Raw genomic sequence first — 144,179 nt, 5'->3', positions numbered from 1 at the left:
AAAACATCGGGGAACAGAATAGATCGGGAGATCCGACGCCAGAAGTCTCTGTTGCCACCGAAAACCAATCTAGACCCGTTCCGGCACCCTGCCAGAGGGGGGGAATCCCTCTCCGTTAGCCATCTTCATCATCTCGGCGCTCTCCATGACGAGGAGGGAGTAGTTCACTGTAGCGACCAGACCTCAAACAGTCCGATCTCTGTGCATCAGTGTCATCCCTGGATCGGTAATGCTGACACGCACAGTACTTGAGGAATTTATAACATAGTAGCAATCACACACTTATTACATCGAATGTCTCAAAAGAAAACAAAAACAATAAATATGGCTTAAGGCCATCTAAAACGATAACAGCGGAAGGCTTGGAAGATAAAGTGAGTCCATCAACTCCAACGACATCACTGAGTGAAAGACAATGACCTATGACTCCTTACTCGTCGTCTGAAAAGTCTGCAACATGAATGTTGTAGCCCGAAACGGGCCAACACATGGAATAGGCTAGCAAGGTAACACAAGAGAATAATGAACAGAATGATTGCTATCCCTACATGCATATATGGCTGGTGGAGGCTGTATGGTTAATACGTTTTGCGAAAAGCCAATTTTTCCCTACAACAAAGGAATAAATTTTATTTAACTATCATGGTAGTTGTTAAACATTGAGAAGGTTCCTCCAACTCAATCCCGATTAAACTTCATCATTAAACCCAATCAAATTATATTAAAAGTGATGAGATCAATCATGATAATCCAAGAACCAGATACTCAAGATGTCCATAACCAGGGACACGGCTAACCATGATTAGTTTATACACTCTGCAGAGGTTTGCACACTTCTCTCCACAAGACTCGAATACATGCATGGTCGGAGATTCGAGACACAGTCTTTCTGAAGCATTGACTCTCTACACTGGGTAGACTATACCACCTACAACCCACTACATCTGCTAGTCTGCCTCTTCAAGAGCTTCACACAACTTACTCAACTATGCTAGAGCCCATAATAGCTTGTGGTTGCACATGGAAGTTTCTAGCATGAATAATCTTATGATCCCTTTGAGCCTGGGTGGCGGGCCGTAGGATGACCACACTGGTCCTCCGGGATATCCTAGAACAACACTGGGTACTCCAGGTGTCCACAAGCAATCCACCCAGATGTGTATTCAAGTTGCCACCTTAAGTTGAACCATTAATTAACAAACTCACATTTGTCATGAATACTCTCAAACCCAATCCACGTCTACGAGCATAGCATAGCAAATATAAGCAACGTAGAAGTAACTCCCAAGGTTTGAAAATAAACAGGTGAATAGGTACTACCTCATCTACTTCCCAAAACCCACAATTTAAATCAGATCCTAATCATGCAAGTGTTTGAGGATTTATCTAATGCAATAAAACCGGGTAGTAAAAAGGTATGATCAAAGTGTTACTAGCGCTGCTGATGATCCGCAAAACCTAGAGACTCGTAGTAGCACGCTTCGCACTCCGGGTACTCTATCGCAAACAAACAAGCATACAATAAGCACTCAACTAGAAGCACGGGTAAAACTCAAATAGGAAGATCTAACCAGAAAGTTCAACTTAAGAACTCCGGTTTGCAAAAAGAATCAAATTGAATGAAGCAACGAAACACAAACTGCGAAAGAAACAAGATCCGATTACTAATCTGGACTAAAGTCAAATTTTACTATTTCAAAATCTTGTTCAAGTTGGTTAAACAGAAAGAGGTTCTCGAGACGAAGATCTAGGCGCTTGAATCTCCTGATTCCGACTAACGAGCGAAAAGATAAAGTAAAACGAAAATCGGATCAGAAATCACGATCGAAAATAATCATGAAAAATCCGAGAAAAAGAAAAACTGACGAACAGGCTAACGAACGAAAGTTCGCTGTCTCCGACTAACGGGCGAAAACCGTTCGTTAAAAAAACGTACGGACGAACGTCCGCTATTTAACGGGCGAAACAGGAAGTTACCAATCCTTAATGCTAACCGATCACACCAAACACTAGCCATATACTCTGGTCCTGGAGAGGTTACTAGTATGGGTGTCCTAAGGGTTTGGGTTGGCAGTTTAAACTTATCGACAAATCCCCTTGATATGTATGAATGCGATGCACCAGTATCAAAACGAACGATTGCAGCAAATGACTTAATCATAAACTTACCTATTACTGCATCGGGTTGCGCTTCAATCTCCTCCACGCTAACGTGATTCACTTGTCCCCTGTTGAAAGGGTTGGGCTTCTTCCCAGAGCTTCCATTGCCATTTCCATTGTTTGGTTTAGAACATTCTGTGTCATAATGTCCATTCTTCCCGCACTTGAAACAAGTTATGTGACTTAGATCTTTCTTGGCGGGCGTTGCAGGGTTGGTACGGTTCTGGCCGTTGCTTCCTCCATTACCATTTGCATTCCTGGGGCCACTATGATTGTGCGCAATCCCTCCATTGTGGTTGTGACCTCCATGGTTATGTTGAAGGGGCCCTCCCGAGTTTGGAGTAAAATGGGGTCTCTGCTGAGCTCCAAAATTATACTTCCCGTGTCCATAGTTCCTATTACGGTTGTCAATCTGCTGCTGTTTCCCTTCAATCATGAGAGCTCTATCTACCAACTTTTGGTAGTTATTAAAGGTTGCTACCATCAACTACATGCTCAGCTCATCATTCAGTCCTTCCAAAAAATTCTCCTGTTTTGCTGCATCCGTAGCAACGTCATCTGGGCATAACGTGCTAGCTTGCTAAAGTCATCCACATACTGGGCAACGGTGCGTCCTCCTTGGCGTAAGTTGCGAAACTCACGCTTCTTCATGGCCATAGCTCCTGCTGATACATGGGCTGTGCGAAAAGCCTGCTGAAACTGGTCCCATGTAATAGTGTCGATGGGATAGGTGACGGTGTAATTCTCCCACCATGCTGCTGCGGGTCCATCAAGATGATGTGAGGCAAAATGCACTCTTTCCCCATCTGTGCATCCTGCAGTGGTCAACTCCCTTCCAATCTTGCAGAGCCAATCATCTACAACTATCGGCTTGGTGCTACTGGAGAACACCGACGGATTTAGCCTTAGAAATCGGTCTAAGTGATCAACATGTGGTGGTGGTGGTGGCTTGTTTTTATTGTTGTTGTTCCCTGATTCTGATTCTGGACTAGTATTTGCATCAATGCATTCTGCTGCTGGATCAACTGGGTGAGCTCCGGTGGGAATGCAAATCCATTGTCACGTCTCGGAGGCATCTGATGGGTTTAGAAAGATGAGAAAACAGAGTAGAATGGGGTTCTAGGGGCAAAACACTACCCATATGCACATGAGACAAACACAATCATATCACTTCAATCAATTCAAACATGGGCATACAATCGGTCTAATTATCGTTACAAAGTGCTCGGACTATACTATATACGTGGGGGAATACTACTACTGTTATGGTGGTTGAGGGAGTCCTGGATTAGGGGGTGTCCAGATAGCCGGACTATACCTTCGGCCGGATTCCTGGACTATGAAGATACAAGATTGAATACTTCGTCCCATGTCCGGAAGGGACTTTCCTTGGCGTGGAAGGCAAGCTTGGCGATACGGATATGTAGATCTCCTACCATTGTAACCGACTCTGTGTAACCCTAGCCCTCTCCGGTGTCTATATAAACCAGAGGGTTTTAGTCCATAGGACGAACAACAATCATACCATAGGCTAGCTTCTAGGGTTTAGCCTCTCTGATCTCGTGGTAGATCTACTCTTGTACTACCCATATCATCAATATCAATCAAGCAGGACGTAGGGTTTTACCTCCATCAAGAGGGCCCGAACCTGGGTAAACATCGTGTCCCCTGCCTCCTATTACCATCCGGCCTAGACGCACAGTTCGGGACCCCCTACCCGAGATCCGCCGGTTTTGACACCGACATTGGTGCTTTCATTGAGAGTTCCTCTGTGTCGTCACTTTTAGGCCCGATGGCTTCTCTGATCATCAACAGCGATGCGATCCAGGGTAAGACTTTTCTCCCCGGACAGATCTTCGTATTCGGCGGCTTTGCACTGCGGGCCAATTTGCTTGGTCATTTGGAGCAGATCGAAAGCTACACCCCTGGCCATCAGGTCAGATTTGGAAGTTTGAACTACACGGCCGACATCTGCGGAGACTTGATCTTCGACGGATTCAAGCCACAGCCGAGCGCGCTGCACTGTCACGATGGGCATGATTTGGCTCTGCCGCCGAACATTTCCCTGGAGGCCGCATCTGTGTCCGCTCCGACCCCTAGCTCAGAGCCGATCACACCAATCAAGGATGGGTGGTTAGACACCGCCTCGGGGGCTGCAATCTCTACGGCGATCAAGCCGAACACCAGCCTTGTCCTCTGCGAAGCCCGTGACTCCAAGGTGCCGGACTCCTCTCCGGACTCCGAGCCCTCCGCGCCCCTACCGATCGAATCCGATTGGGCGCCGATGATGGAGTTCACCACCGCAGACATCTTTCAACACTCGCCCTTCGGCGACATTCTGAATTCACTCAGGTCTCTCTCTTTGTCAGGAGAGCCCTGGCCGGACTATGACCGGTAGGATTGGGATGCGGACGATGAAGAAATTCGATGCCCACCCACCACCCACTTCGTAGCCACTGTCGATAATTTAAACGACGTGCTCGACTTCGACTCCAAAGACATCGACTGTATGGACGACGATGTAGGAGATGAACATGAACCAACGCCTATAAGGCACTGGACAGCCACCTCATCTCATGATGCATACATGGTGGATACACCCAAAGGAAGCGACAACGAGGAACACAGGGATGCAACAAGGGATCATTCACTCGAAAATCAATCAAAGCGGCGACATAAGGGCCGCTCCAAGCCCCGCCTCGACAAACACAGCAGCCATACAGACCCAGCCATAGAGCAGGACGAGCCGGCGGACGATGAACATGCCTTCGAGCAAGCATCCGAACAGGGCAACTTGGATAAACAAAGCAAACACCCCGTCCCCGGCGAAAACAACAGTCCGGACGACCTTACGCCGGATAAACCCATGGAGCAGAAGAACCTCCACAAAAGGCTCGTCACCACTGCACATAGCCTGAAAAAGCAGAAGCGGAAGCTCAAAACTGCGGAAGATGCACTCAGAATCAGATGGAGCAAAGTACGCAACACCGCAGACAAATATGGCGGCAGTCGCCGCACAAAAAGCTATCCAAAGCGAAAGCTACTGCCTGAATTTGACGAGGAGGCCTTAGAGCCCCCGCAGTCAAAAAATAGGAAAGCCATCCGGTCGGATGGACGACCGCATGGCCAGCATGGAGCGGCAAGCGGCCCCGCACACAATCCGGCATGCGATCCACCAAAGGATTCGCATCAAAAAGACGGCCCAGCCAGATCTATATACGGGCCAAGAAAGTAAGCTCTAGTAAGCAATGCAACACAACAAATATCCGAACATCACGGCACACCCAAATACAGGGGTGCCGCACACCCCCTATGTTTCACCAATGAGGTGCTGGACCATGAATTTCTAGCGGGATTCAAGCCCGTAAACATAGAGGCGTATGACGGAACAACAGACCCTGGGGTCTGGATCGAGGATTATATCCTCCACATACACATGGCCAGAGGAGATGACCTCCATGCCATAAAATACTTACCCCTCAAGCTTAAAGGGCCAGCCCGGCATTGGCTCAAAAGCCTTCCCGAAAACACCATTGGAAGTTGGGAAGAGCTTGAGGATGCTTTCCGGGCAAATTTTCAAGGGACCTATGTCCGCCCTCCGGATGCAGACGATCTCAGTCACATAACTCAACAGCCCGGAGAGTCAGCCCGGAAATTCTGGAACAGATTTCTTACTAAAAAGAATCAGATAGTTGAATGTCCGGACGCCAAAGCCCTAGCATCTTTTAAGTATAACGTTTGAGACGAATGGCTCGCCAGACACCTCGGACAAGAAAAGCCAAGAACAATGGCCGCATTAACAAGCCTCATGGCCCGCTTTTGCGCAGGAGAGGACAGTTGGTTGGCAAGATGTAGCACCAGCAACCCAAGTACATCCGAAGTTAGGGATGGAAACGGAAAACCCCGACGCAGCAAGGACCATCGCCGGAATAAGGGAAACAGCCCAAAGGGCATGTCGGTCAACGCCGGATTCAAAAGCTCACGGCAGAACCAGAGAAAGCCGCCCCTAAAGGATAACAGGGACGAGCTATCCAACTTAAACAAAACCTTGGACAAGATATGTCAAATACACAGTACTCCCAGGAAGCCTGCAAACCATACCCACAGAGATTGTTGGGTTTTCAAGCAAGCTGGCAACCTCAACGCCGAACACAAGGGGCTCGACACACCAAGTGAGGTCGACGACGAACCCCACAAGCAGAGCACCAGGAAACAAAAGGATTTCCCACAAGAAGTCAAAACAGTAAACTTACTTCACGTGACGAACAGAACGACGCCACCAGAGATACGTGCAATACGGCCTGTCCCAAAGGAGTCTCGCCAATGGTTGTTAAAACCGATCACCTTCGACCATCAGGTTTACTCTAGAAGTATCCGGAATGCAGGATGGACTGCCTTGGTATTAGATCCAATAATCGGCGGACTCCACTTTACAAATGTCCTGATGGACGGCGGCAGTGGTCTAAACCTGTTATACCAGGACACAATCCGCAACATGGGGATAGACCCAACAAAAATTCACCATAGCAAAACCTCCTTTCAAGGGGTGACGTCAGGCTCGGATGCCCGCTGCATGGGTTCTCTCCGACTAGAAGTTATGTTCGGCTCCCCCGATAACTTCCGTCGCGAACAGCTAACTTTCCACATCGTCCCATTCTCAAGTAGCTATCAAGCACTGCTGGGACGCGAAGCTTTCGCCCGCTTTAACGCAATACCGCATTATGCATCTCTTACGCTTAAGATGCCCGGTCCACGAGGCATCATCTCATTAAAGGGAAAACATTGAGTGTTCCTCTCGCGCGGAAGACAGAGCGGCTGCCTTGACAGCCCCACAATAAAGCGGCTTCACCAGCCAAAGCACCTAAACAGGTCGTCAAGACCACGGACACGGCTAGACGAGTCCGGCATAAGCATACAATTGATAAAGGCTTAATAGCCATATACCCCTGTACTAGGGGCTCCGCGCATATAAAACAAGAGACAATAAAGCTCAATTTTACCCATTTTGATTTATACTTTGTTTATTTAGTATAACTTATGTTTGGCATGATCTTTCTTCAACTAAGTTCCTCTCTTTTACAGCTGAACACCGTGCTATGCCCGTCCAGGATACGGTACAGATGTGCAGCAGGGACCCGTTCAAAGGATTATTTTCAGATTAAGACCCTGTGTAAACCTTTTTTTACTATCTCTTGTTGATACACATCCCCTAGTTTCTTGGTATAACCAAGGAGGAGGCTGGCGTTTTGGCATGTGGCCACGTCAGAGTTTTGCGCGTACCTGGACACTAGGGGCTTATTACTAAGGGCATTATCCCGCCCGTCCTCATAAAGACCGAATACCTTAGGGAGTGTTCGGCGTCGCGAGTTTGGCCTTATATGCATCAGCTCCGAATCATGTCTTTGGTCAAATGTTGGGTTTGCCCGGCTCATGTGTTTTGCTGCCTTACGTTTCGCTCTATCGGCTAAGGCGGCACCAGGAGAACTACTGCGATTGTGCCCCGGTTCGGCCAGGCGAGCACCTCAGTAGAGAAAGCCAAAAAGTGACTGTCATGATATAGCGTGAGACTGGTCAACCACTCGATGACTTACCGGAATCTTTAGGATTCCTCCGCATTAATGAAGGGCCATTTCCCGGCCAGGCACATACGCGCCCTGAGTTCGGGTGAGCGCAGGTGCCACCAGGGGCTATATAAGTAGCCTCACTGTCAAACTCCTATGGCTAAGTGAAAGTGATAAAGCATCATAGTCCGATTGCCTAGTTCGCTGCACTATCACCTCCCTTGTAGGACCAAGACGTTGGATCAAGTGTGAAAATGCGCCTTCTGCGAACACCCCCGCATTATGTGCGTGGGGGCTGAAGCCACGATTGCCATATTTCAGATTATATATACATATATGTTAAATGGCCGCACAGGAGGTATTATAAATACTTGCAGGCACAAGTATAAAAAGCTTCTACAATTTACCAAAATATTGTTTTACAATAATATATGCTATTCGAATATAGTATCCTTCGAGCACTGCGTCTCTATTAAACGAGCGCCTTGCAGAACTTCCTGAAAATAGTGCTCGGCAGGTACTCGGCTTCCATCCAAGTCTGGGGATGCAACAGCGGTGGCCTCCATTTCCGCCCAATATGTTTTCACATGGGCAAGAGCCATCCGCGCACCCTCTATGCACGCTGACCTCTTCATCGCATTGATATGCGGCGCCGCACCAAGGAACTGCTGTACCAAGTTGAAATAACTTTTCAGCTCTGGCCTCTCTGGCCACAGATGACTCATGTCATACTTCATGGCGAGTCTGGACAACCTATTTAGCTCGGCCCATTCGGCCAAACAATCGGCTAATGACAGTGGATGCTCCGGATTATGGAACTGCGACCAAAAGAGCTTTTCCACTTTGCGATCTTCTTGATCTCGGAAGTGTTCGGCCGCATCCGCGGCACTCGCTGCCAAATCCAGATAGGTGTCCGCTGTAATCCACATCTGGTCTAACGGAGCATGTTTAGGATCACACAACTTCCTCCGCAGCATAAAGGGCTTTCCAGCCACGATCTCTCCGGCCTGACGGAGGTCCTCCTTCATAGCTCTTATTGCAGAGCGAGCATCCTTGGCATCGGAAACGGCCTTCTCCAGGCCCGTCTGTTCCGCCCGATCTTCTTTTTCAAGAAGCTTGCAACGGTCAGCAACGTTCTTCAGCTTCACGGCCATCTCGGCCATTTCCTTTTTGCTTCAGCAGTGAGCAGCCTGTTCATCTTTCAGCTCTTCAATTGCCTTTCCAACCACCGCATCACTTTTCCTGGCTTGCTCCTTGGCTCAGGAAAGTTCCGCCCGAAGATTCTCCATGGCAGCAGCACCATCTGCATCAAGCGCACACATTGTAAGATACTGGCATAAAGCTCCTCTTACCAGGTGCCGCCGGAGGAATTACATACCTTGGGCCTCGTCAAGCCGCTTGTTGACAAGCGCGATGTCGGCACCTGCCACGTCAAGTTGTCGCTTTAGCTCGGCAAATTCATCAGTCTGGCTTGACACCGGACACTTCGCCACCTACGTATGACGGCGGCATATTAGACCTGGGATTATGATCCTCTGCGTGTCATCACTTTTGACAATGCACAGAGTCTCAGGGGCTACTATCTTCACAGGGCGCATCTTATTTATGCGCAACTGTCCAAAAAGGGTACATTGTTTCGCGTACCTCAAAACATGTGAGTAAACTCTTGACGGCCTCGTGCAATCCGCTCTCCGCGGATGAAATCCTCTCAATAACCGTACCCATCAATGCACGGTGCTCCTTTGAGATAGATGCTCGCCCTAGCAGATCCTTCAGCTCCTCCGACCGCGCACCAGATGGCGCCGGACTCATCCGATGGCCCTTTTCGAAGGGGGGACGCGGAGGGCTTTGGGGGGGCATATGACTACCTTCCGGCCCTGCCGGATTCGGAGAAACCCTCCTCGACGATACCTCAGGGTCGCCCGCCTCGCAAGGCGGTACGACAGGGGGAGGCGTTTCGCTCTCCATCATCTCCGGAAGAAGATCCCCCGAAGACGAGCTCTGCTGAGAAGGGCTAAGGTCCGAGCTACAAGGTAAATTTTCGATTACTTTTCTCAGATATAAAGCAAGGATTTCTCTCGTTTCATAAAAAGAGAACTCTTCTCTACTTATGGCTCGGTGGAGGGCTGATCCCCTTGAGGGCATAATTTGGCCGAAGTATCCCCCAGCATAGGACCCTCTGGCGAAGATTTCTTCCCCCGCTTTGAGGCCATGGTCTCCGGGTCTTCAGAGGCAGTCCTCTTCTTCCCCTGAGGAGAGGAATTTTCGATTCCTCCCTTCCGAACAACCTCCTTCGAGGAGGTTATAGCTTCCTTGTCCCCTCCCTCGCTTTCCTTTGAAGGCACAACCTCCAACATCCTGACTAGCATGGGACCCGGCGTGGTCTCGGGGAGGGGGGCTGGACACCTGATTAGCTTTGCTTTCGCTATCCACTCATGTTTAAAGGACAGCTCTTTTAAGGGCAATTTTATGATAAATATGCGGATTGCGAGTCCGGGCACAGGGCTACTTACTTGAGTATCCGGGCGGTTGCAGCTCAGACCTGCGTCCTCGGTCAAGTCCAGACACATCGCTTGTGATCTGAAGAACAATTTGTACATCTCCACGAGCGTCGCGCCCATAAAATGTTGGAGAGCTCGTGGTCCCTCCGGATTGAACTCCCACAGGCAGAGGGGGCGACGTTTGCAGGGCAGAGCTCGGCGAAACAGCATAACCTTTGTCGCCATGACCAGACTGATATCTCTTTCTAGGAGATCTCGAATGCGGCCCAACAACAAGGGCACGTCCTTGGACGACCCCCAGTCCAGTCCTTTATTAACCCATGACGCTAGCTGTGGCGGGGGACCCGGGCGAAAGGTAGGTGGCGCCACCCACTTGGGGCCCCTGGGAGCGGTAATATAAAACCACTCTCGTTGCCATAAGCTGGACTCCTCTTGAAAAGAGCCCTCGGGCCATGGAGCACCAGCATTCTTGCTTATAAAAGCACCTCCGCACTCCGCGTGCCGTCCCTCGATCATCTTCGGCTCTACTTTGAAGGTCTTGAGCCATAGTCCGAAGTGAGGAGTAATACGGAGGAAGGCTTCACACACGACGATGAATGAGGAAATATGGAGGATGGACTCTGGGGCTAAGTCGTGAAATTCCAGCCCATAATAATACATGAGCCCCCTCATGAAGGGATCCGTCGGGAAGCCTAGCCCCCGAAGGAAGTGAGACATGAACACCACACTCTCACTAGGCTTGGGAGTGGGAATGACCTGCCCTTGAGCAGGCAGCCTATGCCAGATTTCGCTGGTCAAGAACCTGGCCTCTCTCAACTTCAGCACATCCTCCTCCGTTACGGAGGAGGGCATCCATCGGCCTCGAAGGTCGGAACCGGACATTGTCGAAGGTCCGAAGCGCCTGAAATCTAGAGCCTTGGGTGTTGGAACACGAGGCGAAGGGCGAACTCGTTTGAGATTGAAAGAAAGGAGTAAGGCCTTGGTCTCTTTATAAGAGGTTGAATACCAAGGGCCCTCCCCGTGACCGTTTGGGACTCGCCTTTGATCGAGAAAACATACCAATGGGTACGACTGGGTTACCCACGCCCGTATTGATGAGAATCCCGGAATAAGGGGACACGGTCTCTGCTTTAACAAGACGTGCCAAGGAAACCGCCTCGCTAAACGTGCTGAGGTGGGATAGTAAAACGATTCGAATAAAGACTTGGCCGTGGTGTGATGTCACGCTACGGAATACGTCAGCAGATTAGATTTGTGTAAATATTATTCTCTCTATGGCAATATGTGGAAACTTATTTTGTAGAGCCGGACACTACCTTTGTGTTCAAAATCTTCTATGAAGTACTTGGAGGAGGAACCCGCCTTGCAATGCCGAAGACAATCTGCGCGCCGGACTCGTCGTCATTGAAGCCTGGTTCAGGGGCTACTGAGGGAGTCCTGGATTAGGGGGTGTCCAGATAGCCGGACTATACCTTCGGCCGGACTCCTGGACTATGAAGATACAAGATTGAAGACTTCGTCCCATGTCCGGAAGGGACTTTCCTTGGCGTGGAAGGCAAGCTTGGCGATACGGATATGTAGATCTCCTACCATTGTAACCGACTCTGTGTAACCCTAGCCCTCTCCGGTGTCTATATAAACCGGAGGGTTTTAGTCCATAGGACGAACAACAATCATACCGTAGGCTAGATTCTAGGGTTTAGCCTCTCTGATCTCGTGGTAGATCTACTCTTGTACTACCCATATCATCAATATCAATCAAGCAGGACGTAGGGTTTTACCTCCATCAAGAGGGCCCGAACCTGGGTAAAACATCATGTCCCCTGCTTCCTGTTACCATCCGGCCTAGACGCACAGTTCGGGACCCCCTACCCGAGATCCACTGGTTTTGACACTGATAGTGGTCGACTAGTAAAATTGATCGGTAGAAGACTCCATAATATCCGCTCCAGCTTCATCAACAAAGTCATCATCACTATCGTCGGGGTCTGAGTCGGTGTCGTCGATGACGATGTAGTTCTCCGGGCAAGTGGAATCGTCATCTTCTTCCCCTGGCGCCGGGTCTCCCATGAATACTCCTAGCTTCCTTGTCAGGTCATCATTCTTCTCCACTAGTATGACGATTTCCTCCTCATAATCTTCATGGGTAGCCTTGAGTTCCTCTTCAAGCTCCGTGATCCTTGTCATTTCCTTCTTCAGATCTATCATGCCTACGCACATCTGGTTTTCCTGGCGACGAATGTGCTGGTTTAACTCCTAGATGAAAGCTGCAGTAGATCTATCCTTCCTGGTGCTGATCATCTCCCATTGCTCATCTCGGCGCCCAAAAATCTGGTAGATAGTATCATTAAGATCCTTGTGGTAAACTTATCCAATGCATCCCATGGTGATGTGGGCTGCCATGCTCTTGCCTAGACTCTAGGTGGGTGCATCAAATGAAAACTCTATGGGCTTAGTGACCGGCATGAACGTCCTTCCTGGAATTTGAACTTGGATCATCCAGCGCCCCTTTTCTGGTAAATTGGCGTTGTAGGTCCTAGTGAAGCTTGGTATTCCAATGTTCAGGTACTTAGTGACTTCCTTCAAGTGTCGTCCAAAGGGTGTGTCTTCATCCGGTTGTGCAAACTTGTTCCTCATGTCCGCCATCCTAAAGAGTAGAAAAGGGAGAAGAGTCGGAAATGAGAAGAGAGTACTGATCTAGGGTTTTAGCTTAGTGGTCATGTCCTATAGTAAGCGTGTGCTCTGATACCATCTTGTAGAGACCAGACCTCAAACAGTCTGATCTCTGTGCATCAGTGTCATCCCTGGATCGGTAATGCTGACATGCACAGTACTTGAGGAATTTATAACATAGTAGCAATCACACACTTATTACATCGAATGTCTCAAAAGAAAACCAAAACAATAAATATGGATTAAGGCCATCTAAAATGATAACAGCGGAAGGCTTGGAAGATAAAGTGAGTCCATTAACCCAACGACATCATTGAGTGAAAGACAACGACCTATGGCTCCTTACTCGTGGTGTGAAAAGTCTGCAGCATGAACGTTGTAGCCCGAAACGGGTCAGCACATGGCATATGCTGGCAAGGTAACACAAGAGAATAATGAACATAATAATTGCTATCCCTACATGCATATATGGTGGGTGGAGGCTATATGGTTAATACGTTTTGCGAAAAGCCAAATTTCCCCTACAACAAAGGAATAAATTTTATTTAACTATCATGGTAGTTGTTAAAGATTGAGAAGGTTCCTCCAACTCAATCCCGATTAAACTTCATCATTAAACCCAATCAAATTATATTAAAAGTGATGAGGTCAATCATGATAATCCAAGAACCAGATACTCAAGATGTCCATAACCGGGGACACGGCTAACCATGATTAATTTATACACTCTGCAGAGGTTTGCGCACTTTTCTCCACAAGACTCAAATACATCCATGGTCGGAGATTCGAGACACAGTCTTTCTGAAGCATTAACTCTCTACTCTGGGTAGACTATACCACCTACAACCCACTACATCTGCTAGTCTGCCTCTTCAAGAGCTTCACGCAACTTACTCAACTATGCTAGAGCCCATAATAGCTTGTGGTTGCACACGGAAGTTTCTAGCATGAATAATCTTATGATCCCTTTGAGCCTGGGTGGCGGGCCGTAGGATGATCACACTGGTCCTCCAGGATATCCTAGAACAACACTGGGTACTCCAGGTGTCCACAAGCAATCCACCCAGATTTGTATTCAAGTTGCCACCTTAAGTTGAACCATTAATTAACAAACTCACATCTGTCATGAATACTCTCAAACCCAATCCACGTCTACGAGCATAGCATAGCAAATATAAGCAACGTAGGAGTAACTCCTAAGGTTTGAAAATAAACAGGTGAATAGGTACTACCTCATCTACTTCCCAAAACCCACAATTTAAATTAGATCCTAATCATGCAAGTGTTTGAGGATTGATCTAATGCAATAAAACTGGGTAGTAAAAAGGTATGATGAAAGTGTTACTTGCCTTGCTGATGACCCGCTAAACCTAGAGACTCGTAGTTGCACGCTTCGCAGTCCGGGTACTCTATCGCAAACAAGCAAGCATACAATAAGCACTCAACTACAAGCACAGGTAAAACTCAAATAAGAAGATCTAACCAGAAAGTTCAACTTAAGAACTCCGGTTTGCAAAAAGAATCAAATTGAACGAAGCAACGAAACACAAACTGCGAAAGAAACAAGATACGATTACTAATCTGGACTAAAGTCAAATTTTACTGTTTCAAAATCTTGTTCAAGTTGGTTAAACAAAAAGAGGGTTTCGAGACAAAGATCTAGGCGCTTGAATCGCTTGATTCCGACTAACGAGCGAAAAGATAAAGTAAAATGAAAATCGGATCAGAAATCACGATCGGAAATAATCGCAAAAAATCTGAGAAAAAGAAAAACAGACGAACAGGCTAATGAACGAATGTCCGCTGTTTATGACTAATAGGCGAAAACCGTTCGTTAAAATGAACGTACGGACGAACGCCCGCTATTTAACCGAACCGAAAAAATGATCTAAACCGAGTAAATAAAAAAACCGAAACTAGGGTTTAAAAAAACCGATCGGTTTCTAACGAAAAACCGGCGGCAGCTACCTCGGGTCCGGTGGGCGGCGGGGGGGGGGGGGGGGCTCCGGTGGGCAAGGCGGCAACGGCAAGGCGAGGCGGCGGCGCGCTAGCGGGCGGTGGCGGCGCGGCTAACGGGCGGCGGGGCGGTGCGGTGGCCTGCGGGGCTCGGTTCCTCGGGCTTTAAAGGCCGGCCGGGCGGAGTCCCGGTCGGTCACGGCCCAGGGTCGGTTTCCTTTTTTCTTTTCTTTTTTAAATATATTCCAACGTGCAAAAAAAGAAAGAAAAGAAATACTAAACGGACTCCAAAAATCCCGAAATAAATTTTCCCCGTCCTCTAAAAATATGCCGGACAAGGTGAACATTTATTTGGGCCTAAAAGGCAATTTTGAAAAATGCATATTTTTCCTAATTCAAATAAAATAGCAATAAAAACTCCGAATAAAATTTTATTTGATTTTAATATTAAATCTCCAATATTTCTTTATTTTGGGAAAGTCATTTTATCCCCTCTCTTTTATTTTTTAATAAAAGAAATATTCGAAGAGAAAATAATTAAAATCAAACGATCCTCTTTTCAAAATTTGAGAAAACTCAAATATGAAAATTACGAAATTCCCAACTCTCTCCGTGGGTCCTTGAGTTGCGTAGAATTTCTAGAATCAAACCAAAATGCAATGAAATATGATATGCAGTGATGATCTAATGCATAACATTCCAAATTGGAAATTTGGGATGTTACAAACCTACCCCCCTTAAGATGAATCTCGCCCTCGAGATTCTAGTTGCTAGAAAATAGGTGAGGGTGATCCTTCTGTAGGTCTTCCTCTCGTTCCCAAGTGGCTTCATCCTTAGTATGGTGGCTCCACTGGACTTTACAGAACTTGATATCCTTGTTGCGTGTGACTCTACTTGCAAAATCAAGGATCTTGACTGGTCTCTCATCGTAGGTCAAGTCGCTATCCAACTGAATTGCTTCTAGTGGCACTGTATCTCTCAGAGGAATATTAGCCATCTCTGCGTGGCACTTCTTCAACTGAGAGACGTGGAACACATCATGAACTCCTGACAATCCTTCGGGTAATTCCAACTTGTAAGCAACTTCTCCCATACATTCCAAAACACGGTATGGTCCCACAAAACATGGTGCTAACTTTCCCTTAACTCCAAAGCACTTCACTCCTCGGAGTGGTGATACACGAAGATACACTCTGTCTCCAACTTCGTAAACTGTCTCCTTGCGTTTAGAATCCGCATAACTCTTCTGCCTAGACTGGGCTACCTTGAGTCTATCGCGAATCAGCTTAACCTTCTCTTTAGACTCTTTAATCAAATCTGGTCCAAATAACTGACGGTCTCCAACTTCGTCCCACAACAATGGTGTCCTGCACCTCCTTCCGTACAATGCTTCGAAAGGGGCGATCTTCAAACTGGCTTGATAGCTGTTGTTGTAAGAGAACTTTGCATAAGACAAATTGTCATCCCAACTAGATCCATAATCTAGCGCACAGGCTCTCAACATGTCCTCCAAAATCTGATTGACTCTCTGAGTCTGTCCATCTGTCTGTCGGTGAAAGGCTGTAGTGAACTCTAGCCCGGTTCCCAAAGTTTCATGCAACTGATTCCAAAACTTTGAGGTAAATTGGGTTCCTCTATCTGATACAATGGTCCCCGGAACTCCATGTAGACATACGATCCTAGTCATGTATATCTTGGCCAACTTAGCACTGGTGTAAGTGGTCTTCACTGGGATGAAATGAGCTACCTTCGTCAAACTATCGACTACAACCCATATCAAGTCATATCCTGAATGAGTCCTGGGTAATCCCGTGATAAAGTCCATGCCTAGTTTATCCCACTTCCATTCGGGTATCAGCAATGGCTATAACAATCTAGATGGCTTCTGATGTTCTGCCTTCACTCTCTGACATACATCACAAACTGCTACATACTCCGCAATATCCTTCTTCATTCCGGTCCACCAGAAACTATCCTTCAAATCCAGATACATCTTGGTATTTCCTGGGTGAATCGAATACAGCGAATCATGGGCCTCTTGTAGAATCAACTTCCTGATCTCTGGATCATTAGTCACATAAACGCGATCCTCAAACCATAGGGTATTGTGCTCATCCTCATGAAATCACTTAGCTTTTCCCTTTCTCATTCTTTCCTTTATCTCAGTAATCTCCTTGTCCGTCTTCTGAGCTTCCTTGATCTTATCCATCAAGGTGGAATGAATCTCCAATGCTGCTACATAACCTCTCGGAACTATTTCCAAACATAGCTCACGAAGATCCTCCGCTAACTCCTTGGGTAACTCTCCGGTCATGAGTGTATTGACATGGCTTTTGCGGCTCAACGCATCGGCTACTACGTTAGCCTTTTCGGGATGATAAAGCAACTTCATATCATAATCCTTGATGAGCTCCAACCATCTCCCCTGTCTGAGATTCAACTCCTTCTACGTGAAGATATACTTCAAACTCTTGCGATCTGTGTACACCTCACAATGGTTTCCGATGAGAAAATGTCTCCATCTCTTAAACGCATGCACTACGGCTGCTAACTCCAAATCATGGGTAGCATAATTCAACTCATGAGGTTTGAGCTATCGTGAGGCATAAGATACAACTCTTCCTTCCTGCATAAGCACTCCTCCAAGTCCTCGACGAGAAGCGTCGCAATACACCTGGTAATCCTTGTGTTGATCTGGAAGAATCAACACTGGAGCTGTAACCAAGCGTTTCTTCAACTCCTGGAAGCTGGCCTCACATTCCTCAGTCCAAATAAACTTGGTGTCCTTCTTCAACAACTCCGTAATGGGCTTTGCAATCTTTGAGAAATTCTCTATGAACCTCCGGTAGTATCCTGCGAGTCCAAGAAAACTCCGGATCTCTCCAACTGACGTGGGTGCTTCCCAATTTGTCACAGTGACAACCTTGGTAGGGTCTACTGCTATTCCTTCTCTGGATATAGCATGTCCGAGGAATCCAACTTCCTTCAACAAAAATTAACACTTGCTGAACTTGGCATATAACTGGTGTTCTCTGAGCTTCCCAAGTACCAAACACAAATGCTCCTTATGTTCCTCTTCATTCTTCGAGTACACCAGAATATCATCGATGAACACCACGACGAACTTATCCAAAAACTCCGTAAACACCTTGTTCATCATGTTCATGAAATAGGCAGGTGCGTTAGTCAGTCCAAATGACATAACGGTATACTCATATAGCTTGTACCTTGTGGTAAAAGCTGTCTTAGGTATATCCTGCTCTCGAATCTTCAATTGGTGGTACCCTGATCGCAGATCGATCTTGGAAATAACCTTAGCTCCTTGTAGTTGGTCAAACAAATCATTGATCATCGACAGTGGGTACTTGTTCTTGATCGTCACCTCATTCAATCCTCGATAATCAACAACCATCCTCAACGATCCATCCTTCTTCTCCACTAGAAGTACTGGTGATCCCCACGGTGACAAGCTTGGGCGGATGTATCCTTTATCCAGTAACTCCTTAATCTGCTTCTTAATTTCCTCTAAATCCTGTGCGGGCATCCTGTACGGTCTCTTAGATATTAGCCCTGTGCCTGGCAAAAGCTCAATCAGAAACTCGATGTCTCTATCTGGTGGCATGCCTGGCAACTCTTTTGGAAATACATCCGGGAAATCCTTCACCACTGGTACTTCCTCATGTACAACTCCTGATAAGGAATTCAGTTGAGTCCGATTCGGCACATGCCGGGATACATACTTGATCCTTCTTCCTTCTAGGGTGGTAAGCAAAATCGACTTACTAGCGCAGTCAATGTTCCCTTCATACTTAGATAGCCAATCCATGCCTAATATCACATCTAGTCCTTGTGACTCCAATACTATTAGGTCTGAGGGAAACAGGTAGTTACCAATCCTGAATGGTAACCGATCACACCAAAGACTAGCCATATACTCTGCTCCTGGCGAGGTTACTAGCATGGGTGTCCTAAGGGTTTGGGTTGGCAGTTTAAACTATCCACAAATCCCCTTGATATTTATGAATGCGATGCACCAGTATCAAAAAGAACGATTGCAGTAAATGACTTAATCACAAACTTACCTATTACTGCATCGGGTTGCGCTTCAATCTCCTCCACGCTAACGTGGTTCACTTTTCCCCTGTTGAAAGGGTTGGGCTTCTTCCCAGAGCTTCCATTGCCATTTCCATTGTTTGCTTCAGAACATTCTGTGGCATAATGTCCATTCTTCCCGCACTTGAAACAAGTTATGTGACATAGATCCTTCTTGGCGGGCGTTGGAGGGTTGGTACGGTTCTGGCCGTTGCTTCCTCCATTACCATTTGCATTCCTGGGGCCACTATGATTGTGCGCAATCCCTCCATTGTGGTTGTGACCTCCATGGTTATGTTGAAGGGGTCCTCCCGAGTTTGGGGTAAAACGGGGTCTCTGCTGAGCTCTAGAATTATATTTCCCGTGTCCATACTTCCTCTTACGGTTGTCAATCTGTTGCTGCTTCCCTTCAATCATGAGAGCTCTATCCACCAACTTTTGGTAGTTATTAAAGGTTGCTACCATCAACTACATGCTCAGCTCATCATCCAGTCCTTCCAGAAACTTCTCCTGTTTTGCTGCATCCGTAGCAATGTCATCTGGGCATAACGTGTTAGCTTGCTAAAGTCATCCTCATACTGGGCAAGGTGCGTCCTCCTTGGCGTAAGTTGCGAAACTCATGCTTCTTCATGGCCATAGCTCCTGCTGATACATGGGCTGTGCGAAAAGCCTACTGAAACTGGTCCCATGTAACATTGTCGATGGGATAGGTGACGGTGTAATTCTCCCACCATGCTGCTGCGGGTCCATCAAGATGATGTGAGGCAAAACACAATCTTTACGCATCTGTGCATCCTGTAGTGGTCAAGTGCCTTCCAATCTTGCGGAGCCAATCATCTGCAACTATCGGCTCGGTGCTACTGGAGAACACCGGCGGATTCAGCCTTAGAAATCGGTCTAAGTGATCAACAGGTGGTGGTGGTGGTGGGTTGTTGTTGTTATTGTTGTTGTTCCCCTGATTCTGATTCTGGACTAGTATTTGCATCAATGCATTCTACTGCTGGATCAACTTGGTGAGCTCCGATGGGAATGCAAATCCATTTTCGTGTCTCAGAGGCATCTGATGGGTTTAGAAAAGATGAGAAAACAGAGTAGAATGGGGTTCTAGGGGGAAAACACTACCCATATGCACATGAGACAAACACAATCATATCACTTCAATCAATTCAAACAAGGGCATATAATCGGTCTAATCACTACTAGGAAAAGGCCTACTAATGGCGCACCTAATTTGGCCATTAATGGTGCATTAGTGGTGCGCCATTAGTAGCACGCCATTAGTATATTTTACTAATGGCGCACCACTGGTGCGCCATTAGTATCTGGTATACTAATGGCGCACCTCAGATGCGCCATTAGTATATACAATAGTGCGCCATTAGTATGCCTCCCAGGGGGCCATGTATACCCAGGTGCTTTGGCATACTAATGGCGCACGACAACAGGATGCACCATTAGTAACTTCGGCATACTAATGGCGCACTGTTTAATGATGCGCCATTAGTATCCTTTGGCATACTAATGGCGCACTATGATGTGATGCGCCATTAGTATGAATATTAGGTTTTTTTTATTTTTTTATTTTCTGTTTTTTGCACAGGTTACAAAATGTATAATTGGACAAAATATAGACAACACACATCAACAACAGATTCATCGAATACAATAGAAGATTAGTCTCTGAATATAATTCATCATTTTAGTCTCCGAATACAATTCATCATATTAGTCTCCGAATTGAAAAGACCGAACAAAGATAGAACATTATATTACAAGTCTCGAGACCGCGAGTTTGTCTTCACATTACAAGTCGATATCGATCATCTAAACTACCATCACATAGAAGAGAGCTGCGGTCATCACGATGAGCATCATCACGATGAAACTCGTCTTCATCCGGTTCCTCCAACGCTCCCTCCCCTCTCCCGCTAGATAGCAGGCGTATCTAGATTCGGCCTCGGCCCTAGTGGCGTACCCTTTGTAACTGTTACCGCTGAATCGGTGAACCTGTCTCCGACACTCCTCCCAGTCGTCGTAGACTCCGGGAACCTTACCCTTGTACACGACATACCACGGCGTCGCTATGCAGTAGCCAAACGAAACGTTAGTACCAATTCATAGACAATACATAAGCCATATATAAGTATGCAACAGAACAATCGGAAGAGAAAAGCAAGACATTAATAGCATCGATTACATCTAAGTTGAACGACTCTCGAAACCAAAGAGACATACTACAAGTTCATTAAAGTTTAATTACAACATGAGCCAATCGATGTTTCAAAACTAGACACAACATCACTGCTTTTGACTCGACTCAAGGGACCGGAGCGTGGATGAAGCCGCCGTCTATCGTGGGAGTCATGAAACAACGGGCGTTGTCAGCCTGCATTTGTAGGATTGTGTCGATGTCACTGTTGGACAGTTGATTTCTGAGGTAGAACTGCCCCGCGGTACGAAGGACATCTTGATGGATGATTTCCGCAAACTCCGACTGGATGCGAAAGAATTCTTGTCTGATGTCTGCGTCCTGGATTGCCGACACGCTCGTGGCCCAATCTTTGAGTCTACTCGGTAGCAGAAATTGATGATGGTCCCGTACGATCGCCCGCATGTGATGGATGGCGTAGTAGGCACCCTTCTGACTGCCAGGCGGCTGCTTGACGCAGTAGAACATCGTATTGTGGGAGAACACGTGCTTGTCGTACTTACGAATAGGCCTGGTGAAGGTGCCTCCAGATTTGACGTAGCCGGGGAGAACATCATCAAGAACCTTCTTGACATTTGTGTAGGCTACGTTCGACTGACGGTCCGGGTCGATATACGTGGCCATGGAATATTTGGGGCTTAGGAGGATGAGCGTGCAACGTGTGTCACTACAGAAAACACGGAATGTTAAAAGAAAAACGATCGAAATCTAAGAATTCATATGTTATGGGGCGGTTGAGGGGAGGACTTACTCGGGAAAGTAAGGCATGAGGAAGTTATCCTTATCTTGGTTTGCCAGAATGACGCCTTCGAGGTAAGAACTCGCGACTTGCCGGTCCCCAGCGCTGCCCAAGATCTTGGCACGCATGTAGAAGGGGTCGACTATCACGATGTCTGGGGTCTTGTCGCGAATGATCCGCATCTCCATACTCAGCGAAAATAGCCAAACGAAGGTGTAGTGCAGCGGATGAAGGTTCAACATAGCGTGGATGTCACCAAACCGCAGGACGATCGTACCCCCGATGGAGTTATCCACAAAGCCCTTGCCCTCTGGCACATTGGCCGCGAAAACCGGGTATGCCACATCCTTCTCTCCGAGACACCGCTTCTCCAAAGAAAGAAGACTGTCATGCAGACTCCGCATAGCACCGGTTGCAGCATCGAGCATATTTCTCGGTAGCATCGGCCTACCCACCACATGCACCCTCCTCGAGATATCCTCAGGTGAAGGTGGCCCGTCCTGAGCACGGATCGTACTCGGTGCCGGCTGGCCCGCACCCTTGTTAGTCTTTCTTTTGCGTGCCTTCTTCTTCTCCTGTAATGGGACCGAGTTCTGCTCACAGACCGCCTTCTTGAGTGTGTTGGGGCTGATCATATTTCGCACCTCGCCTATCTGAGGCTCGATGAAGTCGGCAGCTGGAGGCGTCTCTTGAGAGCTGAACTGCAGACGACGCCTGTTGCAACTTCGCTTCTCTGTGGTACCAGCTAGATCGCGCACGTCTTTTGTTGGGTTGGGTTCTTGAGAAGGAGGCCCCATGAAGTCGCCACCGTACCCATGATCGGCAAAGTACTGGTCGACGTTGGCAAATGTATCGTCGTCGTCGTCGTTCTGATCCTGTGCCATATGCATGTTTGGATCCACTGGCATAGGGATGTCCGGCACCGTTGCGACAGTCCTGCCATGGGGCCGACTTGGCACCGGCACGACTGGCGGTGTTGTCTTTGGGGTGGTGTCCCCCGCCCCCAAACGAATCTGGCTCTTCGGCCAAAGCAGGGGCCAGCTCAAGCAGGCGCTGAGGGTCATCACGTCATCATCGTTGGCCCCGACGGGTCGAATCGGAGGTAACAACTCATCGCAGCCTGGCAGCACCCGAACCAGTTGAACCCTAAACAAGTTGGGTGGCATCTGGGTACCGTGGAACAAGGGGTTGCCCGGTTGAACGATTTTGCCCTTGGCGACATCGACCAACTCGTTGTTCACGAAGTGTAGGAGAGTGCACGGAACGTCGGCGGCGCCCTGCGAAAACATGTAGGGCGTCAGGCTTGCCCAGTCAAAGGCAAGGAGATGAAGTCCTCGGCCAAGAGAGGCTTAATTAGATACCATGATGATGGCGTCGAGCTCGGCTAATGTCGAGGCACCGCCAACGGTGGGCGTGCAGTTGACGGAGGGGCCGCTTGCTGCAGAGGTGCCGGCCGACGTACACCCGGGTGCATTAAGCTCCCGTGCCGGCGTCGGAGACACCAATGCCACCTCCGCTGGAGACACCAATGGCCCCGCCATCGCATTCTGCGAGTTGCTGGCCGTGAAGCTAGGAATCGGGGGCGGCCCCTGTTGGCCTCCCGCAATCCACGCACTAATCCCCTGGATCAAGGTAGGCACAATGGCGGTGATTGTCGCTCCGAGTTGTTGTTGCACTTGCTCTTGGACAATCTCCGGAATCCGCGCCACCTGTGCCCTGAGTTCTTGAACCTCGTGCGCCTGGCTTTCCGAGCTGGTCTTTTTCTCCTTTCGCCCAACAGTGTTATAGTATGACGACCATTTTGTCGACAAGCCTTTGCCGGCCACACGACCAGCTGACGTCGGCTTACTGAGCTTATCCTTGTTCTTCATTACATTCAACGCCCTATTTAGAGTGGTGTCCCAAGGGTTGCTCTTAGTTGACCCCGCGCTACTGCTTTCAGTCGCCTGCGGAAGGAATGTGAACCATTTAGAAATTTGGCTTCATTAATTAGAATGCAACCATATGGAGCTAATTACGCGGGGGTGTATTCCTTACCAGAACAAGCTCAAGCGCCCTGGTCTTCGGATCCGTGGTAAGCTCCTTTGTTTTCGGGTCCTTCTTGTACCGGGCCCTGACAAAGTTCCTGGTCTGCTTGTCACCGTATTTATCGAAGAGGGGCGGTAGGCCTTGCTCGGCATGGTCCGCCTCCTCCTTGTCCCATATAGGCTCCGCCACTCTGTAACCGCCGGGACCGAGTGTGTGTTCCCCTAAGTTCAGCTCTCGCATTTCTTTCCCCCACTTACTTGATTCGGAGTTTGCGGTGCTCGAGCAATTGATCTTGAAGTCGTTGTAGTCATCTTCGGTGATCGAAGGATTTTTCTCCTTGATCTTCTCATAACTCTCACCTTTCTCGATCATTCTCTTCACATTGCTTTTCCAAGTAGACAGGGCCTTGCTCATCTTCGTGAGGGCAGCATTGTTCACTTTATTCCCTTTGAGGCTTGTGTTTTCAAATTCAGCGGGGAACTTGTATCGTTCGTGCAGCTTCGTGAAGAGGAGGTTGCGCAAATTCCCTCGGTCAGGATGCCTCAGGTTCTCGGTGTTGATCGAGACGGTGCTCTGGAGAATGCACCCGAGCTGAAGCGAGTACCCCTTGACTATTCGTTCGGGCGCCGTTGGATTCCCGTCGGAGTCCACTTCAGTAACTTCCTCCTTGAGGGTGCGGAGCACGGTCGGGCGCCGGTCCTTCCGTTGCCTCTTCGGTTGGCTGCCATCTGTGCGTGCGCCGCCATCATCAGTGGTGGCATCCTCGGCGGCACCATCAGTGGTGGCATCAGTGGGGTCATCCTCGGCGGTACCATCAGTGGTCTCAGGATCGGTGGGGAAGGCGGCGTCCTCATACAAGTGAGGTTGTTCCTCCATCTCCTGGGACAGCTCCCAGAATGGCTTGACGCGCGAACCCCCGGCCTCATCGTTGTTGGCCATGTTTCTCTCTAAATAGGAACAAAGTTTGGTCAAAAAGTTGGTTATTGTCAAGGAACAAGATCTCTAAGTTGACCAAATAACCTAATTCTCGAGGAATGTCACCAAAAAGTTGGTTATTGTCAAGGAACAATTGAGAGATGTTTGTGATATTGCCTAGGTGTTTTGGGATAGAACCTGTTAGTGTGTTGTTGCTAAGGTCCAAGTCCACGTTCTCAGGGTAACCTAGTTCTTGAGGGGTGTGTCTAGAAAGTTGGTTGCTGCAAAGATACAAGGTTGTGAGTTTGGTCAAATTTCCTATGATGTTTGTGATATTGCCTTGGATCTTGAAGGCACTGTTGCATGATGCAGTGGTACAGCCAGCATGGGACCTCATCTTTGCAGGCTAATTTTCTAGATTGTAACACTGGGATTTGTGCACAAGCTAAGCTAGCTAAGACAGTAGCTTCCTTGCAACCCACAAAAGACAAAGGAAAAGGGGTCAAAAGGGGGAGATGGTTAGCTTTGATGAGCAGGCAACATCTTCCTAACCCCCTTCTTCTTGTCTCCTCTCACTATCTCTCTCACACACATGGCAAGCAAGGGTGTCTGAGTGTGTGAAAAAAATACTAAACTAATCCAACCACTAAAGCAAATTAATTTTTATTTCGGTTGAGAATCGGGCACTTTCTAGGTCAAGAAAATTGGGCATGACCTTTGCTAATTTTCTTGACCTAGGAGTGCCCCATTTCTCAACCGAAACGGAAATTAATCAACGTTTCAGGAGAAAGGGGTCATTTTAGAAGATCACAAGTAGCAGCAGCATCACTTGACAAAATCACAACTAGCAGCAGCATCACAAGTAGTACAGCAGCAACATCATCACAAGTAGTACAGCAGCAGCAGCGTCATCATCACAAGTAATACACTTAGCTACCAGTTCAGAAATACAGCTAAGATAAGATCATCACCACATTTTAGAAACATAGCTCATCATTTTCATTCTTGCAGATAAGATCATCACCACATTTCAGAAATACAGCTTCATAGGTTGTTCTCTGTATGCAAGCAGTAGACCATATATATGTGACATTTTCATCTCTCATTAGCGCTAAGATCTAACGTCTATTTTTGCTCATGCTGATTACTCACTTCAAAATAGGTTGCTTAGTAGTACAAAAAAACACACACCAAGCTCCATCAAAAACAGAATAAAAAATGGCCATGTCATGCTTGGCAATAGCACAAGTGACATGAAAATTCAGGAGTAGGAGATCACAAAAGTACAGTCCACAGGTTACTCCAAGTTTCTGAATTTTCAGTAAATTTTCTGTAAGAAAAGAACTAAAAGAAAAGAAATCCTAGGGTACATGGCTTTCAAGCCAAATGACCAAGTTCATGGCTATATCCATGTCAATTTTATATAATGTGACGATAGTTGGCACAAACATGGTGCTTAGCATGCCAAACAAGATTGCACATGGGAGGTTCTAACTTTTTGTAATAAAAAAAATAAATTTTCATTTTTCAAGTGCCAAAAGAGGGTTTTTGTGTGAAAAATAAGATGCAAAAGTTCACTTATCTAATTACTAATGGTTTTCGCCAACGAGTTCCAGGCAATTTGATCGGGCTGAGTAATTACATGGGGACAGCTAAAGAACCAACCTAATCAGCTAGAATAATGGCTAGACAACCATTTGAACAGATTTATACTATTTGAATGCCAAGTACATGACTGAATCTGAATTAATGCCAAGTACATCCAGTTGGTTTCAGTCAAAGTTCAACCAAAAAAAATGACACATACAAACTGAAGAGAAGTGTGGTGCTGATTCATATGTATATATGTACAGGAGATGCAAGTGCCACCAAGATAGATAGTTTCAGTCAAATTAAAAAAAACAATTGGACACATACAAACTGAAGCAAACTGCCATGCTTTTTCATGTGTACATAGAAAAGATGCAAGTGGTATCCACAATTTATTAATCACATGCACTTCCTCTAATTTATTAATCACATGCTCTTTGACTAACCATCCAAAAAATATAGATCAAGGATGATACTACCAGCCACCTGCGGGGAGTAAGAATGAGTAGTTTCTGCTAATTAGAGGAATCACTCATGGTACAAAGGCACATGCAAATCCTTATGCAAAAAGTGTAGATTACAAAAGCTAGACACTCATCACTATAGTAGTCTACAGCAACTGCAGAATCACCAACACTGAAAGTCAAATCTATGGGTACCATGAAAAGAAGTTAACATGGACAGCAAGTAGCTGACACAAAACGAACATAGCCTAATTTAGCTAAGAAAACCCTCAGGTTGTAGTAGAAGATACTGCTCTAAAACATGTGATCCTTTTTGCATTCTAGGTTTAGTTAGTGTTACCTGCCAAGTGCACATGTGACAGTAGTTCTAGCAAGCAATGTTGCTGAAGGGTATAGCATCTAAATTGGGTCTTGGGCTATAAGTTTAGTGAACTACAGGCTACCGGGCTTCATGGCTATGAATATCTCACATAGATTTTTAAAAAAATTAAAAATTTCTTCAGCAAGCAGCAAGCAGCATTGTAACAAAATTTCTTCAGCAAGCAGCATTTCAAGCAGCAAGCAAGCAGCAAGCAGCAAGCAGAAAGCAGCAAGCAGCAAGCAACAGAGGGGGAGAGGGGAGAGGAGGAGGGGGAGCTCACGGGGGCGGTGGTGTGGACGGGGCGACGAGGTGGGGCGACGAGGTCCGGGTGGTGGTGGTGCGACGAGGTCCGGGAGGCGACGAGGTCCGGGTGGTGGTGGTGCTCCGGCGACGGTGGTGTGGACGGGGCGGCGTCTGGGCCACCGGTGACGAGGGCGGCGGGGCGATGGCGTCCAATGAGGTGGGGCGACGGGGAGAGCGGCACCGAGGAGACGAGGACGACGGGGCGGCGGGAGACGAGGACGACGGGGCGGCGGGGCGGCGGCGTCGGGAGAGGAGAGGGCGGTGTCGGGAGAGGAGAGGGGAAGGGGATCGAGGGCGAGGGCGAGGGAGAGAGAGGGGATAGGGAGAGGGGCCAGTTGGAAATATGGATGGGGGCGGCACAATACTAACGGCGCACCACCCCTCGGTGTGCCATAAGTACATCCATACTAATGGTGCACCACACCGTGGTGCGCCATTAGTAGTTTTTTTTCTTATAGCAATAGCACAATACTAATGGCGCACCACCCCTCGGTGCGCCATAAGTACATCCATACTAATGGCGCACCTCACCGTGGTGCGCCATTAGTATTTTTTTTGATTTCTGCTCGAGCCAACAGGTTATCTTCCACCTGACCTGATACACACCAAGTTCCCTCTACTAGCTCGACTGGTCAGCAGCCAGTTCTCACACCAGGAGGTCCTGGGTTCGATTCCCAGGCTCCACAAAATTTTCAAACTTGTTTAAATATGTGTTTAAATATGTTCAAACTTGTTTAAATCATAACAGTAATATTTTTTTATAAGACAGTAATAATTTTTTAAATAATATCATCAAACAGTAATGCCGGCGGAGCGGGGGAGGGTGCGCGGGGTGCGGGGGGTCGGCGGCGGCGGTTGAGTAGGGGAGGGGTGCGGGGGGTCGGCGGCGGCGGTTGAGTAGGGGAATCGAGGGTGCGGGGGGTCGGCTGCGGCCGGTGGAACGGGGGGTGCTCGACGGCGAGGGGGACCGGATCTGGCGATGTGGGATAGCGATCGAGATGGAGGGGGATCACGATCGAGTGTCCATGAAATTTAAAAATATTCATGATAGTTCAAAAAGTGCCCATGAAATACAATCAAGAAATGAAGGCTACGATTTAAATACAATCGAGAAATGAAGGCTACGATTTAAAAGCTATCTGTTCACAATCTTCTTGCCCTTCTTTTTCGCAAATGGAGTTCTTCTATGGAACGGACGTCCTTTAGGTAGGGTGGTCTTGCTTCTTCTTGTGGTGTATGCTGCTACTTCATCATCGTCGTCATGTTCGATCCTCGGGTCGCCGTACTTGTCGAAGTCTTGCTCATTGGCTACTCCATCCATTCCGATGATCTTCCTTTTGCCTCTCCTCACGACAACACGACTGGGCTTTGACGGGTCGGTAATGAAGAAGCATTGGTCCACTTGGGAAGCCAGTACCCATGGCTCATTTTTCGCGGTGACGTTTGCGCCCGCGGTCTTGGATTTGGCTTCGGGTATAACCATGGTGGTGAAATACCGGTCTTCTTTTAGGACGCTCTTGGCCCATCTGACACGGAACATCGGGACCTTCTCTCCAGCGTAGCTCAGCTCCCAGATCTCCTCGATCCTTCCGTAGTATCTGTCCTTGTCGTTACCGGTGTAGGATTCCATCGTTACCCCGGAGTTCTGATAACCATCACTCTTCATGTCCTTGGCCTCGGTGTAGAATGTGTAGCCGTTGATATCGTATGCCTCATAGGTCATCAGGTTGTGCTCGGCGCCCTGTGACAAGGCGAATATGAGTTGTTCTTTCGCGGAAGAATCCTCATGTAAAGGGTACGGCAGAAGCTTCTGCTTGAACCAATGCGTGAAACTTGAGTTGTGCTCTTTGAGTATATCTCCGTCCGTCCTCTGTTGGCCTCAGTCATTGTACATCTTCTTAATAAAGGTTTTGTGCTGTACCACCCAAGGATCGACCACGTCTATGTGTTGTAGCGCGACTAGGTTTGCTCTTTCAAAGTCGGCGAGTCGACCCTCGAAGTCAACATGCATTTCGCGACGACCCTCACGGTGACCCCATCCAGCGAGCCTGCCGAGGTGCCTGTTGACGGGCAGACCAATGGGGTTCTCGATGCCTAGATAATTCGTGCAGTAGGAGATGCACTCTTCGGTCAGAAAGCCTCTGGCTGTGCTTCCCTCTGGACGTGACATGTTGCGAACGTATCCTTTGATGACACCATTCATCCTTTCGAACGGCATCATGCTGTGCAGGAACGTCGGCCCGAGTTGGATGATATCGTCCACGATATGGACCAGCAGATGCACCATAACGTCGAAGAATGCGGGCGGGAAGTACATCTCAAGCTCGCATAGTATCACCACGATCTCTTCCTGTAGCCTTCTGAGTTGCCTCACGCCAACAGACTTCCGAGAGATGACGTCGAAAAAGTTGCATAGGCCAAATAGGGTTTCACGGACGTGCGCGTCCATGATCCCACGGATTACAACTGGAAGTATGTGCGTCATCAGCACGTGACAGTCGTGAGACTTCATCCCGCTGAACTTCAGCTTCGCTGGGTCTAGGTACCTGCTTATCTTCCCCGCGTAACCGTAAGGAAGTTTTACTCCTACGAGGCAGGTGAAAAACTGCTCGATCTCCTCCTGACTTAGAGTGAAGCAGGCGGGAGGGTAGTCATTTCCGGTCTTCTTGGCCTTCTTGCCTTTGCGATGACTTTCCGTGTCCTACTTTGCCTCATCATCATCATCATCATCATCATCATCATCATCATCATGATCATCATATATAGCGTGAAGCTCCTGCCTGATGCCCATTGATTTCAAGTCTGCCCTTGCTTTCGGCCCATCTTTGGTCCTCTCTGGCATGTTGAGCAGGGTACCAAGCAGACTCTCGCACACGTTCTTCGTGATATGCATGACATCAAGGCTGTGAGGCACATGGTGGATCTTCCAGTACGGCAAGTCCCAGAAAACAGACCTCGTTTTCCATACCTTCAGCAGCGGCTCTGGCGCCTTTCGCTTCTTTCCCGGCTCTGGCGCCTTTTGCTTCTTTCCCGGCAATGGGCAGTCTTTCCAATTTTTCAACAGCTCGTCTATTTCCTCGCCGCTCCTCATACGCGGGCGTCCTCGGGGTTCGGTTTCACCATCGAACAGATCCTTGCGTTTTCTCCACGGGTCATCGTCGCGAAGCCACCTCCGATGTCCCATGAACACGGTTTTCGAAGACCCGGGATCTCTATCTAGCTGGCGATACGTTGTGTCATCCATGCACCTGACGCATCCAGAAAATCCATGGACCACCTGCCCCGCGACATATCCGTAACCGAGATAGACGTGCACCGTCGTGAGCAGCGCGGCTCTCATAGGGAAATATTCTTTCTCTGCGGCGTCCCACGTATTGGCTGGCGTTTTCCACAGCGTGTCAAGCTCCTCTTTCAGCAGCCCCAGATACAGATTGATGTCGTTCCCTGGTTGTTTCGGTCCTTCAATTAGCATACTCATGTGAATGTACTTCCTCTTCATGCACAACCAGGGGGGAAGGTTGTACATCCACACAAACACAAGCCAGGTGCTATGTGTGCTTCTTTGGCTGCCAAACGGATTGACTCCATCGGTGCTCGCGCCCAGCACGATGTTCCTTGGATCGTTCCCAAATTCTGGGTCTTCGAAGTTCAACGCTTGCCACTGGCTCGCATCCTTAGGGTGACTCAGCATCTTGTCTTTTTTATCTATCTCCGGATCATTTGCTTCATCTTCTCGCTTCTTCTCCTCCCTATCCGCGTGCCTACGCAGGAGCTTTGCTACCTTAGGGTCCGCGAAATACCGCTGCAGACGAGGAGTGATCGGAAAGTACCACACCACTTTTCGAGGAGCTTTCTTCCTCTTCTTGTATCGAGTGACGCCGCACACTGGACATATGGTAGACTCCGCGTGCTCGTCCCGATAAATGATGCAATTGTTCATGCAAACATGGTATTTCACGTGCGGTAAATCCAGAGGACACACGATTTTCTTCGCCTCCTCCAAACTGGTCGGGCACTTGTTCCCCTCGGGAAGACGTTGGTGCCAGAATGACATGTTCTCGTCGAAGCATGCGTCGGTCATTTTGTGTTTTACCTTCATCTCCAGAGCCATGAGCGTTACTTTCAGGCGGGTATCCTCGGGCCTGCATCCTTCATACAATGGAGTAACCGTGTCTAACTCAAGTTGATCCATCTTGGCTTTCTCTCGGGCGGCAACTCTTGCGTTATCCGTCTGCTTGAGAAGCAGCTCTTGAATATGAGGGTCCTGCACCCAGCCCATCGATGGTCCAGCGTCGTCTGCTCCGCTGGCATCATCATCTTCATGATCATGCCCATCGTCTGCTCCGGCATCTTCCTCATCATCATGTCCTGCATCTTCTACATGATGACTGTGTACAGCATCACTGTCGTGATCATCTCCTGGGGATTCTTCGTCTTCTCGCCCGCCCGAGCCGCGGTGGTTGTCTTGCTGCCCTTCCTCATTTCTTGCCCGACCCCCATGGACGACTTCGTAGTCATCTTCATCACCTTGCCACCGATAGCCATCCATGAAACCACGCAAGAGCAGGTGGTCCCGCACCTGCCCGGATTCCGGGTCCGCAATAAGGCTCTTCAGCTTGCATCTTCGACACGGACATCTTATCTCCATCTCGTTCTTTTGAAGCATCTCGGCCTTCGCGGACCTCAAAAACCTATTCACGATGCCTTCGGTCATCATGCGGACCATGGTCACCTGCGGGGTAGAGCAAAACGATATTTTAGAACCAAGAAAAAATTTGGCATGACTTTCCCTAAAAATAGGACCAAAAAGAATGCTTAATGCCAAAATTCTCGCCGAAACGGAAATGAATCAACATTCCGGCAAAATATTGGCAACTATCGCATTTCAAATACTGGTACACCTCCAAACACAAACACATATGCAACACCACAAACATATGCAACACCATGAACATACATAGATCTAGCTAGGCCATAAAAAGTGCATGTGCACATTGTTGTAGGGAGAACAACATAAATATAGCTTCCCCCCTTACTTACCTATCAAAACAAGGTAATTTAACCACTTAAATTGAATGAATCTATGGTGGAAATGAGGTGAAAAAGAGGAGCACCCGAGACAAGGAGGAGGTGGAGAGAATGAAGTGGGGAGAAAGTGAGTGTGGGTAGGAGAGGCTGTCCAAAATATCTTGTTGCTGCCCACTTACTAATGGCGCACCAACTCTAAATGCGCCATTAGTAATCCAGGTTACTAATGACGCACCTTCTGGTGGTGCGCCATTAGTAGTTTTGCAAAAAAAAACATACTAATGGCGCACTGTCCCACAGTGCGCCATTACTAGTTTAAACTAGTAATGGCGCACGGTGGAGTAGTGCGCCATTAATAGTTTTGCAAAAAAGGGAATAAAAAATATAATAAAAAAACAACATTAGTGGTGCACTTTCCGGCAGGTGCGCCATTACTAGTTACAACTAGTAATGGCGCACTGTGTCTGGATGCGCCATTAGTATGTTTGGACAGGCGCACTAGTTAAATTTTTTTTTTGATACTAATGGCGCACCCTGGGCCAGGTGCGCCATTAGTAGTTTCAACTCTAATGGCGTATTAGAAGGTGGTGCGCCATTAGTATATACTAATGGCGCACCGCTTGTCTGGTGCGCCATTAGTGTCAATCCCATCTATAGCCCTTTTTCTGGTAGTGAATTATCGTTACAAAGTGCTCGGACTATACTATATACATGGGGGAATACTACTACTGTTATGGTGGTCGACTAGTAAAATTGATCGGTAGAAGACTCCATAATATCCACTCCAGCTTCATCAACAAAGTCATCATCGCTATCATCGGGGTCCGAGTCGGTGTCGTTGATGATGATGTAGTTCTCCGGGCAAGTGGAATCGTCATCTTCTTCTCCTGGCGCGGGGTCTCCCATGAATACTCCTAGCTTCCTTGTCAGGTCATCCATTCTTCTCCACTAGTACGACGATTTCCTCCTCATAATCTTCGCGGGTAGCCTTGAGTTCCTCTTCAAGCTCTGTGATCCTTGTCATTGCCTTCTTTAGATCTATCATGCCTGCGCACATCTGGTTCTCCTGGCGACGAATGTGCTGGTTTAACTCCTGGATGAAAGCTGTAGTAGATCTATCCTTCATGGTGCTGATCATCTCCCATTGCTCATCTCGGCGCCCACAAATCTGATAGATAGTATCATTAAGATCCTTGTGGTAAACTTCTCCAATGCGTCCCATGGTGATGCGGGATGCCATGCTCTTGCCTAGACTCCAGGTGGGTGCATCAAATGAAAACTCTATGGGCTTAGTGACCGGCATGAACGTCCTTCCTGGAATTTGAACTTGGATCATCCAGCGCTCCTCTTCTAGTAAATTGGCATTGTAGGTCCCGGTGAAGCTTGGTATTCCAATGTTCAGGTACTTAGTGACTTCCTTCAAGTTTTATCCAAAGGGTGTGTCTTCATTCGGTTGTGCAAACTTGTTCCTCATGTCCGCCAACCTAAAGAGTAGAAAAGGGAGAAGAGTCAGAAATGAGAAGAGAGTAGTGATCTAGGGTTTTGGCTTAGTGGTCGTGTCCTACAGTCAGCGTGTACTCTGATACCATCTTGTATCAACCGGACCTCAAACAGTCCGATCTCTGTGCATCAGTGTTGAGGGAGTCCTGGATTAGAGGGTATCCGGACAGCCGGACTATATCCTTTGGCCGGACTGTTGGACTATGAAGATACAAGATTGAAGACTTCCTCCCGTGTCCGGATGGGACTCTCCTTGGCGTGGAAGGCAAGCTTGGCAACACGGATATGTAGATCTCCTTCCTTGTAACCAACTCTGTGTAACCCTAGCCCCCTCCGGTGTCTACATAAACCGGAGGGTTTTAGTCCGTAGGCCAACATACAATCATACCATAGGCTAGCTTCTAGGGTTTAGCCTCTCTGATCTCGTGGTAGATCTACTCTTGTACTACTCATATTTTCAAGAACAACCAAGTAGGACGTAGGGTTTTACCTCCATCAAGAGGGCCCGAACCTGGGTAAAACATCGTGTCCCCTACCTCATGTTACCATCCGCCTAGACGCACAGTTTGGGACCCCCAACCCGAGGTCCGCCGGTTTTGACACCGACATTGGTGCTTTCATTGAGAGTTCCTCTGTGTTGTCACTGTTAGGCTTGATGGCTCCTTCGATCATCAATTGCGATGCAGTCCCCGGACAGATCTTTGTATTCGGCGGCTTCGCACTGCAGGCCAATTCGCTTGGCCACCTGGAGCAGATCAAGAGTTACGCCCCTGGCCACCAGGTCAGGTTTGGAAGCTTAAACTACACGGCCGACATCCGTGGAGACTTGATCTTCGACGGATTCGAGCCCCGTCCGAGTGCGCCACACGGTCACGATGAGCATGATTTAGCTCTACCATTGGACAGTGTTCATGGGACCCCACCGGCAACCGCTCCGACCCTCAATTTGGAGCCAATTGCGTCATCCATGGATGGGTGGATAGACCCTGCCATGGAGGCCGCATTCTCAGTGGCGATCGAGCCGAATATCGACCTTACCCTTCACGAGAGTCGTGACGCCAAATTACCGGATTCTTCCCCGGCCACGGACTCCGAACCGCCTGCGCCCGTGCCTATCGAATCCGACTGGGCGCCGATCATGGAGTTTACCTCCGCGGATATCTTTCAGAACTCGCCCTTCAGCAACATACTGAACTCATTAAGGTCTCTCTCCCTGTCAGGAGAGTCTTGGCCGAACTATGTTCGGCAGGATTGGGATGTGGATGACGAAGAAATTCGCCGCCCACCCACCACCCACTTAGTAGCCACTGTCGACAATTTGGCCGACATGCTCGAATTCGACTCTGAAGACATCGATGGCATGGACGACGATGCGGGAGACGAAGAGGAACCACTGCCCACAGGGCACTGGACAGCCACCTAATCATATGATATATACATGGTGGACACACCCAAAGAAGGCAATGGCGACAAGACAGTGGAGGATGACCCCTCCAAGAAGCAACCCAAGCGCCGACGTCAGCGGCGCCGCTCTAAGTCTCGCCAAAGCAAAAGCAGTGACATTGGCACATGAGATAATAATACTCCAGATAGTGCCGAAGAGGACAACAATCCCCTCGAGCAAGATTTAGAGCAGGAGGATGGAGAAGCCAGCCCTCCCGAGAGAGCGGCAGATGGAGAGGCGGAGGATGATAATTACATGCCTCCCTCCGAAGACGAGGCAAGCCTCGACGACGACGAATTTTTCATGCCGGAGGATCCCGCCGAGCAAGAGCGCTTCAAGCGCCGGCTTATAGCCACGGCAAATAGCCTTAAGAAAAAGCAGCAGCAGCTTCAAGCTGATCAAGATTGACTAGCTGACAGATGGACCGAACTCCTTGCGGCCGAGGAATATGAACTCGAACGCCCCTCCAAGAGTTACCCAAAGCGCAGGTTGCTACCCCGACTGGAGGAGGAAGCATTAAAACCAACATCTCCAGCATATGACGCGGCTGATCGGCCACCTCACGGCCGCGACAGAGAGGCATTTCAGCCAAAAATTCAGCCTGCACCCTGATGCCATTCAAATAAAAATGTCAAGGGATGGGGAAATACGCCACACCTGCGAGACGTATTGGAGGACAAAGCAAAACATGCAAGATCAATCTACGGATCATGTGGGTGCGCCACTACGTGAGACGATAGCCATCACGCTGGATACAGTAAAAGTAAATCTGGCCGGGCCGAACACAGCGGACAAGACTCATTTGAGCTGCGTCGTGACATAGCCCACTACAGAGGCGCCGCACACCCCATATGCTTCACATACGAAGTAATGGATCACCAAATCCCAGAGGGTTTCAAACCCGTAAATATCGAATCATACGACGGCACAACAGATCCTGCGGTATGGATCGAGGACTTCCTCCTGCACATCCACATGGCCCGCGGTGATGATCTACATGCCATCAAATACCTCCCACTCAAGCTCAAAGGACCAGCTCGGCATTGGCTCAACAGCCTGCCAACAGAATCCATTGGCTGTTGGGAAGATTAGGAAGCCGCATTCCTCGACAACTTCCAGGGCACCTATGTGCGACCACCAGATGCTGATGACTTGAGCCACATAATTCAGCAGCCAGAGGAATCGTCCAGGCAATTCTGGACACGGTTCCTAACAAAGAAAAATCAAATCATCGACTATCCGGATGCAAAGGCCCTAGCAGCTTTTAAGCACAACATCCGCGACGAGTGGCTTCCCCGGCACCTTGGCCAGGAAAAGCCGAAATCTATGGTAGCCCTCACGACACTCATGACCAACTTTTGCGCGGGAGAAGATAGCTGGCTGGCTCGCAGCAATAACATATCAAAGAACCACGGTACTTTAGATACCAAGGATAGCAATGGCAGGTCACGTCGCTACAAACATAAGCGCCGTGTCAATAGCGACAATACCGAGGATACAGCAGTCAATGCCGGATTCAGAGGCTCCAAACCCGGTCAGTGGAAAAAGACATTAAAAAGAAGCACTCCGGGCCCGTCTAGTTTGGACTGTATACTCGATCGCTCATGCCAAATACATGGCACCCCTGAACAACTAGCCAACCACACCAACAGGGAATGTCAGTTGTTCAAGCAGGCCGGCAAGTTAAACGCCGAAAACAAAGATAAGGGGCTACATAGCGATGACGAGGAAGAGCCCCGGCAGCCGAACACCGGATGACAGAAGAGGTTCCCCCCACAAGTGCGGACGGTGAACATGATATACGCAACTCACATCCCTAAGAGGGAGCGGAAGCATGCGCTAAGGGACGTATATGCGTTGGAGCCAGTCGCCCCAAAGTTCAACCCATGGTCCTCCCGTTCGATCACCTTCGATTGCAGGGACCACCCCACTAGTATCTGTCATGGCGGATTCGCCGCATTGGTCCTAGACCCAATCATCAACGGATTTCACTTCACTCGAGTCCTTATGGACGGCGGCAACAGCCTAAACCTGCTTTATCAGGACACAGTGCGCAAAATGGGCCCCTCAAGGATCAAACCCACAAAAACGACCTTTAAAGGCGTCATACCAGGTGTAGAGGTCCTTTGTACAGGCTCAGTCACACTAGAAGTGGTCTTCGGATCCCCGGATAACTTCCGAAGCGAGGAGTTAATCTTCGACATAGTCCCCTTCCGCAGTGGCTATCACACACTGCTCGGGTGAACCGCATTTGCGAGATTCAACGCGGTGCCGCACTATGCATATCTCAAGCTCAAGATGCCAGGACCTCGGGGGGTCATCACAGTCAATGGAAACACAGAACGCTCTCTCCGCACGGAGGAGCACACTACAGCCCTCGCGGCAAAAGCGCAAAGCAGCCTCTTAAGGCAATCCACCAGTTCGGCGATTAAGGACCCGGACACCTTCAAACGTGCCCGGAGTAATCAGCAACAAGACCGCCTGGCACATTCCAAGCTCGCATAGCAATGCGGCCCCCACCCTAGTACCAGCCAAACGGCAAAATCCGTGCCACGCGTACATAATTACGCATTGAAAATGCCATGGGCACAGGTGGGGAGGGGGGCACGACTACGGCATGCCCCAGGACGCGGCTCAACCGCACTAGGGGCTTCCCGATTTGTTATTTTTTTCTCTTTCAGGACTTTAATCTCTGGAAACCCCATCCGGTAGTACGATTGCTGGACACACGATGCAACAACCAAGGAGGCAGAAACCTACGTCGCACCATGGAACTCCCAGGTGGTCTATGATAATGAGTGAAATGCATGCTTTAAATACCATTCTTCAGGTAAATATATATAGGAAAATGGTTGTGTACTCCTGGGAGTACGTACTCCCACTTCTCATATACCACATAGATGAATCTTTTATACCACTTTATTATTTTTAATATACTTCATTAGTAATTATTAGATACCCCAAAATGAGTTCCATGAAAAAATTCATGTGAATCTACATATTTTTAAATGTTTACGTATATACTGATGTGTTTGTACGTGAAAAGGTATATTACAAAAAGTACATCGCAGATGATATTTGTTCAACAAAACTCGTATTGGGGTATCTTAGAATATTTAATGAAGTATATTGAGAATAATAAAGAGGTATAATTGCGTATATGAGGTATATTGAGAATGGGAGTACATACTCCCAGGAGTACAGAAGAGGAGTCATATATATATATATGTTCACTCATGACATTCAGCACCCGTACACTCTGGTACGGCCAATACGCCAGGGGCTTAAGCGTACCCCATAATAGGGCATGAGAAGTCCGAACACTTTTGACAGTGCGGCACCCCGAATTTATAGCATTATATGCATTGGCTCCGAATCATGTCTTGGGTCAATAGTTGGGTTTGCCTGGCTCCCATGTTTTGGTACCTTACGTTCCGCTATATCGGCTAAGGTAGCACTAGGAGAACTACTGCGATTGTGCCCTGGTTCAGCTAGGCTAAGCACCTTAGTACAGAAAAGCTAAAACTGACTGTCATGATAAGGCGAGAGCTGGTCGCTATTCGAGAGGTCTCGAGTCCCTAAAAACTTATGCCGCTTAGGGCGAGGAGTCGGCTTTGTCCGGCTTAGGCATGTATAGCGCCCCGAATTCGGCCTTCCGAATACTAGGGGCTTCGCCAAAATTTGAAATTGTAGAATTCTATGGCTAAGTGAGAGTTATAACGCATTATAGTCCGATTGCCTTGTTCGTTGTGTTGAGCACCTCCCTCGAAGGACCCAACAATGGGAAAAAGAGTGCTCAGGTTTATCCCGAACACCCCAGCACTCATGGCATGGGGGCAGAAGCCGACGACTGTCCATCTCTCAGATTTGATAAACGGCCGCACAGAAGGTAATATTTTAAATTCAAACAAGCGTTGCATAGCGCACATGAACAAGTTTTCATAATACAGGATCACACGAGCAAGTTTATTCAAAAATTACATCCTTCGCACATTCGTCCGCCACAAGAGGGGTACCCTTCAGGACACCCTCATAATACATCTCAGGGTGGCGATGCTCCTTGCCCTGCGGCGGCCCCTCCTTCACCAGCTTCACAGCGTCCATCTTGGCCCAGTGCACCTTCGCACGGGCAAAAGCCCGGCGGGCTCCTTTGATGCAGACAGACCGCTTGATAACTTCTAACCATGGGTAGGCATCCAAAAGCCGCCTCACCAGGCCAAAGTAGTTGTTGGGAAGGGAGTCGCCATGCCACATGCGGACTATAAGGCCCCTCATGGCCTGTTCGGCCGCCTTGTGCAGCTCGACCAGTTGCTTTAGTTGGTCGCTCACAGGCATTGGGTGTTCGGTCTCAGTATACTGAGACCAGAACAACTTCTCCGTCGAGCTTCCCTCCTCGGCCTGGTAGTACTGTGCGGCATCTGACACGCTGCGAGGCAAATCTGCGAATGCTCCTGGAGAGCTCCGGACTCGGGTAAGTAACAAGTAATTTACTTTCACATGCTTGCTTTGCATAATGAATGCCTTACCCGCTGCGATCTTCTTCATCGCCTCAATTTCCTGTAGGGCCTTTTGGGCCTCAGCCTTGGCACGCTTGTCACATCCCTAGTTCTGGTATGACCTAGGCTAGCTAGTCATGTGTGCATCATGTTTAAATTTCATTTAACTTTGAAATGGGGATTGTGAAACCCTCAGAAATCATTTCTAGAAATGACCTAGATAAAAATTTCCACAAAAAGGTCCAAGAAAATGTTCATGTTGCTCTTTGAAAATATTGGACAGAGATAAAATCAAACCAATATCTTTAGGAGCTCATAAGTATTTATTTTGGGCATTTGGAATTAATACAGTAATTATTTGCGTTGGATAAATATTTTATTATATATAAAATATTGTCCAATAATTCTGAATATTGGTGAGGGGCTTTGGAGTGGTCCAACTACTCCCTACTAAAATTTACAGAATAAAATAAAATGATTTAGTATTTTTATTAAATCAAAAAAAATGTCAGAAAATAGAAAACAAAAACAAAATAAAAGCAAAAGGGAAGAAAACCCACCTGCACCTACCTCCCTGTGCAGCCTGGCCTGGCCCAGTGGCCAACAGGCCGGCCCAGCCGACTGGCACTGCCAGTCGTCCCCTTCCTCGCGCCAGGAGGACAGAGGCACACGCCCGGCGCGCGCGGCCACGCGTCCGGCCACGCCACCTGCCTGCCTGGCCTCTCCCTCGACGCCCTGGCCGTCCCGAACGTCGCCATGCGCCGCCCCGGACCTCTCGCACTCTCTCTTGCTCTCCCTCCTCCCCTGGATCTCTCCCTCTCCCCGCGCCCGAAGCGGTGGCTACGGCAACGCACCTCCGGACGGCCTCCATCGTCGCCACCGTCGTCTCCTTCACCGCCGGCCGCCGTGGATCCCCATCGCCGCCCCGTCGACCACAACGCGTCCCCGAGCTCGCCATCAAGCCCATCAAGATCGCCGTGAGCTGCTCCTCCTCCTCCCCCTCTCCGTTCTTGCCCTGGCACACCGCAGCCGTATCCGCGCTCGCACCCGAACACCGGCCGCCGCCGCGAGCTTCGCTCCAGCGAGCTCCGCCGCCCCCGCAGCCTCCCGACTGCTCCCCTGGATGCGCGCGAGCACCAGCTCCTCGGGGATGGTCTCCGCGGCCCATTTGGTCGCCGGAGACACGATCCCGAGCCCTCCGCCGCGTCCGGCCTCGCCGGTGGCTAAACGCCGGCGGGATTGACCGGGTCAACCCGCACTAACTAACCCCCCAGTTGACCAGATTTGACTACCCAGGGACAATGACAGGTGGGGCCCGGCCCTGCTAATGTTTTTGTTAGGATTAGTTTAATATCTAATTAACTCTATTAACTAACCGGTCACTGACGTGTGGACCCCACACGTCAGGTTTGACCTGGTCGGCTCCGTTGACCTGCTGATGCAGGCATGACGTCATGCTGACGCAATATCTCATTTTCTGGTTTAAAATTAATCAGGAAATTCCAGAATATATTCAAAACTTCAAAAATTCATAGAAATTCAATCGTAGCTCAGATTGAAATAATTTACATATGAAAAATGATCAGAAAAATTCAATCTATCCATCTGTACCATTTTCATGCATGACAAACCAACCTATACATGTTGTATATATGAAAACACACTTATGGCATATTTAAGAGCTTATTTTGGAGTTGCATTTAAACCCTTGGTTCAAATGGACCTCAACTAAATAAATGCTAGATGCATTAACTCGAACAACATCACATATTCATGCCATGATCATGCATCATATTGTTGCATATACTTGTGTTTGATTTTCGACACCGTTCCTTCTCGATAGGTCCTGCTCCGGAAAGTGTTCGGGAGCACCTATCAGTGGAGCAGTGCCCCCCTATTGATCTACCAGGCAAGCTACCCCCCCTTGTTCATTCCGATAAAATCCTACTCTCTCGCTCCTGCTCTCATTTATTGCATTAGGACAACAACGATTCAACTGCTACTTTATGCTGCGGTAGTTGAACCCATTCCTCTGCATGACCTGTCATTGCCACAGTAAATAGTTAAAACCCACTAGCACGTGTAGGAGTTGTTTGAGCCATGTTGTGTTCCTACCATGCCATGCCTGCTATTGCTTAGAGTTGTGTCAGGTCTGATTCATCGGGAATGAATTGGAGTGTTATGATATGTTTTGGTGCTGAGAGTTAAGCGTGTGAACACGATTTGGTAAAGGTAGCGGTGAGAGGCCATGTAGGAGTACATGGTGGGTTGTCTCATTGGGACCGTCCTTAAGAACTGAGTTCTGTGTAAGTTGTCCAATGACTAGCTACTACCACACATTGGGCTTCGGGCGCTCCAAGCTCTCTCGACTTATTAACCGCCTTGAACTCTGTCCAGGAGTTGCAAATAGTTTCTGGTGTTTGTAGGTAGTGCTATTTTTCTACCGAGTGGCACCCGGCAGGGTGGACTTGGGACAGACTAGGCACACGTGGCCCGGTGTACCGAGTGGCACCCGGATGGTGGGCTCGGGAACCCTGTACACATCGTTTGGGGCCGTGAGCGAAACCTCGGCCGGATCTCCTTGCGGATGGAACCCGAATAGGCGATAAACCTGGACTAGAGTCTTGTGTGGTTAGTCAGGTCGTGGCCGACACCCTCGCCAGGCTTCCACTTGAAGGTTGCCGAGATACATGACGGGTATATGGTGATAAGTGGTGAGAGCGTGTGTGATGAAGTACACCCCTGCAGGGTTATCATGATCTATTCGAATAGCCGTGTCCTCGGTTATGGACTTCTTGGATGCTTACGTGGTACATAGACAACCTGAAGTGGATACTCTAAAATGCTCAAGATAAGTGTGAGTGCTATGGATGGCCTTGTCGTAGGAGAGACGGGGATGAATCCATAGTAGTGTATTGACGTGGTGATTAGTGGACTCGTGTGCGCTGCCTCACCTCAAAGAAGTTTCTCATTGTCGTAGAACAGGATAGCCACTGAGTCAAAGCTGGCTTGCTCCAACTAAACCCCACATTACCTTCTTGATACAAATGCATGTATGATAGGATCTGATGTAAGTCTTGTTGAGTACCTTTGTACTCACGTTTGCTTTATTTATGTTTTGCAGGTGAGACATCTGTCTCACTAGTAGTACCGCTTGGACTTCGACGAGTAGCTTGTTACCTCAACTACGATCTTGTACCTTGGAGGGACTTGTAGATAGTCAGGCTTCTCGGCCTTTTTCTTTTGTAGTTGTCTGTACTTAGACATGTAATGCTTCCGTTGCTTGTATGCTCTAAATGATGGGTCATGTGACCCCTGTTTGTATTTATGCTATGTGGCTCTTCTGAGCCTTTATCTATATGAGTTGCGTTATGTTGTGATGCCATGTTGTACATCACATACTTGCATGTTATGCGTACGTGTGACGTGTATTGCTATGTGTGGGATCCGACAATCTAGTTGTTTGTCCTTGGCAGCCTCTCTTATGGGGAAATGTAGTCTAGTGCTTCCTTGAGCCATAGTAGTCCGCTACAGCCCGGTTCACCGTAGTCCTGCTAGCCCAGCACTACTGCTCAGAACACTTGACTGGCCGGCATGTGTTCCACTTTGTTCCTATGTCTGTCCCTTCAGGGAAATGTCACGCGGTGACTTCCAGACTCCTGTTAGCCCAGTGCTACAGCCTGGATTCATACGCTGTTGACCGACATGCTCGATGTGTTTCATATATGCCTGTCTCCATAGGTCTGTGCCGCTTTGGGTTCACGACTAGCCATGTCGGCCTGGGTTCTCTGTCATATGGATGCTAGCGACACTATCATATACGTGAGCCAAAAGGCGCAAACGGTTCCGGGCCATGGTAAGGCGACACCCATGGGGATACCGTGCGTGAGGCCGCAAAGTGATATGAGGTGTTACATGCTAGACTGGTGTGACTTAGAATCGGGGTCCTGACAGCTTTGGTATCAGAGCCTGAATGCCTGTAGGATTTCCAAGCCAACCTGGTTGAAGTTGAGTCTAGAAATTCTTTAGCTATATAGGGAATTGATTGTGGAAGGGAATGTAAGGCTCTTTTTACTCCTTATGCCTCATGCCTTCTGATCTGAGTCATCCTATCTTTCCTACGGGGTTAAGGAACTAGGCTTCCTCTTCTGTCTATCAGGATCACGTGTTACTACTCCGTAGTCCCTTAGGATTGGTTGATCAGAGTCTTATCCCAGTTTGAGTACCTCCGGTGTAGCCTGATTAGCAATATCCCAGAACCTTGAGTGATGATGTTGAGTATGGTGCTACCCCGTCTTTGGCAGAATGTCTCATTTCGAGCATTTTACTACCGTTATGCTGCCGGAATTGTCCTAGGAGTTCAAGAGATAGTATTTTTCCTCGTACTATATTCTACATCCTTATCATGATGCTGAATCCATCCTTGTTTCCTTGGTTGGTTCTTTAGGATGTCGTCAGTTAACCGAAGTTCTGTTGCTCGTAGCCGGAACCACGGAGATGGTAGGGATGAGGATCCTCCCGACCAGTCTTCGTTGACAGAGTTCATGTTAGATATGGAGAGGAACAAGCATGAGTCTAACCGCTTGTCAGCGACCATCTATGATTTCATTGGTCTGAAACCACCTACCTTCCATCATTCCATTGAACCACTCGATGCAGATGACTGGCTCCGTAGTATCACACACAAGCTGCGTTCGGTGAACGTAGCTGAAAGTAACAAGGTCACCTACGCTGCATATCCCCTGGAAGGTCCTGCTAGTATTTGGTGGCAGAACTATGAGGCTATGCTTCCAGCTGGCCAAAAAACCACCTGGAGAGATTTAACTGAGGCTTTTCGCGAGCATCACATTCCTCAGGCTCTCATTGACCGCAAGAGAGAAGAGTTTTGTAGTTTCACCCAGAGTAAGATGGTTGTTGATGTTTACTGCAGAGAGTTTGAGAACCTTGCTCGCTATGCTACAGAAGAGGTGTCCACGAACGCCAAGAAGCAGGCTAGGTTCCGGAAGGGTCTCAACCCCAAGTTGCGTCGTGATCTCCACTTGCATCATTGCAATACATTCCAGGCTCTTGTGAACAAGGCCATTAATGCGGAGACAGCTCAGCTCACTTACGAGGAGTCTCGTAAGCACACCCGTGCTTTGGTTTCTTTCTCCGGTTCTAGTTCGTAGTAGCGCCAGATTTGGGTTCCGAACTCCGCTCTTCCACCCGGTTATACACCAAGTCCATCTTGTGTGGCACCTCACCCAGTTCAGCAGTATGCTCCACCCAGGCCTATTGGTAGACCGCTTGTCAAAGCGGGTCCACGTCCTACTTCAGGGACTTGTTTCACATGCGGAGAGCCAGGACACTATGCACGTGACTGCTCTCAAACCAACTATGCTCCACCCCGGCCTGAGAAGTCTGTTGGTCGTGGTAAGCCATCACGTGAGATGATTAGTGTCAAGTCAGCTCCCACTGAACGTGGATGTGTGCATCATGTCTCAGCTAAAGACACTCATGATGATCCGGATGTCGTTCTTGGTACCCTCCTTGTCAATTGCCATCCAGCTTCGGTTCTGTTCGATACCGGAGCATCTCACTCCTTCATTTCTGAAGGCTATGCTCGTTTTCACGACATGTCATTTTGCGATATGCCAACTCCACTTGAAATCCAAACTCCAGGGTCTAGATGGCAAACTACCAGAATAAGCCATGGTAATGAAATCCTTGTTGACAGACTTGTATTCCTTGCATCACTTATAGCCCTCAAGTCTACAGATATTAACATCATCTTGGGTATGGACTGGATGAAAGCTCATTATGCCAAGATTGATTGTTACACTAGGTCTGTTCAGCTTACACACCCATCTGGCAAGATAGTCACTGTCTCCACCAGAGTTGCAAAGCGTCAGCTCTATTCTCTTAATGCCAACCCTCTTCCAGACCTTGAAGATATCCCGGTAGTCCGTGACTTTCCGGATGTCTTTCTAGAGGAACTGCTAGGCATTCCACCTGACAGAGATGTAGAATTTGTCATAGATCTTAACCCAGCAACCGCTCCAATCTCTAGGAGACCTTACAAGATGGCACCCTTAGAACTAGCTGAGCTTAAGAAACAACTCGATGAATCCTTGCAAAAGGGTTTCATCCGTCCTAGTTCTTCTCCCTGGGCTTGCCCCGTTCTCTTCGTCAAGAAGAAGGATGGTACAGACCGGATGGTTGTAGATTATTGTCCCATTAATTTGGTCACGATAAAGAACAAGTATCCGCTCCCCAGGATCAACGACCTATATGATCAGCTCGCTGGATCCTCAGTCTTTTCCAAGATGGATTTGAGGTTAGGCTACCACCAAATCAAGATCAGAAATGGGGACATTCCTAAGACGGCTTTTGTCACTCGTTATGGTCAGTACGAGTACACCGTCATGTCCTTTGGTCTAACCAATGCTCCAGCTACTTTCTCTCGCTTGATGAACTCGATCTTCATGGAGTACCTAGATAAGTTCATCGTGGTTTACCTCGATGATATCCTTATTTACTCGAAGAACGAGGAAGAGCATGCCGAACATCTTAGACTTGTGCTAGGAAAACTCAGAGAGCACCGCCTTTATGCCAAGTTCTCCAAGTGTGAATTTTGGTTGCCAAAAGTGACCTATCTCGGCCACGTAATCTCTGGTAAGGGCATTGCTGTCAATCTCGAAAGAGTTCAGGCCGTTCTTGATTGGACTCCGCCTGAAACAGTTAAGCAAGTTAGAAGTTTCCTTGGTCTAGCCAGTTATTGTCGCCGATTCGTTGAGAACTTCTCCAAAGTGGCCAAACCTCTCACGGAACTTCTCAAGAAAGATAAAAAGTTTGAGTGGTCCCCATAGTGTGAGCACAATTTTCAGGAACTGAAAAGACGCTTGGCTTCTGCTCCCATACTTGTGCCACCGGATTTCACTAAGGACTTTGTTATCTATTGTGATGCCTCACGACAGGGACTAGGTTGCATTCTTATGCAAGATCGCCATGTGATTGCCTATGCATCTCGACAGTTGCATCCACATGAGGAGAATTATCCTACACATGATCTAGAGCTTGCAGCCGTAGTCTATGCACTTAAGACCTGGCGACATTACCTTCTTGGTAAACGTTGCGAGATTTACACCGATCACCAGAGTCTCAAGTATATCTTCACCCAACCAGATTCGAACCTTAGGCAAATACGTTCGTTGGAGTTGATCTCAGATTATTACTTAGGGATTACCTACACCCCAGGTAAGGGAATGGCATGGCTGATGCACTAAGTCGTAAGTCCTATTGCAACAATCTCATGTTGCAGCAGGGCCAACCAGTTCTTCATGAGGAATTCTGTAAGCTTAACCTTCACATTGCTCCTCATGGATTCCTTTCTACCTTGGTGGCGAAATCTACTCTTGTGGATCAAATCATCTCTGCTCAGAAGCAGGATACGGGAATTTCCCGGATCAAGAGAAACATTAACAAAGGAGTTGGTGGTAGTTTCTCTATAGATGATCGTGGTGTTGTTTTCTTTGAGAGTCGCTTGGTGGTTCCCAAGAATCAACATCTTCGACAATTAATCCTTAAGGAGGCGCATGAATCTCCTCTCACGATTCATCCCGGTAGTACTAAGATGTATCAGGACCTACCCCAGAGGTTCTGGTGGAATAGGATGAAGAGAGAAATTGCTCAATTTATTGCTAACTGTGACGTTTGTCGTCGCGTGAAGGCAGAGCATTAGAGACCTGCTGGCACCCTTCAACCTTTAGCTATTCCTAAGTGGAAATGGGATAAAGTCGGTATGGACTTCATCACCGGCTTTCCCAGGACCACGAGAGGGAATAATGCTATCTTCGTAGTCATTGATCGTCTTTCCAAAGTGGCTCACTTCCTACCTGTTCGAGAGAGTATCACTGCTAGTCAGCTCGCTGACTTATATATTTCTCGAATAGTGTCACTTCATGGTGTTCCACTAGAGATCAATTCAGACCGTGGTAGTCTTTTCACTTCTCATTTCTGGGAGAGCTTCCAAACTGCCATGGGCACCCATCTATCCTTCAGTACCGCTTTCCACCCTCAATCAAGTGGTCAGGTGGAAAGGGTCAACCAGATTCTTGAAGACATGCTTAGAGCTTGTGTTATCTCACTCGGTATGGATTGGGAGAAGTGTCTTCCCTTCGCCGAGTTTGCTTATAACAACAGCTACCAATCCAGCCTCAAGAAAGCTCCTTTTGAGGTTCTGTATGGACGAATATGTCGAACACCTTTGAACTGGTTCGAAACTAGTGAAAGACAATTCTTTGGACCGGATATGATCCAGGAGGCAGAAGAACAAGTTCGCATCATTCGTGAGAATTTGAAAACAGCCCAATCTCGTCAAAAGAGCCAGTATGACCGTAGTCATAAGGAAGTGGCTGATGAAATTGGCGACAAAGCTTACCTTCGGGTTACCCCTTTGAAGGGTACCCACCGATTCGGTATCAAGGGCAAGTTGGCTCCTCGTTACATTGGTCCCTTTCTCATTCTCGCTAAGCGAGGAGAGGTTGCCTAGCAGTCGGAACTACCACCACATCTTTCTCGAGTTCATGATGTTTTCCACGTCTCTCAACTCAGGCGTTGCTCAAGTTTCTCAAGGTTCAGTGGTCGCATCATTCCGAGAGAGAAGCTACTTGGGAGCGTGAAGATCGTCTTCGACTTGAGTACCCCATTGTGGTATGTGGTGTGAAGACCTGGCTGTGGTGTGAAGCCACGCTACGGGGTACGTCAGCAGATCAGATTTGTGGAAAAATTATTCTCTCTACGGTGGTATGTGGAACTTGTTTTGCAGAGCCGGACACGATCCTCGTGTTTAAAATCTTCTATGAAGTATTCAGAGGAGGGACCCGCCTTGAAATGCCAAAGACAATCTACGCGTCGGACTCATCGTCACTGAAGCCTGGTTCAGGGGCTACTGAGGGAGTCCTGGATTAGGGGGTATCCGGACAGCCGGAGTATATCCTTTGGCCGGACTGTTGGACCATGAAGATACAAGATTGAAGACTTCATCCGGTGTCCGGATGGGACTCTCCTTGGCATGGAAGGCAAGCTTGGCAATACGGATATGTAGATCTCCTTCCTTATAACCGACTCTGTGTAACCGTTGCCCCCTCCGGTGTCTATATAAATCGGAGGGTTTTAGTCCATAGGACAACATACAATCATACCATAGGCTATCTTCTAGGGTTTACCCTCTCTGATCTCGTGGTAGATCTACTCTTGTACTAATCATATTATCAAGCACAATCAAGCAGGACGTAGGGTTTTACCTCCATCAAGAGGGCCCAAACCTGGGTAAAACATCATGTCCCCTGCCTCATGTTACCATCCGCCTAGGCGCACAGTTCGGGACCCCCTATCCGAGATCCGCCGGTTTTGACACCGACAAGTGTCATCCCTGGATTAGTAATGCTGACACGCACAGTACTTGAGGAATTTATAACAGAGTAGCAATCATACACTTATTACATCGAATGTCTCAAAAGAGAACATAAACAATAAATATGGCTTAAGGCCATCTAAAACGATAACAGCGGAAGGCTTGGAAGCTAAAGTGAGTCCATCAACTCCAACTGAATCACTGAGTGAAATACAACGACCTATGGCTCCTTACTCGTCGCCTGAAAAGTCTGCAACATGAACGTTGTAGCCCGAAATGGGTCAGCACATGGAATATGCTGGCAAGGTAACACAAGAGAATAATGAACAGAATAATTGCTATCCCTACATGCATATATGGCTGGTGGAGGCTGTATGGTTAATACGTTTTGTGAAAAGACAATTTTTTCCTACAACAAAGGAATAAATTTTATTTAACTATCATGGTAGTTGTTAAACATTGAGAAGGTTCCTCCAACTCAATCCCGATTAAACTTCATCATTAAACCCAATCAAATTATATTAAAAGTGATGGGATCAATCATGATAATCCAAGAACCAGATACTCAAGATGTCCATAACCGGTGACACGGCTAACCATGATTAGTTTATACACTGTGCAGAGGTTTGCGCACTTTTCTCCACAAGACTTGAATACAACCATGGTCGGAGATTCGAGACACAGCCTTTCTGAGGCATTAACTCTCTACTCTGGGTAGACTATACCACCTACAACCCACTACATCTGCTAGTGTGCCTCTTCAAGAGCTTCACGCAACTTACTCAACTATGCTAGAGCCCGTAATAGCTTGTGGTTGCACACGGAAGTTTCTAGCATGAATAATCTTATGATCCCTTTGAGCCTGGGTGGCGGGCCGTAGGATGATCACACTGGTCCTCCGGGATATCCTAGAACAACAATGGGTACTCCAGGTGTCCACAAGCAATCCACCCAAATGTGTACTCAAGTTGCAACCTTAAGTTGAACCATTAATTAACAAACTCACATCTGTCATGAATACTCTCAAACCCAATCCACGTCTACGAGCATAGCATGGCAAATATAAGCAACGTAGAAGTAACTCCCAAGGTTTGAAAATAAAAAGGTGAATACGTACTACCTCATCTACTTCCCAAAACCCACAATTTAAATCAGATCCTAATCATGCAAGTGTTTGAGGATTGATCTAATGCGATAAAACTAGGTAGTAAAAAGGTATGATCAAAGTGTTACTTGCCTTCTTGATGATCCGCAAAACCTAGAGACTCGTAGTAGCACGCTTCGCACTCCGGGTACTCTATCGCAAACAAGCAAGCATACAATAAGCACTCAACTGGAAGCATGGGTAAAACTCAAATAAGAAGATCTAACCAGAAAGTTCAACTTAAGAACTCCGGTTTGCAAAAAGAATCAAATCGAACGAAGCAATGAAACACAAACGGCAAAAGAAACAGGATCCGATTACTAATCTGGACTAAATTCAAATTTTACTGTTTCAAAATCTTGTTCAAGTTGGTTAAACAGAAAGAGGGCTTCGAGACGAAGATCTAGGCGCTTGAATCGCCTGATTCCGACTAACGAGCGAAAAGATAAACTAAAACGAAAATGCGATCAGAAATCACGATCGAAAATAATTGCGAAAAATCCAAGAGAAAGAAAAACTGACGAACATGCTAACAAACGAACGTTCGCTGTCTGTGACTAATGGGCGAAAACCGTTCGTTAAAACGAACGTACGGACGAACGTTCGCTATTTAATCAAACTGAAAAAAAACGATCTAAACCGATTAAATAAAAAAACCGAAACTAGGGTTTAAAAAGAACGATCGGTTTCTAAGGAAAAACCGGCGGAGGCTACCTTGGGTCCGGCAGGGTCCGGCGGGCGGCGGCGGGGCTCCGGTGGGCTAGGCGGCGACGGCGAGGCGAGGCGGCGGCGGCGCGGCTAACGGGTAGCGGGGCGGCGCGGCGGCTAGGGTTCGGCGGGGCGGTGCGGTGGGCTGCGGGGCTCGGTTCCTCGGGCTTGAAAGGCCGGCCGGGCGGAGTCCCGGTCGGTCACGGCCCAGGGTCGGTTTCCTTTTTTTAATATATTTCAACGTGCAAAAAAAGAAACAAAAGTAATTCTAAACGGACTCCAAAAATGCCGAAATAAATTTTCCTCGTCCTCTAAAATTATGCCGAACACGGTGAACATTTATTTGGGCCTAAAATGCAATTTTGAAAAACGCATATTTTTCCTAATTCAAATAAAATAGCAATAAAAACTCCTAATAAAATCTTATTTGATTTTAATATTAAATCTCCAATATTTCTTTATTTTGGGAAAGTCATTTTATCCCCTCTATTTTATTTTTTAATAAAAGAAATATTCGAAGAGAAAATAATTAAAATCAAACGATCCTCTTTTCAAAATTTGAGAAAACTCAAATATGAAAATAACGAAATCTCCAACTCTCTTTGTGGGTCCTTGAGTTGCGTAGAATTTCTAGGATCAAACCAAAATGCAATGAAATATGGTATGCAGTGATGATCTAATGCACAACATTCCAAATTGGAAATTTGGGATGTTACATTCACCCTCGGGGATGAGGGTATGTACCAGTAGTTATGTGTTTGATCTCTCTCTCTCTGTCTCTCTATCTCTCGTGTTCTTGAGGTGGTACGATCTTGATGTATCGCGAGCTTTGCTATTATAGTTGGATCTTATGATGTTTCTCCCCCTCTACTCTCTTGTGATGAATTGAGTTTTCCATTTGAAGTTATCTTATCGGATTGAGTCTTTAAAGATTTGAGAACACTTGATGTATGTCTTGCATCTGCTTATCTGTGGTGACAATGGGATGTCACGTGATCCACTTGATTTATGTTTTGGTGATCAACTTGCGAGTTACGTGACCTCATGAACTTGTGCATAGGGTTTGGCACACGTTTTCGTCTTGACTCTCTGGTAGAAACTTTGGGGCACTCTTTGAAGTTCTTTGTGTTGGTTGAATAGATGAATCTGAGATTGTGTGATGCATATCGTATAATCATACCCACGGATACTTGAGGTGACATTGGAGTATCTAGGTGACATTAGGGTTTTGGTTGATTTGTGTCTTAAGGTGTTATTCTAGTACGAACTCTATGATAGATCGAACGGAAAGAATAGCTTAGTGTTATTTTACTACGGACTCTTGAATAGATCGATCAGAAAGGATAACTTTGAGGTGGTTTCATACCCTACAATAATCTCTTCATTTGTTCTCCGCTATTAGTGACTTTGGAGTGACTCTTTGTTGCATGTTGAGGGATAGTTATATGATCCAATTATGTTATTATTGTTGAGAGAACTTGCACCAGTGAAAGTATGAACCCTAGGCCTTGTTTCCTAGCATTGCTATACCGTTTGTGCTCAATTTTATCATTAGTTACCTTACTGTTTTTATAATTTCAGATTACAAAAACCTATATCTACTATCCATATACCACTTGTATCACCATCTCTTCGCCGAACTAGTGCACCTATAGAATTTACCATTGTATTGGGTCTGTTGGGGACACAAGAGACTCTTTGTTATTTGGTTGCAGGGTTGTTTGAGAGAGACCATCTTCATCCTATGCCTCCCACGGATTGATAAACCTTAGGTCATCCACTTGAGGGAAATTTGCTACTGTCCTACAAACCTCTACACTTGGAGGCCCAACAATGTCTACAAGAGGAAAGTTGTGTAGTAGACATCAAGCTCTTTTCTGGCGCCGTTGCCGGGGAGGTTAGTGCTTGAAGGTATATCTTTAGATCTTGCAATCGAATCATTTTGTTTCTTGTTTTATCACTAGTTTAGTTTATAAAAGAAAACTAAAAAATGGAATTAAGGGTACCTCATATGCTTCATCTTTTTAATATATATCATGAAAATAAGGATTCCGAAAATTGTGCTCAAGTGCTAGAAGAAGAATGCATTATAATGTTTGGCACTAAATATTTGAATGATGAGCATGATTGCAATGTTGTTAGTATGAACTCCTTGAATACCCATAGTACTAATGATGATTGCACTAGTCATGATGAAAATGTCTCTTATAAGTGTGTCGACTTTTGTGGAGTGCATAGAGCTTGCAAGTACACATCAATTAGGGAAAATAGATTTTGCAAGAGGCATAAGTAATTGGAAACTAAATGGTTACAAGAAAGGATAGATGTTAGTGCTGAAAATTTAAAATATCTTAGCCATACTTGTGAACTTTGCAATGAACATGGTCATTTAAATATCAAATGCAAATTGTTTCATGATCGAATCGTGTCCAAAAATTGTGATGACTTGATTTCCCTTGCACATCATAATGAACTTAGTTTGCTTTTGGGTTATGAAGAAATGAAACGTCAAACTAAGCTTATTCCAGAATATAACCTTGAGAAATTCCTCGATATTGATCTAGAAGAAATTTATATGTATTGTGCGGTGAATTGCATTGAAAACCCTTGTATTGCCAATTACATAAAGAAAAGAAAACAAATAGAAGATGAAGAGAATACTAACGAAAGGGAATAGACTTCCTAATATTCTCCTATTATTTCTTATGATGAATCAGCTAACGAGGAGGAGCCTTCTATTCAACCAATATCATTAATAAGGAGCTCTAAAAAGAGGATTGAACCCACACATGATGTGAAGAAGAAAAAGAAAAGACGGAGAAGCAAAGGTAGAAAGGTATCGGTAACATCCCAAAATTCTAAATTTTGGAATGTTATATTTAATAAATATTTATGATTGTTTGTTTTATTGTTGTGTGACGGATTGACTGAAAGTGAGTGAAATTTGAAACTTTTTGAAAGTTAAATGAGAGGGAATAAAAGGACTTTCCAATTTTTTTTCATTTTGAATCCCTATTTTTTTAGTTTGCATCTTGTTAAAAATACTCTGATAAAAAATATGAGAGGAGGAATATGACACTCCAAAAAAATCAGAGACAATGTTTGACAATTTATTTGAAACTCAAATTCCCTTTCATTTTGGAGTTGCTACAAAAATATTTTTTAAAACATTATTTTATTTAGTCATGAAAATATGTTCATGATTTAGGAAATTTTATTCTAAGAATTTTGATACATAGTATGCCTATATAAAATGTTTTTTTATTTCTGGTTTATTTGTTTTCTTTCATCGCTGTTTTATAAAAAAACACCCGCAGGCCAGGCCAGGCGAGGCGCACCGGCCGGCCCAGCCCAGTGCTGGCGCTAGGGCTAGCGCACGTACGATAGGGACTCCCACGAGCCGCCGCCACCCCTCCCTTTCACGATCTCTCTCTCCCTCATTTTTTTCCTTTCTTCTTGCTCCTCACGGAAAGAAACAGAATAGAAGATTGCCATGTTGCCTGTGTCTGCGATCTCCGGAATCCGATCCCCGAAGCTGCCGCCTACCCCAAGAATATGTCCTGTAAATACCTGGCTAGTCCCTCTCCCGATTTCCTTTGAAAACCCATGCCCCAAACCCACCGTACCACACGCCGTCTTCATTCCGATCTCGGCCACCGAAGCTTTTTCGTCAGATGAGTGCATCATCGGTGAGCCTCCTTGAGATCCCTCCCTCTGGACTTTGATTTTCCTCGCCTTTGCGCCCCTCATTGACATATTTTTGTCACCTAGGTTTGACCGGAGCCACCGCCTCAAGCTCACAATGCCGCCGGAGTTCATCCAGAGCACGGGAGTTTACGCTGACGCCCGCTCGACTCCGACGTCTTCTCGCCTCACTATCCATAGAAAATCGGACCCCCCCCCCCCCCCCGGAGTTCTCCATCCACTGGACATCGCCGTCTCCGCCACCGGTCACCGGAGCCACCACCCCGTCGGCGCCCTGCTTCTCTGCCACCGCCGTTTCTTCACTGTAAGTCACGTAGGTGTTAGCTCCTTCCTTTTTTTTAATCAAAGCGCTAAGTGGTAGATCGGTTTTAGTAGATCGGTTCTTTAGATCAGTTGGTTTGGTTTAGTACACGGTTTATTATGGTTTAGATCGAACCAGTTTGCTAGTTTTTTGTTTTAAACATACGTGCACGTTTATGTAAAGTTCCGCCCGAGCAACGGTTAGTTACAGATCGCTCAGCTCCTAGCCCAGTAGACTTGCCCGTTCTATTTTTTTTAAATTTTCGTTACTATAAAAAAACAGAAAAGTTTCAATCTTAGATATTCAATAACTTTTATGTTTTAGATCCAAATTGAGTGATTCTTTTTGCATTGTGTCACAAATTTGTTGAAGTTTCTGTTTGCGTACTTAGTTTTCAAATTTGACCAGATTAAATTTGAGTTTGATGAAATTTGTTCAAATCACTATTTTGGCCGTATCTTGAGTTTTATGAAATATTTTTTTTGATTCATTCTTTTTGCTACTATTTTGTTATTGTTTTGTTTATCCAGTAGCATATAGTTATTTATTTTAGTTTATTGTAAATTAGGGTTTTAGGAAAAACAGTATTGTTTTAGTTCTAGTTTTGTTTTAAGCATAACTAGAGTTTTAAAATAGTCTTTTTATGTGTTTCTTTTTGCTAGTAAAAGTTTATGAAAAATATCTTCTGTTATTTTAATAAAAACTATATTTATTTTCTATTAATTAGATTAGTGTTTTAATTGGTATTAAGTTTTACCTAGGACAAAACTATATTAGTTGTTTGTAGTAAAGTCTTAGACTTTTCCTAGTAGTTTTCTTTGTAGTTTATTCGAGCGTTCTTTGGAATTTGTTTGAGTTTTATTATTGAGTTTCTTTGTGTTTGGATTGTTATTTTGAGTGCTAGAATTGTTTGCTATGATGTTTGCTTATGAATGCTATGTCTGTTTAATATAGATTTTCAACGGAGTGACGAATAGTTTTACCAAGTCTTTATTCTGAGAGCGTTATTATCTTCATCAAGTAATACCAGGCAAGTTCACTTTGACCATGTTTTTCATACCTATATTTTTATTGCATTTACTGTCATCCTTGCAACAACTTCTCCAGTAGTGATATTGATTCTTGTAGTTGAGTAGAATGCATGAGGTAGGAACCCACCTCCCTGTTACCAAGCCCGTGACGTATATAGTTTTAATGCTATGCTGTAGTAGACGGGGTTTGGCATGAGTGCTCGGGAGTGGTGTGAGAATGAAGGACTTTACGTCAAAGACGACAACTTCATGATGGCATCTGCAAGGACCGCATCTTCAGGACTCCTCAAGATTTCGAGACTCGAGACAAGAATTTAATACACACTACTGGGTGAAGGACGGTTGACGGGCACCCTGGAGAAACCAGTGGTTGGCCGGGATGCATGGAGAAGTGCCATGACATCTTGCGGAAAGCTTCACCTAGACTCAAAGAGACGGAAGGATACTTCATCCCTGGAAGCTTACCTGTGCAACCGCAAGTCACTATGGGCTCTGGCTTGGTTGACCTTAGTGGTGACTCTGGCTGGGATGGTGCTAGCAGATGTAGAACTACGGTAGGATTGGATGAGCACCGGACAGTGGTCAGAGGAACTCTTCGGAAGACCATGTTTCGGTCATCTTGTTCTCAAACACCCTGAAGTGCGAGAATGAAAAGAGAGGGATCGAATCTTGCGGGTAAAGTGTACAAACCTCTACAGAGGGTTAAAACCTAATCGATTAGTCGTGTCCCCGGTTATGGACAATTTGAGCCTCTGGACGTGGATCTATCTCGGAACTCTCAACACCGGATTGATAACTTAATTGTGGGCAACTTATGATGATTAGGGCTATGAGACATCGGTTGGCGGAACCATGTCATGATAGAAAACTCCGTAGTACGGACTCCTGATATTCCTTTGTTTTAGGGAAAATAAAACCAGCTTTTACGCAAAAACATCAGACACAGAGCCACGAATCCATATTGCATATAGAATAGTTTTATCATCTGTTTTCCTCATATTGTGATCTTGCCGGTACATTCAATGTACTGACCTACACGGCTGCAACGTCTCATGTTGCAGATATGTTCCTTCCGACGAGTAAGAGTATGGTACAGGGTTACGGTCTATACTCAACCTGCCGATGGCGTTGATGGGACTCCACACCTGATTGTTTGTTTCCGCTGAGACTTATGAGGTATATATCCGTTTTACGTTATTTATACATGTGATTGCACTTTGATATATACATTGATGTACTGTGTGTGCTAGCATACCGATCCAGGGATGGCACAGATACACAGAGGCTTGACCGTCTGAGGTCGGGTCGCTATAGATATGGTATCAGAGCACATGTTGACTATAGGACGTGAACCTAGAAATCGGAAAGCCCCTAGGATAGGAAATCTCTAAAACTCTATTTTCAAAAGAATCCATTACTTCTCATCTTTTCTGATTTTATCAAATATCCTCTCTTACCTCAAATAGTTAGAATATACCCTTTCCCTTTTGACCACACAGAGGATCAACCGAAGCCGCTCCAAGAAGGACAAGATATCGGACAACCGATGACCATTTCAGAGTAAACAGGATTTGACCATGCATTAGAAGAGTTGAAGCTACACCAGTTGAAGACTCCGACGACTTGAAGAATCAGAAGAATTATTCAACCGTTAGAGGACCAAACCCCTATTATAAACTTACGTTAGATGCGACGATTGTGAGCTGTCATTTGTTTGATGTTTTTCCGACAGCCATAAAATAAAACTCATTTCTTCAAAAACTATTGTTTGTATTGTGTATATTCCTCCCCACCTCTCTCTTATCTCACCCTAAAACCCTTGGACCCAGTAGATGATGAATGAAGTTGGACTGGTATTCTCTGGACCGAAAACCTAGCCGGAAGCAGAGCTATGGATTCAGAACATGGAGAATCACTTCGGGAGCAATTTGGTTTCAAGGAAGAATGAAGTATCGTACGCTCTTCAGTACTTTGAAGGAAGTGCTGCAACATGGTGGCAGATGCATCAAGATATACAGGGATGGAATGGAGCAAGGACTTGGGAAGAATTCAAGAAGACTTTGACAAGATCCCGTCTTATCCGGAGGCACCATGATATCCCAAGAAATAAACCTTGTGCCTGCTAGATTTGCGGAGAAATAGGACACACCCAGGAGGAACACAAGGATGGATGCCCTCATTGTGAGGAGAAACACCCATATGAGGAATGCCCAACTAGTCAGGTGACTTCTTTCTCATGTGAAGGAACCACCCACTACCCAGCTCAGTGTCACATTTACACCACAGTGCAACAAATTATTCAGAAGCAGGAAGAAGGAATGACAGAAGCCCTCCGAGAAGTTGTGAAAGAACCTGTGATTAAGGAAAGTGTTGAAGACCCTGATGGAGAAAGCCTCAACATATTTTACTCCTATGCCTGTTATTCATGTGGAGAAGAAGGACATTTTTCACAGTATAGCACCAAGGAAAGAAAAGAGTATTTGGGATACTTCCCGACAGAAGCAGTGGAGTTTGATCCACGGGGAATACAACGTTTGATCAGAATGAAGAAAACCAGGAAGAGAAAACAAAGACACCCTCAGAACAACCCAATTTCTGCAAAGAGGGACAAGAGTCATATTACCTGTTTTGAATGTAAGGACGTCGGGCATTATGCCAATGATTGTCTCGAAAGGAAGCAAGGAACTCAAGGAGCAGGCACCATCACCAAGAAGCCTCGATACATGCCGGAAGTTATTTGTTTTCGTTGCAAGGAAGCAGGACATTTTGCTAGGGATTGTTCAAATCATGAGAAAGCTGGAGCTGAGTAGTAGAGATGTTGATATCAGTAATAAGGGTAGTAAGGAAAACACTTTTTCATGAGAATGCGGGGTTGAGTTATGTAATAGATTACTCAGAGATTGTAATAATTCATGACTCAATAAAGTTGATATGTCATATGCTGAAAGGCTTTAAGGAGTTGTTATGTTTTATCTTGGAAATTAATATTCTGGGTGAACATGGAAGAAAATGAGTTGTGATGCATAAACTGGATGTTGGAAATTGAGTTTGAAGTTCTGTTTGGATGATATGAATGTGTACCCAAGGAGATATGTACCTTATTCTGAGCACCATTTTTGTTTTACAACTGCAGATGACGACCCTTTATGAGTCTTTCCTTAAAGGTCCGGAAACGATCATGACCCTGACAAGTGATCATGATTACCTGAAGATCCTGAAGGACATGATGAAGCATATTCACCTTGAAGGAGATGCAGTCTACAAAGGCTACCCCTTCATGCAAAAGGGAGTGGAACTTTGTTATGTGGAGGTACACCTCCACCGAATGAAAGGAGTTTGCCCAAAGACGATGGGGCGGTACTTTTTCATCTCACATGTACCACAAGCAACTTTCTTCGACGCTGTTCGTGAAGCAGCCATGGAAGCCATACGCCAGACCGGAGAAATACTTGAAGCAAGACTCCGTTATACTCAGGAATACGTAAGAGAAGTGCATGCAGAGATGATGGAAATGAAGCTCAAGGCCACCATGATGAAACAGAAGATTGAAGATTTCAAGGCGCATGTCGCACAATTCCAGTGGGACTGAAGAATCCTCAAGGAGGAAAAATGAATAAAGTAGGAAGTAATGCGTGACCATACCAAATCATGTGGGTGGCAGCATTTGTAACAAAGTACTTTTTTGAATTTGGATTTATGAAAAATGGTTAAGGATGGGATAAAAGATTTGATATGAAAATAATATGGTTTATGGATAAACTAGTGCTTTCTGGTGTGGTCATACTCCGTAAAGCCACAAGATAATTGAAGAAAGAAATGTGTTATTCATGACGGTCCATAGAAGGGAGCGGGACCAAATAAGTTGGAGTTTTGTATGATCGTTACCCCAAGAGTATGACAAAATGAAGTACTATTGGATTTAAAGGAGGTTTAATGTTGGAATATGGAACAACTGTAACTCCACGGATGAGTTAACACTATGCAAGCGTTGAAGTGGACCGATAACCCACAGGCCCAGGATTTGACAAAGGCACAAGCACAATCTTGTTGAAGGAAGAATTCTGGAAGAAGCTGTGAATTGATCAGCAGACGTTACATAGGATGTTACGTAAACCCCGGGATTGGGAAGAACGATAGATGTTTTGTTCAGCTTGCAGAATCAATGGATTTCCCCGAACCCAGTTCGAGGACAAGAGAAATTTCTGCAAAGCTTGTGAGGATGCCCGACTTTTAGAAATACAAGATTCACTAAAGCTTATACAGGGTAATGATCTGGGTGCGGAATGAATTGATCAACATACCGACTTACTCTTATCATTCACTCTTGATATTTGGAATCGTAAATCTGAGAGACTTATCCATAGTAAAGTGACGACGCTCGTTGAATCCTTTCCTAAGCCTTAGAATGGTATGATGATAAACCCATGTACATGGCAGCTGTTGCCAATCGTAGATTATACGGTGAGAATGAAGCCAATGCCCTTTTTCTGCAGAAACCATTCATGGTAGGCCACCATGAGTATTTCGATAGTTGTCTAGAATGGACGCAGACCTATCAGCTAAGATCTAGTCTCGGACGAACTTCATCTTTGACGAAGCGACCAAAGATTTTGAGGAAAACTCCATGCTTCTGACAGAAGAGCATTAATGAACGAGCTATTATAAGATATGTGAAGAGATAGATATTGCCGGCACTCCAGAGGAAGTATGTGAGTTTATTGGAACTGTAACCTTGCTTTTAAGTGTGGTAGCACCCCTGACCCTTCCGGCCAAAATATTTGCTAGAAGACCTCCAAACCCTAACCTTTTCTTGCTAGCCTCTACGAATCTCGGGGACGAGATTCATTTTAAGTGTGGCAGGTTTGTAACATCCCAAAATTCTAAATTTTGGAATGTTATATTAAATAAATATTTATGATTGTTTGTTTTATTGTTGTGTGACGGATTGACTGAAAGTGAGTGAAATTTGAAACTTTTTGAAAGTTAAATGAGAGGGAATAAAAGGACTTTCCCAATTTTTTTTCATTTTGAATCCCTATTTTTTTAGTTTGCATCTTGTCAAAAATACTCTGATAAAAAAATATGAGAGGAGGAATATGACACTCCAAAAAAAACAGAGACAATGTTTGAAAATTTATTTGAAACTCAAATTCCCTTTCATTTTGGAGTTGCTGCAAAATTTTTTTAAAAAAATTATTTTATTTAGTCATAAAAATATGTTCATGATTTAGGAAATTTTATTCTAAGAATTTTGGTACATAGTATGCCTATATAAAATGTTTTTTTATTTCTGGTTTATTTGTTTTCTTTCATCGCTATTTTATAAAAAAAAAACACCCGCAGGCCAGGCCAGGCGAGGCGCACCGGCCGGCCCAGCCCAGTGCTGGCGCTAGGGCTAGCGCACGTACGGAAGGGACTCCCATGAGCCGCCGCCACCCCTCCCTTTCACGATCTCTCTCTCCCTCGTTTTTTTTCCTTTCTTCTTGCTCCTCATAGAAAGAAACAGAATAGAAGATTGCCATGTCGCCCGTGTCCGCGATCTCCGGAAACCGATCCTCGAAGCTGCCCCCTACCCCAAGAATATGTCCTATCAATACCTAGCTAGTCCCTCTCCCGATTTCCTTTGAAAACCCATGCCCCAAACCCACCGTACCACATGCCGTCTTCATTCCTATCTCGGCCACCGAAGCTTTTTCGTCGGATGAGTGCATCATCGGTGAGCCTCCTTGAGATCCCTCCCTCTGGACTTTGATTTCCCTCGCCTTTGCGCCCCTCATTGACATATTTTTGTCACCCAGGTTTGACCGGAGCTACCGCCTCAAGCTCGCAACGCCACCGGAGTTCATCCAGAGCACGGGAGTTTACACCGACGCCCGCTCGACTCCGACGTCTTCTCGCCTCACTATCCACAGAAAATCGGACCCCCCCGGAGTTCTCCATCCACTGGACATCGCCGTCTCCGCCACCGGTCACCGGAGCCACCACCCCGCCGGCGCCCTGCTTCTCTGCCACCGCCGTTTCTTCACTGTAAGTCACGTAGGTGTTAGCTCCTTCCTTTTTTTAATCAAAGCGCTAAGTGCTAGATCGGTTTTAGTAGATCGGTTCTTTAGATCAGTTGGTTTGGTTTAGTACACGGTTTATTTTGGTTTAGATCGAACCAGTTTGCCAGTTTTTTGTTTTAAACGTACGTGCACGTTTATGTAAAGTTCCACCCGAGCAACGGTTAGTTACAGATCGCTCAGCTCCTTGCCTAGTAGACTTGCCCGTTCTGTTTTTTCTTTTAAATTTTCGTTACTATAAAAAAACAGAAAAGTTTCAATCTTAGATATTCTATAACTTTTATGTTTTAGATCCAAATTGAGTGATTCTTTTTGCATTGTGTCACAAATTTGTTGAAGTTTCTGTTTGCGTACTTAGTTTTCAAATTTGACCAGATTAAATTTGAGTTTGATGAAATTTGTTCAAATCACTATTTTGGCCGTATCTTGAGTTTTATGAAATATTTTTTTTTGATTCATTCTTTTTGCTACTGTTTTGTTATTGTTTTGTTTATCCAGTAGCATATATTTATTTATTTTAGTTTATTGTAAATTAGGGTTTTAGGCAAAACAATATTGTTTTAGTTCTAGTTTTGTTTTAAGCATAACTAGAGTTTTAAAATAGTCTTTTTATGTGTTTCTTTTTGCTAGTAAAAGTTTATGAAAAATATCTTCTGTTATTTTAATAAAAACTATATTTCTTTTCTGTTAATTAGATTAGTGTTTTAATTGGTATTAAGTTTTACCTAGGACAAAACTATATTAGTTGTTTGTAGTAAAGTCTTAGACTTTTCCTAGTAGTTTTCTTTGTAGTTTTATTCGAGGGTTCTTTGGAATTTGTTTGAGTTTTATTATTGAGTTTCTTTGTGTTTGGATTGTTATTTTGAGTGCTAGAATTGTTTGCTATGATGTTTGCTTATGAATGCTATGTCTGTTTAATATAGATTTTCAACGGAGTGACGAATAGTTTTACCAAGTCTTTATTCTGAGAGCGTTATTATCTTCATCAAGTAATACCAGGCAAGTTCACTTTGACCATGTTTTTCATACCTATATTTTTATTGCATTTAGTGTCATCCTTGCAACAACTTCTCCAGTAGTGATATGGATTCTTGTAGTTGAGTAGAATGCATGACGTAGGAACCCACCTCCCTGTTACCAAGCCCGGGACGTATATAGTTTTAATGCTACGCTGTAGTAGACGGGGTTTGGTATGAGTGCTCGGGAGTGGTGTGAGAATGAAGGACTTTACGTCAAAGACGACAACTTCATGATGGCATCTGCAAGGACTGCATCTTCAGGACTCCTCAAGATTTCGAGACTCAAGACAAGAATTTAATACACACTACTGGGTGAAGGACGGTTGACGGGCACCCTGGAGAAACCAGTGGTTGGCTGGGATGCATGGAGAAGCGCCATGACATCTTGCGGAAAGCTTCACCTAGACTCAAAGAGACGGAAGGATACTTCATCCCCGGAAGCTTACCTGTGCAACCGCAAGTCACTATGGGCTCTGGCTTGGTTGACCTTAGTGGTGACTCTGGCTGGGACAGTGCTAGCAGATGTAGAACTACGGTAGGATTGGATGAGCACCGGACAGTGGTCAGAGGAACTCTTCGGAAGACCATGTTTCGGTCATCTTGTTCTCAAACACCCTGAAGTGCGAGAATGAAAAGAGAGGGATCGAATCTTGCGGGTAAAGTGTACAAACCTCTGCAGAGGGTTAAAACCTAATCGATTAGCCGTGTCCCCGGTTACGGACAATTTGAGCCTCTGGACTTGGATCTATCTCGGAACTCTCAACACCGGATTGATAACTTAATTGTGGGCAACTTATGATGATAAGGGCTATGAGACATCGGTTGGCGGAACCATGTCATGATAGAAAACTCTGTAGTACAGACTCCTGATATTCCTTTGTTGTAGGGAAAATAAAACCAGCTTTTATGCAAAAACATCAGACACAAAGCCACGAATCCATATTGCATATAGAATAGTTTTATCATATGTTTTCCTCATATTGTGATCTTGCCGGTACATTCAATGTACTGACCTACACGGTTGCAACGTCTCATGTTGCAGATATGTTCCTTCCGACGAGTAAGAGTATGGTACATGGTTACGGTCTACACTCAACCTGTCGATGGCGTTGATGGGACTCCACACCTGATTGTTTGTTTCCGCTGGGACTTATGAGGTATATATCCGTTTTACGTTATATATACATGTGATTGCACTTTGATATATACATTGATGTACTGTGTGTGCCAGCATACCGATCCAGGGATGGCACAGATACACAGAGGCTTGACCATCTGAGGTCGGGTCGCTATAGATATGGTATCAGAGCACATGTTGACTATAGGACGTGACCCTAGAAATCGGAAAGCCCCTAGGACAGGAAATCTCTAAAACTCTATTTTCAAAAGAATCCATTACTTCTCATCTTTTCTGATTTTATCAAATATCCTCTCTTACCTCAAATAGTTAGAATATACCCTTTCCCTTTTGACCACACAGAGGATCAACCGAAGCCGCTCCAAGAAGGACAAGATATCGGACAACCGATGACCATTTCAGAGTAAACAGGATTTGACCATGCATTAGAAGAGTTGAAGCTACACCAGTTGAAGACTCCGACGACTTGAAGAATCAGAAGAATTATTCAACCGTTAGAGGACCAAACCCCTATTATACACTTACGTTAGATGTGATGATTGTGAGCTGTCATTTGTTTGATGTTTTTCCGACAGCCATAAAATAAAACTCATTTCATCAAAAACTATTGTTTGTATTGTGTATATTCCTCCCCACCTCTCTCTTATCTCACCCTAAAACCCTTGGACCCAGTAGATGATGAATGAAGTTGGACTGGTATTCTCTGGACCGAAAACCTAGCCGGAAGCAGAGCTATGGATTCAGACCATGGAGAATCACTTCGGGAGCAATTTGGTTTCAAGGAAGAATGAAGTATCGTACGCTCTTCAGTACTTTGAAGGAAGTGCTACAACATGGTGGCAGATGCATCAAGCTATACAGGGATGGAATGGAGCAAGGACTTGGCAAGAATTCAAGAAGACTCTGACAAGATCCCTTCTTATCCGGAAGCACCATGATATCCCAAGAAATAAACCTTGTGCCTGCAAGATTTGCGGAGAAATAGGACACACCCAGGAGGAACACAAGGATGGATGCCCTCATTGTGAGGAGAAACACCCATATGAGGAATGCCCAACTAGTCAGGTGACTTGTTTCTTGTGTGAAGGAACCACCCACTACCCAGCTCAGTGTCACATTTACACCACAGTGCAACAAATTATTCAGAAGCAGGAAGAAGGAATGACAGAAGCCCTCCGAGAAGTTATGAAAGAACCTGTGATTAAGGAAATTGTTGAAGAACCTGATGGAGAAAGCCTCAACAGATTTTACTCCAATACCTGTTATTCATGTGGAGAAGAAGGACATTTTTCACAGTATTGCACCAAGGAAAGAAAAGAGTATTTGGGATACTTCCCGACAGAAGCAGTGGAGTTTGATCCACGGGGAATACAACGTTTGATCAGAATGAAGAAAACCATTAAGAGAAAACAAAGACACCCTCAGAACAACCCAATTTCTGCAAAGAGGGACAAGAGTCATATTACCTGTTTTGAATGTAAGGACGTCGGGCATTATGCCAATGATTGTCTCGAAAGGAAGCAAGGAACTCAAGGAGCAGGCACCATCACCAAGAAGCCTCGATACATGCCAGAAGTTATTTGTTTTCGTTGCAAGGAAGCAGGACATTTTTCTAGGGATTGTTCAAATCATGAGAAAGCTGGAGCTGAGTAGTAGAGATGTTGATATCAGTAATAAGGGTAGTAAGGAAAACACTTTTTCATGAGAATGCGGGGTTGAGTTATGTAATAGATTACTCAGAGATGGTAATAATTCATGACCTCAATAAAGTTGATATGTCATATGCTGAAAGGCTTTAAGGAGTTGTTATGTTTTATCTTGGAAATTAATATTCTGGGTGAACATGGAAGAAAATGAGTTGTGATGCATAAACTGGATGTTGGAAATTGAGTTTGAAGTTCTGTTTGGATGATATGAATGTGTACCCAAGGATATATGTACCTTATTCTGAGCACCATTTTTGTTTTACAACTGCAGATGACGACCCTTTATGAGTCTTTCCTTAAAGGTCCGGAAACGATCATGCCCTGACAAGTGATCATGATTACCCGAAGATCCTGAAGGACATGATGAAGCATATTCACCTTGAAGGAGATGCAGTCTACAAAGGCTACCCCTTCATGCAAAAGGGAGTGGAACTTTGGTATGTGGAGGTACACCTCCACCGAATGAAAGGAGTTTGCCCAAAGACGATGGGGCAGTACTTTTTCATCTCACGTGTACCACAAGCAACTTTCTTCGACGCTGTTCGTGAAGCAGCCATGGAATCCATATGCCAGATCGGAGAAATACTTGAAGCAAGACTCCGTTATACTCAGGAATACCTAAGAGAAGTGCATGCAGAGACGATGGAAATGAAGCTCAAGGCCACCATGATGAAACAGAAGATTGAAGATTTCAAGGCGCATGTCGCACAATTCCAGTGGGACTGAAGAATCCTCAAGGAGGAAAAATGAATAAAGTAGGAAGTAATGCGTGACCATACCAAATCATGTGGGTGGCAGCATTTGTAACAAAGTACTTTTTGGAATTTGGATTTACGAAAAATGGTTAAGGATGTGATAAAAGATTTGATATGAAAATAATATGATTTCTGGATAAACTAGTGCTTTCTGGTGTGGTCGTACTCCGTAAAGCCACAAGATCAATGAAGAAAGAAATGTGTTATTCATGACGGTCCATAGAAGGGAGCGGGACCAAATAAGTTGGAGTTTTGTATGATCGTTACCCCAAGAGTATGACAAAATGAAGTACTATTGGATTTAAAGGAGGTTTAATGTTGGAATATGGAACAACTGTAACTCCACGGATGAGTTAACACTATGCAAGCGTTGAAGTGGACCGATAACCCACAGGCCCAGGATTTGACAAAGGCACAAGCACAATCTTGTTGAAGGAAGAATTCTGGAAGAAGCTGTGAATTGATCAGCAGACGTTACATAGGATGTTACGTAAACCCCGGGATTGGGAAGAACGATAGATGTTTTGTTCAGCTTGCAGAATCAATGGATTTCCCCGAACCCAGTTCGAGGACAAGAGAAATTTCTGCAAAGCTTGTGCGGATGCCCGACTTTTAGAAATACGAGATTCACTAAACCTTATACAGGGTAATGATCTGGGTGCGGAATGAATTGATCACCATACCGACTTACTCTTATCATTCACTCTTGATATTTGGAATCGTAAATCTGAGAGACTTACCCATAGTAAAGTGATGACGCCCGTTGAAGCCTTTCCTAAGCCTTAGAATGGTATGATGATAAACCCATGTACATGGCAGCTGTTGCCAATAGTAGATTATACGGTGAGAATGAAGCCAATGCCCTTTTTCTGCAGAAACCATTAATGGTAGGCCACCATGAGTATTTCGATAGTTGTCTAGAATGGACGCAGACCTATCAGCTAAGATCCAGTCTCGGACGAACTTCATCTTTGACGAAGCGACCAAAGATTTTGAGGAAAATGCTATGCTTCGGACAGAAGAGCATTAATGAAGGAGCTATTGTAAGATATGTGAAGAGATAGATATTGCCGGCACTCCGGAGGAAGTATGTGAGTTTATTGGAACTGTAACCTTGCTTTTAAGTGTGGTAGCACCCCTGACCCTTCCGGCCAAAATATTTGCTAGAAGACCTCCAAACCCTAACCTTTTCTTGCTAGCCTCTACGAATCTCGAGGACGAGATTCATTTTAAGTGTGGTAGGTTTGTAACATCCCAAAATTCTAAATTTTGGAAGTTATATTAAATAAATATTTATGATTGTTTGTTTTATTGTTGTGTGACGGATTGATTGAAAGTGAGTGAAATTTGAAACTTTTTGAAAGTTAAATGAGAGGGAATAAAAGGACTTTTCCAAAAAAAATTCATTTTGAATCCCTATTTTTTTAGTTTGCATCTTGTCAAAAATACTCTGATAAAAAAATATGAGAGGAGGAATATGACACTCCAAAAAAAACAGAGACAATGTTTGACAATTTATTTGAAACTCAAATTCCCTTTCATTTTGGAGTTGCTGCAAAAATATTTTTTTAAAACATTATTTTATTTAGTCATGAAAATATGTTCATGATTTAGGAAATTTTATTCTAAGAATTTTGGTACATAGTATGCCTATATAAAACGTTTTTTTATTTCTGGTTTATTTGTTTTCTTTCATCGCTGTTTTATAAAAAAACACCCGCAGGCCAGGCCAGGCGAGGTGCACCGGCCGGCCCAGCCCAGTGCTGGCGCTAGGGCTAGCGCACGTATGGGAGGGACTCCCACGAGCCGCCGCCACCCCTCCCTTTCACGATCTCTCTCTCCCTCGTTTTTTCCTTTCTTCTTGCTCCTCATAGAAAGAAACAGAATAGAAGATTGCCATGTCGCCCGTGTCCGCGATCTCCGGAATCCGATCCCCAAAGCTGCCCCCTACCCCAAGAATATGTCCTATCAATACCTGGCTAGTCCCTCTCCCGATTTCCTTTGAAAACCCATGCCCCAAACCCACCGTACCACACGCCGTCTCCATTCCGATCTCGGCCACCGAAGCTTTTTCGTCGAATGAGTGCATCATCGGTGAGCCTCCTTGTGATCCCTCCCTCTGGACTTTGATTTCCCTCACCTTTGCGCCCCTCATTAACATATTTTTGTCACCCAGGTTTGACCGGAGCCACCGCCTCAAGCTCGCAACGCCACCGGAGTTCATCCAGAGCACGGGAGTTTACACCGACGCCCGCTCGACTCCGACGTCTTCTCGCCTCACTATCCATAGAAAATCGGACCCCCCCCCCCCCCGGAGTTCTCCATCCACTGGACATCGCCGTCTCCGCCACCGGTCACCGGAGCCACCACCCCGCCGGCGCCCTGCTTCTCTGCCACCGCCGTTTCTTCACTGTAAGTCACGTAGGTGTTAGCTCCTTCCTTTTTTTAATCAAAGCGCTAAGTGCTAGATCAGTTTTAGTAGATCGGTTCTTTAGATCAGTTGGTTTGGTTTAGTACACGGTTTATTTTGGTTTAGATCGAACCAGTTTGCCAGTTTTTTGTTTTAAACGTACGTGCACGTTTATGTAAAGTTCCACCCGAGCAACGGTTAGTTACAGATCGCTCAGCTCCTTGCCTAGTAGACTTGCCCGTTCTGTTTTTTCTTTTAAATTTTCGTTACTATAAAAAAACAGAAAAGTTTCAATCTTAGATATTCTATAACTTTTATGTTTCAGATCCAAATTGAGTGATTCTTTTTGCATTGTGTCACAAATTTGTTGAAGTTTCTGTTTGTGTACTTATTTTTCAAATTTGACCAGAATAAATTTGAGTTTGATGAAATTTGTTCAAATCACTATTTTGGCCGTATCTTGAGTTTTATGAAATATTTTTTTGATTCATTCTTTTTGCTACTGTTTTGTTATTGTTTTGTTTATCCAGTAGCATATATTTATTTATTTTAGTTTATTGTAAATTAGGGTTTTAGGCAAAACAGTATTGTTTTAGTTCTAGTTTTGTTTTAAGCATAACTAGAGTTTTAAAATAGTCTTTTTATGTGTTTCTTTTTGCTAGTAAAAGTTGATGAAAAATATCTTCTGTTATTTTAATAAAACTATATTTCTTTTCTGTTAATTAGATTAGTGTTTTAATTGGTATTAAGTTTTACCTAGGACAAAACTATATTAGTTGTTTGTAGTAAAGTCTTAGACTTTTCCTAGTAGTTTTCTTTGTAGTTCTATTCGAGCGTTCTTTGGAATTTGTTTGAGTTTTATTATTGAGTTTCTTTGTGTTTGGATTGTTATTTTGAGTGCTAGAATTGTTTGCTATGATGTTTGCTTATGAATGCTATGTCTGTTTAATATAGATTTTCAACGGAGTGACGAATAGTTTTACCAAGTCTTTATTCTGAGAGTGTTATTATCTTCATCAAGTAATACCAGGCAAGTTCACTTTGACCATGTTTTTCATACCTATATTTTTATTGCATTTAGTGTCATCCTTGCAACAACTTCTCCAGTAGTGATATTAGTTCTTGTAGTTGAGTAGAATGCATGAGGTAGGAACCCACCTCCCTGTTACCAAGCCCGGGACATATATAGTTTTAATGCTATGCTGTAGTAGACGGGGTTTGGTATGAGTGCTCGGGAGTGGTGTGAGAATGAAGGACTTTACGTCAAAGACGACAACTTCATGATGGCATCTGCAAGGACTGCATCTTCAGGACTCCTCAAGATTTCGAGACTCAAGACAAGAATTTAATACACACTACTGGGTGAAGGACGGTTGACGGGCACCCTGGAGAAACCAGTGGTTGGCCGGGATGCATGGAGAAGCGCCATGACATCTTGCGGAAAGCTTCACCCAGACTCAAAGAGACGGAAGGATACTTCATCCCCGGAAGCTTACCTGTGCAACATCTTCATGTTGATCGCATCTTCTATACGACTCATGCTCGACCTTTCGGTTTTCCGTGTTCCGAGGCCATGTCTGTACATGCTAGGCTCGTCAAGTCAACCTAAGTGTATTGCGTGTGTAAATCTGGCTTACACCCGTTGTATTCGAACGTTAGAATATATCACACTCGATCATCACGTGGTGCTTCGAAACAACGAACCTTCACAATGGTGCACAGTTAGGGGGAACACTTTCTTGAAATTATGTGAGGGATCATCTTATTTAAGCTACCGTCGTTCTAGGCAAATAAGATGTAAAAACATGATAAACATCACATGCAATCAAATAGTGACATGATATGGCCAATATCATTTTGCTCCTTATGATCTCCATCTTTGGGGCGCCATGATCATCGTCGTCACCGGCATGACACCATGATCTCCATCATCATGATCTCCATCATCGTGTCTTCATGAAGTTGTCTCGTCATCTATTACTTCTACTACTATGGCTAACAGTTTAGCAATAAAGTAAAGTAATTACATGACGTTATATGTTGACACGGAGGTCATAAATAAATTAAGACAACTCCTATGGCTCCTGCCAGTTGTCATACTCATCGACATGCAAGTCGTGATTCCTATTACAAGAACATGATCAATATCATACATCACATATATCATTCATCACATCCTTTTGGCCATATCACATCACACGGCACATGCTGCAAAAACAAGTTAGACGTTCTCTAATTGTTGTTGCAAGTTTTTTTATGTGGCTGCTATAGGTTTCTTAGCAAGAACGTTTCTTACCTACGCCAAAACCACAACGTGATATGCCAATTTATATTTACCCTTCATAAGGACCCTTTTCATCGAATCCGATCCGACTAAAGTGGGAGAGACAGACACCCGCTAGCCACCTTATGCAACTAGTGCATGTTAGTCGGTGGAACTAGTCTCACGTAAGCGTACGTGTAAGGTCGGTCCGGGCCGCTTCATCCCACGATGCAGCCGAATCAAGATAAGACTAGTAGCGGCAAGTAAATTGACAATATCGACGCCCACACCTGCTTTGTGTTCTACTCGTGCATAGAAACTACGCATAGACCTAGCTCATGATGCCACTGTTGGGGAACGTAGCAGAATTTAAAATTTTCTACGCATCACGAAGATCAATATATGGAGTTATCTAGCAACGAGGGAAAGGGGAGTGCATCTACATACCCTTGTAGATCGCGAGCGGAAGCGTTCAAGAGAACGGGGTTGATGGAGTCGTACTCATCGTGATCCAAATCACCGATGACCGAGCGCCGAACGGATGGCACCTCCGTGTTCAACACACGTACGGTTGGGAATATGTCTCCTCCTTATTGATTGAGCAAGGGGGAAGGAGAGGTTGATGGATATCCAGCAGCACGACGGCATGGTGGTGGAAGCAACGGCGATCTCGGCAGGGCTTCGCTAAGCTCAGTGAGAGGGAGAGGTGCCACGGGAGGGAGAGGGAAGCGCCAGGGGCTATGGTGCGGCTGCCCTCCCTCCCCCCACTATATATAGGGCCCCTACGGGGGGAGCCAGCCCTAGAGATTGGATCTCAAGGGGGCGGCGGCCAAGGGGGGTGGCTTGCCCCCCAAGCCAAGTGGGGCGCCCCCCACCCCTAGGGTTTCCAACCCTAGGCGCAGGGAGAGGCCCAAGGGGGGCGCACCAGCCCACCAGGGGCTGGTTCCCTTCCCCACTTCAGCCCTTGGGGCCCTCCGGGATAGGTGGCCCCACACGGTGGACCCCCGGGACCTTTCCGGTGGTCCCGGTACAATACCGGTGACCCCCGAAACTTTCCCGATGGCCGAAACTAGACTTCCTATATATAATTCTTCACCTCCGGACCATTCCGGAACTCCTCGTGACGTCCGGGATCTCATCCAGGACTCTGAACAACTTTAGGGTTACCGCATACTAATATCTCTACAACCCTAGCATCACCGAACCTGAAGTGTGTAGACCCTACGGGTTTGGGAGACACACAGACATGACCGAGACGACTCTCCGGCCAATAACCAAGAGCGGGATCTGGATACCCATGTTGGCTCCCACATGCTCCTCGATGATCTCATCGGATGAACCATGATGTCGAGGATTCAATCAATCCTGTATACAATTCCCTTTGTCAATCGGTACATTACTCGCCCAAGACTCGATCGTCGGTATCCCAATACCTCGTTCAATCTCGTTACCGGCAAGTCACTTTACTCGTACCGTAATGCATGATCCCGTGATCAACCACTTGGTCACATTGAGCTCATTATGATGATGCATAACCGAGTGGGCCCAGAGATACCTCTCCGTCATACGGAGTGACAAATCCTAGTCTCGATTCGTGCCAATCCAACAGACACTTTTGGAGATACCCGTAGTGCACCTTTATAGTCACCCAGTTATGTTGTGACATTTGGCACACCCAAAGCACTCCTACAGTATTCGGGAGTTTCACAATCTCATGGTCTAAGGAAATGATACTTGACATTCGGAAAAGCTCTAGCAAACGAACTACACGATCTTTGAGCTATGCTTAGGATTGGGTCTTGTCCATCACATCATTCTCCTAATGATGTGATCCCGTTATCAATGACATCTAATGTCCATAGTCAGGAAACCATAACCATCTTTTGATCAACAAGCTAGTCAACTAGAGGCTCACTAGGGACGTGTTGTGGTCTATGTATTCACACATGTATTACGATTTTCGGATAACACAATTATAGCATGAACAATAGACAATTATCATGAACAAGGAAATATAATAATAACCATTTTATTATTGCCTCTAGGGCATATTTCCAACAGACATATCACACGCCAGAGCAGTGCAACTCGAGCGATGCCGCTGCCAGTGCAGTGGAACTCGAGCAGCGCTGAAACGTCTCCAACGTATCTACTGCTAATAGTAGTCGATCTACTAATCTTGACGCATGCTAGATAGCGGTCGATGTGTGGAGTAATAGTAGTAGATGCAGGAAGGAGTCGGTCTACTAATCTTGGATGTGATGCCTATATAATGATCATTGCAAGTTTTAGCAATTGCCCAACAGTAATTCGTTTACCCACCGGTTGCTATTTTTCTCGAGAGAAGCCACTAGTGAAATCTATGGCCCCCCCGGGTCTCTTCCTTATTATATTTGCCTTTGTGATCTATTTTCATTTGCTTTTATTTTCAGATCTATGAAACCAAAAATACAAAAATGCATTGCTGCAATTTATTCTTATTTATTTTATCTCGCGTTCCTGCGAGATCTATTTATCCAATCTATCATATTTTTATCCCGTCTACTTGCCAATTTCTGGCGCTGTTGCCTGAAAGGGATTGACAACCCCTTTAATATGTCAGGTTGCGAGTATTTATTATTTGTGTGCAGGTGTCATTCACGTAGTATTGTGTGGTTCGCCTACTGGTTCGATAACCTTGGTCTGATCACTCAGGGAAATACCTACCGTTGTTGTGTTGCATCATCCCCTTCCTCTTTGGGGAAATACCGACGTAGTTCTAGCAGACGTCAGGTGCCGCTGTCAGATCCCCACACGGGCGCTCAATTCCAACAGGATGTGTCAATTTCGTGCTGCTCCCTCAGCTACATGGGATTGAGGTTGTGATGGCTGATGCGCACCACAGGGTAAGCAAATGACCGGAGCAGGAGGTCGTTGGGAAAGTCTAGGTGACCAACAACTGTGATTTAGTTGTTGGATTTCCCCTTAGAGGAACGATAAAGCAATATCGTAGTAGATATCATTTTCCGCAATAAAGAATCAAGTTTGTCAAACCAGAAGGAGATGGCACACGAAGAACATGAACGGTACCTGTACACACAAAGAAAATGCTTGCACTCAACTAAGGAAAGGGGTGTCTGTTATGACCGTCATATTAGGGGCTTAGCCCAGTGGGTTGTGGCCCAAGTTATCTTATCGTTATTAGGGGCTTAGCCCAATTATCTTATCGTTTGCTTAGGAGTCAATTAAACCTCTCTATATAAGGAGAGGAGATGCATCAATCTAATCAAGCAAGAAGCAATCATAATTGCTCGGCTTCCTTAGGGAGCCGGGAGACCTAACCCTAGCCGCCTCTTGCGCCGCCGCCGCCTCTTCTCCACCACGCAAGGACGGCGCCCAGCCGCTGGCCGCCGCGCCCTTGTCCTCATCCTCCTCCATCGTTCCCCTACAATCTCTGCCCTAGAACCGGCAGAACCCTAGTGAGGGAGTCATGGATTAAGGGGTCCACGGATAGCCGGACTATATACTTTGGCTGGACTGTTGGACTATGAAGGTACAAGATTGAAGACTTCGTCCCGTGTCCGGGTGGGACTCTCCTTTGCGTGGAAGGCAAGCTTGGAAATTCGGATATGTAGATCTCCTACCTTGTAACCGACTCTGTGTAACCCTAGCCCCCTCCGGTGTCTATATAAACCGGAGGGTTTTAGTCCGTAGAACAACAACAATCATACCATAGGCTAGCTTCTAGGGTTTAGCCTCTTCGATCTCGTGGTAGATCAACTCTTTTAATACTCATATCATCAAGATCAATCAAGCCAGAAGTAGGGTATTACCTCCATCCAGAGGGCCCGAACCTGGGTAAAACATTGTGTCCCCTACCTCCTGTTACCATCCGCCTTAGATGCACAGTTCGGGATCCCCTACCCGAGATCCGCTGGTTTTGACACCGACATTGATGATTTCATTGAGAGTTCCACTGTGCCGTCACGATAAGGCTTGATGGCTCGTCTTGTTGTCAGGGACAATGTTACCTTTGGGGGAGCCCTGGCTGTAGGCCAAACTCTCTGATTAGGCAGCTTCGTCATGACCGCCCCTTCGGTCGTCGCGCCGACGATGACTTCTCGGGTCATCAAAAACAGCCTCCATGTCGGCTCGGGATTCACCGAGTAGATGGATCCAATGGAGCTCTCTTCTTTGAACGAGCTCTTGAATCACATCGCCGCCTTGGGAGTCGCTACGGACTATGATCGGATCGGGCTTAAACCCGGCCAAAGGAAGATTAAATCTTCACCGGTTACCCATCAGATAGCGGTGGTGGAGGAGCAATGCAGCGATTCTTCCTCTATTTTGAGGACAAACTATGTCCAAATTCCCGAGCTCTCCAAGCTGGATACCCGTCTACGGGAGGACATGGCCCAAGCGTCGAGCCTGGAATCGGACAGCGGGCTAGTACTATTGGGCAACGTCCCGGAGCCCGAACTGCCAAGCTCGGAAACTCCTCTGGGTCTCAGACCGGGTTAGGGTTTGGACTTAAATCTACCCACCCACCCTCACATAAGTGATCTTTCCCACATTAGACAAGAGCCCCAAGAGACAGTACATCACTATTGGGCCAGATTCCTCCTTGTAATAAGCAAGGTCAAGGACTGTCGCAAGGAAGATGCAATTTCATTCTTTTGCAAAAATTGCACGGACAAGGGAATCCTCAACGCCATAAGTCGCCGTGACATAGCACACTTCGCTGACTTTGCGGCCATAGTATGGAAGTACTGTGTGATGGAAAGCACCTGGAAAACCCAAACACAATTCTGAGATCCTCCGTCTCTAACTAAACCCTCCGTCTGAACTAAAAGGGTGTACTCTCGTAAGTCACCCGATCCAATTACAAAGAAACCAAAGCCCACTACAGGGCGTGGAACCGTATTGGAGGGATGGCTCAATGGGCCATGCAAAATTCATAGTACACCGGATATTATGCCAACAAACAGCCTTAGAGCATGTTGGATACTCCGGTAGGTGGCCAAGAGCGGCGAGGATCTCCTCGTGACCAATACCACAGAGCACCCTCCCGCAGAAAATAACAATACAGTACTGACAGTCTTCGAGACTTTAGCCTCAAATAATAGGCGCAAGAGAGCACTTCGCAGCCTCGCCGAAGTCTGCCACATTGCAACAATAATTCCATGGAACGGCATGGCTACAACCTTCAATGCCAGTGACGAACCTCAATTCCGAACAGCCCAAGCTCAAGCCGCTTTGGTCCTTAGTTCAATTGTGGACGGCTTCCGACTTACCAAAGTAGTCATGGATGGTGGCAGCGGATTAAACCTCATCTACGAGGAGACTCTTAGAAAAATGGAAATAGACAAGAGCCGCATTGAGCAAAGCAGCACGACCTTCAGAGGAATCATCCCTAGTCGGGAGGCACGATGTGCGGGAAAAATCACACTAGATGTGGTATTTGGCGCGCCGGAGAATTACAATTCCGAAGAAATCACATTCCAAGTGGCCCCGTTTAGTAGCGAATACCACGCCCTTCTAGGGCAGGAGGCATTCATGATCTTCCAAGCTATACCCCATTACGGGTACATGAAGCTCAAGATGCCCGGGCCCAATGGAATCATCACTCTAGCTAGTGATCCGGACATAGCACTTCGCGCCGAAAATAAAACCGTCGCCCTGGCCCTCGAAGCGCTATCCGAAGCCCTCGCGGCCGAAGAACTAACTGCGTTGCGCTCTACAGTGGACAGGGACGTCATGATACTCGACAAAAGACCCAAGTCCACCTCTTTTAAACCAGCGGACGAAATAGTCAAATTCCAGGTCCACCCAACGGACCCTACAAAAACAACATCCACCAGGGCATAGCTGAACCCCACAACAGACACCGCACTGCGGGAGTTCTTACACGAGAATTGGGACATCTTCGCCTGGCATCCTTCAGATATGCTAGGCATCCCACGCAGGCTGGCCGAGCATAGCCTAAACATTCTAAAGGGATATAAGCCGGTCAAGCAGACTCTTCGGCATTTCTCCGAACCCAAGCGACAAGCCATGGGAGAAGAACTAGCCAAGTTACTCGAGGCCAGATTCATTAGAGAAATAAAACATCCGGACTGGCTAGCAAACCTGGTGATGGTACCAAAGAAGGACAAATCATGGCGCCTATGTGTCTATTTCAAGGACCTTAACAAGGCTTGCCCCAAGGATCCCTTCCCCCTCCCCCGCATCGATCAAATTATTGATGCTACCGCAGGACATGACTCATTGTGTTTCCTCGACGCATACTCCGGATACCATCAAATCAAGATGGCGGAGCCCTATCAAGCCGCAACGGCCTTCATCACTCCATACGGCCCCTTCTGTTTTAACACCATGCCTTTCGGGCTCAAAAACGCCGGTGCGACCAATCAACGCATGATTCAGACATGCCTGGAAGCACAAATAGGCAAAACAGTGGAGGCATACGTAGATGATGTGGTCATTAAAACCAGACACGTCGAATCTTTAATAGACGACTTGAGGCTTACATTCAACAATCTCCGAACATATGACATCAAGCTCAATCCGGGAAAAATGCGTTTTCAGCGTGCCTGCCGGAAAGCTCTTGGGCTTCATCGTTTCCAACAGAGGAATTGAAGCAAATCCGGCTAAAATCCAAGCTCTGTCACAGTTGGCTATCCCAACAAACCTCAAGCAAATCCAGAAATTAACTGGATGCGTGGCTGCCTTAAGCCGGTTTCTCTCCCGATTGGGAGAAAAGGCATTACCTCTTTATCGCCTTCTTCGGCACACCGAACACTTCGAGTGGACGGACGCGGCCACGGCCGGATTGGAAGAAATAAAAGTTGTCTTGGCCAGCAACCCAATCTTGGCCGCGCCAAATATCGGCGAACCAATGTTGTTATATATAGCGGCAACACACCAGGTTGTAAGCGCAGTGCTCGTCGTCGAACGAGAAACAGACGGACATAAGTTCCCACTTCAAAAGCCGGTATACTATGTATCCACTGTCCTCACTCCAGGCAAATCATGGTACCCACATTATCAAAAGATAGCATACGCGCGCGGTCTTCATGGCATCCCGAAAACTATGACACTACTTTCAAGAGTGTTCAATTACGGTGGCCTCTGAAGTACCACTCAACGACATAATAAATAACCACGATGCCACGGAACGGATTGCTAAATGGGCTATTGAGATCCTCCCATTTGACATATCATACAAACCACGGCAAGCCATTAAGTCGCAAGTACTGGCTGATTTCGTCGCCAAATGGACAGAACCCGAACTCCCTAAAGAGTACGACGCGTACTCCAATTGGATCATGCACTTCGACGGCTCTAAGATGCTGGCTGGTCTGGGGGCAGGCGTCGTCCTGACATCCCCTGTCGGTGTCAAAACCGGCGGATCTCGGGTAGGGGGTCCCGAACTGTGGGTCTAAGGCGGATGGTAACAGGAGGTAGGGAACACGATGTTTTACCCAGGTTCGGGCCCTCTTGATGGAGGTAAAACCCTACGTCCTACTTGATTTATTCTTGATGATATGGGTATTACAAGAGTTGATCTACCACGAGATCGGAGAGGCTAAACCCTAGAAGCTAGCCTATGGTATGATTGTCTCTTGTCCTACGGACTAAACCCTCAGGTTTATATAGACACCGGAGGGGGCTAGGGTTACACAAGGTCGGTTACAAAGGAGGAGATATACATATCCGTATTGCCTAGCTTGCCTTCCACGCCAAGTAGAGTCCCATCCGGACACGAGACGAAGTCTTCAATCTTGTATCTTCACAGTCCAACAGTCCGGCCAAAGGATATAGTACGGCTGTCCGGAGACCCCCTAATCCAGGACTCCCTCAGTAGCCCCCGAGCCAGGCTTCAATGACGACGAGTCCGGCGCGCAGTATTGTCTTCGGCATTGCAAGGCGGGGTCTTCTTCAATTTCCAAGTGTTTGTCAGCAGTGTCTAGCCCTATAAATGTTGAACCTCTTGACTCCTGTGCCCAATAAGGGTTACCTCCCATGTGTCAAATGAATACGAGGCACCAGGGCATTTTTACATTTGCCCCCCTAGCCAGATAAATAAATTGTCTATAGGAATTCTTAGATCCGACCCACACCATCCTCCCCTCAGCGAGAATCCATCAGAGCGCGTTTCAGAAAGATCCATTCCAGCATGGCCGACCTCCACAGCTCCTCCTCCCGCCCCCGTAGCCCGAAGCTCGGTGATTGGGAGAGGTGTTCAGTCCCACACAGTCGATTGGTCGAACTGCAAACCAAGGGATTTCTCCCTCCAGCGTATATGGTGCCCGTTCGAGTCAGGCTTGCCACCTATAATGGCGGGGAGCAAGCGGAGAGGTTTCCCTGTCCCTCCATGGGGGAATGGGTCTACCTTGTTCCTTACTTACTAAGGGGACTCGGATTTCCAATTCATCCGTTCCACCGCGGGCTCCTGGAGTTCTACGGCCTCCATTTACAAAATTTCACCCCTGGCTCCATTCTACATATCGCCGACTATGTTGCTCTCTGCGAGTTGTTCCTGGGCTGCGAGGCTCACTTTGAGCTGTGGAAAAGGCTATTTTGCCTCGTTCCTTGCACACAGAGGGAATCACTTTATCAAGTGGGCGGAGCCGAAATATGGTGCATCGCCGATACCGGATACCTGTCCGGTGCCCCGAAGAAGTCGTTCGAAGACTGGCCTTCGGAATGGTTTTATATGGAGGACGTTCCCATTCCAGACCCTGTTCGGCGGGGTCTTCCTGAGTTCAACAATGCTCCTCTAAAGAAACACCGAAGTTGGCACCCACGGAGCCTCTAGGTGGAAGACAGCAGAGGAGTCCTCTATCTGATGAACCGGATCAAAGCACTGGCTCAATTAGGATTGACAATAATCGTAGTTATGTCGATTTGCATAATGCGGGGAGTGCAACCACTTAAATACCGTGGGCACCCCTTGTGGTGTTTCAACGAGGCGGATGACACCACCCACTACGGGCGTAAGGGTCCGGGTGATGCTGCCGCTTTAGCAAAAATTCTGTCCGAACTGTTCAAGGGAGAGGAGGAGGAGTTCACCCGCATCAAGCCACGGGATGGATTCTCCATGTACAATCCTCCAAGCTGGGTAAGCTATGTCCCCTTATTTCCATTTTCCCACATTCTTTGTCGTAAGTATTCACCTTGCCAATTTAAGGCAGGAACTGCGAAAAGCCATAAAGGAGGTTAGCAGCCCCTCTCCACAACCGGAGGACCCTGACCAGGCCCTCGACTTTGGACTTGAAGAAGATCCGGTCATCTCCGTGGAGCTGATAGAACGGCAGTTCTATCAGTTAAGCTGCGATGATGCCATGGTGGCCATTACGGCCGACTATCCCAGACTGCTCCCTGCATTGCACGTAAGAAAAACAAAAAATCCCAACTCCAAAAACTAGGATCCCCTTTTAGACACTGCACCCACCATATACACATGGCATTTTTTTACAGGGAAGGCATTGGGGACGCCCTGCCGAACCCGCGGCAACTCGCCAACAAGAGGCGCCGAGGCCGGGTAGGCCAAAAAGGAAGGCGGTCAGGACGGAGACACCGGCGCAAAGGTATAAAAACCCCGCTCCGTGGTTGTCGTCTTTCTCAAAATGTAATGACGCCTGTGTTTTTTTAATAGAAAAACGCTCGCCGGAATATGTCCGGCAATGTTGCTGATCATGCCTCCACCAGTCGGGCGCCAGGACCGGACATAGAGGCGGAAGCCGATATGGGGCAGGCGTGGGATAATGCCCTTACAGAGGATGCGGATAGATTATCCGCTACTAACTTAGAAGTGGAAAGCACCATGAATCATAGGCGTCGCCGGGCCGTACTCCGTGACGCTTGTTTCTCACCAGAGGCATTTGATGCCTTTAATTCTGGAGAGGCATACCTCCGTGCTGCTCAAGATGGTCTAGCCAGAGCCACAGACCAGTATGTAAAGGATGTACGGGTAAGTAAATCTGGCGATTTATATGTATCTGTAGCCCCTGAGACTTGAAACAGTTAGCAGGACTGATTTAAGGATCATCTTTATTGTGTAGGTTCTTACAAAGAAGAATACTAGGCTGTCCCAGGAGCTGGAGGAATGCAAGACCCAACTGCGGGCCGCTATTGCCGCATTGCAGGAACCAAAAAAGCCTCCCGCTGGTAACATTTACTTTAAAGAATGATTGTACCATATAGTGTGCGGCGTGGCTGCAGATCTAACAATAGATATTGCAGATGAATCCAGAGAAAATCCGGAGCACCAGCATGTCGTGCGACAACTAGAGGCTGGCAAACGCGTGCTCACTGAGGTTAGGCGGGAGAAAAACAATCTCCAAGACGCCAATGTCAAGCTGAGCGTGGAACTAAAAGACGTTCGAGCCCAGCTTGTAGACTCCGAGAAGGAGAAAAAGCGGCTTCGGCGTGGCATTTTCAGTAAGTGCTTCAACGAATCCTTGTGAAGGAGTTCGACGAAGAAGCCGACTAACGGCGTTATGTCTGTAGGTATGCTGACGGGTCGTCCTGCGGAGGAAATGCCCAGGTCTGCAGGTGATCTTCTATCCGAGCTCTCGCATCTGCACGAACAAGTTCGGTAGGTGATGCAAGGTGTTGCCCAGGCCTTGTGGTCGTCAGCCTCCCTGCCAGAAGGCGTTGTAGAGCTTATGGAGAATCTCAAGGGAGCACGGCGGCGCTTCCGATTATGGAAGATATCGGCCTGCCGACAAGGTGCCCGAGAAGCCTGGGCCATGGTGAAGACGCGGTACAGCAAGGCTGACCCAAATCACATGGCCGAGGTTGGACCTGTGGGGCCTGACGGAAAAGAGATCCCCATTAGCTTAGTATATGGGCAAGTAGAATTAGCCGCAAAGTATTCCCAACAGGATTGTAGGCTAGACCGCCTGTTGGATGGTATAGAGGAGGAATTTAGTCAGTCTGCATGACTATGTAATTAAAGTGACATGTATAATACCTTCTAGCCGGATTGTAGATCATTTGTCATGGCAGACCTTTTCGCTTCAACCTCGGGACCCGATAGTCCGGAGTTTATCCGAATACCCACTCAGTTATATAAGAACCGGGGTATGCATGGAGACCAGGCGTAGGGGTCATTGGTGCTTGAACAGACAAGTGCCCAACTAGTTATGTTATATTACATGGGTAGTAAGAAACATCTTCCAGGGAGAATAGTTCCATTAAGGGTTCCTTTCCCTGAGTAAGCATGCCCTAAAGTGCATGTCCGGACTGTGATAGGAAATGCAGGAAAAAACATCTCGGGGCAGATATGAAAAATAAATAAAAATCATCTTTTGTTTGCTGACCGAATATTCCCTTAAGAACGCTAGCTTTCGGCTTCACCCAGTCTGAGGTACACATCCGGCTGACCCGGCAGTAACAATCACAGAGGTGCTCCCCTTATGCCCTAGCCGAATTAACGGGAACGTAGGGCATAAATACAAGAGCCAGGCAACCCAGCTTGGCCAAAACTTAAGTCATATCGATGCATATAATGGCGAAAAAGGTACATGTGGACGCATAACACATGTGCGGGGCACGAGGCCCAAATAAATAATCAAGCTTCTATGAAAGAAGCCCCCAGGTATGATGGGTGCGGCTAGCGCATCTGTAATGTGCAAACGAGGCGCAAGTTGGCCTTTGAAGGCCTAGAGAAAGAATAAAAGAAAGAGAGGAAAACAAGACAGATAATGTATAAAAAATGGACAGAGGAAGGGGACAAACACAGGGTCCGGTGCTAGGCGTAGAATCTTCCGAGCCTGGCCGCGTTCCATGGGTTCGGCTCGAGTCAATTAATCGATGCATCCGGCAGTTGGTACGCTCCACCGGTCAGAACTTGGTCAATAATGAAGGGGCCTTCCCATTTGGGCTTGAGCTTGTTCTTTTTCTTATCTGGCAGGCGTAGAACTAGTTCGCCAAAGTTATAAGTTTTGGCCCGTACTTCTCTGCTTTGGTATATGCGAGCCTGTTGCTGATAAAATGCGGAACGGGCTTTTGCTACGTTGTGCTCCTCCTCCGAGGTGTCCAGACTGTCCTGCCGATCAAGCTCGGCTTCTCTTTCTTCGTACATGCGCACTCGAGGTGAGTCATGAATTATGTCACAGGGCAAGACTGCCTCCGTGCCGTACACCATAAAGAAGGGTGTATATCCAGTACTACGGTTCAGCGTGGTCCGCAGCCCCCAGAGTACGGAGTCGAGCTCCTCTACCCAGTGCGTGTTAGACTCCGTTAAGGACCGCACTAGCCTGGGGTTAATGCCGCTCATTATAAGACCGTTCGCGTGCTCCACTTGGCCATTGATTTGTGGGTGATAAACTGAGGCATAATCGAGCTTGATGCCGATTTTGCTGCACCAGAGATTTACCTCATCGGCCGTGAAGTTCGTACCATTATCAGTGATGATGCTGTGGGGGACGCCATAATGGTGTACGACCCCGGATATGAAGTCTATCACCGGTCCGGATTCGGATGTTTTAACAAGTTTGGCCTCTATCCATTTGGTGAATTTATCCGCCATGACCAGTAAGTATTTTTTCTTGTGGGTTCCCCCTTTAAGGTGTCCAACCATGTCAAGCCCCCGGACCGCAAAGGGCCACGTAATGGGGATTGTTTGGAGGGCGGTGGGTGGCATGTGGCTTTGATTTGCAAAGAGCTGGCGACCGGCGCAGCGTTGGACCAAATCCTGTGCATCTGCCCATGCCGTTGGCCAATAGAACCATGTACGGAAGGCCTTGCTTACAAGAGCCCGGACTGCGGCGTGGTGACCGCCGAGTCCGGCGTGAATTTCTGCCCTTCCTCTTCGGAGATGCACCTTTGAAGGACTCCGGTAGTGCTTTTTTTGTACAATTCTCCCTCATGGACCCTGTAGGCCTTGGATCGCCGCACTATGCATCGTGCCTTATTTTGGTCCTCCGGAAGTTCTTGTCTAGTTAGGTAGGCCAGGAATGGTTCTGTCCACGGGGGAATTATGGCCATTATTACGTGGGATGAAGGTGTTATTTCGGTGGCGGAGCCTCCGATTGTGTCAGAGTGTTCGATGTCGGGTATTTTGGTCGGGTTCGGGCTGTTGTTACCAGTGTCCCCTTCCCATACTACGGATGGCTTGAACAACCTCTCCAAAAATATGTTGGGGGGGGGGACCGCGTCGCATTTTGCGCCGATGCGGGCGAGCATATCCGCCGCCTGATTGTTTTCCCGAGCCACATGATGAAATTCGAGCCCCTCGAACCGAGCTGACATTTTTTGGACGGCAATGCAATAGGCCGCCATTTTCGGATCCTTGGCATCAAAGTATCCATTTATTTGGGATATTGCGAGGTTCGAATCCCCCCGCACCTCTAGGCATTGAATTCCCATGGACACTGCCATCCGGAGACCATGTAAAAGGGCCTCATATTCGGCTGCGTTGTTGGAGTCCATATACATTATCTGGAGTACGTATTGAACTGTATCTCCGGTTGGGGACGTCAAAACGACGCCAGCCCCCAGACCAGCCAACATTTTGGAGCCGTCGAAGTGCATGATCCAGTTGGAATATGTGTCATACTCTTTAGGGAGTTCGGCTTCTGTCCATTCGGTGACAAAGTCGGCCAATACTTGCGACTTAATGGCTCGCCGCAGCTTGTAAGTTATGTCGAACGGGAGGAGCTCAGTGGCCCATTTGGCAATCCGGCCCGTAGCGTCGTTGTTGTTTATAATATCATTAAGTGGCACTTCCGAGGCTACTGTAATCGAACACTCTTGAAAGTAGTGTCGTAGCTTCCGGGATGCCATGAATACCGCATAGGCTATCTTTTGATAATGTGGGTACCGTGATTTTCATGGAGTGAGGACTGTGGATACATAGTATACCGGCTTTTGAAGAGGGAATTTATGTTCATCCGCTTCCCGTTCGACAACGAGCACTGCGCTGACAACTTGATGGGTTGCCGCAATGTACAACAACATTGGTTTGCCGATGTTTGGCGCGGCCAGGATTGGGTTGGTTGCCTAGATGGCCTTTATTTCTTCCAATCCGGCTGTGGCCGCGTCCGTCCACTCGAAGTGTTTGGTGTGCCAAAGGAGGCGATAAAGGGGTAAAACCTTTTCTCCTAAGCGGGAGATAAAGCGGCTTAGAGCCGCCACGCATCCAGTTAACTTCTGGATTTGTTTGAGGTATGTTGGGGTAGCCAACTGTGACAAAGCTCGGATTTTGGCCGGATTAGCTTCAATACCTCTACTGGAGACAATGAAACCCAGGAGCTTTCCGGCTGGTACGCCGAAAACGCATTTTTCTGGATTGAGCTTGATGTCGTATGTTCGGAGGTTGTCGAATGTGAGCCTCAAGTCGTCTATCAAAGAGTCGACACGTTTGGTTTTGATGACCACATCGTCTATGTATGCCTCTACTGTTTTGCCGATTTGTTTCTCCAGACATGTCTGAATCATGCGCTGATATGTTGCGCCGGCGTTTTTGAGCCCAAAAGGCATTGTGTTAAAACAGAAGGGGCCGTATGGTGTGATGAATGCCGTTGTGGCTTGGTCGGACTCCGCCATCTTGATTTGGTGGTAACCGGAGTATGCGTCAAGGAAACACAATGACTCGTGTCCTGCGGTAGCATCAATAATTTTATCGGTGCGGGGGAGGGGGGAGGGATCCTTTGGGCAAGCTTTATTGAGGTCCTTGAAATCGACACAAAGGCGCCAGGATTTATCCTTCTTCAGTACCATCACCAGGTTTGCTAGCCAGTCCGGGTGTTTTATTTCTCTGATGAATCCGGCCTCCAATAACTTGGCTAGTTCCTCTCCCATGGCTTGTCTCTTAGGTTCTGAGAAACGCCGAAGAGCTTGCTTGACCGGCTTGAATCCCTTTAGGATATTGAGGCTATGCTCGGTCAGCCTGCGTGGGATTCCTGGCATGTCTGAGGGATGGCAGGTGAATATGTCCCAATTCTCGCGCAAGAACTCTCGTAGTGCGGCGTCCACGACGGGGTTTAACTGTGCCCCGATGGAGGCTATTTTTGCAGGGTCCATTGGGTGGACTTGGAATTTGACTATTTCGTCCGCTGGTTTAAAAGAGGTGGACTTTGATCTCTTGTCGAGTATCACGTCGTCCCTGTCCACTGTGGAACGTAGCGTGCTTAATTCCTCGGCCGAGAGGGCTTCGGATAATGCCTCGAGAGCTAGTCCGGCTGGTTTGTTTTCGGCGCGGAGTGTTGTGTCCGGATCACTGGCGAGAGTGATAATTCCATTAGGCCCGGGCATTTTGAGCTTCATGTACCCATAATGGGGTACGGCTTGGAAGATTGTGAACGCCTCCCGTCCTAAAAGGGCGTGATAACCACTGCTGAACGGGGCCACTTCGAATGTAATTTCTTCGGACCTGTAATTATCCGGCGTGCCGAATACCACATCTAGTGTGATTTTCCCAGCACAGCGTGCTCCCTGACTGGGGATGATTCCTCTAAAGGTTGTGCTACTTTGCTCAATGCGGTTCCAGTCTATTTCCATCTTTTGAAGAGTTTCCTCATAGATGAGGTTTAATCCACTGCCGCCGTCCATGAGTACTTTGGTGAGTCGAAAGTCGTCCACGATTGGGCTGAGGACCAGTGCAGCTGGTGCTCGGGCTGTTCAGAATTTAGGTTCATCACTGGCATTGAAGGTGATAGCCGTGTCACTCCATGGATTTATTGCTGCCACATGGCAGATTTCGGCAATGCTGCAGAGTGTTCGCTTGCGCCTATTATTTGATGCGAAGGTCTTGAAGACTTTTAATACCATATTGGTATCCGTGGAATGGTGCTCTGCGGCCTCTGGGATGAGAAGGTCCTCACCGCTTTTAGCCACCTGCCGGAGTATCCAACATGCTCTAAGGCTATGTGTTGGTATGGCGCCCTCTGTACTATGAATTTTACAGGGTCCATTGAGCCATCCCTCCAGTACGGTTCCATGCCCTATAGAGGGTTTTTGCTTTTTGGTAGTTGACCCAGGTGTCTTTTGATAGTGCACCCTTTTATTTCGGACTGGGTTCGTATTTTAGGGCCGGATTATCCCAAAAGTTTGTTTCGGTTTTCCAGGCACTTTCCATCGCATAGTACTTTCATACTATGCACGCCAAGTCCGTGAAGCGTGATATCTCACGGCGATTTATGGCGTTAAGGATTCCCTTGTTCGTGCAATTATTGCAGAAAAATAAGATTGCGTCTTCCTCGCGACAGTCCTTGACCTTGTTCATCGCAAGGAGGAATCTGGCCCAATAGTGATGTACTATTTCCTGGGGCTCTTGCCTGATGTGGGAAAGATCGCTTATGTTTGGGTGGGTGGGTGGAATTGAGTCCGAACCCTTACACGATCTGGGATCCAGGGGCCGAGGAGTTTCCAATTTTGGAAATTCTGGTTCCGGGATGTTGCCCGATAATCCTGGCCCGCTGCCTGACTCCAAGTTCAGGGATTGGATGCTGTCCTCCCGCAAACGGGTATCCTGCTCGGAGAGCTCATGGATCCGGACATAGTTGGTCCTCAATATGGAGGAGAGGTCGCCGCATTGTTCCTCCACCACTGCAATATGATGGGTGACCGGCGGAGAGTTAATCTCCCTTTGATCGGGTTTAAGCCCAATCCGATCACAGTTGATACGTCTCCAACGTATCTATAATTTTTGATTGCTCCATGCTATATTATCTATTATTTTGGACTATATTGGGCTTTATTTTCCACTTTTATATTATTTTTGGGACTAACCTATTAACCGGAGGCCCAGTCTAGAATTGCTGTTTTTGCCTATTTCAGTGTTTCGAAGAAACGGAATATCAAACGGAGTCCAAACGGAATAAAATCTTCGGGAACGTGATTTTCTCACCGAACGTGATCCAGGAGACTTGGACCCTGCTCCAAGGAACAAAAGAGGCGGTCACAAGGGTGGGGGTGCCCCCCTAGGGCGCGCCCCCTGCCTCGTGGGCCCCTCGTTGCTCCTCTGGCGTACATCTTCCTCCTATATATACACACGTACCCCCAAACGATTAGAACAGGAGCCAAAAACCTAATTCCACCGCCGCAACTTTCTTTATCCATGAGATCCCATCTTGGGGCCTATTCCGGAGCTCCGCCGGAAGAGGGTCGTCATCACGGAGGGCTTCTACGTTGAAGTGTGAGTAGTTTACCTCAGACCTTCGGGTCCATAGTTAGTAGCTAGATGGCTTCTTCTCTCTCTTTGAATCTCAATACAAAGTTCTCCCCCTCTCTCGTGGAGATCTATTCGATGTAATCTTCTTTTTGCGGTGTGTTTGTTGAGATCGATGAATTGTGGGTTTATGATCAAGTCTATCTATGAATAATATTTGAATCTTCTCTGAATTCTTTTATGTATGATTGGTTATCTTTGCAAGTCTCTTCGAATTATCTGTTTGGTTTGGCCAACTAGATTGGTAGTTCTTGCCATGGGAGAAATGCTTAGCTTTGGGTTCGATCTTGCGGTGTCCTTTCCCAGTGACAGAAGGGGTAGCAAGGCACGTATTGCATCGTTGCCATCGAGGATAACAAGATGGGGTTTATTTCATATTGCATGAATTTATCTCTCTACATCATGTCATCTTGCTTAAGGCGTTACTCTGTTTTTAACTTAATACTCTAGATGCATGTTGGATAGCGGTCGATGAGTGGAGTAATAGTAGTAGATGCAGAATCACTTCGGTCTACTTGTCACGGACGTGATGCCTATATACATGATCATGCCTAGATATTTTCATTATTATGCTCAATTCTGTCAATTTCTCAACAGTAATTTGTTCACCCACCATAGAATACTTATGCTCTTGAGAGAAGACACTAGTGAAACCTATGGCCCCCGGGTCTATTCTAATCATATCAATCTCCATCACTTTAATCTTGCTTTGTTATTTACTTTGCCTTTAGTTTTTACTTTGCATCTTTATATCAAAAATACCAAAAATATTCTATCTATCAGATCTCACTCTCGTAAGTGACCGTGAAGGGCTTGACAACCCCTAATCGCGTTGGTTGCAAGTAGCTATCGTTTTGTGCAGGTACGAGGGACTTAAGCATGGCCTCCTACTGGATTGATACCTTGGTTCTCAAAAACTAAGGGAAATACTTATGCTACTCTGCTGCATCATCGCTTCCTCTTCAGGGAAAACCAACGCAAGCTCAAGACGTACCAAGAAGGATTTCTGGCGCCTTTGCCAGGGAGTCTATGCAAAAAGTCAATATACCAAGTACCCATCACAATCCCTATCTCTTACATTACATTATTTGCCATTTGCCACTCGTTTTCCTCTCCCCCACTTCACCCTTGCCGTTTTATTCGCCCTCTCTCTCTATCCTCCCTCTCTGTTCGCTTCTTTGTTTGCTCGTGTGCTAGTTTGCTTGCTTGTCGTTATGTCTGAAATTGGGGAAGTTATCGCCAATATGGGTGATAACAATATCATGGAAAAATCTGATGCTCCTACTAAATAACCTACCATCTTTCATACAAAAAAATTCCGTGTTGGTAGTGGTAATATTATTGGAAAAGGAGTTATTCAAGATTTCTTTACTTGTGTCGGTGCTTTACCTTCTATGGGTAGTTCTATCCTTCACAGAACTAGTGGTCTTGCGGACGCTATTGCCGTGCTTGTAGTTGAACTTGGAAGACAATTCATGCACATGCATCCTTCCATACAAAGGATTTTTCTGGAGTTTTCTAATATTGAACATTCTTCTGTTAAGCGTGCCGCTACTATCTTTTTGGCTCATGAGTTTAGATTCATAATAAGAGAAGCCGAAGAAATCTTTGCGCATTATAGGGTGGATGCTTGCCGTCCTCCCATAGAGGCTATCCTCTTTGATCAAGAAGAAATAATGCGTTTTCAATCTCTAGATTATGTTGCTTTTAATGAAAATCTTAGAAGAAGGGTTCCTACCAATGTTTTAGTTGATAGAATTTCTGAACTTAATGATGATTTGGCTATTCGAAATAATGAACTAGGATATTCTCTTGAATATAGGCTCACAAAGTTCTATCGAAAGAATGCTTATAATGATGAATTGGTTGTGCATTATGAAGGACCAAAAGAGGAACCTATACCTCCCAAGGTTGATCTTGGGGACTTTTGTCCTGTTAAATTTAGTCCTTTTGATTACTTTTGCTTTCCTCAAAGAAAAATTTCTGCCGAACGTAGAGAATATGAAATGAGTTTCACCAATCTATCTTATTACTATGGCAATACCTAGATCTATCCTTGCTTGTTATGCCTAGTTAGGGGCGTTAAACGATAGCGCTTGTTGGGAGGAAACCCAATTTTATTTTTATTCCTTGCTTTTTGCTCCTGTTTAGTAATAAATAATTTACCTATCCTCTGTTTGGTTGTGTTTTTTGTGTTTAATTAGTGTTTTTGCCAAGTAGAACCGTTGGGAAGACTTGGGGAAAGTCTTGTTGAACTTGCTGTAAAAAACAGAAACTTTAGCGCTCACGAGAACTGCTGTCATTTTTATTTGAAGAGTTTTATTTAGTTAATTCCTTTTTCAGATGATTAATAGATAAATGCCTCACGTCCATAAATTTATTATAGAATTTTTGGGGTTCCAGATCTTGGGCTAGATACAGATTACTATAGACTGTTCTGTTTTTGACAGATTCTGTTTTTCGTGTGTTGTTTGCTTATTTTGATGAATCTATGGCTAGTAAAATAGTTTATAATCCATAGAGAAGTTGTAATACAGTAGGTTTAACACCAATATAAATAAATAATGAGTTCATTACAGTACCTTGAAGTGGTCTTTTGTTTTCTTTCGCTAACGGAGCTCACGAGTTTTCTATTTTGAGTTTTGTGTTGTGAAGTTTTCAAGTTTTGGGTGAATTCTTTTGATGGATTATGGAACAAGGAGTGGAAAGAGCCTAAGCTTGGGGATGCCCATGGCACCCCCAAGATAATCCAAGGACACCAAAAATTCAAAGCTTGGGGATGCCCCGGAAGGCATCCCCTCTTTTCGTCCACTTCCATCGGTAACTTTACTTGGAGCTATATTTTTATTCACCAACATGATATGTGTTTTGCTTGGAGCGTCTTGGATTATTTGTGTCTTTGTTTGCTAGTATGCCACAATCATCCTTGCTGTACACACCTTTTGAGAGAGCCATACATGAATTAAAATTTGATAGAATAGTCTATGTGCTTCACTTATATCTTTTGAGCGTTATAATTTTGCTCTATGTGCTTCACTTAGACCTTTTAGAGCACGGTGGTGGATTTGTTTTAAAGAAACTATTGATCTCTCATGCTTCACTTAAATTATTTTGATAGTCTCTTAATAGCATTGTAAATTGCTTAATATAATATGCTTGGTATTCAAGATTTGTGAAACTTTCTTTTGAGTGTGTTGAATACTAAGAAAAGATTGAAGCATGATAATTGTTTTGATATATGGAGGTGATAATATTAAATTCATGCTAGTTGAGTAGTTGTGAATTTAAAGAATACTTGTGTTGAAGTTTGTGATTCTCGTAGCATGCACGTATGGTGAACCGTTATGTGATGAAGTCGGAGCATGATTTATTTATTGATTGTCTTCCTTATGAGTGGCAGTCGGGGACGAGCGATGATCTCTTCCTACCAATCTATCCCCCTAGGAGCATGCACGTAGTACTTTGCTTTGATAACTTCTAGATTTTTGCAATAATTATATGAGTTATTTATGAATAATGTTGAGTCCATGGATTATACGCACTCTCACCCTTCCACCTTTGCTAGCCTCTCTAATACCGCGCTCCTTTCGCCGGTATCATACACCTACCATATACCTATTATAGCATTTCCATAGCCATTCCGAGATATATTGCCATGCAACTTTCCACCGTTCTGTTTATTATGACACACTCCATCATTGTCATATTGCATATCCTGGTACACCGCCGGAGGCATTCATATAGAGTCATATTTTGTTCTAAGTATCGAGTTGTAATTATTGAGTTGTAAGAAAAATAAAAGTGTGATGATCATCATTATTAGAGCATTGTCCCAGTGAGGAAAGAATGATGGAGACTATGATTCCCCCACAAGTCGGGATGAGACTCCGGACGAAAAAAAAGAGGCCAAAGAAGCCCAAACAAAAAAAAAGGCCATAAAAAAGGGAGAAAGGCCCAAATAAAAAAATATGAGAGAAAAAGAGAGAAGGGATAATGTTACTATCCTTTTACCACACTTGTGCTTCAAAGTAGCACCATGATCTTCATAGTAGAGAGTCTCTCATGTTATCACTTTCATATACTAGTGGGAATCTTTCATTATAGAACTTGGCTTGTATATTCCAATGATGGGCTTCCTCAAATTGCCCTAGGTCTTCATGAGCAAGCAAGTTGGATGCACACCCACTTAGTTTCTTTTTGAGCTTTCATATACTTATAGCTCTAGTGCATCCGTTGCATGGCAATCCTTTTTGAGACTATCTTCTCCTTTTTGTCTTCTCCACAACCACCATTCTATTCCACGTATAGTGCTATGTCCATGGCTCACGCTCATGTATTGCGTGAAGATTGAAAAAGTTTTGAAAAAGTTAGAGTATGAAACAATTGCTTGGCTTGTCATTGGGGTTGTGCATGATTTAAATATTTTGTGTGGTGAAGATAGAGCATAGCCAGACTATATGATTTTGTAGGGATAACTTTCTTTGGCCATGTTATTTTGAGAAGACATAATTGCTTTGTTAGTATGCTTGAAGTATTATTATTTTTATGTCAATATAAACCTTTGTCTTGAATCTTTCTAATCTGAATATTCATACCACAATTAAGAAGATTTACATTGAAATTATGCCAAGTAGCACTCCGCATCAAAAATTCTCTTTTTATCATTTACCTACTCGAGGACGAGCAGGAATTAAACTTGGGGATGCCTGATACGTTTCCAACGTATCTATAATTTTTGATTGCTCCATGCTATATTATCTATTGTTTTGGACTATATTGGGCTTTATTTTCCACTTTTATATTATTTTTGGGACTAACCTATTAACTGGAGGCCCAGCCCAGAATTGCTGTTTTTTTGCCTATTTCAGTGTTTCGAAGAAACGGAATATCAAACGGAGTCCAAACTGAATAAAATCTTCGGGAGCGTGATTTTCTCACCGAACATGATCCAGGAGACTTGGACCCTGCTCCAAGGAACAAAAGAGGCGGTCACGAGGGTGGGGGGCGCCCCCCCTAGGGCACGCCCCCTGCCTCGTGGGCCCCTCGTTGCTCCTCCGGCATACTTCTTCCTCCTATATATACACACGTACCCCCAAACGATCAGAACAGGAGCCAAAAACCTGATTCCACCGCCGCAACTTTTTGTATCCACGAGATCCCATCTTAGGGCCTGTTCCGGAGCTCCGCCGGAAGAGGGCCGTCATCACGGAGGGCTTCTACATCATCCTAGCCCCTCCTATGAAGTGTGAGTAGTTTACCTCAGACCTTTGGGTCCATAGTTAGTAGCTAGATGGCTTCTTCTCTCTCTTTGAATCTCAATACAAAGTTCTCCCCCTCTCTCATCGAGATCTATTCGATGTAATCTTCTTTTTGCGGTGTGTTTGTTGAGATCGATGAATTGTGGGTTTATGATCAAGTCTATCTATGAATAATATTTGAATCTTCTCTGAATTCTTTTATGTATGATTGGTTATCTTTGCAAGTCTCTTCAAATTATCCGTTTGGTTTGGCCAACTAGATTGGTAGTTCTTGCCATGGGAGAAATGCTTAGCTTTGGGTTCAATCTTGCAGTGTCCTTTCCCAGTGACAGAAGGGGCAGCAAGGCACGTATTGCATCGTTGCCATCGAGGATAACAAGATGGGGTTTATTTCATATTGCATGAATTTATCTCTCTACATCATGTCATCTTGCTTAAGGCGTTACTCTATTTTTAACTTAATACTCTAGATGCATGCTGGATAGCAGTCAATGAGTGGAGTAATAGTAGTAAATGCAAAGTCGTTTTGGTTTACTTGTCACGGACGTGATGCCTATATACATGATCATGCCTAGATATTCTCATAATTATGCTCCATTCTGTCAATTGCTCAACAGTAATTTGTTCACCCACCGTAGAATACTTATGCTCTTGAGAGAAGCCACTAGTGAAACCTATGGCCCCCGGGTCTATTCTAATCATATCAATCTCCATCACTTTAATCTTGCTTTGTTATTTACTTTGCCTTTACTTTTTACTTTGCATCTTTATATCAAAAATACCAAAAATATTCTATCTATCAGATCTCACTCTCGTAAGTGACCGTGAAGGGCTTGACAACCCCTAATCGCGTTGGTTGCGAGTAGCTATCGTTTTGTGCAGGTACGAGGGACTTGAGCGTGGCCTCCTACTGGATTGATACCTTGGTTCTCAAAAACTGAGGGAAATACTTACGCTACTCTACTGCATCATCCCTTCCTCTTCGGGAAAAACCAACGCAAGCTCAAGATGTAGCAATAGTCCGTAGTGACTCCCAGGGCGGCGATGCGATCCAAGAGCTCGTTTGGGGAGGCGAGCTCCATTGGATCCATCTGTTCGGCGAGTGCCGATTTGACATGGAGGCTGTTTTCGATGACCCGAGAAGTCATCATCGGCGCGGCGGCCGAGCAGGCGGTCATGATGAAACCGCCTAGCCGGAGAGTTTGGCCGACAGCCAAAGCTCCCCCAACAGTAGTACCGTCTTTAAAGAGGAGACGAGACATCCTTCCTTCTGGCGACGGCACAGTGGAACTCTCAATGAAAGCACCAATGTCGGTGTCAAAACTGGCGGATCTTGGGTAGGGGGTCCCGAACTGTGCGTCTAAGGTGGATGGTAACAGGAGGCAGGGAACACGATGTTTTACCCAGGTTCGGGCCCTCTTGATGGAGGTAAAACCCTACATACTGCTTGATTTATTCTTGATGATATGGATATTACAAGAGTTGATCTACCACGAGATCAGAGAGGCTAAACCCTAGAAGCTAGCCTATGGTATGATTGTCTCTTGTCCCACGGACTAGACCCTCCGGTTTATATAGACACCGGAGGGGGCTAGGGTTACACAAGGTCGGTGACAAAGGAGAAGATATACATATCCGTATTCCCTAGCTTGCCTTCCACGTCAAGTAGAGTCCCATCCGGACACGAGACGTAGTCTTCAATCTTGTATCTTCATAGTCCAATAGTCCGGCCAAAGGATATAGTCCGGCTTTCCAGAGACCCCCTAATCCAGGACTCCCTCATCCCCCACCGGAGATACAGTCCAATATGTACTCCAAATATTATACACAGACTCCAACAATGCAGCAGAATATGAGGCCCTGTTGCATGGTCTTCGGATGGTAGTCTCCATGGGCATTCAACGCCTAGAGGTGCGTGGGGATTCGAACCTCACAATTTCTCAAATAAATGGAGATTTTGATGCCAAGGACCCAAAAATGGCGGCTTACCGCAATGTCGTCCTCAAAATGTCAGCTCGATTCGAGGGGCTCGAATTCCACCATGTGGTCCGAGAAAACAATCAAGCGGCGGATATCCTCGCCCGAATCGGGGCTAAGTGCGACCCTGTCCCACCTAATATCTTCTTGGAAAGGCTGTTTAAGCCATCCATGGTATGGGAAGGGGAGACCGGCAACAATAGTCCGTATCCGGCCACAACACCAGACCCCGAACATGCTGACATAATCGGAGGCTCCGCCACCGAAATAACACCTTCGGCCCACGTGATTATGGCTGTCATCGCCCCATGGACAGAACCCTTCTTGGCTTAACTAAATAGGCAAGAACTCCCTGAGGACCAAAACGAGGCACATTGCATTGTGCGGCGGTCTAAAGCCTACAAGGTCCACGAGGGAGAGCTTTATAAGAAAAGCGCTAGCGGAGTACTGCAAAGGTGCATCTTCCAAGAGGAAGGACGGCAACTTTTGGCAGAAATTCATGCTGGACTAGGCGGCCATCACGCCGCAGCTCGGGCCCTTGTAAGCAAGGCCTTCCGTACAGGTTTCTACTGGCCGATAGCCTGAGCAGACGCACAGGACCTCGTCCAACATTGCGTTGGTTGCCGGCTCTTTGCAAACCAAATCCATATGCCACCTACCGCTCTCCAAACAATCCCCATTACTTGGCCCTTCCCGGCCTGGGGGCTTGATATGGTCGGACCCCTTAAAGGAGGAAGCCATAAGAAAAAGTACCTATTGGTCATGGTGGATAAATTCACCAAATGGATAGAGGCCAAACCAATTGAAATGGCCAAATCTGTACCAGTGATAGATTTCATATCCGGGGTTGTACACCGTTATGGTGCCCCCCACAGCATCATCACCGATAACGGCTCGAACTTTACAGCCGATGAGGCAAAAACTTGGTGCGGGAACATGGGCATTAAGCTCGATTATGCATCCGTCTATCACCCTCAAACTAACAGTCAAGTCGAACGAGCAAATGGTCTTATCATGAGCGGCATTAAACCCAGATTAGTGCGGTCCTTGAAGGAATCAGATACGCACTGGGTCGAGGAGCTCGACTCCGTACTATGGGGGTTGCGGACCACGCCAAATCGCACTACTGGATACACACCGTTTTTATGGTGTACGGCGCAGAGGCGGTACTGCCCTGCGACATCATTCATGACTCACCTCGAGTGCACATGTACGAAGAGAAAGAAGCCGAGCTCGATCGGCAGGACAGTTTGGACGCCCTAGAGGAGGAGCATTACGTGGCAAAAGCCCGCTCCGCATTCTATCTACAACAGGCTCGACGGTATCAAAGCAGAGAAGTACGGGCCAAAAAATTATAATGTTGGTGATCTCATTCGACGCCTACCAGAGAAGAAAAAGGACAAGCTCAAACCCAAGTGGGAAGGTCCCTTCGTTATTGACAAAGTTCTGACCGGTGGAGCGTACCGTCTGCGGGATGCATCGAACAATCGACTCGAGCCAAACCCATGGAACTCGGCCAGACTCCGAAGGTTCTACGCCTAGCGCCGGACTCTGTGTTCATCTCCTTACCTCCGTCAATTTTTTATATATATGTTATCTGTATTTTCTTTCTTTCTTCCTTTTTCTTCGTGACCTTCAAAGGTTAAGACGTCTCTTAACTGCACAATTTTTACGTGCTAGGCGCGCTCATTATACCAGGGGGCTTCTTATACAGAAGCTTAATATAATTATGATTCGGGCTCTATGCCTGCCGCACATGTGTTACACATGTACCTTTTCTTCGCCATTATATGCATTGATATGACTTAAGTTTTGGCCAAGCTGGGTTGCCTGGCTCTTGTGTTTATGCCCTACGTTCCCGTTAATTCGGCTAGGGCATAAGGGGAGCACCTCTGCGATTGTTACTGCCGGGTCAGCCGGATGTGTACCTCAGACTGGGTGAAGCCAAAAGCTAGCGTTCTTAAGGGAATATTCGGTCGGTGAACAAAAGATGAGTTTTTACTTATTACAATACATAACCCCAGATGTTTATATCATGTGTCTCTTTCTGCAGTTCGGACATGCACATTAATGCATGCGTACCTAGGGAAACGGACCCTTAACGGAACTATTCTCCCTGGAAGATGTTTCTTACTATCCATGTAATATAACATAGCTAGTTGGGTACTTGTCTGTTCAAGCACTTATGACCCCTACGCCTGGTTTCCACGCGTACCCCGGTTTTTACATAACTGAGCGGGTATTCAGATACACTTTGGACTGTTGGGTCCGGAGGTTGAAGCGAAAAGGTCCGCCATGACAAATTATTTGTAATCCGGCTAGGGACAATTTACGTCACTCGAAGTACACAGTCACTTAGACTGACTAAATTCTTCTTCTGTACCATCCAACAGGTTGTCTACCCTACAATCCTGTTGGGAATACTTTGCGGCTAATTTCACCTGGTCATACACCAAACTAACGGGGATCTCTTTCCCATCAGACCCTACGGGCCCGACCTCGGCCATGTGGTTCGGGTCAGCCTTGGTATATCGAGTCTTCACCATGGCCCAGGCTTCCCTTGCACCTTATCAACAGGCAGATATCTTCCATAATCGGAAGCGCCGCCGCGCTCCCTTGAGTGTCTCTACAAGCTCCCCCATGCCTCCTGGCAGGGAGGCGGATGGCCACAAGGCCTGGGCAATGCGCTGCATCACCTGCAGAACTTGTTCGTGCAGTTTTGAGAGCTCTGGCAGAAGATCTCCCGCAGACCCGGGCATCTCCTCTCTGGGACGGCCCGTCAGCATACCTATAGATATAACTCTGTTAGCTGGTTTCTTTGTCGAACTCTATAAAAGTTCATTCAAGGACTTCCTAAAAATGTCGCATCGAAGCCTCTTATTCTCCTTTACGGAGTCAGCAAGCTGGGCACGAACATCTTTCAGTTCAACATCCAGCCATGTATTGGCATCTTGGAGATCGTTTTTCTCCCGCCTAACTTGCGTAAGCACGCGCTCGCCAGCCTTTAGCTGTCGTTGAGCATGTTCTCATCCGGATTCACTCTGGGATCATCTGCATCATCTATTGATTAGATTCGCGTGCGTGCCAAATACTAATTGGTATATCTCGTTCTTTTCGATAGGAACAAGTGTTACCAGATGGGGCCTTCTTGGACTCCTCCATTTTGGCAACTGCGGCCCGTAGCTGGGCTTTGCACTCCTCCAGCTCTTGGGACAACTGGGTATTCTTCTCCGTAAGAACCGATGCAAATAATGATCCTTAATCAGTTGTGCCAACTGTTTCAAGTCTCAGGGGCTACTGATATACATAATTACCAGATTTTCTTACCCGTATATCCTTTACATACTAGTCTGTGGCTCTGGCAAGACCATTTTGAGCAGCTTGGATGTACGCATCCCCTGAGTTGACGGCATCGAAAGCCTCTTCAGAAAAACTGGGGTCGCGGAGTACGGCCCGGCGGCGCCTGTGCTTCATGGCACTCTCCACTTCGGAATTCATAGCGGACAGCCTGTCTGCATCCTCGGTAGGAGGAACTTCCGGCGTTGTCCCCACATTAGCATCTGCCTCCAATTCCAACTCTGGAACCCGGCTGGTGGAGGCATGACCGACAGCCTCTCCGGATACGGTCCGGCGAGCGTTTTTCCTGGTTTTAACCATGGACGTTATTATATTTTAAAGACGACAACCACGGAGCAGGGTTCTTTTTCATACCTCTGCGACGGCATCTCAGTCCTGACCGCCTTCCTTTTAAGCCTACCCGGTTTCGGTGCCCCTTGTTGGTGAGTCACTGCGAGTTCGGCATGGCATCCCAAGGGCCTTCCCTGTAAGACACCATACGTGTGCGGTGGGTGAAGTGCAAAAAAGGGAATCCTTCTCAGAAGTTGGGACTCCAGTTTTACTTACATGCGATGTAGGGAGCAGTCCAGGATAATCGGCTATGATGGCCACCAAGGCACCGTCGCAGTTTAACTGATAAAATGTCATGTCGATGAGCTCCACAAATATGTCTAGATCTTCTTCGAGTCTGGGGTCGAGGGCCCGGTCAGGGTCCTCTGGCTGTGGAGATGGGCTGTGGACCTCCCTCACAGCTTTTCGCAGTTCCTGCTATGAAATAGCAAGGTAAATATTTATGACAAAGAAAGCGGGAAGGTCCGGAGTAAAAAGCGACAACTCACCCAGTTTGGGGGTTGTACATGGAGAATCCATCCCGTGGCTTAATGCGGATGAACTCCTCTTCCTCTCCCTTATATAAATTGGACAGTATTTGCGCTAGAGCAGCGGCGGAGTCCGGACCTTTACGGCTACAGCGGGTGGCATCGTCTTCTCCATTGAAGTGCCACAAGGGTTGTCCCCGATATTGAAGTGGCTGGACCCCCCGCATTATACATATTGACATAACCTCCATTATTGTCAGTCCTGATTCGGCCAGCGTATTTATCTGGCCCATCAGATAGAGGACCTCTTTGTTATCTTCCTCCTGGGGGCTCCGAGGGCGCCAGCTACGGCGTTTCTTCAAAGGGGCGTTGTTGAACTAAGTAAGGCCCATCCGAATAGGGTCCGGAAGGGGGACGTCCTCCATATAAAACCACCCCGAAGGCCAATCTTCGGATGTCTTCTTCAGAGTACTGGGCAGGTATTCGGTCCCGACGATGCGCCATATTTTGGCTCCGCCCACTTGAAATATTGACCCCTTCTGTGTACGGGGCACGAGGCAAAATAGCCTCTGCCATAGCTCGAAATGAGCTTCGCAGCCCAGAAATAGCTCGCAAAGGGCGACGTAGCCTGTGATGTGTAATATGGAGGCGGGAGTAAAGTTATGCAGCTGGAGGCCGTAGAACTCTAGGAGCCCGCGGAGGAACGGATGGATTGGAAATCCGAGTCCCCTTAATAAGTAAGGGACGAGGCATACCCACTCCCCCATGGATTGGTTGGGAAAGCTCTCCGCTTGCTCCCCGCCATTATAAGTGGCTAGTCCGGCTCGGAAGGTGACCATATACGCAGGAGGGAGAAAACCCTGGGTCTGCAACTCTACAAGTTGGCTGTGGGGGATAGAACACTTCTCCCAATTGCCTGGCTTAGGGCTACATGAGCAAGATGAGGAGCTGCGGTGGCCGGCCATGATGGGATGGACTTTTCCGGGCACGCTCCGATGGATAGTCACCGTGGGAAGGTGGTGTGATCTGGATCTGAAGATCCCTGACTCTTTAAATAGACGATTCACCTACCTGGTTAGGGTGGTAAATGTAAAAACGCCCCGACCTCTCGCATTCGCTCGACACGTGGAAGATAGCTATTATTAAAGCACGGAAGTCGAGGAGTGCAACATTCATGGGAAGCTGGACATAACTTGTTACGACAGGTACTCCGGATTTGGAGAAGAACCCGCCTTGCAATGCCGAAGACAATCTGCGCGCCGGACAAATCGTCATTGAAGCCTGGTTCGGGGGCTACTGAGGGAGTCATGGATTAAGGGGTCCCCGGACAGCTGGACTATATACTTTGGCCAGACTATTGGACTATGAAGATACAAGATTGAAGACTTCATCCCGTGTCCGGGTGGGACTCTCCTTTGCGTGGAAGGCAAGCTTGGCAATTCGGATATGTAGATCTCCTCCCTTGTAACCGAATCTGTGTAACCCTAGCCCCCTCCGGTGTCTATATAAACCGGAGGGTTTTAGTCCGTAGAACAACAACAATCATACCATAGGCTAGCTTCTAGGGTGTAGCCTCTTCGATCTTGTGGTAGATCAACTCTTGTAATACTCATATCATTAAGATCAATCAAGCAAGAAGTAGGGTATTACCTCCATCGAGAGGGCCCGAACCTGGGTAAAACATTGTGTCCCCCACCTCCTGTTACCATCCGCCTTAGACGCACAGTTCGGGACTCCCTACCCGAGATCCGCCGGTTTTGACACCGACACCTAGCTCCTAATAGTGTCACTCCCCTTGTTTTTGCGAGTTGCAAGTATCAAATATGGTAGTGATAGGCAAACAAAATAAAATAGAATAAAACAACGGGGATATTGTAGGATTTCATAGTAATAAGCAAGAATGGACCTCGTGCTTTAGGTTCACTAGAGGTATCTCTCTCATAAGCATAATATTAGTGGGTAGACAAATTATTGTTAGGCAATTGACAGAATTGTGCATAGTTATGATGATCATCCAAGGCATAATCAATATATAGGCATTATGTGTGCGACAAGTAGACTGTTAATCCAACTGTGTCTACTACAATTACTCCACCCTAAGACCGCTATCTAGCATGCATCTCAAAGTATTAAGTTCATAAAAATGGAGTAACAAATTAAGCAAGATGACATAATGTAGACAATGTAATACCAATTAATATGACTGGACCTCGTCATTTTATCCTTAGTAGCAACAATACAAGTATATGCCTCGGCCCCTCCTAGCATAGGGCAAGTCCAATCGCAAGATTGAACCTACCACAAAGCACCTCTCCAGCTAGAGATAAATCAATCTACTTGGCCAAAATAGACGGATAGATTGGATAGAAATACAAAGCTATAAAATATGTAGCAAATAAATCTCAAAAAACTCAAATAGTTCAATGGATAATTCTGATCATAACCCCACAATTCATTGGATCCCAACAAACACACCGCAAGAATTACATTGGATGGATCTTAGAATAGATCATTGTATCGTAGATCGAGAGAGGGGGAGAGAATCATCTAGCTACTACTATGGACTCGTAGGTCCTGAAATAACCACTCACACATCATCATGGAGGCAGCAAGGTTGATGAAGATGGCCTCCCCAATGGTTTCCCCTCCACCAGAGATCGTAAAAGGTCTCCAGATGGGGTTGCTTTGGAACAGAGACTTACGGCGGCAAAAGAATTGTTTCAGGTCTCACTTCGAGGGTTTTGGAATATATCGGAATTTATAGGCCAGAAATTAGGGCAATTGGAGCATCTGAGGGCCCACAAGCATTCCCGGTGTGCCTACCCCCCTAGGCGTGCCATCTAGGCTTGTGTCCCCCTTGTGTGTTTTCTGGTCTCTCCCGAAAGCTTCTAGGGTCTCTTACATTCCAGAAAAGATCACCGCAAAATTTCATCGTGTTGGGACTTTGGTTGGTATGGTTTTCCTGCGAAACAAAAAAACATACAGTAAACATGAACTGGCACTGGGCACTAAGTTAATGGATTAGTCTAGAATATAATATAAAATGGCATATAAAGCATACGAAAGTGATAATATAATAGCATGAAACTATGAAAAATTATACATACGTTTGACGTATCAACAACACACTTAACAGTTACCGTTAGTGTTTTTTGTCACTATCAATTTTTCGGTGCGGTGCTAAATGCCACCAATCGTAAATTGGTGATTTTTTGCTAATTGTGACATGAATCATGGTGGTTCTATGCATTTATTCTCCTCCTTTGCAAGCTTGTCACCACCATGAGTAATCTCTATTTTATCACTATATATTTCTATAGTTGCTCTATAAAATTGAATTACATCAAAGTTGACACACATGTCATTAAAGTGATGATCATGTGGCTCCAGCCATCATGCCGTAACGTGACACACAGGTCAGTTAAAAAATACAACATATAGGATCGCATACATGAACTCATTAATACGATGAAGGATATACCGCATCTCATGCAGCCTGTAAAACCAAGTTAGATGTCCTCTAGTCGGTGTATGCAAAAATACTTTATGTGGCTTCTATGGTTTCATACCAAACCGTAGCCACTTTGCAAGGTGTGTGAGGAAAGAGACTTAATTAAAAATCTACTGCCCCGCACTAAACTTCATCATACACATGGCCCCCGTGTAGATCACAATCTACGTGCCCTTTAGTTTGCGATTATTCAACTTTCTTAACTAAGGTGGAGCCCAAAGAATAGAGGTATCACATCGTTGACACACTAATGCAGGATGCTGCTAATGCGACACTACGATCAGAGACCCTTTGAAGAAACTGCGTGTGATGCATTAATCGCAAACAAGGATGTAAAAACCCGTCAAAAACGATGCAAAACATTTGCGATGGTGGAGACATCAAACACGATTCATATTTTAATTACGTGTGCGATGCGGGGCATACAGTTTATCTAGAAGAACTGTTTGCGATGAGTTCGAACAACAGAAACGGGTAGCCATATCAATGTGTGTGTGATATAAGGCATACAGTTCACTCCGATGAACTGTGTGCTATTAGGGAATGCAAAAGAAATGGTCAGCTAGATCAAGGTGTGTGTGATATACGGCATACAGTTCACATAGATTAACTGTTTGCGATGAGCCAAAAGAACACAAATGATTCATGTAAACAAGATGTGTGTGCTACGCAGCAAACAAACCACTTGGACGAACTGTTTGCGATGAGAAATTATAACACAGACGGTTACTGAGGGAGTCATGTATTAGGGGGTCCCGGACAACCAGACTATATCCTTTGGCCGGACTGTTGGACTAAGAAGATACATGATTGAAGACTTCGTCCCGTGTCCCGATGGGACTCTACTTGGCGTGGAAGGCAACCTAGGCAATACGGATATGTATATCTCCTCCTTTGTAACCAACCTTGTGTAACCCTAGCCCCCTCCGGTGTCTATATAAACCGGAGGGTTTTAGTCCATAGGACAACATACAATCATACCATAGGCTAGCTTCTAGGGTTTAGCCTCTCTGCTCTCGTGGTAGATCTACTCTTGTAATACTCATATCATCAAGAATAATCAAGCAGGACGTAGGGTTTTACCTCTATCAAGAGGGCCTGAACCTGGGTAAACATCGTGTCCCCTGCCTCCTGTTACCATCCGCCTTAGACGCACAGTTCGGGACCCCCTACCCGAGATCCGCCGGTTTTGACTCCGACATTGGTGCTTTCATTGAGAGTTCCACTGTGCCGTCACCATAAGGCTTGATGGCTCCTTCGATCATCGCTAGCGATGCGGTCCAGGGTGAGGCTTTCCTCCCCGGACAGATCTTCATATTCGGCAGCTTCGCAGTGCAGGACAATTCACTTGGCCATCTAGAGCAGATTGAGAGCTACGCCCCTAGCCATCAGGTCAGATTTGGAAACTTGAACTACACGGCCGACGTCCGCGGAGACTTGATCTTCGACGGATTCGAGCCCATGCTGGATGCGCCGCGCAGTCACGACGAGCATGACGTAACTCTGCCGTCGGACAGTGTTTGGGTGATCGCATCCGCAGCTACTCCGGCCTTTAATCCGGAGCGAGTCGCGCCATCCGAGAGCGGAAGGATGGACGCCGCCATGGAGGCCGCACTCTCAGTGGTGATAGAGCTGGATACTCACTTCACCCCTTACAAAAGCCGTGTCGCCAAACCAATGGATTCATCCCTGGCCACGGACTCCGAGCCACTCACATCCGTGCCTGTCGAATCTGACTGGGCGCCGATCATGGAGTTCACCTCCGCGGATATCTTTCAGCACTCACCCTTCGGAGATGTGCTAGATTCATTAAGGTCTCTCTCCCTGTCAGGAGAACCTTGGCCGAACTATGTCCGGCTAGAATGGGATACGGGCGACGAAGAAATTCGCTGCCCACCCACCACCCATTTAGTAGCCCATGCTCGACTTCTGCTCCGAAGACTTCGACGGTATGGACGACGAAGCCGGAGACGAACAGGATCCACCGCCCTCGGGGCACTGGACCGCCACCTCCTCATATGATATATACATGGTGGACACCGCCAAAGAAGCCAATGGCGAGGAGAAAGCGGAGGATGACCCCTCCAAGAAGCAACCCAAGCGCCGATGTCAGCGGCGCCGCTCTAAGTCCCACCACAGCAGGAGCAGTGATACCGGCACAGGAGATAATAACACTCCGGATAGCGCCCAAGACAACAACAATCCCCTCCAGCACGATGTAGAGTCGAAGGACGAACAAGCTAGCCCTCCAGAGCGAGCAACAGATGGAGAACCGGAGGAGGACAATTACATGCCTGTCTCCGAAGACGAGACGAGCCTCGGCGACGACGAGTTTACCATGCCAGAGGACCCCGTCGAGAAAGAGCGCTTCAAGCGCCGTCTTATGGCCATGGCAAGTAGCCTAAAGAAGAAACAGCAACAGCTTCAAGCTGATCAAGATTTGCTAGCAGACAGGTGGACCGAAGTCCTTGCGGCCGAGGAGCATGAACTCGAGCGCACGTCCAAGAGCTACCCAAAACACAGGTTGCCGCCTCACCTCGAGGAGGAAGCATTGAAACCTCATTCACCAGTGTACAATGCGGCTGACCGGCCACTATGCGGCCGAGTCGGTAAGGCGTTTCAGCCTAAAGTTCAGCCCACACCCCGTCGCCACTCAGTCAAAAATACTAAGGCCCGGGGCAACACAGAGGACTTGCGAGACATATTGGACAGTAAGGCAAAAATCACAAGGTCAATATACGGGACACGGGCACGTGCACCCACATGGGACGATGATCGTCGCATCGGATACACCAAGAGTAAATCCGGCCGGGCCGAATACAGCAGACAAGACTCATACGAACTGCGTCGGGATATAGCCCGGCACAGAGGTGTCACACACCCCCTATGCTTCACTGATGAAGTTATGAATCAAGAATTCCCGGAGGGTTTCAAACCCGTAAATATCGAATCATACGATGGCACAACAGATCCTGTTGTATGGATCGAGGATTTCCTCCTCCACATCCACATGGCTCGTGGTGATGATCTACATGCCATCAAGTACCTCCCACTAAAACTCAAAGGACCAGCTCGGCATTGGCTGAATAGCTTGCTAGCAGATTACGTCGGCAGTTGGGAGGATCTGAAATATGCATTTCTCGACAACTTCTAGGGCATTTATGTGCGGCCACCGGATGCTGATGACTTGAGCCACATAACCCAGCAGCCAGGGGAATCGGCCAGAAAATTCTGGACTCGGTTCCTAACAAAGAAAAACCAAATTGTAGACTGTCCGGATGCAGAGGCCCTAGCGGCATTCAAGCATAACATCTGTGACGAGTGGCTCGCCCGCCACCTCGGCCAGGAGAAGCCGAAGTCTATGGCAGCCCTCACGACACTCATGACCCGCTTTTGCGCGGGCGAGGATAGTTGGCTGGCTCGCAGCAACAACACATCAAGGAATCCGGATACCTCGGATACCAAAGATGTTAACGGTAGGCAACGTCGTAACTGACCAAAGCACCGTAGTAACGGCGATAACACCGAAGACACGGCAGTCAATGCCGGATTCAGAGGCTCTAGATCCGGTCAGCGGAAAAAGCCATTTAAAAGAAATACTCCGGCTCCGTCCAGTATGGATCGCATACTGGATCGCTCGTGTCAAATCCACGGCACCCCTGACAAGCCAGCCAATCACACCAACAGAGAATGTTGGGTGTTCAAGCAGGCCGGCAAGTTAAATGCTGAAAACAAGGACAAGGGGCTGCATAGCGATGACGAGGAGGAGCCCCGGCCGCCGAACCCAGGAGGACAGAAAGGGTTTCCCCCACAAGTAAAGACAGTGAACATGATATACGCAACCCACATTCCCAAGAGGGAGCGGAAGCGTGCACTAAGGGACGTCTACGCGATGGAGCCCATCGCCCCGAAGTTCAATCCATGGTCTGCTTGTCTGATCACCTTCGATCGCAAGGACCACCCCACTAGCATCCATCATGGCGGATCCGCCGCACTGGTCCTAGACCCCATCATTGACGGATTTCACCTCACTCGAGTCCTTATGGACGGCGGTAGCAGCCTGAACCTGCTTTATCAAGATATAGTGCGAAAAATGGGCATCGATCCCTCGAGGATCAAACCCAGCAAAACCACCTTTAAAGGCGTCATCCCAGGTGTACAGGCCCATTGCACAGGCTCAATCACACTGGAAGTGGTCTTCGGATCACCGGATAACTTCTGAAGCGAAGAGTTAATCTTCGACATCGTCCCATTTCGCAGTGGCTATCATGCACTGCTCGGACGGACATCATTTGCAAAATTCAACGCAGTGCCGCATTACGCATACCTCAACCTCAAGATGCCAGGACCCCGGGGGTCATAACAGTAAATGGAAACACAAAACACTCGCTCCGTACAAAAGAGCACACTGCGGCCTTGGTAGCAGAGGCACAAAGCAGCCTGTTCAGGCAGACCACTTATTCGGCGTTACAGCCCCCGAACACCTTCAAGTGAGTCCGGAACAATCTGCAACAGGACCGCCTGGCGCGATCAACATTCGCCTAGCAATCCGGCCCCCGTCCCAGTCCCAGTGCAGTGACGAAATTCACGCCGCGCGTACATAACTACGCATTGAAAATACCATGGACATAAGCGGGGGCACAATCAGGACATGCCCCGCATTGTGGCTTAACCACGCCAGGGGCTGTACACCTTTTACATTCCTTTTCTCTTTCAGGACATAACTCTTCGGAAGCCCTTTCCGGTAGTCTGATTGACGGACACGCTCCGGGAGCAACAACCAAGGTGGCAAGAAGCTAAGATGAACACGGGAACCGCCAGGTGGTCTCTAGTAATACTTGATATACTCGTTTTTCACCATTCATGCGTAGCTTGCCTTGGGATAGGACATTTTGAATTGTCCTACTTTATGCTTATCGCACTACTTGTACCAGTACGCTTTGACGTATTATTAAAATAACAGTGCATATTATTAATCTGTCATTGCATTATTTAAGTTTTTCTCTTTCTCTTATATGTCCATTCACGACATTTCGCACCTGCACGCTCGGGTGCGGTTAGTATGCTAGGGGCTCTCGTTTACCCCGTAATACGGTGCAAGAATTCCGAACACTTTTGACAGTGCGGCACCCCGAACTTATAGCATTATATGCATCAGCTCTGAATCATGTCTTGGGTCAAATGTTGGGTTCCCTGGCTCCCATGCTTTGGTACCTTACGTTCCGCTATATCGGCTAAGGTAGCGGTGGGAGAACTACTGCGATTGTGTCCCAGTTCTTCCGGACGAGCACCTCAGTAGAGAAAGCCAAAAACTGATTGTCATGATAAGGCGAGAGACTGGTCGCTGTTCGAGAGGTCTCAAGTCCTTAAAGACTTTTTCCGCTTTGGGCGAGGAGTCGGCCTTGTTCGGCTTTGGCGTGTATAGCGCCCCAAATTCGGCCCTCCGAATACCTGGGGCTTCGCCAAAATTTAAAATCATAGACTTCTATGGCTAAGTGAGAGTGATAAAGCATTATAGTCCGATTGCCTATTTCGTTGTGCTGAACACCTCCCTTGGAGGACCCAAAAATTGGGGTAAAGAGTGTTCAGGTTTATCCCGAACACCCCAGTACTAGTTACATGGGGGCAGAAGCCGATGACTGGCCAACTCTCAGATTTTATAAACGGCCGCACAGAAGGTAATATTTTAAATTAAGAAAGCGTCGCATGGCGCAAATGAACTCGTTTCATATTACAGGATCACATGAGCATGTTCATTCAAAAATTACATCCTTGGCACACTCATCCGCCACTAGGCGGGAACCCTCCAGTAGACCCTCATAATAATTCTCGGGGCAGCGATGCTCCTTGCCCTCCGGCGGCCCCTACTTCACCAGCTTCATGGCGTCCAGCTTCGCCCAGTACACCTTCGCCCGGGCAAAAGCCCTGCGTGCACCTTCGATGCAGACGGACCGCTTGATGACCTCAAGCCGTGGCAGGCTTCCACCAGCCGTCTCACCAGACCGAAGTAGCTGCCGGACAGGGGCTCGCCAAGCCACATTCGGACTATAAGGCCCCTCATGGCCTGTTTGGCCGCCTTGTGAAGTTTGAACAACTGCTTCAGCTGGTCGCTCAAGGACACGGGGTGTTCGGTCCCAGTATATTGAGACCAGAACAACTTCTCCGCTGAGCTCCCCTCCTCAGCCCGATAAAATTCCGCGGCATCCAGCACACTGCGGGGAAGATCTGCAAACGCTCCTGGAGAGCTCCGAACTCGGGTAAGAAAAAGGAAATTCTCCCTCACATGCTTGCTTCGCATATTGAATGCCTTACCCGCTGCTATCTTCTTCGCCACATCAATCTCCTGGAGGGCCTTGTGGGCTTCGGCCTTGGCGTTCCGGATGCTTTCAAGCGCCTGCGCGAGCTCGGACTCTCACGTCTTGGAGTCAAGCTCCATGGACTCGTGCTTTTTGGCAAGAGTCTCGAGCTCTTGCTGCACCTCGCCTACTCGGGCTTCTTGTTTCTCCTGTTCAATGCGTTCTTTGGCCGCTTTGTCTTCGGCCTCGGACAATGCCTTCCTCAGGGTCGCCACCTTAGTCGTGGCCCCTGACAAATCCATGATGATCCTATTACTTTATACCCGAACTTCTCTTTAACTATATAGACAGGGGTATTTCTTACTTTTGCTCTCCTCGAGCTGCCTCTTGGTAAGGCCGAGCTCGTCTTCGGACCGCTTCAGGTCTTGCTTCAGCGCAACGACCTCCACAGTACGTGCGGCAGCGGCCAGCAGTGAAGCCTGCAAATACACATAGATATACTCTAATTAGACTCCTCGGTTATCATTTGATCCTCTATTCGGCTTTTCTTCACGAATGCCCACAGAGCATCAGGGGCTACTATCTATGCGGTAATATTTTCTTATATTTTGATTGCTTACCTCAAAGCCTGTTAGGAGGCTGGCGCAAGCTTCGGTCAGTCTGTTTTTGGTGGACTGAACCTTCTCAACCACCGCACTCATGATAGTGCGGTGCTCTTCTTCAATGGAAGCGCTGCCAAGCGCTTCCAGCAGGTTGTCCGGTGCCTCTGGTTGGACAGAGGACACTGGCACGGATGGTTGGCCCCCCGTTGATGGGGGACCGCCTGCCAGAGTCCGGAGCCATCGAAGGTTCCGGTGCAGTGTCCAGCTGGGGCCCGAACTCGAAGCCTGTGGGAGCCTCGCTCCCTTGGTTCCCAGGGTCCGGGAAGTCGCCATGAGGCGCCCCCAGGACGACCTCCCCTTGGCTCGGTGCCTGTTTAGACAACACCTCAGCATTGTCCATAGGGCGAGGGGTCGAAGCGGTCGGAAGAGAACCACTGTTCATATCCGACGAGCTCAACAAGCCGCTCGACGAAGGTACGTCGAAATGAGCTCGGGACGGACTGCATAATCATGTTCGACATGAGGAAAGGCAGTACAATAAAACATATTATGAAGTACTATGGTGTCTGGACACTTACGACTTCGACAGGGGCTTGTCCCTGGGCAGCCACTCCTCGCCGCTGTCGACGGCCGTCGTGGCACGGTCCGGAAGGAGGGTCCTTCCCTTTTGGACCCTTCGGCCTCCCCGGATGGGTCGGCCTTCCTTTTCTTGTCTCCCCGGTAGGGGGGAGAACTCTTCTCCTCCTCCTCGTTTCCATGGGAGGAGTGTGCGTCGGAGTCGCCATCCGATGATTCCGATACGACCGTACGCCGGAGACCCTTTCTGGTCCCCACGGTCTTCTTCTTGGTCTTCTATGCCGGCACCTCGTAAGGTGCCGGAGTTAGCATCTTCGTTGGAAGAGTGTCTGCAGGATCTTCGGGCAGCGGGGCTGGGCTATCGAGCTTCTCCGCCGTCTTTATCCAGTCCTGTTAATAACATGGGGCTTAGATCCTACACATAACTAAACCTGGGTGAATCAATACCCCGAGAAATATAAATGCTTACCGGACCGGCATGGCGCTTTGTGCTGAGTCCGCGATCTTCGATGAGAGGGGTGATCTTGGCGCTCTTGAACCGCACCCTCCAGATGTCCTTGTGCGTCGTGTCGTGGATCTCTCGCAGCATCTGGTGCTTGGCCGAGTCGAACTCCCACATATTGAATGCCCGTTGTTGGCACGGAATGATCCGGCGGACGAGCATAACCTGGACCACGTTGACAAGTTTAATTTTCTTGTTCATCATGTTCTGGATACAGGTCTGGAGTCCCGTTAGCTCTGCCGAAGAACCCCAGGACAGGCCCTTCTCTTTCCAGGAGGTGAGCCGCGTGGGGATTCCGGATCGAAATTTGGGGGCCGCCACCCAGTTGGTGTCGCGTGGTTCGGTGATGTAGAACCACCCCGATTGCCACCCCTTTATGGTCTCCACATAGGAGCCTTCGAGCCAGGTGACGTTTGGCATCTTTCCCACGATGGCTCCTCCGCACTCGGCTTGCTGGCCACCCACCACCTTCGGTTTGACATTGAAGGTTTTCATCCATAGGCCGAAGTGGGGCCTGATGCGGAGGAAGGCCTCGCACACGACGATAAACGCCGAGATGTTGAGGATGAAGTTGGGGGCCAGATCATGAAAATCCAGCCCGTAGTAGAACATGAGCCCGCGAACGAACGGGTGGAGTGGAAACTCCAGTCTGCGGACAAAGTGGGTGAGAAAAACTACCCTCTCATGGGGTTCGGGCATGGGGACAATCTGCCCCGCATTCGGCAGCAGGTGCACGATATTTGCAGCCAAGTATCCGGCTTCCCATAACTCTTTGATGTTCTCCTCCGTGACGGAGGATACCATCCACTTGCCTCCCGCTCCGGACATACTTGGAGTGGTTTGAGAAGAAGAACGCGAGCTTGGGCGCTAGAGCTCGAGTGTGCGGGGATGGGTAGGCGAGGAAGAAGAAGGTGTGGGTGAAACAAAGTAAACCTTTGTCCCTTTATAAGGGCGGAGGAGGCGATGAGTCTCCCCACTTGCCTGACAAAACCGCTTATTCCCCAGGCGCCGCAATTGATGGCGCGGTTGGGTTACCCACATCCGTATTGATGAGAATCTCGTAATAAGGGGAACACGATCTCTGCTTTGATAAGACGTATCAAGAAACCCGCCTCGCGATATGTGCGGAGCTGGTTGAGAAAATCGCTTCGAATAATAACCGGGCCATGAAGTGATGTCATACTATCAAAACGTGTCAGCAGATTAGATTTGTGGAAATATTATTCTCCCTACGGTGGTATGTGGAACATATTTTGCAGGGCCGGACACTATCCTTGTATTCACACTCTTCCGTGGTGTATTCGGAGGAGGAACACGCCTTGCAATGCCGAAGATAATACTGCGCACCGGACTCATTGTCATTGAAGCCTGGTTCAGGGGCTACTAAGGGAGTCCTGGATTAGGGGGTCTCCGGACAGCCGGACTATATCCTTTGGCCAGACTGTTGGACTAAGAAGATACAAGATTGAAGACTTCGTCCCGTGTCCGGATGGGACTCTACTTGGCGTGGAAGGCAAGCTAGGCAATACGGATATGTATATCTCCTCCTTTATAACCGACCTTGTGTAACCCTAGCCCCCTCCGTTGTCTATATAAACCGGAGGGTTTTAGTCCGTAGGACAACATACAATCATACCATAGGCTAGCTTCTAGGGTTTAATTTGCCTCTCTGATCTCGTCGTAGATCTACTCTTGTAATACTCATATCATCAAGAATAATCAAGCAGGATGTAGGGTTTTACCTCTATCAAGAGGTCCCAAACCTGGGTAAACATCGTGTCCCATGCCTCCTGTTACCATCCGCCTTAGACGCACAGTTCGGGACCCCCTACCCGAGATCCGCCGGTTTTGACACCGACAGTTACTATAGTTAGTTCGTGTGTGATTCTGTTCAAACAAAAAACTTTGAAAAATGCAAACTAGTTGCTTGCGGTGGCTAGGAGTATCGCACACGATGCGTCTGCGAGTACTCGTGTTCGATGATTAGTAAGTTACACATATGTTTCCTTATGTTAACAAGTGTGTGATAAATAACATGTGGCACCGCATACGGTATTCGGGTTGTGTGTGTGTGCTCCACTTAGTATTCCCGCGCTCCACGGCGGTGAAATTGTAAATCCATGCCTCTTCCCTCATCGGTTTCCTGCCACCAGCTAATGGCTTGTTGCATATAACCAAGGCGGCGATGCACCGCCGCGACACTCTGCGCAGATCTAGTCCTCACCCATCTACCATTAATTATTCCAAGCATGCCAGGCAACGACCAAAGCTTCGACATCGACCCCTACCTGTGTTACATCTTAGGCAAGGAGAACGAGCCGGAGCAGGTCAGGGAGAAAGAGCTTCATCGGCTGGTGCAGGCACCATGGCCCATCGGCAGCGATATCGGCATGACAGTCCTTGCACGCATAATCGACATATTGCAGAGGAGGTGTGATGAGCAGTTTTCCATCCACCGTGCAAAAGATCCAGAGCTGATCAGCGGCATGATTGATGACCAACCCGAAGAGCCGCCATCACCAGTGCTATCGAGAGCCTGATGCCCCGTAAGGAATGGGCAGAGGACCTCTGCGACTCAGTCAAGACACAGGCAGCCCGCGGCTTCATCATTGCCCGCGGTGGCCGTGTCTACCTCGATCCCGATGATGTGGCGGCTAGGCTTGAGCACATCCTTGGCGGAGTTGACGTCCCCAGTGAAGTAGAACATTGCCAACGTGATATCTTGAGGATGCAGGTGATGGACGTAATTTGCTACCAGGCTAGAGACATGGAAAATGGAGTGGTTCCGCGGAGATATCATGCGCGCGATTGCACGCTATCAAGCTCTTCTAGAAGAGGCCCAGCAGCCCCAAGAGCCTCCCAGCGGCAGCTCCGTAGGCGGAGGTGGGTCGGGACACTTGGAGTGAACGGCCGCAAGGGTGCTATGCTGATCATGGAGTCCGAGAAGACCGTCGTCGGAAGGCCGCCAGCTCAGCCTTTTAGCCTATATTTTATTATAATTTTATGCATATGTAGGCCGTGAGTGTTCTGGGCCTTGCCGCATGTGGAATTTTAAATTATCCTGAATATGTAAGACAACTATTAACCGTTGTCATTGTAAATTTGCCTCAACGGCGAGCAGAGCACACGCAGGGACGCCACGGCGGAGCGTGCCGCGGCCGCCTCAATGGCGAGAAAAACGCATGGACGGATGCGAGCAGAGCGCACCGCAGCCGCCTCAATGAGGAGCAGAGCGCACCGCCGCCGCCTCAACGGCGAGCAACCACGTGGTCAACCTTCTGGCACCTCGTGGGAGGCGTGACGGCACATCCATAGGACACGATTGTGATATCTTGACCGTGTGTGATAGTGGGCAGACACGTACACGTACATCCGAGAATGTGGGCCCATGTTTCGGGCTTCCGATGCGTGGCATATGGTTGATCCAAACGAACTGTTTGCGACGAGCCAGAACAACAGACCGGGCTTTGTAGGCCCAGAACCATCAATAAATTTTGACCTTATTTCCCGTCACATTGCAGATTACAATGCAAAAAGTAATTGCAAATTTGTTCACACCTATCAAGCTAATATGCATTCACATTTAGCACCGGGCTATAAAAACTACCCACTCAAATATTAGTTCACAATTCCTCTCCTCATCACCCACAAAACTAGTCTTTCCTGTCAAGTCATTCCGCCATGACCGGTAGGAGGAGTTTCGGATGGAAATATAACCAAGCAGCAAAGACCAAGGCCGCGGAAGCACTAGAGAGGTCCCGCCGCGAAGCGGTAGCCGCAGCAAAGATGTCCCGGTGCGTCGCGGAGCCCTCGAACGAGCTCTCGTGGGCACGCAAGGGCTCTCACAAGTGCACTCGCCACGTCGGCCATCGCGATGAGCTGGCGTTCCTGAAGTCCTTGGCCGACAAAGACGACATTCTCGCTGGCCTCATTAAGGAGCAAGAGTTGGTCGACGGCTTGATGAAGCTGCTCGAGATCACCGATGCCTCGGTTGACAAGGCGACCGGCCTTGTCGAGCAACTCATGGGTGACAATGCAGAGCTCCTCAAGGCGCTCGCCGAGAAGGAGGAGGAGGTCGCCAGGTGGAAGATGCTTCTTGAGTAGAGCAGTGCCTCGGGAATGACGCTGACAGCGGTCGTCGAGGAACTGATTGGTGACTTGAGGAAGCTCCGGATCGAGCGCAAGCAAGAGGTGGAGGAATCTGTATCTGCTTTCAAGCAAAGTCATGAGCAATTGAAGAAGGAGCTGGAGGATGTCGTTTCCCAGCGATCCATCGACGAGAAGAGACAGTAGCGACCCAGATCGTTGTCAGTGATTTCCTTCTTCTCTTGCCCCTGTGTCTTCCGGGCTTTGCTGCATGTGGCATTTTAAATTATTCGGAATATGTAACACATCATTATCTGCGCCATTGTAAATTTGTCATCGTATTATCATTTGCCATTTTATTTGTCGTCATATTATCCATTGCCCTATGTGGCAATTTAAATTAGGCCAGAATACGAGTTGAAAACACGAACAAAGCAAATGCTGCCATGGGATCACAAGCAAACACCCTCCATCCAGGTGCTTTAATTAACCCATTAATGGAGAAGTTGTGAGCGAGGCAGGCGGCAGCTGGTGCATGGAGGTCAAAGAGCTTGCTTCCTAGTGAGCATGGGCGGCCTTGCTACTCGCACGTGTCCCGTCGACCCTGCTGTCGGTGTCAAAACCGGCGGATCTCGGGTAGGGGGTCCTGAATTGTGCGTCTAAGGTCGATGGTAACAGGAGACAGGGGACACAATGTTTACCCAAGTTCGGACCCTCTCTATGGAGGTAATACCCTATTTCCTGCTTGATTGATCTTGATGAATATGAGTATTACAAGAGTTGATCTACCACGAGATCGTAATGGCTAAACCCTAGAAGTCTAGCATGTATGACTATGATTATGATTGTATCTCCCTCGATCCGGACTAAGCCCTCCGGTTTATATAGACACCGGAGGGGACTAGGGTTGTACGAGGTCGGTTACATAGAAAGGAATCTTCATATTTGGTCGTCAAGTTTGCCTTCCACGCCAAGGACAGTCCAATCCGGACACGGGAGAGAGTCTTCGGTCTTGTTTCTTCACGGCCCATTAGTTCTTCCCATGTCCAATAGGCCGGATGCCCGAGGACCCCTTAGTCCAGGACTCCCTCTGCAGCCCCTGAACCAGGCTTCAATGACGAGGTGTCCGGCGCGCAGATTGTCTTCGACATTGCAAGGCGGGTTCCCCTTTCTAAATACTCCAAGATAGTCTTCGGATGAAACAGACATGTCCGGATCTGCAACACAAGTACCACACACACAGCCGTAGAGAGTATAATATTTCACGAGTCCCATCTGCTGACAACTTTTTGCAAGATGGCATCACGCATGACCGGTCATTATATCGAACCGTTTTTTGTCTGTCGTTCTGCGTTTCGAGATGCGGTTTCCATTGGCACGTCTTGTCAAAGCAGAGATCATGTCCCCTTATTGCGGGATTCTCATCAATACGAGCGTGGGTAACCCAATCGTTCTGCTGGAAATATTCCTTAGGAATAGGCAGGCTTTCAGGCTTAGGAGGATGCGTTCAATACTTGCTGCCTTTGAAGGAGTCCTGGACTAAGGGGTCCTCGGGCGTTCGGCCTGTTATCCATGGGCCGGACTGATGAGCTGTGAAGACATGAAGGCCGAAGACTGTACCCGTGTCCGGATTGGACTCTACTTGGCATGGGAGGCAAGCTTGGCGGCCGACTATGAAGATTCCTTGTTATGTAACCGACTCTATGTAAACCCTAGATCCCCCCGGTGCCTATATAAACCAGAGGAGTTAGTCCAGAAAGGAGATACTCATTACCATAGTCATACAGGTTAGACTTCTAGGGTTTAGCCATTACGATCTCGTGGTAGATAAACTCTTGTAATACTCATATTCATCAAGATCAATCAAGCAGGAAGTAGGGTATTACCTCCATAGAGAGGGCCCGAACCTGGTTATACATCGTGTCCCTCGTGTCCTCTTACCATCGATCCTAGACGCACAGTTCGAGACCCCCCTACCCGAGATCTACTGGTTTTGACACTGACATTGGTGCTTTCATTGAGAGCTCCACTGTGCCGTCAACGAGAGGTTTGATGGCCCCTCCGATCGTCTATAGTGAGCTGTCCAAGGAGAAACCTTCCTCCCCAGACAGATTTTTGTATTCGGCGGCTTCGTACTGCGGGCCAACTCGTTGGCCATCTGGAGCAGATTGATAGCTATGCCCCTGGCCACTAGGTCAGATTTGGAAGCTTGAACTACGTCGCGGATATCCGTGGAGACTTGATCTTCAATGGATACGAGACCGCGGCGATCGCTCACCCTCGCCCCGATGAACATGACTTAAATCTGTCATCGGATCACATCCAGGAGATGGCTCCTGTTGCTGCAATGGCCATAGAACCAGAGCATATCGTGCCATCCGAGGCCGCAGAGTCTGCGGTGTTGGAGCCGCACACGGACTCAACGCCCCACAGTACTCGTGTCGAATGGGACTCCGGACTCGTCTCTGGTTATTAGTTCCGGACCGGGCACGCCTGCGGACACCGAGCTGGATCGGTTATCGATCTTTGAATTTAGTGTCGCAGACATCTTCCAGCACTCACCTTTGGGTGATGTGCTAAACTCTCTAAAGAATTTATCCTTGGAGAAGGACTCACAGCCGGACTATGTTCAGTTCGAGCTAGAGGCTGATGACGGGGAATTTTGCTTCCCACCCGCCACCCACTTCATAGCCACCATCGACGACTTAACTGACGTGCTTGATTACGGCTCCGAACACATCGACGGTGTGGACGACGATGCCGACAAGGAGCAAGGCCAAGACCCGCCATTTACTGGACGTTGGACGGCCACCTCTTCGTACGATGTGTACATGGTCGACACACCTAAAAAAGCTAGCGACGATAACAAAGGGGATCCAGTTGCGGATAAACCTTCTGAGAGACAGTCCAAGCATCGACGCCCTAAACGCTGTTCTAAGCCTCGTTGCTCAAAAGATGGGAACACTGGCACCGGAGAAAATAGTACTCCGAGCGACGCCGAAAACAATGAAGACCCTGTTGGAGCTGCATCCGAACAGGAGGAACAAGACAACGGGCAAGATGACCTTGATAAACAGGCCATGCCCCATGACCCGGATGATGATAGTTATCGTCCAGTCTCCGAAGATGAGGAGAGCCTCGGCAACGAGGATTTCATCGTACCTGAGGCACCCCTAGAGCAGGAGCGCTTCAAGCGCCAGCTAATAGCTACTTGCAGAAGCCTAAAGAAAAAGCAGCAGGGCCAAGTCGATCAAGACCTACTTATCGACAAATGGACCGATGTCCTGGAAGCCGAAGAATACGGCCTCAAGCGCCCAGCCAAGAGTTACCCAAAGCGCAGGCTGCTACCTCAGTTTGATGATGAGGCACTGGATCCCATACCTCCCTCGCGTAACGAGGACCGACCACCACGTCGCCGGGATAGTGCGGCGGACCGATCACCCCGCGGTCGGGATAAAACGGCAACTTAGGCCGAACAAAAGCCCGCCCCACCGCCTCGTAAAAACAGGGACAAAACAACTCGAGACCATACATACGATCTTTGACAGGACCTGGACAGTAGAGCAGGACACACCAGATCAATCTACGGGTCGCGAGGACGCTTCCCTACTCGGGATGACAGCTACCTATTCAGACGGGACAAACTTAATCACACTCGGGCCGATAGTCGCAGACGGACTTCATCGGAGGTGCGCCATGATGCGGCCCTCTATAGAGGCACCGCACACCCTCTCTGCTTCACAGATAAGGTGCTGGATCACGAATTCCCCGAGGGGTTCAAGCCCGTCAGTATTGAATGATACGACGGAACAATCGATCCCACAGTGTGGATCGAAGATTTTATTCTCCACATCCACGTGGCCCGAGGAGATGACCTCCATGCTATGAAATACCTCCCACTAAAGCTCAAAGGGCCAGCTCGACACTGGCTAAATAGCCTGCCTGAAAACTCCATCGACAGCTAGGAGGACTTGCAAGAAGCCTTCCTTGACAACTTCCAAGGTACATATGTCCGGCCACCCGATGCCGATGACTTAAGCCACATAGTACAACAACCTGGAGAATCAGCCAGAAAATTCTAGACTAGGTTCCTAACCAAAAAGAACCAGATCATTGACTGTCCGCATGCCGAAGCCCTAGCAGCCTTTAAACACAGCATCCGTGACGAATGGCTAGCACGCCACCTTGGCCAAGAAAATCCGAAATCCATGGCAGCCCTCACAGCACTTATGACCCGCTTTTGCCCGGGCAAGGACAGCTGGCTAGCTCATAGCAAAAACACAGCCAGCGAGGCAGGCCCCTCTGAGGCAAAGAACAACACCGGCAAGCTCCGGCGCAATAGGCACAAACGCTGAAAACAATGGCGATAACACCGGTGACACCACAGTTCACGCCGGATTCAATGGCTCCAAGTCCGGCCAGCGGAAGAAGCCCTACAAAAGTAATAGTGAGGGGCCATCCAGCCTGGACCGCATACTCGATCGTCCATGCCAGATACATGGCACTCCAGATAAACAAGCCAATCATACCAACAGAGATTGTTGGGTTTTTAAACAGGCCGGCAAGTTGAATGCCAAAAACAAAGAAAAGGGATCACAAAGCGAGGACGAGGACGAAGAGCCCCGGAGCCGAACACTGGGGGGCAGAAGAAATTTCCGCCTCAAGTCAAAATAGTGAACATGATATACGCTACACACATCCCCAAAAAGGAGCGCAAGGGAGCACTCCGGGACGTCTACGCGGTAGAGCCAGTCGCCCCAAAATTCAATCCGCGGTCGTCATTTCCGATCACCTTCGGTCGTCGAGATCACCCAACCAGTATCCACCATGGCGCTTCGGCCACACTGGTTCTCGACCCAATCGTCGACGGATTTCACTTAACACGAGTCCTGATGGACGGTGGAAGCAGCCTCAACCTGCTCTATCAGGATACAGTGTGGAAGATGGGCATTAATCCCTCACGAATCAAACCCACAAGGACTACCTTTAAAGGAGTCATACTAGGTGTAGAGGTCCGTTGTACTAGCTCAATCACCCTGGAGGTGGTCTTCCATTCTCCGGACAACTTCCGAAGCGAAGATTTAGTCTTCGATATCGTCCCCTTCCACAGCGGCTACCATGCACTGCTCGGATGAACCGCGTTTGCTAGATTCAACGCAATGCCACACTATGCTTATCTCAAGCTCAAGATTCCCAGTCCACGTGGCATCATAATAGTCAATGGCAACACTGAACGCTCCCTCCAAACAGAACAACACATAGCCGCCCTTGCAGCAGAGGTATAGAGTGGCCTTCTCAAGGAGAACCGTAATCCGGCTGTCGAGCCCCTGGACATCACCAAGAGGGTCCGGACCGCACTGCAACAAGACAGCGCGGCTCGTCGAGAGCTCAGTTAGCAACTCGTCCTCCGTCCCAGACCCGGTGAGGTAGTGGCATTCGTACCACGCGTACATAACTACACACTCAAAATTCCATGGGCATCGACGGAGGCACAAGCTAGCCCGGGATCTACAGTTCGGCTAGACCGCTCCCATTCACACATATAGCTTCACTATTTCCTTTTCCTTTTTTCAGGTTTCTCTTATGCGGGCCTCCTTCGACGACCTGATTAATGATCCTGTCAAAGGATAAACACACCAGATTGACACGGATCACAAGCGTACATGGGAAACCCTAAAGGCTAACTCAGCGATTACTCTATCTGTTTTCAGGACCCACACGCAGCTCGCCTTTGGTTGTGGTATGTCAAATAGCCGGTTGCTTACTACACTATTTTGTATCAATGTGCTTCGACGCGTTAATCGAACTATAATGGAAACAATTCATGGTCCAAATTCGAGGGGCCCGGATCCTATCTATGTTTTCCCTCTGTTTTCCTTTAAATTACTTATTTCCTAGCAACCGTACACTCTGGTACGTTTCATATTTGCCAGGGGCTCCCCATCGCCCCATGATACGACAACAAAGTCCGAACAATCCTTACAGATAAGTTCGGCACCCCGAATCTAGCATTATATGCATTGGCTCCGAATCATGTCTTTGGTCAATAGTTTGGTTGCCCGGCTCCTATGCTTGCTACCCTACATTCCGCTAAATCGGCTAGGGTAGTAAAGGGAGAACTACTGTGATTGTGCCCTGGCCTTGACCAGATGAGCACCTCAGTAGAGAAAGCCGAAAACTGACTGTCATGATACGGCGAGAGCTGGTCAGCTGTTCGAGGGTTACAAATCGTTGGAGATTTTTTATGCATTATGCGAAAGATCGGCACTTCCCGATCAAATGCTGACAGCACTCTGGCTTGAACCAGGGGCTGCGCCCATGCTTTATTATAAAACTCCTATGGCTAAGTGAGGGCATTTAAGCCATATAGTCGGATTGCCTTGTTCGTTGCACTAAACAACTCCTTCAAGGACCATATAATTGGATCAAGATTGTTTAGATTCCATCCCGAACACCTCCATACTACCTACGTGAGGGCAGAAGTCGACGACTGGCCAACCCTCAGATTACATACAACACGGCCGCACAGGAGGAAACAATTAAAGCATAACAAAATTACATTACAAAACAGGCTTTGTTTTCATAATACAAGACAAAGGCAACATGAATACATTCATTCAAACACAATGTCCTGTGAAAATTGTGCTGCCGCAAGGCGAGACCCCTCCAGGACATCCGCAAAGTACCGTTCGGGTGTGTCGTGCTCCTTGCCCTCCGGTGGCCCTCTGGTCACCTCGACGACGTCCATCTTCACCCACCACATCTTGCAACGGGCGAAGGCCATGCGCGCACCTTCAATACAGGCCGAGCGCTTGACGACGTCCAGCCGAGGACAGGCGTTCACCATCCGCCTCACGAGTCCAAAGTAGCTGCTTGGCATAGCTTCGGCTAGACATAGCCGGATTATCAAATCCTTAATAGCTAATTCGGCCACCCTATGCAGCTTCACCAGCTGTTTTAGCTGATCGGTGAAGGACACGAGATGCTCTGGAGCCGCATACTATGACCAGAATAGCCTCTCCGTAGAACCCCCTCCTTCGGCTCGATAGAATTCCGTGGCGTGTGATACACTGCGTGGCAAATCCGCAAAAGCCCCTGGGGAACTCCGAACCCGGGTTAGTAAAAGGTACTGCTTCTCCACATACTTGCTTTGCATCTTAAATGCCTTACCCGCCGTGATCTTCTTGGCCTCCTGGATCTCCTAGAGGGCGGCCTGGGCCTCATTCCGTGCGGTCTCCAAACTCTGATGAGCCTTGGCGAGTTCGGTCCCTTGAACCAACGCCTCATGCTCCAAGGCCTCACATTTTTTTCACCGCATCCCGAAGCTCCTGCTGGACTTCTTTGACCCCGGCCTTGAGCTTCTTACGGGCGGCTTGCTGTTGCACAGCTTTCTCCTCGACCTCGCCCAGGGCCTTCCTCAGGGCCTCGACCTCGGTCACGACTCCTGCATATATTACGACACCACGGTCAATATACAGCGCCTACTCCTTCCGAATACATAGCAACTCGTCACTCACCTTCTCCTGGAGCCGAACCTTAACCTCGCCGAGCTCGTTCTCGGTCCGCTCCAGCCTCTACCTCAGTTCGGAGACTTCGGCAGCATGCGAGGTCACGGCTAACAGTGACGCCTGCTTATTCATACATATTAGTCTCCTACAATAAGAGATTGATCCTCTGTCCGGTTCTTCTCGCCGAACACCGCACGGTGTCTCAGGGGCTACTGACTACATGGGTTTTTTTCTCTTTTTATGTCACTTACCTCGAAACCTGTCAATAGATTGCTACAGGCTTCGTTCAGTCTACTATTGGCGGACTGAACCTTCCCGATCACCGCACCCATAAGGACACTGCGCTTGTCCACAACGGAGGCGCCTCGTAGCACTTCCATCAGGTCATCTGGCGCACCTGGATGGACAGGGGCCACCGGTGGAATCAGCGCACCCCCCTCCTTCGAAGGGGGCTGCCCGCCCGATTCCGGAGCCATATGGGTCTCTGGAATTGTATCCGGCTGAGGGCCGAACTGAATATGGCCCTCTTTGCCAGTCTCCATGGGGATCTGCTCCCCCATGTGTCCGGCAGTGGAGGTCTCGCCTTGTGGCGTCTCCTGGACAATGTCCTGGGCTCCTCCCCGGCTTGGAACGGCCCTCCGGGACAACACTTCGGTGTCGTTCCTGGCCCCCGGGGAATAGGCAGGCAGTGGAGACATGCTCGCCATCTCCGATGGAGCCAACGAACCTCCAGATGAGGATCGTTGGATAAGGTCGCGGGCCGAACTGCAATAGTACAGTTAACTATGTCAAGATAATGAAGAGAAAGGGCCGAATGTGCGCATGAGCAAGCCATGTCAATTACGATGCGGCCTGGGGCTTAGTGCGGAGGCGTCGTTCCAGACTGCTGTCAACGTCCCACGCGGTGTTGACCGTTGGGACGCCCTTCCCCTTCTTGGGCGTTTCCGCCTCTAGATGCGCCGAAGCCGCCCTCTTCTTCTTCCTCTCCTCAGGGGGAAGGTTGTTTCCCTCCTCCTCCTCCTCTTCCTCGTCATTGTCCTCAGGGACAGAGGAATGAGCTTCGTTGTCTTCGGATGTCACGTCCGAAGTACCCTTGCGACGGGGGCCACTCTTGGCCCCCTTGGCCTTCTTCTTGGCCTTCTTCTCTGGCGCCTTATACGGCGCTGGCACCAGCATCTTCGCTAGATGCGGGATGATCGGTTCTTCAGGCAGCGGAGCCGGACACTGGATCCGCTCGCCCTCTCCATCCAGTCCTAAAAGGGCAATGAAAAGCTCGGACATCATTTTCGAAACAATTAAGTTGGTGATACGTCAGAAATAACACACCTCGCTAGAGGGGTGTTTACAATCATGACCACGGTCTGAATCCGTGGCCGGTGGCTTCTCGTTGCCCTTAAAGAGAAACTTCCAGGCACCTTCGTGAGTAGTCTCGAAGAGCCTTATCAAGATGGTGATACAAGTGGTATATGGATAGTAGATAAAGGTTTTTGTAATCTGAAATTATAAAAACAGCAAGGTAACTTATGATAAAAGTGAGCATAAACGGTATTGCAATGATAGGAATCAAGGCCTAGGGTTCATACTTTCACTAGTGCAAGTTATCTCAATAATAATAATATGATTGGATCATATAACTATCCCTCAACATGCAACAAAGAGTCACTCCAAAGTCACTAATAGCGGAGAACAAACGAAGAGATTATGGTAGGGTACGAAACCACCTCAAAGTTATTCTTTCCAATCAATCCGTTGGGCTATTCCTATAAGTGTCACAAACAGCCCTAGAGTTCGTACTAGAATAACACCTTAAGACACAAATCAACCAAAACCCTAACGTCACCTAGATACTCCAATGTCACCTCAAGTATCCATGGTTATGATTATACGATATGCGTCACACAATCTAAGATTCATCTATTCAACCAACACATAGAACCTCAAAGAGTGCCCCAAAGTTTCTACCGTAGAATCACGACGAAATCGTGTGCCAACCCATATGCATAGGTTCATGGGCGGAACCCGCAAGTTGATCACCAAAACATACATCAAGTGAATCACGTGATATCCCATTGTCACCACAGATACGCACGGCAAGACATACATCAAGTGTTCTCAAATCTTTAAAGACTCAATCTGATAAGATAACTTCAAAGGGGAAACTCAATCCATTACAAGAGAGGAGAGGGGGAGAACAAACATAAGATCCAACTATAATAGCAAAGCTCGCGATACATCAATATCGTGCCAAATCAAGAATACGAGAGAGAGAGAGAGGGAGAGATCAAACACATAGCTACTGGTACGTACCCTCATCCCCGAGGGTGAACTACTCCCTCCTCGTCATGGAGAGCGCCGGGATGATGAAGATGGCCACCGGAGAGGGATTCCCCCTCCGGCAGGGTGCCGGAACGGGTCTAGATTGGCTTTCGGTGGCTACGGAGGCTTCTGGCGGCGGAACTCTCGATCTATTGTGTTCCCCGATCGTTTTAGGGTATATGGGTATATATGGGAGGAAGAGATACATCAGGGGAGCCACGAGGGGCCCCGAGGGCGGAGGGAGCGCCCTAGGGGGGTGGGCGCGCCCCCTACCTCATGGCTCCCTCGTTTCTTTCCTGACGTGCACTCCAAGTCCATCAGGTTGCTTTCCCTCCAAAAATAACTTCTCTAGAAGGTTTCATTCCATTTCGACTCCGTTTGATATTCCTTTTCTTTGAAACACTAAAACAAGGGGAAAACAGGAACTGGCACTGGGCTCTGGGTCAATAGGTTAGTCCCAAAAATAATATAAAAGTGGATAATAAACCCCAATAATGTCGAAAACAGTAGATAATATAGCATGGAGCAATGAAAAATTATAGATACGTTGGAGATGTATCAGGAATTCGGGGGTAGATGATGGAAATCTATCCCGTAATAATACATCAGCCCACGGACGAAAGGGTGGAGTGGAAACCCTAGACCTCGGAAGAAATGGGGGAGTAATACTACTCTCTCAGTGGGCTTCGGCATGGGGACGACTTGTCCCTCGGCCGGCAGACGGTGGGCGATCTCCTATGCCAAATATCTGGCCGCCCGAAGCTCAGTAATGTCCTCCTCCTTGACGGAGGAGACCATCCACTTGCCCTGACCTCCGGATCCGGACATGGTTGCTTGAGTGGAAAGGAGATGAGAACTTGGGCGCTGGAGCTCGAGATTGGAAGGGCGGAGACAGAGAGAGGGCGTGAGAAAGGAAGACGGAATCCTTATCCCCTTATAAAGGCAGCGAATATTAAACGCCTCCTCGCTCGCCTTAAGATTCGCCTATTCCCAAGGGCTGTATAAACGGCACGGTTGGACATGCCTGCATTGATGAGAATCCCGCAATAAGGGGACACGATCTCCGCTTCGACAAGATGTGCCAATGGCAACCGCGTCTCGAAACATGGAGCGGCAGACAAAAACGGTTCGAAATTATGACCGGACGGACATGATGTCACGTTGTAAAAAGCTGTCAGTGGATGGAACTCGTGTAAAAATATATTCTCTCTGCGGTTGTATATGGTGTGTGTGACAGGTCCGGATACTATCATCGCATTTGAAGACTATCTTGAAGTTCGGATAGAAGGGAACCCTCCTTGCAATGCCGAAGACAATCTGCATGCTGGACTCCTCGTCATTGAAGCCATGTTCAGGGGCTACTAAGGGAGTCCTGGACTAAGGGGTCCTCGGGCGTCCGGCCTATTATCCATGGGCCGGACTAATGATCTGTGTAGACATGAACGCCGAAGAATGTACCCGTGTCCGGATTGGACTCTACTTGGCGTGGGAGGCAAGCTTGGCGACCGACTATGAAGATTCCTTCTTATGTAACCGACTCTATGTAAACCCTAGATCCCCCCGGTGCCTATATAAATCGGAGGGGTTAGTTCGGAAAGGAGATACTCATTACCATAGTCATACATGTTTGACTTCTAGGGTTTAGCCATTATGATCTCGTGGTAGATCAACTCTTGTAATACTCATATTCATCAAGATCAATCAAGCAGGAAGTAGGGTATTACCTCCATAGAGAGGGCCCGAACCTGGGTAAACATCGTGTCCCCTGTCTCCTGTTACCATCGATCCTAGACGCATAGTTCGGGACCCCCTACCCGAGATCTGCCGGTTTTGACACCGACAGCCTTTATAAAGGAACCAAGGGCCATCTTTTTTTATGCCAAACCTCTCCTCAGCTTTTCCAACCTCGAGTTCTAGCACCCAAGGTTTGACTTCATTGCTTCAAGCTCCCCCATCATGTCCGGACCCAGCCCTCAAGGTCTATGGGTGGCTTCCTCTGTTACAGAGGAGGATATTGCAGAGCTTCGGGCGGCCAGATAACTGACCACGAAGATCCCCCACAGGCTTCCTGCTCAAGGACAGGTTATTCCGACCCCCAGATCCAGCAAGAGGGTCGTATTCATCTCTCACTTCCTCTGGGGGCTAGGGTTCGCTCTTCACCCCTTTGTTCGGGGGCTAATGTTTTATTACGGACTACATTTTCACAATCTAGCTCCAGATTCTTTCCTCCACGTCTCGGTGTTTATCATCATGTGTGAGGCCTTCCTCCGAATCCCCCCACACTTCGGATTATGGCACAAGACCTTTAGTGTGAAGCTGAAGGTAGTCGACGGGGAACAGGCGGAGTGTTGCGGTGATGTAGTAAGCAAGCTTACCAACATTCTCTAGCCAAAAGGCTCTTTCACCGAAACTTCCAACCAATGGCAGCGAGAGTGGCTTTACATCACGGAACCCCGTAGTACCAAGTGGGCAGCTATACCTGCATTCCGTTCCGGCCCTCCATTACAACTTGCATCATGGATTAATAAGGGGCTGGACTGGGGATCATTTGATGAAGTGCAGACTCTACAGAGCCGCATCCGAACCCTCCTTGAGAAGGACATCGATCTTGTCAACGTGATTGAAGTTATGTTAGTCCGCCGAACCCTGCCATGCCAGCGTAGGCCTCTCTGCATGTGGGAGTTTAATCTGGAAGGGCCACGAACCCTCCAACACTTCTTCGGCACTACGCACAAAGGGATGTGGAAGTTGTTTTTCGGCAAACAAAAACATTGGCCGAACACCACTGAGGACACCGGCCTCGACCGCAACCGTCTGGATACCCCGGTAAGCACTTGTCTTCATAACACTTTGCAGTTAAGTATACTGTAATTCGTTGCTGAGCAAACTATCTTCTTCCAGGGATGGATAAAGAAAGCGGAACTAATTAGGTGTTCGGCCCCCCTTCCCGAAGCCTCAGCAGATCCCGTATTAACAAGGATGCTGGCCCCAGCACCATACCAGATGCATGTGAAGGAGGGCAAGGCGGAGAGTGGGAGGACCAAAGATGGCCTCTATCCCGAAGGTATATCAAACATTATATCCGGGGGAATCAAGATTCCATCGTCTGAAGACAAAAGCGAAGGGGAAGTCAATGTCCCTTCCCCCCATGAAAAGAAAAGGGTTGCCTCCGAAGGTTGGGAGAAAAAGGCTCCTAAGCGAGGCAATATGCCTCTGTCGGGTGGCTCCGGCTTGGAAGACGACGCCATCGCGCAGTCCCATGAGGACAAGCCTCAGGCCAGATCATAAGTGAACAAGGGTGTTTTAAACATGTCCCGTTCTTTTCTTGCAACGTCCAGAATATATGTTTTTTTAGTTCGGCACACAGTCTTCTTCAGCAATCCTCTTGCTCGGGGGATCTTCTCCCAGAGACGATGGAAAGCGAGACGCCTCCACTGGTCTCCTCGCCCAATAGGGCGGACGACTTCGAGGTGTCGTCGCGGAGGGTCTCCCCTGATCAACAAGTGGTGCGAGGGATGACGAAGACACTGCCCGAAGGTGATACTTTGGTGGCCCAGGGTCCGGGGGCCAACAATGAAGGCTCCGAACTGTCCAGTCTACAGCCGGAACGGATCCCTTCAAAGGGAGGCCGTACTCCTATAGCAGCTTCCGGAGATCCAGAGGCGCCGGATATATTGACGAACATGCTGCGACAGGCGTCCGTCTCAGAGGAACATCACACCTTGATGGGCACGGTGATTGAAAAGGTCCTGTCCATGAAAAGCGGATTGAATGAGGCCTTCATGGGCCTGCTAAGAGGCTTCAAGGTTTGTACTGTAATATTTTCGATTGTGTTTTATTCACAAAATGCACCTGTGTATAGATAGTAGCCCCTGAGACTCTGATTGGCTTCCTGAGGGAGGCGATCAGGGGATCAAAAGATGTGCCTAGGAAATAATCTGATTAATTGGAACACAGGTTGTGACCTCCCCGGCAACTGCCCGGACTACATGGTTTGCGGATTTGCAACACAAGATTGATGAGGCGGATAATGACATCGCGCTTATCAATAGGCGACTTGATGAGGCGCAAGGTATGTTTTTGGGTCAGTCATAATATGCATGTGTTTACAATATAAACACGGCGCAAAGAATTGTGTAATAAGATATACATATCTGCAGATGGTGCTGCTGCAGTCGAGATCCTTCGGGCAGAGCTAGCCCGGGCCAAGGAGCAGGCCTAGATTAGTAATGCGGCTGCTGAAAAGGTATCTGCCGAGTTAAAGGCCGAACAGGCTACTCGGCACCAATGCGAGGAGAAAATATCCTCGATGATGCTTGAACTAAAGGATGTTGCTAACCACTACGGATTTCTCGAGAGGGATAATAAAGCCAAAATGGCTGATCTTGACAAGGCCTTACTAAAACCCTCCGGTTTATATAGACACCAGAGAGGTTAGGGTTACACAAGGTCGGTTACAAAGGAGGAGATATACATATCCGTATTGCCTAGCTTGCCTTCCACGCCAAGTAGAGTCCCATCCGGACACGGGACGAAGTCTTCAATCTTGTATCTTCATAGTCCAATAGTCCGGCTAAAGGATATAATCTGGCTGTCAGGAGACCCCCTAATCTAGGACTCCCTCAGTAGCCCCCGAACCAGGCTTCAATGACGACGAGTCCGGCGCGCAGTATTGTCTTCGGCATTGCAAGGCGGGTTCTTCTCCAATTTCCAAGTGTTTGTAAATAGTATCCGGCCCCATAAATGTTGATCCTCTTGGCTTATGCGCCCAATAAGGGCAATTTCTCATGCATCGACAAATACGAGGCGCCAGGGCATTTTTTCATTCACCCCCCTAGCCAGATAAATAAATTGTCTATTAAAGGGATTGGGATTCTTAGATCCGATCCACACCATCCTCCCCTCAGCGAGAATCTATCAGAGCGCATTTCGGAAAGATCCATTCCAGCATGGCCGACCTCCGCAGCTCCTCCTCCCGCCCCCCTAGCCCTAAGGTTGGTGATTGGGAGAGGTGTTCAGTCCCACATAGTCGATTGGTCGAACTGCAAACCAAAGGATTTCTTCCTCCGTCATACATGGTGCCCGTTCGAGCCGGGCTCGCCACCTACAATGGCGGGGAGCAAGCGGAGAACTTTCCCTGTCCCTCCATAGGGGAACGGGTTTGCCTTGTTCCTTACTTACTAAGGGGACTCGGATTTCCAATTCATCCATTCCTCTGCGGGCTCCTGGAGTTCTACGGCCTCCAACTACACAATCTCACCCCTGCGTCCATCCTACACATCGCCGGCTGCGTTGCCGTCTGCGAGTTGTTCCTGGGCTGCGAGGCTCACTTCGACCTGTGGAAAAGGCTATTTTGCCTTGTCCCTCGCACACAGAGGGATTCACTTTATCAAGTGGGCGGAGCCGAAGTATGGCGCATCGCCGATACCGGATATCTGCCTGGTACCCCGAAGAAGCCGTCCGAAGACTGGCCTTCAGAATGGTTTTATATGGAGGACGTTGCCCTTCCGGACCCTGTTCGGCGGGGTCTTCCTGAGTTCAACAATGCTCCTCTGAAGAAGCGCCGAAGTTGGCACCCACGGAGCCCCCAGGTGGAAGATGACAGAGAAGTCCTCTATCTGATGAAAGGCACTGGCTCAGTCAGGATTGACAATAACCGAAGTTATGTCGATTTGCATAATGCGGGGAGTGAAACCACTTCAATATCGTGGGCACCCCTTGTGGTGTTTCAACGGAGAGGATGACGCCACCCGCTACGGGCGAAAGGGTCCGGGCGATGTTGCCGCATTAACCAAAATCCTATCCGAACTGTTCAAGGGAGAGGAGGAGGAGTTCATCCGCATCAAGCCATGGGACGGATTCTCCATGTACAATCCTCTGAGCTGGGTAAGCTATATCCCCTTACTTCCATCTTCCCGCATTTTTCGTTGTAAGTATTCACCTTGCCAACTTACGGCAGGAACTGCGGAAGGCCATAAGGGAGGTCAGCAGCCCTTCTCCACAGCCGGAGGACCCAGACCGGGCCCTCGACTCCGGACTCGAAGAAGATCCGGTTATTTCCGTGGAGCTGATAAACAGACAGTTCTATCAGTTAAGCTGTGATGATGCCATGGTGGCCATTACGGCCGACTATTCCATACTGCTCCCTGCATCGCATGTAAGAAAAACCAAAAAGTCCCAACTCAAAAAAGTAGGATCCCCTTTTAGACACTTCACCCACCATATTCATGGCCCCTTTTTTACAGGGAAGGCATTCGGGACGCCCTACAGCAACGCGCCAATAGGAGGCATCGAGGCAAGGTAGGCCAAAAAGGAAGGCGGTTAGGACGGAGATGCCGGCGCAAAGGTACAACAAACCCCGCTCCGTGATTGTCGTCTTTTCCAAAATATAATGACGCTCGTGTTTCTTTAACAGAAAAACGCTCGCCGGAATATGTCCGGCGATGTCGCCGATCACGCTTCCACCAGTCGGGCACCAGGACCGGACACGGAGGCAGAAGTCGATATGGGGCAGGCGCCGGATAATCCCCCTACAGAGGATGCGGATAGGTTATCTGCTACAAACTGAGAGGTGGAAAGCGCCATGAATCATAGGCGCCGCCGGGCCGTACTCCGTGACGCTTGTTTCTCACCAGAGGCGTTTGATGCCTTTAATTCTGGAGAGGCGTACCTCCGTGCCGCTCAAGATGGTCTAGCCAGATCCATAGATCAGTATGTAAAGGATGTACGGGTGAGTGAATCTGACGATTTGTATGTATCAGTAGCCCCTGAGACTTGAAACAGTTAGCAGGACTGATTTAAGGATCATCTTTATTGTGTAGGTTCTTACAGAGAAGAATACTAGGCTATCCCAGGAGCTAGAGGAATGCAAGAACCAACTGCGGGCCGCTGTTACCGCATTGCAGGAACAGAAAAAGTCTCCCGCTGGTAACATTTTAAAGAATGATGGTTACCGTATAGTGCGTGGCATGGCTGCAGGTCTAACAATAGATTTTGCAGATGAATCCAGAGAAAATCCGGGGGACCAGCATGTTATGCGGCAGCTAGAAGCTGGCAAACGCATGCTGACTGAGGTTAGGCAGGAGAAAAACAATCTCCAAGACGCCAATATAAGGCTGAACGTGGAACTAAAAGACGTTCGGGGCCAGCTTGCAGACTCCGAGAAGGAGAATAAGAGGCTTCGACGCGTCATTTTTAGTAAGTGCTTGAACGAATCCTTTAAAGGTATTCGGCGAAGAAGCCGACTAACAGCATTATGTTTGTAGGTATGCTGTCGGGTCGTCCCGCAGAGGAAATGCCCGGGTCTGCGGGTGATCTTCTGTCCGAGCTGTCAAATCTGCACAAACTAGTTCAGCAGGTGATGCAGGGTGTTGCCCGGGCTTTGTGGTCATCCGTCTCCCTGCCAGAGGGTGCTGCGGATCTTGCGGAGAAGCTCAAAGGAGCGTGGCGGCGCTTTCGATTGTGGAAGATATCCGCCTGCCGACAAGGTGCCAGAGAAGCCTGGGCCATGGTGAAGACGTGGTATACCAAAGCAGACCCAAATCACACGGCCGAGGTCGGACCTGTGGGGCCCGACGGAAAAGAAATTCCCGTTAGCTTAGTTTATGGGCAAGTAGAATTAGCCGCAAAGTATTCCCAACAGGATTGTAAGCTAGACCGCATGTTGGATGATATAGAAGAAGAATTTAGTCAGTCTGCATGACTATGTAATTGAAGTGACATGTATAATGCCTTCTAGCCGGATTGTAGATCATTTGTCGTTGCGGACCTTTTTGCTTCAGCCTCCGGGCCCAATAGTCCGGAGTGTATCCGAATACCCGCTCAGTTATATAAGAACTGGGGTATGCGTTGAGACTAGGCGTAGGGGTCATTAGTGCTTTATCAGAACCGGCGGACCTCGGGTAGGGGGTCCCGAACTATGCGTCTAAGGCGGATGGTAACAGGAGGCAGGGGACACAATGTTTTACCCAGGTTCGGGCCCTCTTGATTGAGGTAAAACCCTACGTCCTGCTTGATTAATATTAATGATATGGGTAGTACAAGAGTAGATCTACCACGAGATCAGAGAGGCTAAACCCTAAAAGCTAGCCTATGGTATGATTGTATGTTGTCCTACAGACTAAAACCCTCCGGTTTATATAGACACCGGAGAGGTTAGGGTTACACAAGGTCGGTTGCAAAGGAGGAGATATACATATCTGTATTTCCTAGCTTGCCTTCCACGCTAAGTAGAGTCCCATCCGGACACGGGACGAAGTCTTCAATCTTGTATCTTCATAGTCCAATAGTCCGGCTAAAGGATATAATTCGGCTGTCTGGAGACCCCCTAATCCAGGACTCCCTCGGTATGCAACGGAGAAGCTTTTCTGGTCGCAATTTGGTATGTCAAAGCGCCCACTGTTGCTGAACAAAGAGATGACCCAATGGGCAGAGCTGCACCGGATATCCGGTGCTGCCATGAAAGATGTCATAGTCCGGTTGTGGCCGACCGAGCCAATTCCGGGTAGTTATTTTGGTTTGGTGCGGCGACTTGCTGATGCGATGCCGCGTATCGATGTCGTTAAGCATTCAACATGCACTGAAGGTGCACGAATGGCCTTTGCCCGTGTTTAAACATACTGGACAAAGCTGAAGGCCATCGATGTTGCAGCGAAGAGTCCACCCAAGGGCAAGGACCATCATGCACCAGAGCATTATTTCGAAGATTTCTTAGAGGCTGCCCACTTGATAGAGGGTCGGTGCTCGAAAGATATGATATTCGAGTGAGATGTATTGACATTGTGAAAGACAATATTAAGAAATAATAAAGCTTATTTTAGAGTTTCTTAAAAGCTTTGAATCCTCCTGTGCGGCCGTTTTTATATAATCTAAAAGTTTTTCTGTCATCGGCTTCAACCCCCTCGTAGGAAATATGGGGGTGTTCGGATAAGCAATTGATCACTCTTAACCCAACGTCTTGGTCCATAAAGGAGGTGCCAATGCGGTGAACTAGGCAATCGGACTATAGGGCGTTAACACTTTCACTTAGCCATAGGAGTTTTATGGTGGATCTATGATATAGACCCTGTTATGTACGCGGTTATCCCAATGCGGTACATTACATGGATGACCTAAAATAAGGTCCTTCGTGTAATACGGGGGAATCGCAAAAGATCCCGGTAAGTCGTCGAGCGGTTGACCAGCTCTCGCCGCATCATGACAGTCAGTTTTTGGCTTTCTCTACTGGGGTGTTTGACCAGATGAACCGGAAACACAATCGCAGTAGTTCTCCCTTTACTAACCTAGCTGATAGAGCGGAACGTAAGGTAGCAAGCACAGGATCAGGGCAACCCAACTATTGACCCAAGACATGATTCGGAGCTGATGCATATAAGGCCGAACTCGTGACGCAGCTATGAAGCTGTTCGGACTTTGTTGGCAACTCATTTTGTTCCCATGTCAAGCCCCTGGCGAGGTATGCCGGGGTGGGTGTGTGAAACAACCAAAAGGAGCAAAATTCAGTTCTTTATAGAAAAGTGAATACCAGATACGGAGTATATTCACTAGAACATGAGTGACATGCCAATTGTCATTTTATAGATAATAACACCACAACCCCAGCTATTGGACATGCCAGGGGTCAGCGGCTGAGGAAACAGGCACTTTACAGGCTCGCAAAATAGAGAGTGCGGTCTACAAAAAGTTGTTTTGGACCTCCTGTCGCATGTCTGCGCTGCCTTTCCTCGGTGGAGGGTCTCCTTAACAGGAGTAGCCTTTGGGTGAATTTATGAACCCGAACTCCGATACAGTCCATGAGATGACCAGCCTTTGTGCCACCTGTGGCAAAGGATAATGGAAAAAGAAAGAGTAACTTAAAAAGGAAAAAATGAAGTAGTTTATGGGAGTACTTGTAGACCCGTCCGTATTGTGCTTCCGCTGATGCCCAGGTTATTTGAAGTGCATAGTTATGTATGCGCGGTATAGATTTCGCAGGTATATGAGGCGGATGGCGGAAGCCGAACTGTTAGTCCTGCTCCAAAATTGATCGATCCTGTTGAATGGAGACCGGTGGCTTAATGGCCAACAAGGTATGCGGTTTAATGAGATCGCTTTGTACTTCGTCTGAGATTGCCGAAGTGTGATCCTCACTCCGGAGAGAGTGTTTCTCCTACTCCCCTGTAGAGTTTTGTGTCACGTATACCATGTTCACTATTTTCACTTCGGGGGGGAATTGCTTCTGATCCCCGGTATTTGGTTGGTGAGCCTCTTCGTCGTCGCTATCGCCTCGCGGCCTCCTCCCCTTATGTTTGGCGTTGAGCTTGCCGGCCTTCTTGAAGACCCAACAGCTTCTGTTGGTATGATTAGCTGGTTTGTCTGGGTGGCCATGAATCTGGCAGGGCTGATCCAATATCTTGTCCAAATTGGATGGTCCGTCTTTGTTTGCCTTGAATGGCTTTTTCCGTTGACCGGGTTTGGGGCCGGTGAATCCGGCATTGACCGATGTGTCATGCGTTCTTTCATTATCATTGCGACGTTTGTATTTACTGCGTCATGGTTTGCCATTGTTGTCTCGGACTTCGGAAGTGCCCGGATCATTGGTGTTGTTGCTTCTACGAGCGAGCCAGCTGTCTTCTCCCACGCAAAAGCAGGTCATCAGAGCGGTAAGGGCTGACATGGATTTTGGTGTTTCTTGACCGAGGTTGCGAGCTAGTCACTCGTCCCGGACGCTGTGCTTGAAGGCCGCTAGGGCTTCCGCATCCGGACAGTCGACGATTTGGTTCTTTTTAACTAAGAACCTAGTACAGAGCTTCCTGGCTAACTCTCCGGGCTGTTGGACAATATGACTTAAGTCATCGGCATCCGGTGGCCGGACATATGTTCCTTGGAAGTTGTCAAGGAAGGCTTCTTACAAGTCCTCCCAGCTGCCAATAGAATTTTCAGGAAGACTGTTTAACCAGTGCTGAGCTGGCCCTTTGAGTTTCAATGGGAGGTATTTGATGGCGTGGAGGTCATCTCCACGAGCCATATGAATGTGGAGAATAAAGTCCTCGATCCACACCACGGGGTCAGTTGTTCCATCATATGATTCGATATTTACGGGTTTAAACCCTTCTGGGAATTCGTGATCCATTACTTTGGCAGTGAAGCAAAGAGGGTGTGCAGCGCCTCTATATCGGGCCACCTCACGAAGTAGTTCCGATAGGGTCTGTCTGCGGCATTCGGCCCGTGTGTGACTAGGTTTGTCACGTCCGAATAGATAGTTGTCGACACGTGCCGAGGTACGTCCTCGCGATCCATAGATCGATCTGGTATGTCCTGCTCTATTGTTCAGGTCCTGCCGAAGGTCATATGTGTAACCGCGAGCTGTTTTATCTTTGCCTTTATAATGAGGCGAGGCGGGCTCGTATTCGGCTTGAGTTGCCTCTTTATCCCGACCACGTGGTGGTCGGTCAGCCCCATTGCATGACGATGGTATGGGCTACAGTGCCTCATCATCGAACTGAGGTAGCAATTTGCGCTTCGGGTAACTTTTGGTTGGGCGCTTAAGGCCACATTCTTCGGTTGCCAGGACATCAGTCCATCTATCATTTAGCAGATCTTGATCAGCTTGAAGTTTCTGCTGCTTCTTTTTCAGACTCCTTGCAGTGGCTATTAGCTGGCGCTTGAAGCGCTCCTACTCGAGAGGTTCCTCAGGCACGATGAGCTCCTCGTTGCCGAGGCTTACCTCATCCTCGGAGAGCGGAAGATAATTGATGTATTCCGAGTCTTTGTTTATGGCCTGTTCATCGGGGCTAACTTGACCATCTTCCCGTTCTTCTTGTTCGGAAGTTGTTTCAACGGGGTCTTCATTATCTTCGGCACCGTCTTGAGTATTATCTTCTCCTGTGCCAGTATTGCTATCTTTTGCATGACGTGACTTAGAGCGGCGTCGCTGATGTCGACGCTTAGGCTGTGTCCCAGGAGGTTTGTCCTCAACTGGATCTTCTTTGTCATCTTCGTTAGGTTCATTAGGTGTATCCACCATGTACACGTCGTACGAAGAAGTGGCCGCCCAGCGTCCGGTGAACGGCGGGTTTTGGCCATGCTCGACATCTGCATCATCGTCCATACCGTCAATGTCTTCGGAGTCGTAATCGAGCATGTCGGTTAAGTCTTTGACAGTGGCTATGAAGTGGGTGGCGGGTGGGAAGAAAAATTCCCCATCATCAGCTTCTAGTTCGAACTGGATATAGTTCGGCTATGAATCCCCCGCTAAGGATAGATTTTTTAATGAGTTCAACACATCGCCCAAAGGCGAGTGCCGGAAGATATCCACGGCGCTGAATTCGGCGATCGATGACTGATCATGCTCGACATGCACGGACGCACATAGTTCGGAACTTATAGCCGGAAACGAGTCCGAGGTTCCGGTGACACACGCATTACCGGAGGTTAGGTCTCTGTGCGGCTCCAATGCCGTGGAGTCTGTGGCTTCCGTGGCGGGGTTGAGCTTCCCGTCCTCGGATGGCGCAACCTGCTCCGGATCTAAGGCCAGAGCAGTTACAGGTGCAATTTCCTGGGTATGGCCCGATGACAGCTCTAATTCATGTTCATCGAGGTGACGGGGAGTGACTATCGTGGTCTCGAATCCGTCGAAGATCAGGTCTCCACAGATATCCGCGACGTAGTTCAAGCTCCCGAATCTGACTTGAGAGCCAAGGGCATAGCTATCGATCTGCTCCAGATGGCCAAGCGAGTTGGCCCGAAGTGCGAAGCCGCCGAACATGAATATCTGTCCGGGGAGGAAGACTTCCCCTTGGACAACATTGTTGTAGATGATTGAAGGAGCCATCAAACCTTTTGAGGACGGAACAGTGGAACTCTCAATGAAAGCACCAATGTCGGTGTCAAAACCGGCGGACCTCGGGTAGGGGGTCCCGAACTGTGCGTCTAAGGTCGATGGTAATAGGAGACAGGGGACACAATGTTTACCCAAGTTCGGGCCCTCTCTATGGAGGTAATACCCTACTTCCTGCTTGATTGATCTTGATGAATATGAGTAATACAAGAGTTGATCTACCACAAGATCATAATGGGTAAACCCTAGAAGTCTAGCCTGTATGACTATGATTATGATTGTATCTCCCTCGATCCTGACTAAGCCCTCCAGTTTATATAGACACCAGAGGGGACTAGGGTTGTACAAGGTCGGTTACAGAGAAAGGAATCTTCATATTTGGTCACCAAGCTTGCCTTCCACGCCAAGGATAGTCCCATCCGGACACGGGAGAGAGTCTTCGGCTTTGTTTCTTCACAGCCCATTAGTCCGGCCCATGTCCAACAGGCCGGATGCCCGAGGACCCCTTAGTCCAGGACTCCCTCACCTGCGAGGTGGACGGGATGCATGTGTCATGTCGAGCCTGCGCGATGGACTGCTCGCACGCGTCCCGTCGAGCCTGCATGGTGGACTTCTCGCGCTCGTCCCGTCTAATCAAACAGCTGCAAGCATGCCACCGAGTATGGTTAAATTTAGACACGGCTCATATAAATACAATTGTTTGCGATATTAACGTGTCAGCTATTTGTTTCAAAAAGGACTTCGTTGGCTATTAATGTGTGCGCCTTGTCTCAAACTGGATGATTTTTTTACCATGGCATATATGTGCCATGGCATGAAACCATGCCATGTTTCATGGTTTTTTGGGTGAGTTTTTGATTTACTGGGATTTAAAAACCGAGATTCACTATGTTTCAGGACGACGAGAAGTTTGTAATTCATTCCCATTCCTTAAATCAGACCTAAACATGCACCCAATGACACATGTACGATTTCCCACCCATTTTGCTTCACTGGAGCATATGCTTGTAGTTCAAATTTGAATTATGGACTAAATTAAATGCCTATAAAACTTAATTAATATATATTATTGGAGAACATAGCATGCAATTTCAAACAATTTCCTACGCTCACGCAAGATCTATCTAGGAGATGCAAAGCAACGAGAGGGAGAGAGTGTGTCCACGTACCCTCATAGACCGAAAGCGGAACCATTAGATTAACGCGGTTGATGTAGTTGAACGTCTTCATGATCCAACCGATCTAGTACCAAACGTAAGGCACCTCCTAGTTCATCACACATTCAGCTCGATGACGTCCCTCGAGCTCTTGATCCAATAGAGGGTCGAGGGAGAGTTTCGTCAGCACGACGGCGTGGTGACAGTGATGGTGATGTGATCCGCGCAGGGCTTCACCTAAGCACTACGACGCTATGACCAAAGGAGTAAACTGTGGAGGGGGCACCTGATGACCCACAAGTATAGGGGATCAATTGTAGCTCTTTTCAATAAGTAAGAGTGTCGAACCCAACGGGGAGCAAAAGGAAATGACAAGTAGTTTTCAGTAAGGTAATGTCTGCAAGTGCTGAAATTGTAAGTAGCAGAGTAGTTTGATAGCAAGATAATTTGTAACGAGCAAGTAATGATAGTAGTAACAAAAGTGCAGAAAGATAGCCCAATCCTTCTGAGGTAAAGCCAAAACGGTCTCTTATGATAAGCAAAGCGTTCTTGAGGGTACACGGGAATTTCATCTAGTCACTTTCATCATGTTGGTTTAATTCGTGTTCGCTACTTTGATAATTTGATATGTGGGTGGACCGGTGCTTAGGTGTTGTTCTTACTTGAAAAACCTCCTACTTATGATTAACCCTCCCGCAAGCATCCGCAACTATGAGAAAATTATTAAGAATAAATTCTAACCATAGCATTAAACTTTTGGATCCAATCGGTCCCTTACGGAATAGCGCATAAACTGGGGTTTAAGCTTCTGTCACTCTCGCAACCCATCATCTAATTGCTACTCCACAATGCATTCCCTTAGGCCCAAATATGGTGAAGTGTCATATAGGCAACGTTCACATGACATCACTAAGGGAATCATAACATACATACTATCAAAATATCAAACACATATCAAATTCACATGATTACTTGCAACATGATTTCTCCCGTGACCTCAAGAACAAAGGTAACTATTCACAAATGATAAACATGCTCATGATAAGAGGGGTATTAAATAGCATAATGGACCTGAACATAATTTCAGGCCACAAGTCAATCATCTGGAGCCCTATTCAGCCTCTCCGCCGACCAAGCCTAAGAGGACCCAGAAGTCGTCATTGGTATGTTTCTTGTTAATAACATATACTACAGGAATCAGGCACTTTGTCGTTCGCCATGGCGGACGGCAAATGCATACCTAGCTGACGGCAAAGGCCTTTGTTGTCCGTCAGCGGACGGCAACAGGTCCGGATGAATAGGCTACGGCGAAGGCTTCTTTGCCATCAACTGGCGGGCGGCAAAGATGAAATGGTCTTTGTCATCAGCCGGCTGACGGCAAAGGTCCTAAATGGCACACGTGGCATCTTACGGCCTTTAGGGGGCTAACGGTGCACTTTGTCGTGCGGTGGCAGATGGCAAAGACCATTGCACCTTTGTCGTCAGCCAGCCGTCGGCAAAGTAACCAAATAGGCCAGCCCCCAGCCCCCAGGTTGCACAGGTAGCTGCCATGTGGCATCTTTGCCGTCTGCTGGCTAATGGCAAAGCTCTTTGCCGTCCGCCAGCTGACGGCAAAGAACCTGTATAGCCCCTCTTTTCTCTGTTTTTTCTTAAATTCATTCAATTTGAACACACAAGTTTCAACACACAAATTTCAACACACATATTTCACAGAAGACATATCCAACACACAAGTTTCATCATATATACATACATAACCAACACATAGTTCCATCCATACATATTACAAAAGCTTCACATTGTTCATCCAACACTGTTATCCATCCATCCATGCAAGTTCATCGATACAAAATAAAAGCAGAAAGGGAAAAGAAGCACTCCATCCATGCAAGCTTCTGTGAATTAGATGAAATCTGCAAAATGGGAAACAAGAAAGTTAGAAGAAGACTAGAAGAAGAAGAAGAAGAAGAAGAGGAAGAGGAAGAGGAAGAAGAAGAAGAAGAAGAAGAAGAAGAAGAAAGCATACTTAGGTAAAATGGAGCTAATTATGCCATCTTTGGGTGAACTAAGCATATTATGCCATTTTTTATATGAAGCAGCTAAGTATATGTCTTTATTGAGCTAACCTAGGTAACTAAGCATATTAGAGATAACTTAGAGCTAACTTAGGTCATTTTGGAGAAGAAGAAGAAGAAGAAGAAGAAGACTAGAAGAAGAAGAAGGTTTTTACCCTTTTCCTTCTCATTCTTCTTCTTTTATTATTTCTTTTTCTTCTCTTTCTTCTTCTATTCTTTCCTTTTCTCCTCTTCCTTGTTTTTCTTCTTATTATTCCTTATTTGTGTTATTTTAGAGCTTACATAGGTAACTATGTCATTTTTTAGCTAACTAAGCTTATTATGTCAATTTGGAGGAAAATAAGGTAAGTATAGGTCATTTTTGTGCTAACATAAGTAATTTGGGAGCTAACCTAGCTAAAATGGATCATATTGGTGCTAACCTAGGTAAAGTTGGTCATTTTGGAGCTAACCTAGGTAAAATGGATCATATTAGAGCTAACCTAGGTTAAATGAGTCATTTTGGAGCTAACTTAACTAATTATGCCATTTTTTACACAAGTAAGCCAAGTGTATGTCATTATTGACCAAACCTAGGAAAGTAAGCATATTGGAGATAACTTAGCATATTAGAGCTAACTTATGTCATTTCAGAGGAAACAAAGATAAGTATATATAGATCATTTTGGAGATCTGACATACGTGACATAGTTCACTCCTCCTTCTTCTTCTCCTTCTCCTTCCTCATCCTGATGCGCCAAGAGCGGCGAGGTGGTGGAGGCAGTGGGATGTAGTCTTCTACCACAATTGGCATGGTCATGTCGCCCGGCTATGGGATCACCAGCGCCACCACCATAGCGAGGTCATTGTCAGGCACCACCACCATCACGAGGCCATCTTCAGGCAGCACCATCGCTTGGTGATCCTCGGCCACCACTATCTCTTGCCCATCGTCAGCCACCACCATCGCTAGGTCATTGTCAGGCACCACCATCTGTTGCCCATCTTCAGCCTGCACCTCCATGTCCCCACTCTGCTCCTCTTCTTCGGCACTCCATTCTGGATCATAATCGTCGCTGCTTTTGCTGCAGCCAGAGTCGTTGCTGTTTGGCTGTAGCCAGAGTCGCTGCTGCTGCTCTCATTGCCTGACCAAATGCAATAATGATCGTTAACAATCGATGTGAGACAAAGCCAAATGTAGAGGAAGAAGAGTCAGAACAAACTGTCATCATCGTTGTCCTGGTAGCGCATGCGACACATAGTCGTGTTGAACACCTTCACGGTGAGTATGGCGTCGCCGTCGTACCTGAAGAGAAGGAAGTGCCCGTGCCGTAGGTCATAGGCATGGTAGAACTGCTCCCAGCCACGACACAGGTACATGTGGCCGTCCCTGATCATCAAATCCACGTCCCAATGCCTGTGAAGCCCGCCGTCGGCCTATCGCAGCTTCACATTCTTTGGCCGATGGCCGTCCAGCATCTTCATAAAAGTGTCAGGCAGCCTCTGCGGTTTGGGACAAGGAGTGATGTAGCAAACAACAGAGTTATCATAATGAGATGGGTGAAGGGGAGATCTCTCTTTTATATACCTGCCTCCTAGAGGAAGTCCCAAGTATGATACTGAAGAACTCGAAAGCATCCAACTCGTACTCCGGTGTGGCAGAGCGGAGCCTGTGGTGGCGGCTTTCCCGCATCTCTGATAAGCAGCAGAAGAGACCAATTACTACCCTTACAACATTATCATACAACATTATAGCAGCAGAAGTTTTGAGCAAAAGATAATCAACTACACGAAGTTATCATTTCACATTCAAAAACCAATGCACTTGTGGACATATGATGGCTCTAGGTTGACATACTAGAGCTGACCACAAGATTTAATAGTAGCACTAGTTGTCAACCCGTGCCTTTGCACGGGCTAGACACAAAAATGCTGACTTTAGTTGAATTTCATATAATAACTATTTTAACTTCTTTCGGTCAGCAACCTAGGCAACTAGTAGTATAAAAACATTCAACAAAAGAAAAAAAGAAACTAGGAGTGTTGGTTGAGAGATCCCAGTACAAAAATGAGTTACCAAAATGAAAGGAAAGCAAAAATAGGGTACCCACTCTAATCTAGTATCTTACAGAACTGCTAACACACAATCACCTAAAAGTTTCAGCTTTGGTCAGTCTTCTCAACCAAGATGATTTTTAGATCATGAGAACAACCATGATATGAGGATCTAAGAGTGGTGGAGATTGACTGTAATAATAAAGCATGGTTTCTTGAGGGCCATGAAAATAAGAACAACATATACACGACTATGCCCGGTGTACTGTATTCACCCTGAACGAGACCATAACTCTTAACACCTAAAAAAACTTGACATGGAAATATACTCTGAAATTTTCAAACAAGTCTGAAACTACTCTAAAATTGTTAATTTCTGAACATATATGACAGCCACCAGATCTTCTGTGTTTCTCGCACTTATTACTACCGATGCGGATCTTCAACTACAATCAAGAGGGAGCATTCAATCTGAACCAAAAACAAAAACTTACTA

General features: G+C 47.3%; 1 pseudogene; it reads left to right on the top strand.

Annotated features, from left to right (window-relative positions):
* The first annotated feature begins 118,856 nt into the window (after positions 1-118,856).
* LOC147974877 (uncharacterized) lies at positions 118,857-121,388 on the top strand (annotated as a pseudogene).
* The last annotated feature ends 22,791 nt before the right edge of the window (positions 121,389-144,179 follow it).

This window comes from Triticum urartu, chromosome 4A, assembly GCF_056163025.1.
Source record: "Triticum urartu cultivar PI428250 chromosome 4A, HENAU_Tu73, whole genome shotgun sequence".
NCBI classification, from domain to species: Eukaryota; Viridiplantae; Streptophyta; class Magnoliopsida; order Poales; family Poaceae; genus Triticum; species Triticum urartu.
The sequence above is the reverse complement of the archived record's forward strand: the minus strand, read 5'-3'. Positions and strand labels throughout refer to the sequence as shown.